Raw genomic sequence first — 116723 nt, forward strand, 5'->3', positions numbered from 1 at the left:
GGGCGGGGGTTTATTTAAAGAGACAGTACCAAACCGAGCCGCTCTCAGGTTTACCTCAGATTAGGTGGAAGAGGAGCTTCAGTAACCAAAATGTCGCAGTTCCTCTTTAAATAGGCCAATAAATGTGAAAATGAAGGTTTAAATAATAATCCTATGTTAAAGAGGTTTCTGTTAAAATCTAAAGCCAGGATTGGTTTGTGCTGGTTATGTTTCCACCAAACTTTCCTTGTGTTGACCTCTCCTTCGTTCTCTTCCTCTCCCACCAGGAGCCTCCGTGCCGCCCGGCCTCCAGTCTTCCTGCTCCCTCTTTCATCTGGCTCTCCGTCCTCTCATCCCTCCATCTCTGCGCTGCGAGGCTCGCTCTGTGAAGGAGAATCATCGCAGCCTTTGAACGGGACTCTGCGGCGCTCCAGGTGCTGCATGTTATCTCCTTCCTGTTTGGGAGCGAGGAGAGCTGCGTATAATTCCCGCGCTCCGCCGAGAGGAAGGACAACAGAGGAAGGACCTGTGGGAGAAGCTGAGATGAAACGGCGTCCTCGTCTTCACCTCCTCCTTCAGTACCATTCAGGTTCTCCTTTCTGTCTCTGATGCTCTGTTGCTGCTGGAAGGAGATGAAACGCAGGCATGAAAAAGTTTCACCTGTTTTTCCTCTTTCTACCAGGTGAAGCATTATTTTACTGATTCTGTTCATTTGAACAACTTCAGACTCACATCAGGTTTTATCACTGGAAACAATAAAACTGTGTTTATCCTTAAACAGTTTTATTCTCTGTTAGGATCCGTGTTGGTGTGAACTTTGAGGTTCTGCTTTGTTCTCATAAATCTCGCCGCATCCTTCAGTCCTTTGTGTTTTCAGTTTCCTAAAGAGGCGACGCAGTTCAGTAAAATACACAATAAAGAACCAATTCATCGCAGAAAAACATTCTAGAAAAATGTGAGTTTTTTCTAAATAGCCTCTTATTTATTTCCATGATTCAATTAGCTGGAGGTTTTTATGGCCGATGTAAACGTGGCGGCTGCAGGGTGATGATCAGACCTCGTTTAGCTGCGTCAGAAACCAAACAGCTGCTGACTGAAGCCATTAAGGTCCTGCTGGCAGCTGGAGGAGGTTTTTAAGAACTCAGACTGAGAAATATTGACTTCCTGTTTCCCATGACAGTAAATCCTGCTGCAGCGAGGAAAAGATGGTGGAGAATTTGTGTGAATGCAACTGCAGACGATTTACTGCAGATTAGCTTAAAAGCTGAGGAAAAAAGTTCAGATAAAACATCAGACAGTGAAGCTGTTTTCACAGCTGATGGTCCGGATCAGAACTTCATCATCTGCTCCACCTCCAGCTGCTGTGGTTCTGATCCAAACCAACCTGTTCCCCTCCTGGCCTGTGGGGGCGCTGCACCAAGAACCACTGAAGGAAACCACACAAAAACCTCTGAAGACACTGAGAGCAACTTCCTTCTTCACCAAATGGAAACAAGATGGAGGATTTTAGTGTTGGAGGATTTCTCTTTAGTCTTTGGCTGAAGACCAGGAGCCATTTCTGCTGCTAGTGCTAGGCTAACATATTAGCTTTGGTTGTACTTACCCAGAATGCCCTGCGTTGTAGTCCACTTCCTGGTTCTGGTCCGCTTGGTGTTATATCATAGACTTTAAAATACTGTTGTTAGTTTATAAATCACTGAATGGCTTAGCACCACAATACATTAAAGATCTGCTGTTGTTGTATCAACCTTCCAGACCTCTCAGGTCTTCCAGTTCTGGTCTGCTCTGCATCCCCAGAACCAGAACCAAACGAGGAGAAGCAGCTTTCAGCATCTATGCACCACGAATGTGGAACAAACTTCCAGAAAACTGTAAAACAGCTGAAACACTGACTTCTTTTAAATCTCAACTAAAAACCCACCTGTTTAGAATTGTATTTGAAATGTAATCAATTACAAATTTATTGATGGAACTTGACTTAATGATTGATTCTATATTGCTTTGTGATTCTGTGTTTGTAATGATGTAAAGCACTTTGAAATGCCTTGCTGCTGAAATGTGCTATACAAATAAAATTTGATTGATTGATTGATTGATATCAAACCAGAGCTGGATTCAACCGAACCCAGACTGAGACTTGGAGGACCAGAGGTCAGAGGTCGATTAGCGTTCACACCTCACCAACCGAACCGGACTTTGACTCGACAAACTGAGCGGGTCAAACAGACTGGGGTCGGATTAAAGCGGAGCGAACAGGGCTGGTGTGAACGCAGCGTAAAACAGTTCAGCAACAGTCAGACTGAAGCTGCAGAAGAAGAAACGACCCAGTTTGGCTTTAAAATGAGACTTTTTCATAAAAAGCTCTTTAATGTTAGCTTACTGTGCAGCCAGGGAGCTGAGACCCCGCAGACACTGGAGGAGGAGTCAGAACAAAACAATCACCTTCTCACAGTCAGCCTGTTTTGAGCAGTAGGAGGATGTAAAGTGGCGTTCAGTGTGTAGGAAGCGGCTCTGTCCCGACTCCCAGCAGCAGCGTCTCAGTGAGCCGCACAGACACCAGAGGATGAAAAGGGAATTAGAGGAGAAAACGGCGAGGAAACCAAGGTGACAAAACTATCAGAGCAGCTTAAGAGCTTAGCCGGGTTTAGAAACTCCTAATAGTTCAGAGAAAGCGTCTCAGCAGCAACAGAAGAAGAAGAGAGCTTTACACCCAGAGAACAATAAAGCATGAAACCGTCTGGGCCTGCGCTCCGACAGCAACCTGTTTTCATCTGAGCGGATCGGAAAGGAAAACATTCACACCAATCAGACGGTTCATTTAGCCGGCCGGAGAAAAAATGAGTCAACATGTTATTTATACGTTTATAAACGTCAGTTCCAACTAAATAATTAATTCACAAGCTAAATACTTAGCTGACACAAGATATAGAAAATAAAATATTAATATATATATTAATATATTAAAAAGTTAATTTTCCAATCAGAATATTTAGCTTGCTACCTAAGTGTTTATATAACAAGCTAACAATGTAGCTAGCATGCTAACTAAATATTTAGCTTGTTAACTAAATAGTTAGTTTGCCAACTATATTTAGGTGCAAGCTAAATATAAAATATAATAATATTTGCATATTAGCTAAATAATTAGCTGATATGCAAATTCATTTATTGAAAAGAGGAAGTGTACTATCAAAATAAAAGCTGTGTAAATAACCGAATGTCTTCAGTCGTTCACATCGATTCACTGAAGCTGATTTTCATCAGCATGTAGAGGTTCATAAAACCCAGCTTTTATTTTGATAGTCCACTTCCGCACATGGCCTAATGAATTTGCATATTAACTAAATATCTACTTACCAAATATTTAGTTGATTGCTAACTAAATATATTTAGCTTGCTAGCTAAACACTTAGCTAGCAAGCTAAATATTTGAACATTTCATTTATTTTGAGTTGGAACTAAATATTTAGTTTGTAAACTATAAGATTTAAATATTTAGTTGGGATTTAAATATTTAATTTGTGGTTTATATTCTAGTGAAAAAATAAACCTCCATTTTTTTCTCTATTTCCGGCTAAATAAACCAAAATGTTGCTGTTTTCCTGCGTAGCTTTACGCCCTGCAGCCTGACGCTCGCTGCATCCACAGAAGTTTAAAGATGTTTTTGTTTTTCGAGGTTTTTCCTCCCAGATGTGAACAAACCTCCAATCAACAGACCGCTGCAGCTTTTTTCTCCTCACTAATCTCTGAGTAATAGACGTCTAGACATAAAACTAAACTGGGCTCAGGCTGCTGTTGCAGAGGCTGGAGGAGGTTTTACATCATCTGCTCCTCAGCGAGCGTCGAGGAGAAGAAGCGAGAGGAAATGAGACGGCAGAGAATACGGAGAAGGAGAAGCAGATAAGAGGTGTAATAAGTGAGGAAAGGAGGACAGAAAGAGCCGAGACCCTCACCACGGAGGGGAGACAGCTTTTCCTTTCAAGCTTCAAAGATGGGAAACAAATTCAAAAGGTGTGAAATCATCTTATTTTTCCTGAAGCTCGTCATCCAGGCTGAAAGAGTTCAGCAAGCGGTCACAGCCGCAGTGAGGAGAACAAAGACTTTCCTGCATAGATGTTCAGAAAACTTCATTTCATAATTCATCTTTGTCGCTGTTTTTATCAGGATAATCTGGTTTCTGCAAACCAAACACCAGAATGTTCAGTAGTTTTGGTCGGACAGATGAGAACGTCTCACTGAGCAGGAAGAATCTCCTGATGATGGGAAAGCGAACGCAGCAGCTTCAGTTCCCGCCTTTTCTTCCAGCATCATTATCTGCCGTGTGGCTCAGCAGCCAACCGTTAGAAAAGGTTGATGGAAACGGAAAAATTCTAAATAACTTTGTCAAGTTCACAAAAACGTTTCTATGCTTCAGATGGTTTCTGGCTTTTCTGAAAAAGAGTCGATGGAAACACATTTCCTGAATAAGTCCTGACGTAATGAACCGTCCCGTCCACTGGTGGGTCAGCGCCGTACCAGAGGCACCAAACCTCCTCTGTTCTCTGGTTCATGGCAGTTAGCTTCCTCCACTTCCTGTTTATTACAGCGCAGCTTCAACATCTGACGAAATCTCGCTCCGCCTTGTGACATTTCAGAAATGTATTTAAATTTGCCAACATTTGTTAGGAAACGTGGCAACTGGAGGCTTCTAGACGTTCTGGTTCTCTGGCTAGAACCGCAGTAATCAGATGTTTGTGTTTTATTTTCTCCTTCTGCTTCCTGTTTAGTGTCGTTGTTGCGGTTCTGGCTGCCGCTCATCCTGCTGACTGAACTCACCTGGTCGTGTTCGCTGCCGGTTCCTCTGTTCTGCTTTCTCGTCTTCCTGATGTCACTTTCTGACCGTTAAATCTTCCCATAATGCACCTGTCTCTGTCCTGTCTGCACTGGAGTCCTCCTGGCCCGAACGTTCCTGATCGGTCCGCTTCGGTCCGATGCCCAGCTGCCAACAACACGTCGGTTTCCATGGCAACGCTGCTATCTTGTCTATTTGTTTTCAAATGTAACAAAAGAAGAAGAAATGTCAGAGAGTTGATCTTTGTGCTAACTGCTAACGCTACCTGAGTTAGCCGCAGTGCAGACAGGATAAATCGGAGTGGATGTGTTTGGATTGGAGACGGTCAGCAGCAGGAGAGCAGAACCAACCATCCAATCTGTGGATGAGATTTGAGTCTTTATTCGGTTTGAATCTACATTTCTGAAATGATGAAGGCTTTTTATTCCCTTTAGGAGAAACTTTATGAGAACAACAAACTGCTTCAGGGCCAATAACCGACATTAATTACAGATTTTCTTCCAACTCTAATTAGATTCTTCCCCAACAGTTCATATGATGATCAGAGAGAATTTTTCACACAACTTTAATATTAATATTCTGACTCAGAAAGAGAAAATGCAGATTTAACAAATGAAACATGATCTGTCCTGAGATTACTCTGATTATGATCTGCCACTAAACATCATGAATGAGCAAAACATGACGAGTTCAGATTAGTCAGAACATTATGACCACTGCCAGACGTTTCCAGACCGCCCAGCCCTAACAGCAGAACCCACAACCGGTTCTGGACCAACCAGCACAAAACGGGTTCATTCAACATCTAAATGTTCCAGATCGGTTCTGAAAACCCAAATTCCAAGTGAGCTCTCCATAAGATCTGCTTAAATGTTCAGCTCCAACCTAAATATTAAGCTAGCAAGCTAATTAATATTTAGCGTCACGCTAAATATTTTGTTAGAAGCTAAATATTTATCCATGTTCAGTAGCTCTGAGCTAAATATTTAGCTAATGCTGCCGATAGGTGGAAGCGGACTTTCAAAGTAAAAGCTGGGACAGTCATTTTAGATCCGTTGGTAAACGTCTGTATTGCCTTTAATGCGACTTTTTTCGTTTTAAGCTGAACTGTTGTTCAAGAAAAAAGGAACAGAGACGCTGATAAGCTTTGACACGAATCAATAAGAAAGCAGGAGTTTATAAAGAGGTTCGAAGACCCAGCTTTTATTTTGGTAGTCCACTTCCGGTTATCGGCAAGCGACATTTAGCTGCTAACTATATATTTAGCTTGCTATTAGCTACGTTTTTAGCTTGAAGCTAAATGTCTAGTTTGGTACATAAATATTTAGCGTGAAATTGTGTAATTTATAAATGAGTTAGTAACATTGTGAGAATATGACATGTTTTTCCTATGAAAGGCTAATTAACCCGACTTCTCGCTGTTCAGCGTGACGGTACCGGTACCGGTACCAGCAGCAGCTCCTTAAAGCCTCTCTTCCTAAAGGGTTGCTGACAGGAAGGACCGTCTCCTGCTCCGCAGGTGAACCACAGGCGGACAGTTTGTAGATGTTCATCATCTAGATAAACTAATGAATCCGACCCTGGCAGAGAAGAAAGCCGCAGAGCTCGGACACATAGAAGCAGCTTCATTGATTAAATGCTCCAAACGGAGAGTAACTCCGGCAGTAAACCGTCTGTCCATAACTCATCTGCAGCTCTCCCTGCTCCCTGCTCCCTTTGTTTCCTTCCTCCTCTCATCTGTTACCCGCCTGTCGATGAATGTGAGCCGCTGTGAAATGTGTGTTTAGTTCTGTCATCATTCAGCAGCAGGAACAATGTCAGCCTGGCAGTTACTGCGCTGCTGGGGCAACAAGGGGGGCAGCATGGGGCAGTTAGAGGAACCCGGCGCTAACAGGACCTGCTGGTTTATCCAGGGGACCCAACCAGTCTGAGAGCAGCACCACGACTGGACCCGACTCTACTGAGTCTCCACGGCGCATTGGGCCACAAGGAAAGGAGTACATTTCTGCATAAAACTCTGAAATTTCTAGATTAGTCTCAGAAATTTTCCAGGAAAAAACAAGAACATTTCTGATCTCCAAAAATTGAACATTTTCAACGTTTGAAACTCAGAAAATTTCCAAAAGTTGAAAAGTTGAAACTCAGAAATGTTCAAGTTTTTCCTTGAAATTTTGAGATTAATCTCAAACATTTTGACTTTTGGAGGATCCAGCAAGTTTACTGAGTATCAATACTTGATAAAAAATTACTGAAGTTAAAGTAAAATGTGTCTTAAAATAAAAGTTTTTTCCCAGAAAGTTACTCCAGTAATGTAACTAGTTACTCTGGTTTTATCTGAACGTTCCTCTGGGTTGAATTTCTTCCAGCAGAATGTTGATCTTTGTGTAAAAGCTGGAGGTTTCTGTTGACCTTTGACCCCAGACAGGGCTTCTTTTGCTCTGTGAGCCTTGGAGAGGTTTGGGTCCAGATTGGATCCCTGGCAGGAGTCGAACCGAAACGTCGGAACGTTTCCTGATCTGTCCTGGTTCTGATGTGCTAATGAGGCCCAACGCAACCCGACCGTCCTAATCCAAGTAAAACCGGTGTTTCTGTGGGATCAGTGGAGGATTAAAGCGGAGACACAAAGACGGTGAAGTTCGCTGTGGTTCTGAGCTGAGAACGATCCGTAGTGTCTGGGTTTGGTCCTGGTTCTGGTTCTGATCCCGGGTTTCTCCTTCATGTTGTCCCTGATGCTTCCTGACTCTTTTCTTCTCTGACCGGCTTTCCGCCTGCGGGATTATCTGGGATTATCCGTCTTCCAGCTCTTCCCTCTTCGGACTCTGATTCGCCTCTGCAGCCACAAACGAATTAATCAGAACCAGCTGCAGATTCTTCTCTTCACTTTTTCTTCTGTTTTTGAGAAACGAACTGAGATTCTGCGTTTCGTCGCGTTTCAACAGAACCTGCTTCTGTTTCTGATCCAGATCATCAGAAAGTCTAATCCTGCAGGTTGGTTCATATTTAGTTGTTAATTCAGAACTAACAACCAACCAACTAACTAAGATAACTCTCCTGTTTCCTCTCATGACTGACCAACACAAATTGTTGCTGTTTGTTTTTAATGGCTCCGTTTTTAAATGCAGCAGAAACAACCTGCTGCATTTCAGGTTCTCCAGGTTCTGTGTGTGTGTGTGTGTGTGTGTGTGTGTGTGTGTGTGTGTGTGTGTGTGTGTGTGTGTGTGTGTGTGTGTGTGTGTGTGTGTGAGAAGCGTCAGGCTTCCAGCTCAGAGGAATCCTGCATGAATATTTCAGCAGGCTGTAGTGACCCAGCACACTAATGCATAATGATATGTTGAACTGTAAGAGGATTGGCTGCGCTCCGATACACACACTGATGTCTTCTTATACACACACACACACACACACAGCGTCATTCGGTGAAGCTAAGCTGCGCCCACGGTCACAGTGAACCAATAAAAGGGACAAACATGACTGGTGGATTATGGGATGTAAAATGTGAATCAGCTGCTGGTTTCAGTTCCATCAGATTTTATTTGTTCATTTTAAATCCTGAGCAGGTAGAAATGAAAATCTGTCCCAGGATTCATGCTCACATTTTAATCACTGAGACAAACATGGAGGCGGCTAACACACACAGGCTAATGTTTTACTGTTAAATGACATTTGTGAGTCTGAAACACCATAAATAATTATGAGTGTCGGCGTTTCTTCTTCCGAAGAAGAAACGTTTTTACTGAAACTGTTAGCCACATTTAGCTTAGCCGATGTTAGCTTTAAGAAAACGGGATATTTTACGATGATTTTAGGGCTTTTTAGTGTCATTTAGTGGCATAAAAAGGAATAAATATGTATAACAGACACAAGCTCAGCTCAGCAGTCTGTTTGCTCGCCGTCATGTGACCACTTGGCTGACAGAAGTTTTATTGTAACAGAATCATTTCATTCAGGCTGAATTATTGTGCTGTAATTAATCCAGTTGTGTAAAATCCTGAGGATCATTAATATTCATAGAAATGTTCACAGGAGATTTTTAAAAACTCGGGCTTCACTTTGAAAAAACAGATTTCTAATAAAATCCAACTTGTGCAGCAGCAGAAAGAAAAGCTGTTTTTCCGGCTCTGATTTTATGATTTTAATAAAGTTTATGGCAGCAGCTGATTATTAAAATCAGCTGAAGCTCTGCAGACATTTCATTAGATCCGTGATGGACGGCGGCCTCAGATTACGTTTGTGCTGGGATCAACCCGCCTGTCTGATCCGGATCTGGATTCAGAACCAGAACCGCTCCGTGCTGGGTCGGCCCCATTGACCTGCGGCGGCGCGGCCTGCGGCTGTGGGAGGGGCTGAGCGTTTCCCAGTGGGAGTTTCTGCAGGACATCGGTCTGCTGAGTGTTTGTGTGTCTCAGTGTTTCCTGCCGCTGACCTTTCCCGCTCCCTGTGACGCGGCGTCGCCGGCAGGCTGCAGGCGATGAGACGATGAGCGCAGACAGAGAGGAGTAATGAAGCTGACGGGCCTCATGAGGTGATGACAGCAGGCCCTGTGTGATGGATGACAAATGCTCAGCGTCCGTGTCTGTCAGAGTCGCCGCTCCGTCCAGATCCGCCTCTAATGAACTTTTCTGACATTTTCTCTCCCACAGGATATTTTTAGGGATAAAGTCCTTTTCACACTCTGACAAAATCATTTTCCTGCCATTTATCACAAATCAGATCCGACTCAGACTTTTAGTGTCCAGCAGATAAAAGCTTATTTCTGCTTTTATCTCAGAAACAGTCGTCTAGCTTAACGAAAACGCTTTGACCCGATCCGGACGTTAACTATTCATGAAGAAAACTCATCAGGACAAATGATGATTAAAGGAAAAACTTCCAGTGTTTCCAGTTTGACCAGGAGGAAAAAAACAGATGAAACAAAAATAGAGCAAACGGTGCTGAATGGAGAGGAAGGTGTTAGCCTGTAGCAGCGTAGCTACAGAAAACGCTCAGGATAAGCTAAGCCCTTAGCTGCAGGCTGTCCAATAAAATAAAAATAAATCAACTTTTATAAGAAACACTTTACAGAAAAACGCAAAGAATCAAATTTTACACACATTTTTCCCCTTCAAGAACAAAATGATCCATGAAAAATATATATTTTAAAAACGTTTAAATATTTCACCTTATCTTTCCCCTTGGCCTTTCGGGGCTTCCGTAGGTCTGGACGGGTTTAGTGCAGCTGTTTGTTTCAGGCGTTTAAAGCTTCAACCTGGGAATTTAATCATCATGTTGAATTTTAAATCGGACAGAAATATTCCTGACATTATCTTCAGATGTTTCTGCTCCCTGCTGAGCCGGTAACGTTCCTCACACGGCTTCATCTCTGCAGAGATCTGCCTCCTCCTCCTCACCTCTCTGACCTCCATGACTGTGAACAAGAAATTTATTCTGAATCCATCAGAAAAAGCAGGAAGGAGAGAAAAATCCAATCCCAGGGCGATGGGAGAGGAATTCATTGCTTGCGTTGGGACGAGCTGCTGTGATAACAAATAGCTCAATCTGCTGCTGTATCGCTTCACACAAAGCGGCAGAAGGATGATTCATGTTTGGGTCGAGGTCCGCAGGAAACACCAGGAAGATTAAAGCTGCAGGAAAAAATCCACCCCGACGTCCCTGAACGTCTTTTTAACTGGTTTCATTAAACATGAGAGGAATTAAAAAAGCAAAGGTTATTGCAGCTCCATTACCAGAAACACGTCCTGGTGGGAAACCGGCTGCTGCTGCTCTCTGAGCCCGCTAATAAAATCCTCCTAACAAGGCCAGTTACTGCCTTCCCGCTGCTCCATCTCTGGCCTCGGACTCCTTAATGGCCGCCCATCCGGAGCGCCGCTAACGAGGCCAGAGGGAGACGAAGACGAGCCGCTCCGGGTTCAAAGGTCACCGGTGACGTACACGCCGGGTCACTTCCTGGCAGACCGCCGACATTTAAACACTTTATGACTTCATAAACCACCAAACAATAAAACATGTCAGACATGTTGGGTTTCCCACAATCCCTCGCGTTCAAGTTCATCAGCTGGAGGAAGAACGTTCCGACACCGTCACACTGTAAAACTGAACTGTTAGCATCAGATCACCAGTTTTTCTCTGGAGCTGCTGGAAACGGATCAACAGCAAAATAAAAAACAGGAAATATTACCAAGTATTTTCATCTGGTTTCTAGTGAAAATGCATTTATCAATAATTCCTTAATATTGATAAGTATTAGTTCCATTGGCAGATTATTTCACTTATAATGTGGGAGCTAATACTGATATCAAGATTAATTATTGACTTACAACAAGCTCCTATATCCTGATGAAAAGTTACTTTTAAATTGGTTTTCTCTTATTTCAAGTTTAATAAGATATTTACACTAGAAACTAAACTAAAATACTTTTGCAGTGCATCGTTTTACTGTCGATCCGTTTTGATCCGCTGGAACTAAGTTCTGTCCTGGTTCTGTGATGGTTCTGGTTCTGTTGGTCCTATCTGAGGTGAAATCTGCCAGAGTGAAGATGAGAACGGTTGAAGGACCAGCTGAGAAGCTAAAAACTGAAATCTGAGCTCAGATTCAGATTTCAGATTCAAAATGCCAAAACAAATGTAAGATGTCTGACTGAGTCTGACTGAGAACCTCCATCAAATCAAAATCAAACCTGGTGAATATGAGGCACAGCAACAATTTGGTTCTTTATCCTGTCATAAGAGAAAAAAAATGTTTTCACCATTTCATTCATTCATTTATAAATGCCAGTTTCAAACTAAATATTTAGTTTACAACATAAATACTTAGTTCCAAATCAAGTATTTAGCTAACACAGAGCTAAATATTTAGTTAATATGCAAATTAAATTGCTGATAAGCGGAAGTTGACTATCAAAATAAAAGCTGTGTCATGAGAACTTCTATATGAATGACTGAATATTTAAATTATGACGCGTCGTTGTCAGATGGAACGGTAAACGTCTGACCCGACTTTAAAACGACTCGTCTTGTTTTAAACTGAAATGATCAAAGAGGAAATATTTAGCATGCTAAGTATTTAGCTTCAGATTGAAAATTTAGTGTTGGAGGATTTCTCTTTAGTCTTTGGCTGAAGACCAGGAGCCATTTCTGCTGCTAGCACTAGGCTAGCACATTAGCTTTGGTTGTATTTACCCAGAATGCCCTGCGCTGTAGTCCACTTCCTGCTCTTGGAGCGGTCTCCGGTCCGCTTGGTGTTCACATTCAAACCGAACCAGAGTTCAGTTCAACCGAACCCAGACTGAGGTTTGGAGGACCAGAGGTCAGAGGTCGGTTAGCGTTCACACCTCACCAACCAAACTTGACTTTGACAGACTGGATTTGGGTTAAATTGGACTGAAGTGAACTGGTGGGATGCAGTTTTATGGAGGAACTGGTTGGTGTTGATGTTTCCTGCTGTCTGAGAGTCCAGAACCGTCCAATGGGAGCGTCGGGTCAGATGAAAGACTTCAGCTGCCTCCTGCAGTTCTGCAGAAGTGTTTCCTCTCTGAAGTGTGCGTCGGGTTCTCAGTGCCTGGGCGGTCAGAGGAAGCAGCAGTTTGCTGCAGACGCATTAATCTGTGATGAGGCGCTTGGAGCTTTAACTCCACGCAGCGCTGGCAGGAAGGCGACTCCAGCTCCTGTGGATTTGTGTCACTGGGTGATTTCATGGGCCTGCTGTGTGTGTAACGTGTGTTTAGCGTGTGTGTAACGTGTGTGTGTGCCTTCCTGCAGCGGGTCCTGCATGTGGTGGTCTCTGCACGCGGCGCAGGAGAACGTCCCCCTGCTGAACAGATGGAGGTTAACTGGTAGTACTGGTGCAGAGCCAGCCTAACCTTCAGCACTGGCACCGCCGGCAGCTCTACGCTCCAATCTAACAGCAGCTCTCTGAGCCAAGAGGAAGAACCGGGCCCATCTGAACCGGGCCCCTCCTCCACCAGGGCGCCGCCAGCTGCCAACTGCACCCTAAGCTGCCAGTGGCTGGGGGGGTCGGATCACAGGGAGAGATTGCAGATAATTTGGATTTGCAGAGTAATAAATGACGAAGAGAATTGGTGGGATAGAATGATGGAAACAGAGGATTGGCACAAGAATAAATGATTGACGCTAAAAATAGTCTGGATGAGGACGAGCTGCAGAGACCATATGAAGTCGGGCAACGTTTCCTGAATATTATCCCGTCATAAAAACTCGTGGAGCAAAAATACAATTAATCTAACAGAGAAAAACAGCGCTAACAAAAGCTAGCTGCGCTAACGCATTAATCATAAACATTGTTCTGCTAAAAGTTAAGCGCTAGACCAACATGGCATTTAGAGGAAGCTAACGCTAACACGCTACACCAACATGGCATTTAGAGGAAGCTAACGCTAACACGCTACACCAACATGGCATTTAGAGGAAGCTAATGCTAACACGCTACACCAACATGGCATTTAGAGGAAGCTAACGCTAACACGCTACACCAGCATGGCATTTAGAGGAAGCTAATGCTAACACGCTACACCAACATGGCATTTAGAGGAAGCTAACGTATTTTTTCAGCAGCGGGTCAGACCAACAGAATCCAGCCGTCCTCGTTCTGTTTGGGTTGTTTGTTTAGTCGGTTTGTGGCTTTAATGTGAAACTAACCGTGTTGAAGCTTCAGGAAGCTGATCGAGTTTCTGAGCCGATTCTCACAGCAACACGAACAAATAAACACTGAGACACTGAACCTCACCAACCCCTGATACCTGGACCGTCTGCTGGGCTCGTCCTATCAGAGGCCAGACACAGAGCCCGCCTACTAATCCCATCAGAGAGGCTGATGAATCCCGTTAGCAGCCTGACTCAGTGGTGTAGGCTCCGTCAGGCTGCGGGCCGGTCGGGGTCTCATGGTGTGTCACTGCTTCTGTTGCTCACAGTACGAAAGATTTAGTTTAATATTCAAATTGGGGACTTTGATGCATTAATTATTTACATACATTTTAACGCAGTTAATTTTCCAACAGGAACCTTTGTATCAGTGCGTTTCTGGTACGCCTGTAAATCTGATGCACAAGCTACATCGGCTAACAGCGACGGACGTCAAGCCGCTTCGGTCCACTGGGGTTAAATTCTGCTTCAGGCCGATCTGATGGGAAAAGAATATCGCTATGTCCAGTTTGTGCTAAAAGGAGTTAGCCTATCAGAAGCTATGCTAGCCTAAAATAGCATCTCAATGCTAAACAGGTAGCCGCTAAAGAAGCTCCATGGATGATCAGAGCTTCCTGAAGCTCCAGTCTGATGGTTGAAGGACAGATTAAATCTCTAAATAAATTTGTTCAGAGGAATAAACTTCAGCTTTTTAATAAACAGTAAAAATGTAAAAATCTCCAGTTTGTCTGATTGATGTGTAAATATTTACATTTGATCTACTTTTTAGTGTCTGGAGAATTAATTGTTTCAAAAACCTCCTGATTGTTGAGTCAAAATTGATGGGACCCGTTACCTAGCAACCAGCCTGTGGCGGGTCGGAGTGGTTCTGGATCACCTGTTGATCCAGAGTAGATCACCTGTTGCTCACCTGTGATGGGGGAAGTCTACGCTTGGCTGACGGCTTTAAGCTGGAATGATTTTCATCTGATCTCTGTTGAAACCTGCGGATCCGTTTTTATTCTGCTTTGGACACGAGCGTCTGACCCACTGATGTTCTGATTTGGATTTTGACCATATTGATGAAATAAAATCGTCTTAACTGCAGCTTGGATTCACGTTTTGATCAGCTGCTGCATCAACAATGATTCCCCTGTTCAGCTCGGCGGCTTAGTTTGTTTGACAGTCACTAATACAGCCCATTTGGTGAGCTGGTACAACGGCTGCTGGAAAACACAAAGGTTTGTTGTTGACTCACATTCCAGAAACCACTTGCTGCACTTTGGTTGGTTGTGCAGGAGGCTCCACTTCTGCTTTTCAAAGATGTATGGTTGTATAATCGAGCATCTGTTGGGGGCGTGGCCAGCAGCAGCTGATCTGGATTTAAAGTGACAGAGGCCCTAAAACCGCTGAGAAGAACGAGGCTGAATCTGATTCTGTGCAAAAAGTGCATTTAATACACAAAGACCAAAATGTTTTTCTGTTTCTGAGCTGTTCCTCTCCAGCTGACCTGGGTGTGTGTGTGTGTGTGTGTGTGTGTGTGTGTGTGTTCCTCCTCTCAGCCTCTGCTGATCCATGCAGCTCAAAGCAGCTGTAATTAGAGCCGCTGCAGCAGCAGCGGCGCTCCGTGAATGAAGCCAATCAGATCAGATCAGATCAGATCTGTGTGTTTGCAGAGATCCAGGGAATCCTCAGCCTGCCGAGGATAATTACCGGGTTTCTGTTCCTGAAGAGGGAAGCAGCGCCTCACCAAGCTCAGCCGCTCCGCGAAGAGCCGCCTCTCTGCCACCAGCGGCATGAGGACTGGGGCTGTTTACTCTACACACACACACACGCACACACACACGCACACACACACACACACACACACACACACACACACACACACACACACACCTACACACGCACACCCACTCCCCCACACACACAAGTTGACTTCAGTGTGTGTTTCTTCAGGTTGTGGTTTCTGTTGCTAACAGACAGAACCTCCTCGTTCCTCTGAGCCTCAGGCTGCAATTAAGCCAAGTGCAGCAATGTGAATAATGTGAATCATCGTCTGGCTGTTCCTGCCTGCTGAAGGAGGAAGCATCGACACATTGACCTGCTGAGCAAAACTCACTTTTTACACGTTTTCTACTTCGTCTGGTCCACCGCTAGCCACTAGCCGCTCACTGCTAACTGCTGGCCGCCAGCCACTAGTTGCTAACAGCTAGCCGTCTCTGCTAACTGCTAGTTGCTAGCCGCTCTCCTCCAGCCACTAGCTACTCCTTTTCATGGAAATTAATATTGCGAATAATCGACTTTGCTTTGACTTAATTTCTATAGTCTAACTCTGACCTTTAACCTTAACTTAACCCAAAACAGTTTTTCCTCTTATGGAGCTCCATAAGGAGCCGTGGATCCACAGAACATGGTTGGAAAAAATGGCCTTACAAGATGAGATTCTAAAACACACACACACCAACACACACACACACACACACACACACACACACACACACACACACACACACACACACACACACACACACACACACACACACACACACACACACACACACACACACACACACACATTGATCGGCGGTAAAGAAAGAGGGATTCCACTGCAATACAATTTGTCTCCCATGATGAATTCCCACGGCAGCCTCCTGAGACGTTCAGCCGCTGCAGACAAACCAACACATTTTTCACTCTGTCTGCTGCTTCCTCTCTTCTTCTTCTCTTTATTTCCCTCAAATTCAGCTCAGCTGATTCATCTTCCTCGTCTTCCTCCTCCTCCTCACCTTTCCTCTCCAGGAGGAAAATGAAGCGGTGAAGGACGAAGAGCGAGGCGCTGAGCTGCAGCTCCAGCTTCATGTTCTCAGGGTCTAAACAGCTTTAATAAATGATTTTTTAAATTGTTTTAGTTCTACTTTTTTATTTTGTGAAGATTGCTTTACGTTTGTTACAAAATTCTTAGTGAAAGTTTTGTGTTTTGGGTTGATACGTAATTAATTACTTATTTTTCTAACAACTTTTTACTTTTACTCCGTACATTTGAACACAAATATTTGATGTTGTTCACCTTATGCTCTCTAACAAATTTCTTCTACACGAATCGATGATTTGAAGTGAAAGTTGTATAAAAACGGAGGGAAAAGAAGGTGGAGAAAAACACAAACAGTGACATGAATGAAGAGTAAAATATGAAACTAAAACAAAACCTTTTCCATCCACAGATTTTTTAAAACTCAGAAGCTTTGAAAGTTTTTTCTGCTGTTTTAGAAACAAGAGAAAAAGTATAAACTATAAAGTCTAATTTATCCTCCATGAATCAGAGAAACTTCCTCTTTTCAAAACTCTTCATGAAAGGTGAATCTTCGGCCCTGTGATGATGATGATGATGATGATGATGGTGATGATGATGGTGATGATGATGTTGATGGTGATGATGATGATGGTGATGATGATGATGGTGATGATGATGTTGATGGTGATGATGGTGATGATGATGATGGTGATGGTGATGATGGTGATGATGATGATGGTGATGATGATGTTGATGGTGATGATGATGATGGTGATGATGATGATGGTGATGGTGGTGATGATGATGATGATGGTGATGATGGTGATGATGATGATGGTGATGGTGATGATGGTGGTGATGATGATGATGATGGTGATGATGGTGGTGATGATGATGATGGTGGTGATGATGATGGTGATGATGGTGGTGATGATGATTTTGATGGTGATGATGATGATGGTGATGATGATGGTGATGATGATGATGGTGATGATGGTGGTGATGATGATGATGATGATGGTGATGATGATGATGATGATGATGGTGATGATGATGATGGTGATGATGATGATGATGATGATGGTGATGATGATGATGATGATGGTGATGATGATGATGGTGATGATGATGATGAAAACGGAGGGGAATAAATGATGATGGTGGTGATGATGATGATGATGGTGATGATGGTGATGATGATGATGATGATGATGGTGATGATGATGATGGTGATGATGATGATGATGATGATGGTGATGATGATGATGATGATGGTGATGGAGAAGGAAACAGATGAGTGGAGATGAAAGAAGGTTTAGAGGAAATGAAAGTGAGGAAAAAGCAAAATGATTGCAGCTGTTTGCTGTTCGACTCCAAAAATTGGAAGCAGTGGCGTTCCGTAATCTGCCATCAGCCGCTCCGGGTGAATTCAGGATGAGATCAAACTCTGTCCCACATTTAAATATGAAAGCAGCGGAGCGGCTGCATCACCTGGACAGCGACGATCAGCTGGACTTCCTGCAGGACGAGTCGGTCCGGATCGGCCTCTGATTGGACCTCTGCATGTCAGGAACATGTCGCATCGCTCCGGTTTCTCCTGATTAGAGTCTCGGCTCTTATCTGCAAACTGCCACATGGCTGCAGGTCGGCGTCTTTCTCCGCTCTGATCCGCCGGGAGCTTCAGGACGTTTCCCTCTTCTTCCCTGAAACAAACAAACGTTCCTCACCTACAGCCTGGAAGCGCATCACTTCCTCATCCGGAGGTCTTTAAATCCTGTCCAAGTCCTGACTGGAGCAACGAGCTGCCAGCACGGGAATGATGCAAAATACAAAAGACAGAAACACAAAAATTAATAAATTCTACAGAAATAGAAGGAAAGACCTTCAGGCAACAAAACAAATGCAAACGGAAAACTGCAGCCGCCAGAAATAAGAGCAATGGGGGAAATGGTGCAAATCACAAAGACAGGAAGTATAAAACTCAGTGAACTGGCGGGAGTCCTCCAGACCACTAGGGGGAGTATGGAGTCACTAATATTATTGTTGGAAACATGCGGCTGGTCTGTAATACCATAAAAGATACACACATCTTCCTTAACTTTCTTCTGGACTTCCTCTGTCCAGGAATCCTCCAGCCCAGCAGGGGGAGCCGATCGCCATCTGGGATGAGACTTCAGGACAGACAGGAAGTCCAGAGGAAAGTTAGAGAAAGAAAAGCTGTGTTATACTTGATGTCTTTAACAGTTTTACAGACCAGCAGCATGTTTGTGTAAATAAAATGACCAACTTCAGACTCCCCCTACTGGTCTGGAGGAACTCTGCTTTGCAGTGTTTAATATTTCTTCTTGTTTTTGTTATTTTTCCTTTTGTTTCTTTCTCCTGTGGTTGCAGTATTTTTCTGTTGTATTAGTTTTGATGTCTGTGTATTGTTGAGTTTGCATCATTCACATTTGCTGTGTGTTTTTGCACCTGTAGCCCTCCGTACGTCTGGAACCCGTCGGACATTTAAGCAGAAGGGGAGGAAAAGATCAAGTTTGAGATGAAGAATGAAAGCTGTTGTCTCTCTGCTTTAATCCGGTGATTCGCTCCACCTCTGAGACTCCGTTCTGATCCGGCGCCATCCCGGCTAATTACCACACAGCCAAGCCTCTACCTGGAACTAATTACGGCACCAGGACTCATTATCCGGTGACAGCCTCATCCCATGGGCTGCAGCGCTGACCCCAGCCAGCAGGGAGGGCAAAAAGTTCCTGACCAACTTCAGCTCCAGAGTTTAATCTTCTTCCATCCGGTCGGCCTGGATCCTGGGAAAAACAATCTGAGATGTTCAGAGACGGTTTGTTGACTGAAATCCTTCCAGAACCTGGTGAAACTCGTTAAAGACTGCAGGAGGTTCCAGCAGGTGAACCGTGACGTTGTGACGCTCTGATCTGATCTGCAGTCCAGCCACATATGGAAATGATCCTCTGATTGCATTAATAAAAGAAAAGGATGATTGCAATAAATCCTGGAACAAATCAGCAGCCGCCTGGTTCAGAAATACTAATGAAGGCAATAAAAATAAAGCAGAAACATTGTTGGAGTGACTCTGTAATCTGATTTCATTATGAGCTGCTGATGTGATTAATGTCTGCCGGCTGATCGCATCTTAAAGCTGCAGAAACTCTCCGTCTGTCTGCGTGTGTGTGTGTGTGTGTGTGTGTGTGTGTCTGTGTGTGTGTGTGTGTGTGTGTGTGTGGGTGTGTGTGTGTGTGTGTGTGTGTGTGTGTAGAGACACTAACACCTGGCAGGATTTCCTCTCTGCTCCTCCAGCTCTCAGAGGAAGTTGATTCTCTTCACAATCCAACATATTCAGGTTTTATTCTATAAAATATGCAAACATTCATCAAAATGTGTCTCAAAGATCTAAAACTGACAGAAATATTTTCTGGACAGAAAGTTTTTGCGTGTTGTGACGCCATAACAGCAGCAGCAACAGACAAAAAAATCGTTTAGGTTTTTAAGGCATTAAGAACCAATTTTAACTAAAAACAAAAAGACGTGAATCTGCTGCTCCAATAATAACATCATCTGAAAAGAATTAGATCCCAACCTGACCTTTGACCTTCACCACTGAACCTCCACTGTTATGAGGAAAAATGTAATTTTAAGTTTATTGGAAATTTTCCACAAACGGTAAAAATCATTATTAACTCCAACCTGCAGGTGGCAGTATTTCCTACTGCGCTCAGATATCGATAAGTAACAAAAATCGACATAAATACGTTCTTTAAAGAATAAAAATACTATTTTTTTATATGTAGATTTTTAACAGAATGTGGAAAAATTTTGATAAAATAAAAGTATTTCTAAAAATGTTGCCTGAAAATCAGTGACTGTGATTTCAAAAAATAAAAATAAAACACTGAGAAGCAGCTGGTTAGCTGCAGCTATGATCAAATGTCATATAGAGATTTATGATAAAAGTTTATCATTTTTGTGATTCTTATTATTTCTAACAGCTGGCTGGATTTTAAATATATTCTAATATAAACTGTTTCATCTTTTAAGGAAACTGTCAATTTTTCTGCTTTTCTGATTTGGTTCAAAGCTCAGAAAAATCTAAACTAAATCCTGTAGATCCAGAAGATTTGAAAAAGAATCCAGGATGAGAAATGAAAAGAATTATGATCGTTACAGAAACTAAATGAGTTAAAAACCTGATAAAGTCCAAAGTGGATCTTTATATCTTCCACTTTCCAAAGTGCAACATGAAACCGGACTGATGTCCTCCTGGCTCCGCCCACTCACAGGTGGGGGAGGAGCTTCAGGAACCTGAGTCTCTCATGTGAACATCAGCCGCTGCTTGGTCTCCACGGTGATTTACATCTCTGACCTCTGCAGGTCAACGAGTTCCTGATCAATAATGCAGAACCAGAGTTAGAGACGAGCTTCTGCACGCAGGAGGAGGAGGAGGAGGAGGAAGAGGAGGAGGAGGAGGAGGAGGAAGAAGAGGAGGAAGAAGAGGAGGAGTAGGAGGAGAAGAGGAGGAGAAGAGGAGGAGGAAGAAGAGGAGGAGGAGAGGGAAGAGGAGGAGGAGGAAGAAGAGAGGAGGAGGAGGAGGAAGAAGAGGAGGAAGAAGAGGAGGAGGAGTAGGAGGAGGAAGAAGAGGAAGAAGAGGAGGAGGAGGAGAGGAGGAGAAAAGGAGGAGGAAGAAGAGGAGGAGGAGGAAGAAGAGGAGGAGGAGGAGGGCAGAGGAGGAGGAGGAGGAGGAGGAAGAGGAGGGGAGGAGGAGAGAAGAGGAGGAGGAGTAGGAGGAAGAAGAGGAGGAGGAGGAGGAAGAAGAGGAGGAGGAGGAGGAAGAAGAGGAGGAGGAGGAGGAGGAGATTTTGGTTCTGCTGCCTGGAGTCCAAACGACCCGTTCTGCAGAACCTGTTAGCTGCTGAGATGAAAACGGCTGCAGATAATCATTATTTTACTGATAAATATTTTTATCAATTATTCAAACTGAAAACTTTCCAGATGTTTCATTTCAACACTTAAACTTATTTTACACAAAATTAAAGTACAAATAAACAAACAGTTCAAATCTTTTTTTAAGGAATAAAATAAACATTTTATTGCCTAAAAGTTAATAATATTCCTTTAATTAATGTTGATCATTTGTAGCAAATGATTCATCTTCAACATCAACATGAGAAAAGCTCAGCTGATGATCAATACATTGATGATCTGGTGATTAATTATTGGTTAATTGATTAATAAATGGATGTTAAAGGTGATCAATAGGAGAATTTTAACACAATGTGAACCAGAAGATAAAACTGACAGATTTAAAAAATCTTAAATGCAAAGTATAAATGAGTTTATGCTGCTGACAGATAAATTATGGAAAAATGTTTCTGGAAATGAAAAATTAAATAAATCTGGAGCAGAGAAACAAAACCAGGAAGTTCTGATTTACATTCAAGAATTTGGTTTCTGTCAAGACAAGATCATTTAAAACTGTAATGAATGAATGGATGAATATCTGAGCTGCAGCAGCAGAACCAGAACCAGAACCATGCGGGCTGGAAATGCGGATCCTGATTATCATCTGATTGTTTGTTTTGTTTTTATGTTCATTTAATAAAACAAATCAAACGTTTAGTTTATTTTATTGAAACTCAGATCATGGAAGCGAAAAATCAACTTTAATGTGTAAAAATCCGCAGATTCATGTTTTAACTCCAGGTGAGCGCGTTCCAGCTCCCTGCCCTCTGATTGGCCCGCGCTCCCTGGCCTCCTCTCATTGGCTGATGCTGCTGCCAGTCCCCTCTCAAGCCCCGCCCCCGAGCACAGAAATGCCCGCGCGCGCAGCGGCGCGTCACCAGACGGATCTGCGCTCGCGCTGACGGAGCGTCTCTGCCACGGAGCCAGAAATGATCAGAACCCCGCGGACTGGACCCGAACCCGAACCCGAACCCGAACCCAGCCAACATGGATGCGTGTAGAACCCTGGCGGCGCTGCTCTGGGTCCTGCTGCTGAGACGGGTCCAGGTCTGCCAGGCGGAGGAAGGTAGGTTCCGCTGTCCGGTCCGGTCCGGTTCGGTTCGCTCCGCTCCGGAGCTGCTGGTCCTGACCCGAACTGGGTCAGGAGGAGAGGTGCTCGGTTCGGTTTGGACCGGTTCTGGTTGAGTTTAGTTGCTGTGAGGCTGAAGTTGAAAGGTTCGGTCCAGAGGAACAGAAAGTGTTCCCGGGTCAGGTTCGGGACTTTTCTGTGGTTCCTCTGAGGTCCAGATGGCGGGCGGTTCGGCCAGCAGGACGGGTTGGGTTTCTGGGTGCAGATCCCGGTCAGAACTCCGAATCCTCCCTGATCCGCTCTGAGTTCTGTTGGACCTGGAGGTTCCGGTTCTGGAACCAAAAGCAGCAACAGAACCTTCAGAACCAGGGTGAGCGTCGTTCCGGGCTGAGGCGGACTGTGATGATGATGATGATGATGATGATGATGATGATGATGAAGGACTCAGATCTGGGATATTTTTCTGAACAGAAGCAGCTGAACAGATCACACACACACACACACACACACACACACACACACACACACACACACACACACACACACACACACACACACACACACTCTCTCTCTCTAAAACAAACACACACTTCGTCGGAATGGAGACAACAGAACCCAGAGAGACGGGTCGGGGTCCGAACAGAACCAACAGAACCGGTTTGCTCTCAGTCATCAGTTAGAGAACCGGCGCGCAGATCCGAACCCGGAACGTTCCCTGGTGTTCAGGGAACCGGATCGGGTTGAGGATCCGGCGGCGGGTCCAGGTTCTGTTCGGGGTTCTGGAGGACAAGCGGGTCCGTTGTCCCTGCGGACAGGAAGCGGAGTGTGTGTGTGTGTGTGTGTGTGTGTGTGTGTGTGTGTTCGGAATCAGGAATGTCGGGACGTTGATCCAACTCTTCTTTTTCTCCTCATCCTCATCTTCCTCCTGCTGCCCAAGAGCATCTGTGTGTGTGTTTAGATGTGTGTGTGTGTGTTTAGATGTGTGTGTGTGTGTGTGTTTAGATGTGTGTGTTGGGGTGTGTGTGTGTGTGTGTGTGTCCAGCCCTCCTCCCTCCAGGTCTCCTCACAGCTCAGCTCTAACACACCTTGGCATCTCATCGGGATCTCATTTACCCCCCACCCTCCTCATCCTCATCTTCATCACCTGCAGCTGCGTTTTTTTCTGGATGATTTTATCAGCAGATGAATCAACATCTACACTGTAAAAACTCTGAATCTGTTTGGTTTCTGGTTTAAATATCTGGTTATTAAATTAACTAATAATTGACCTTCATCAGCACAGGAGCCATTTTAACTCACTAGTTCATTAACTAGCAGTTTTGATCTGTTTAAAACTAACTTAGTTGTTTGTAGTTTCTGATCAATGTGACCAAAGTGTTTTTTTATTATGCAACTTTCCAAACGGTGTTGAATGAAGTTTGATCTATGACAGTAATTTCTGTTTCTTAACATTCGTATAAAAAGCAGCAGTTCAGGTTATTTCATCTATAAGTGGAATAATCTGCGTTATTATCGTTCCTGTTTCTGCCAGATTTGATTTTATTCCAAATGTTCTGAGATTTTTGCTCTAGAAACTAAACAGAAATTCTCGGTAATATTTCAGTTTTTGTTTTGAAATGAATCCATCAGAACTTTAATCTGAGCTCAGAGGAGAAACTGCAGGTTTCATCATTTCCTGTTGTGGAAGAAAACGTGATGCGGATCTGAACGCAGAGATTCTGTGGCATAAACAGAATCAGGATCAGCGGGTCGGTTCCGGTCCAAACTGATGGAAATGGGAGCAAAGTTTTCCATCTTCCACCTGGAAAGCTCAGGTTGAACGTCCAGGACTTTATTCCTTCTGTCCGACTCGGAGTCAGAATCGGTTTGACTGGATGGAAACATGAAGCAGGAGCAGAACCGGGGCTGGAGGTTCTGGTTTGGGTTCCATGTGAGGAACCAGAGCTCTGTCTGTTCTCTGAAACACTGAACCACTCGCTTGAGTCAAACACGAAACCCGACAGCAACCGAGTTCTCTCTGTACGATGGAAGATCTGGTGGAAGGAAAACCTTCCAGGTTCCTGCAGAGACTCAGATACACAGAATTCAAACTCTCCCTGGAAAAGTCTGGATATTTATTTGAATATTTCTGAGTTTCTAAACTAAAACTGCCTGAAATGATCAGCTTTAATTTTATAAGAGAAGAAGTGTCTGTGAACAGGAAGTATCACAAACAGGAAGTGTCTGGAACAGGAAGTATCACAAACAGGAAGTGTCTGGGAACAGGAAGTATCACAAACAGGAAGTGTCTGGAACAGGAAGTATCACAAACAGGAAGTGTCTGGGAACAGGAAGTATCACAAACAGGAAGTGTCTGGAACAGGAAGTATTACAAACAGGAAGTGTCTGGAACAGGAAGTATTACAAACAGGAAGTGTCTGGAACAGGAAGTATTACAAACAGGAAGTGTCTGGAACAGGAAGTATCACAAACAGGAAGTGTCTGGAACAGGAAGTGTCTGCTGCTTTCTGAGCATTTTTTCACTGTTTCTAATAAACATTCAGCGCAGAAACATTTACTGGACTGGATGTTAAAATCACCCTGAATTTTTGAGGTTTGATCTGAAGGTGAACAGGAAGTTAAAGTAATTTAAAGATTAAATCTGTGTGAAGATTCAGGCTCTAAGCAGGAGATGTCGTCTGTGGACAGTTTGAGTAGAAGCGATGCTGCCTGACTTCTGCGTGATTTGTTGTCAGACGTCTTTATCCGTCGTCAGACGTCTTTGTTCGTCGTCAGACGTCTTTGTCCGTCGTCAGACGTCTTTGTCCGTCGTCAGACATCTTTGTTCGTCGTCAGACGTCTTTGTCCGTCGTCAGACGTCTTTGTCCGTCGTCAGACGTCTTTGTCCGTCGTCAGACGTCTTTGTTCGTCGTCAGACGTCTTTGTTCGTCGTCAGACGTCTTTGTCCGTCGTCAGACATCTTTGTTCGTCGTCAGACGTCTTTGTCCGTCGTCAGACGTCTTTGTCCGTCGTCAGACGTCTTTGTCCGTCGTCAGACGTCTTTGTCCGTCGTCAGACGTCTTTGTCCGTCGTCAGACGTCTTTGTTCGTCGTCAGACGTCTTTGTCTGTCGTCAGACGTCTTTGTTCGTCGTCAGACGTCTTTGTTCGTCGTCAGACGTCTTTGTCTGTCATCAGACGTCTTTGTTCGTCGTCAGACGTCTTTGTCCGTCGTCAGACGTCTTTGTCTGTCGTCAGACGTCTTTGTCTGTCGTCAGACGTTTTGTTCGTCGTCAGACGTCTTTGTCCGTCGTCAGACGTTTTGTTCGTCGTCAGACGTCTTTGTCTGTCGTCAGACGTTTTGTTCGTCGTCAGACGTCTTTGTCTGTCGTCAGACGTCTTTGTCCGTCGTCAGACGTCTTTGTCCGTCGTCAGACGTCTTTGTCTGTCGTCAGACGTCTTTGTCCGTCGTCAGACGTCTTTGTCCGTCGTCAGACGTCTTTGTCCGTCGTCAGACGTCTTTGTCCGTCGTCAGACGTCTTTGTCTGTCGTCAGACGTCTTTGTCCGTCGTCAGACGTCTTTGTCCGTCGTCAGACGTCTTTGTCCGTCGTCAGACGTCTTTGTCCGTCGTCAGACGTCTTTGTCCGTCGTCAGACGTCTTTGTCCGTCGTCAGACGTCTTTGTCTGTCGTCAGACGTCTTTGTCCGTCGTCAGACGTCTTTGTCCGTCGTCAGACGTCTTTGTCCGTCGTCAGACGTCTTTGTCCGTCGTCAGACGTCTTTGTCTGTCGTCAGACGTCTTTGTTCGTCGTCAGACGTCTTTGTCCGTCGTCAGACGTCTTTGTCCGTCGTCAGACGTTTTGTCTGTCGTCAGATGTCTTTGTTCGTCGTCAGACATCTTTGTTCGTCGTCAGACGTTTTGTTTGTCGTCAGACGTCTTTGTCCAGCTGTTTGCCTCACAGCTGCAAACTTTGTTCTGTTTTCTTAAATGTGAAGATCTTCGATGCGCTGCCTGTTAACTCTGCTGGTTTGCAGAATAAACTCACAGGAAGTTTAAATAATTAGTGAATCTTAATAAAGCAGAAACAGACAGAGGCTGAGGAATCAGCCTTGAGGTTCTCCTTCATTAACAACGTCAGAGACGCCATTAAAAGCTTTAAACTCTACAAAATGAAACTAAAAGCTTCAACACATGAGAACCTCTGAGTTTTACTGAGATCTGGGAGAATCTCAGCATTGTATGGGAGCCTGCAAGGGACAATCCAAACTCTGTGAAGACTTTCACTCCTCCTCCTGGTCCGACGCTCCAGTCGGACATTTTTTCCTCCGTTTGCTAGTATTCTGTTTTAAACATGATCGGCGTTTCATTCGTTGAGCTTTGGTTCAGATTTCATCCAGGCAGACGCTGCTCCTGCCTGGATCACATGTCTGTGACCTCACAGAGCGCGAGCGGTCAGAGTGATTTGTGAACATGGCCGCCGCGGCGTCCTCCTGTCAAAGCCTCGGGGACGCTGTCATTTCAGCTGAGATAAGAGGAGGAAGGCAGGGAAGGTCAGAGGAACGGAGGATGAAATGAAGGGAGGGAGGAGAGGAAAACAGGATGAAATGAAAGACGAGGAAAAGAGAGCTGACTGTCAGGCAGAGCAACACAATAACCACAAAACCTGTTTTTTATAAAATAATTATTTTCCACACATTGTTTTAAGAAATATCATAAACATGGAACAATTTCAGAAAAGTTTTCATCCAAATAAAAACATCTCTGCTACTGATCGCTGTTTCAACGAGACAACGCTAAAACCGATGTCAGCCAATCAGAATCAACTTCCTGTTAGTCAGACATGGAGGCAGGAAGTTTGTTTCTGTCAGCTGAACTATTTCTAAACATCTTGTTGGATTATAAATTATTAAAACAAGAGGATGCAGATTAGGAATCGTGTCAGAGTAATGAACTTTTCCAAACAGTAAAACCCAAATCTGGTTCCAACCAACACAAATAAAATAGTTTTTAAACCAAATTTCATCAGAGTTTCCATAAATAATCATTTGGTGACATAAAGTGGAGTATTGTTTGAACGTATTTGATTTCCCAGATGACTGAACCCGGTCCGAGTCATGTGACCTAGAAACGACCTTTCTGTGCAGCAAAGGTCACAGCAGAGGTTGTGTGTTGATACATCATCTCCACGTTCACACAGGAAGTTTCCATGTTTTAGTTTCACCTGGTTTCTGCTGGAGAGCCTTGAGTTTCTCCAGCTGGGTTATTTATACGAATGAGACACGGAGGCATCGTCTGATGATGCATATTCATCACCTGATGAATATGCCCACCTTTCTGAAGCCGCAGTAGAAAGTTCAGGTTTCAAACACCTCCAGGGTTTCTGCAAAGGTTCTGCAAAGGTTCTGCAAAGGTTGTGTGCAGAACGTCAGAGCAGGAGGGAGCGAAGCGTTGCTGGTGTTTCGGTTTCCTGCTGACGGATCGAGGCAGCTGGCAGCCTCCCCGTCCTCAGGGTGTAAATGTGATGAATGGCGGTTTGTTTGGCAGGACGCGGCGCTCTGGGTGTAAACAGTCAGTGCTTTAATGCGGGGGGCATGATGGGAACCAAACAGAGACGTTTTGTCTGGTTCCTGTGAAACTAACAGTGAGAGAAGCTGTTCTGTGCGAACGATTAGATCTGCAGCAGATAAAGTCTGATCCAATCTTTCTGGCTTCCCCGACCTTTTCCTCTTCTTTCTTTATTTACTGCGTCCAGATCTTTATTCCCAGTTTAAGCCCCAGTTTGACCTTTCTCGACCCGTTTCTCCCTCAGTTTCCGTGTGTCAGGCAGCAGCTGAACGGTTCAGCTGAGGACAAGGCGAGGTGAGGAAGAGGAGCACGAAGGTTAACCGTGTTGGCCTTCCTCAGCCGCCGCCATAAATCCCATCAGCCTCAGCCAGTCTGGTCCCAGTCCTCCCAGTACTGCCCACAAAGTGACGCAGACCCTGGCAGACAGACACGTTTGGTCGTTAGAGGAATCAATAACTGATGGATCTGATTTCCAATCGGGAGCCGATCAGAAGTTCGACCTAAAGCCGGATCTTTTTTTTTTACCCCTCCAGGGGTTTTTTGTGGCTCTAGAGTCCCTTTTTACGAAGTAGGCTGACAGGAAACGGGGAAGGAGAGGAGGGAAGACATGCGGTAAACGTCGTCGGGTCCGGGAGTCGAACCCGCGACGGCCGCGTCGAGGACTGAAGGCCTCCAAATATGGGTCGCGCTAACCGCTACGCCACCACGGCACGCCAAGCCGGATCATTTTTATTCATCAATAACATGTTTGGTTTTTGATGATTTAATTTTCAGAAAATGTGGATTTTTTTTTTGCTTTCCATGTGTTTCCATGGTGATGTCAGCTCGCCCAAGGCAGCCATCTTGTTTGCCAAACGTTTTAAAGCTTCTGTTTCAGGTCAACTCCACACAGAATATTTAGATTTAAAGTCAGAATACTGAGAGAATAAAGTAGTAACTGTATCAGAACTACAACATAAAAACATTAATATGAGAAATGAATGAGCATTTGATGAAGTTCTACTTTATTATTATTTTTACTTTAATGCTAAATCTGCTCCACTTATCAACTTAAAGTCAGAATTACTGAACCATTAAACACCAAACAGCTGATTATTTACCTGCTTTTCTCCTTCATGAAAAGTTTCAGTGTGCAGAACTTGTTATTATTATTGTTATTATTATTATTATTAATAATAAACATCAAAGTCCATATGGAAATTAGCCACCTGGATTTAATCTCATGCTATAGAACAACAGAAGGAGACTTTTAGTCATGTACTGGGAACAAAACGCTGATATGATGAAATGACCAACCCTGCGGCCCGCCGGCGGCCCGCCGGCGGCCCGCGGGCCTCCTGACGCCGCGGCGTGTCGGCTTCGGCTCGTAAACCAGGGAAGCCCATTAATCTCAGTGAGAGGCGTTTGACCTTTCAAACTCATTAACCACAGCAGCCGCCGTGCAGACAGCTACCGGCATTAGACAAACACCCCGCCCCCCTCCCCGCACCATTAGCACGTGCGCGGTACTTAAGCTGTGGGCGCGCACGTGCTGGAGGTGTGTGTGCACCTGCCAACATGGCCTCCGGTCGGCCTCTCTGTGTGGGTTTGTTTGGGCAGCGACCTGGAAAATTGCCTGACCTTTTCAGAAGCTGATGAATAAATCCATAAATCCCGGCGGCGCGGCTTTACGACGCGTCCCGACCGCAGCGACGCCTCCTGCGGAGAGGCTTCCTGGAAATGGAGTGATGCTGATGGTCCTGATGAAGGTCAGCGGCCGGTAACGACCTGCTGGAGTTAACACGCCGTCAGCTTATCTGGAGGCTCAGAGGCAGCGAGGGGGGAATGGAAACAAACCTCTGATTTACTGAGTTCCTCATCAGTCCTTGAAGTGGATAAATTACTGAGTTTCTGGTCAGCAGGGGGCGCCGTAGATACCAAACCTCTTTATGGAGACCTTTGGGCAGAATCAAGATGGTGGATGAAAGTCAGAAAACATCCTGGACGTTGGGTTGTCTCTACTGGACTGTGATTGGCTCCTGAGGTCGTCTCTACTGGACTGTGATTGGCTCCTGAGGTTGTCTCTACTGGACTGTGATTGGCTCCTGAGGTTTGGAGGGAAACACTGAGGTTTTATTAATTAGTTGTTTCAAAGCTACTACAACATTTACGGTAATTTCTGGTCTATTGATTATAAGCCACTCCCACTCACTTTACAATTTTTCACCTAAAGGCTGCACTCGTCTAAAAGCTGCAGGTATCTACGATGATATTTCCATAGAAAGGTTGTTTTCTTTTAACCTAAATGTTACATGTAACTTCCTCGCTGACTGCAGTCAGAATAATCACAATAAAATTAAATAATCTCACTCAGGTTATGGACATGATTTATTCTCCTGCTTGTGTAAATTTGTGTTGACCTCTAGGATGAATTCTCGCTCTGCTGCCGCTCTGGAGTCTGGAACTACGAGCCACTTCAGCCAGAGTTTTGAAATCTGTATTTCTGTAATTGAAAGGATCAAAGTCAGTTGGAATGAACTTCTTCTGCAGCGAAGTCGCCGTATCGCCTCAACGCGCCGTCAGCGCATGGAGACGCTTTCAGTTCAGTCTGGTTTACACTCGGAAAGAAGTTTTAAATATCCACCTGCCATTTACTGAGCGTAAAGTTGAAAATGTCTCCTCCAAGTGGCCAGAAGGGTGAATTATAATCCGTCAAAATGACGGTCTCTCTCCCTCCATCTCTCCCGTCTCCAGGTGAACTGACCGCTGACGTTTCTGCTGGTGAAAAGTCGTATTTTATCTGCATCACAGTTTGAACGTAATGTCTGGACGTTACGGTAGCGCTGCGCATCCTGCTGGCGTTCATGTCCTGTTCTCGCTCCGGCCAATCAGATCGCTGCCACGGGCTGAATGAAGGCGGCATTTCCACGGCGACGGTGTGTTTATGTGCGTCTCTTTATGCGGCAGTCGTGATTGCAATCAGACAGTCATCATGGAGGACGGCCGGGTGGAGCGCGCTCCTGTTGTTTCTCTTCTAATTGCTGCTTCCTCTTTGCAAGTCAATTAGCCTGGCAGCCAATCAGAGAGCAGAGGCGCTGCAGCCTGGACGGGCTGCCAGGTCGCTCCGGTAATCAGGTTATCCTGCTGTCAGTCACTCTGTCAGTGTGTCAGCCGGCCAATCAGGGAGCAGCGATTCTGATTAATCAGTTGTATGGGGAGAGCAGTCAGAGGTTGTCAATCACCAAAGCAACATGAACGGCGCTCCCCAAACAACAAGTTTGGATCTGGAGTTTAATTCTGAGTGGAGAGGAGCAGCTGCTGAACAGTTCCTCTGAACGATTCTCTGACACTTAACGACAAAATAACTTCGACATGTAGAACCACAGAGGAACCGGCCAGCTGATCTGGTTAAATAAGCGTCTTTTCCTACAGATGCACAAAAATCAGAGGATTGGAGACAAACCTGGAAAAACCTGCAGCACAAACACAGAAACCTGAGAAACTTCTTGACATAAACGGATCCTCTCAGTCTGGGTTCGGTTCAATCCAGCTCTGGTTTGATATGTAAACACCAAGCGGACCAGAAGCAGGAAGTGGACTACAGCGCAGGGCATTCTGGGTAAACACAACCAAAGCTAACATGCTAGCCTAGCGCTAGCAGCAGAAATGGCTCCTGGTCTTCAGCCAAAGACTAAAGAGAAATCCTCCAACACTAAAGTCTGACGCCTCCATCTTGTTTCCATCTGGTGAAGAAGGAAGTTGCTCTCAGTGTCTTCAGAGGTTTTTGTGTTGTTTCCTTCAGTGGTTCTTGGTGCAGCGCCCCCACAGGCCAGGAGGGGAACAGGTTGGTTTGGGTCAGAACCACAGCAGCTGGAGGTGGAGCAGATGCTCTAAATACTTAGAATCTAATTAAATATTTAGTTTAATCTGTGATATAAATGAATGAATTACACTTTGAAAAATTAACCTCCATTTTTTCTCTGACAGGAATTATTGCTGTTAATTTTTGACCATGTAGCTTCACAAACAGCACCACAGAGTTTTTCAGTATCTTGGGATTCTTTGATAAGCAGCTTTGTGTGTGTGTGTGTGTGTGTGTGTGTGTGTGTGTGTGTGTGTGTGTGTGTGTGTGTGTGTGTGTGTGTGTGTGTGTGTGTGTGTGTGTGTGTGTGTGTGTGTGTGTGTGTGTGTGTGTGTGTGTGTGTGTGTGTGTGTATGTGTGTTTGGGTTGGTTGGTGGATAAACTCGTGTTTTATCAGAACTTATTGGATCTTTTGATTTAGTTTCTGACTTTGTTCTTTGCAGCAGATTTATTTTTACTGGGCTCTTTGGAGCGGACGTTCATGTCGTCAGCAGCAGCACTGCTGGTCAGATCGCCGTGGTGTTGAGGTTATTTTCTGCAGAGGAAGTGATGTCGTTTCACAGGAAACTCTTGTCTTCCTCTCTTCTGTCCTTCTCTTCTTTCACTCCATCTATCTGAGACAATTCAACTTGGCAGAGTTTCAGCGATGGAGTGCCTTGAGTTAATAGTGAATTACCAGCCTGTATGTGTGTGTGTGTGTGTGTGTGTGTGTGTGTGTGTGTGTGTGCGCGCGCGGTGGAAGGGCATTTGAAGGAATGTGCCACTGAGGCCGTTTTCGGTCCAGGATGGTCGGTGTGTAAGCTGGTTGCCATGGAGACTGATTGTTTTGAATCTTTCTCTGGTTTTTCTGAGAAACGAACATACTGGCTTCAAACTCTAAGTTTTATTTCTGAACCGTCCGTCTGCTGAAGGGGGGAAGATTCAAGAACTTCACCTTTCCTGCAGTTTTCCTGAACAAGTGATTCCTGCCGCGTTGTGTTTCTGCCACCGGCATTTTTTTAGAGCCCAGTTAACGATTAATCAATCACTGAATTACTTCAGTGATTGATTAATCGTTTCGTTGTTAAAAGACTTGCTCTACTCCGACTCCAAGGCTCTAAAACCTAAACAGAAATTATAAAGTAGGTAGTAAAGCAACTCTGTTCACAACCAATAAAATCAATCAATCAGATTGATCGTTTCCATCCGATCAGTAAATTAAAACTCTGCAAAGTTAAGAAATTACAAAACAAACTGAATTATCGATCCTAAGCATAAAAATCCCTCCTGTCCAGGCTGGTGGAAATGTTTGGGTCGGTTCTGGTCGGCAGGAGAGACGATGTCCAGCGTTTACAGGCTGGACAGTAGTGAATAAAAACCGGAGCGTGACGCCTGTGAAGATGCTGCTGCCTCTTCCTCCTCTTCCTCCTCTTCCTCTCCTTGTTTCATCTGAAACTCTGATTTTCTCCCAGCGGTGATTCAGCGTCTCGGCAGGAACAAACTGTAAAGCCGTCAGTCTCTCGGTTTCATGAATCATTTGTTCTGCTCAAGGATTTCACAACAACACAGGGTCAGAATTATTCATACACAGTACTCTGATCTGTGGGTTCTTTTTGCTGCCGGACGGAACCGGGTCAGCGGGTCGGTTTCCTGAAACAAACCCGACTCTCTGCCTGTCAGGGTGTTGAACTTTCTTCGGCTCCGTGTTCGTCTCCGTTCTGAAGCGGGAAACCACGACCCAAATCTGACCAATCTGATCGGCCCGGTTCTGATCCGATTAGATTAGAGCCACATGCATGTGTCCGGCCAGGTGCAGAAGAAAAATAAAATATAATTACCAGATTATTGTCTGTTTGGAGAATAAACGTGAAGCTGAAATGAGGAAAGTTGAGCATCTTCTGAATCTTCACAGGTTTAACAAACATTTCATCTTTTAACTCGTTATTATTAATTATTATTAATTTATTATCAGCAGCAGGACTTTGAAATGATTCTGTGTGGAAGAAAGAATCACAGTCTGACAGGTTCTGTAGAGAGGTCCGGTTCTGTCTTAAAAAAGCTAAAATCTTTTTTCTCATTAAAACTATTTTTCCCTGATAATATTACGATTTTATCCTCATTTTTAAATGTCTTATTCTGGCCGTCGTCCGTGTCGAACTAAACCAGATTCATATATGATGGTTTTTGCTTTGATCTGATTTGTTTTATTCTGCAGCAGAAAAATCCAGACAGAAAATCTGGAAACAGAAGCTGAATCTGAGGCTTCGTCAGCTGCTGCTCAACTTTAAATCCATCCAGAGGCCTGATCAGATGACCATGTTAGCATGCTAACAGCTGCATGACCATGTTAGCATGCTAACAGCTGCATGACCATGTTAGCATGCTAACAGCTGCATGACCATGTTAGCATGCTAACAGCTGCATGACCATGTTAGCATGCTAACAGCTGCATGACCATGTTAGCATGCTAACAGTTGCTTGTTGATGTTAGCATGCTAACAGCTGCATGACGATGTTAGCATGCTAACAGCTGCTTGTTGATGTTAGCATGCTAACAGCTGCATGATAATGTGAGCATGCTAACAGCTGCATGACGATGTTAGCATGCTAACAGCTGCTGTAGATCAGCTTTAATCTGTAAATATCTTAAATGTTTACACATTCTGTTAAATGTCACGTTTTAGTCCAAAAACGTCAAATTTCTGCTCTTACTTCTTGTCTCTAATAATGATCACCTCAGCTGTTGCCATGGTGACAGCCGCCATCATCCTGCTGAGTAATCCAGACCAGCTGTGACGTTTCTGACACACGCTGTCTACTGCTAATGGCTCCACAGAACCTCAGTTAGCAGCCAGATTTAGCTAAACGTCCCTTTATGACGGACAAATGATGGATTTTTGGAATTAGACGTAATTATGAGGCGTTTTGTGGGATGTAATCCAGCTCCGTCCCGCGGTAATAAGTGTGAATAATGGATCTGATTCTGGTTTGTTCCTGCCAGCCGGAGCCGCCGTCTTTGTTCTGGATCAGAGCCGCTTGTCCTGATTAGAACGTTTGCACAGCATCTGATAATAAACATGCAACATGTGTTTTCTGTGCATAAGTGAAAACATTCCCGTCTCCAGATCTGAGTCGGTGGGAGCCGAGGCTGGCGTCTCCTCAGGGGCCGAACGTTTGCTCATGTTTAGCTAATGCAGCAATTTGTCACCAGGCAGCATTTAGAGTAACTGATTAGAATAATAAGATGTGATTATATTAATGAATCTAAAGCCGTTTCTGTCTGCTGCAGCTCCGACCCAGCAGAACCACGACGAGCTGCAGCGAACCTTCAGCCCAGGAATCATTATTCTATCGATTGTTCTGACGATTAATCAATTATCTTGACAATTAATTGGAAAATCCAGCAAACTACAGATGCAGCGATCAATTATTTTGTTATGGTTTATTCTGATGACTAATCAGATCAACATTGTTACATTCTGCAGATTTTTCATTTAACCACTTAAACATTTTTATCCAGGGGCAGAAATGCATCCAACATGCAAATCAACCAATAATTTCATTTCGTTTGATAAGAAAATCAACATTTTATTGTCTGACGTTCCTCCAGGGAACTTTGATCAGATCTGACATGAAATAAGCTCAGGCCTTTCTGATCAATACAGAAATCAATTAATGATTATTTTTGGATTAACTTATTAACAGCTGGACAGGAAAAGGTGGTTAGTAGGAGATTTTTCCAGAATTTGATCCAGGTGAAGCTAAAAGCGCCTCCAGAGGAGTTCATGAAAAAACACATTTACACGTTTTTTCATCTTAAATGCAAAATGTTTAAACTTTTTTATCCAGTTTTTGCTTCATTGCTGCTCTGACTGCCATTCCTTTAGGAAATGTTGTGATTTTAGAACCTATATACATAACGATTAATCACTTTCTTTATCAGCTGATGACTGTTTAAATAATCGATTAATCGCGATTATTGTGATTAATTGATTCAGCTGATGTTTGCTTTTATGTGAAGATGTTCAGCAGCAGAAGTGACTCTGTTCACCGTCCTCATTGTTTCAGCTCATCAAGGCATGCAGCCGCTAATGCTGGCTTTTAGCCACACACACACACACACACACACACACACACACACACACACACACACACACACACACACACACACCCTGGGAGTATGGAGGCTGATGAAAAATGGATCTGAGTCCAGAAGTGGCTCTAGAGCTGCTCAGAGATCTGCTTCCTGTTTCCTGCATGGCTCTGATTAAAACACATCATGGAGACCGGGCAGCGACAGGAGCCGAGGCCGTCGGCCCACACACACTGCAGGGTGTGTGTGAGTGTGTGTGTGTCGTCCATGATTGAATTCTGGTATCTTCGGCTGAGAGCCGAGTTTTATCCGGCGTTAACCACTCTGCGCTCATGGAGCCTGGAAACGTGTAATGGCAATGTGGTTTTTATTTGGGGGCGGCGGACATTGGGGCTGAACTTCTGTCTCCATTGTCTGTTGGACTGGAAGCTGCTGGGAGTCTGAGAGGAGCAGCTTGAGATGCAGCTCTAGTGTCCCTTATACGACAGCAGGCTGACAGGAACGGGGAAGGAGAGGAGGGAAGACATGCGGCAAATGTCGCCGGGTCCGGGAGTCGAACCCGCGACGGCCGCGTCGAGGACTGAAGGCCTCCAAATATGGGTCGCGCTAACCACTACGCCACCACGGCACGCCCTTCTTCCTGGTTTCTGCCTGGTTTCTTCCTGGTTTCTTTCTGGTTTCTACCCGTTTTTTTCCCAGTTTCTTCCTTGTTTCTTCCCAGTTTCTTCCTTGTTTCTTCCCAGTTTCTTTCCGGTTTCTGCCTGGCGCAGCAGCCGTCTGTTTCCTCTGTTATTCCGCGGAGCAGGAAGCAGCCGGGCCGGTTGGAGGAAGGCGCTCCGATTGTTTCCCCCTCACTCGATAGTGCCGACCCCCCAGGACTCGACCTTTGCGCGCAGCGTGGGGCGCAGCGGCTGCTCAATACAAGGTGTCGACGAGGTCGAGACAGGCGACCTTTCTGTTTTAACCCCCATCGAGCTGAAAGTCGATGGCAGGTCATCCACAGCCTGCAGCTGTGAGGAAAATATCAGAGGGAATAAAGAAAAGCTGCAGCTGCACCGATCGGATGGAGAAGACATAAAAACATCCATCTTCCTCATCGGATATCGGGTCAGGGTTAGCTCTAACTCTGACCCTAAAGTTGATTTATTATTTCCTGGTTTGGATCTTGTAAATTCTGGGGGTTTGCACTGTTACTTTGATTTTGCTGTTTAGAAAAAAGGTTTAGTCAGTTTAGAAGTTTTTAGTCTTTTTTGGTTTCTATGCGGCTTTAAGACTCATGGTGAAACATCAATATGGACAAGTCTCTGATTTCCTCGGGTACGACCAGAGGACGGCGTGCGGCGGCCATTCATGACCTTTGACTCCCCAGTTTCTACCGTCCCGCCATTGGATGAGGTGGGGGGAGTTTAAATACCCAACCCAGACCCCACCATGCTAATGCTAAGCTAACGGCTCCTGAAGGATTCCCATCACATCAAATGTTTTCTGTGATTCTTCAGGATTTTTAGTTTTTCGGCAGATTTTATACAAACTTTAGTTTTATCTTTATTTCTGTATTTTTGGAGTCAGAGTGATTCTGTTGGATCCTCCCTGAAGCTAAGCTAACGTTTCATCATCAAGGTTAAGATCGACGCAGACATGAAACTGAGGCTCCATCAGTGAAGGCTGAAGCAGCAAATCAGTAAATCTTCATGTTGAGAGAGAAGCTGGTAAACGTGAAGGTTCGGCTGGTTTCACATTCTCAGGCCGTCTGGGATTCCTAAAACGTTTCTCTGTGGAAAGAGAAGAAAGCAGCTGATATTTATCCAGATATCAGAGCCGCAGAGAGCTGAACCTCGTGATGCTGTTTTAAACCCATTGTTAGCTAGTAGTAGAACAATACCACCTCGTTAGCGCTGAAGCTAACGGCGCCTCATTAGCGTTGAAGCTAACGGCGGCTCGTTAGCGCTGAAGCTAACGGCGGCTCGTTAGCGCTGAAGCTAGCTCTCTTAGCATCTAGACCTGCAGCAGTTTGTCACGTTTAGCTGCTGTTTCATCCCACCGGCTCCAGAGGTCAAAGTTCACCATTCAGCTTGAGTCCAAAGTCGCTTTGTGTGTCGTGTTTCAGGTTCGAGTGAACGGTGGAAAAGTGTCGCCTTGTTTTGGTAGAATCAGAAAAAACAAACGTGCAGCTAGGAATGATTGAGGATGTTTTAATTCATCGTGTGATTTATTGATTTATTGGTTTATTGATTGTTTTCCTGAGAAGATATCAGACGTTTGGTGGATTATTATGCAGGAAGGAATTATTGAGAGGAAACCTTTATTGTTTTAGACATGAAATGATGATGTCACCAGGAAGCAGATAAAACTAACAAAGTTAAAACGAAAAACTTTGCTGAGTTTCAGATTTACGGCTGTACCATAAACACCGACTGGAACCTTTATTTGTTAAAAAAAACTGAATAATTTTATTAAAATCTGCAATTAATTAATCAAAATGAATGTGTGAAAGTCCTGAGGCGATGTGATTGGTCCAGCAGGAAGTGTGTGGTTCTGATTGGTCGGCTCAGTCAGCGCTTCGCTAACTGGACTTCTTCTCTGGTTCAGGATGAGAGGAGAAACCAGAGAAGAAGACCAGTTAGCGTCTACTGAGGGTTTGGTTGGAAATTAAACGATTAATCAATTATTTAAATAAATTCATGGGAAGAATAAAACCCACACGTGTGGGCGTGTGTGTGTGTGTGTGTGGGGGGGGGGATGTGTGTGTGTGTGTTGCTGTCAGACCTGCAGCGCTGCAGGAGTTTCTCGTTCCTCCAGAAAGGAAAGCGTTGTGGGGGGAAGACGACCTAATTTCATCTAAAGTGGCTCTCAAATTGAACCAAAGGGAAAAGAAAGTCAGCAGAAAACCTCAGAGCTTATGTAACTGCGCCCCCCCCCCGCCCCCGTCCCAGTGGGGGGTGGGGGGTCAGGTAGAGGGGGGACGGACAGATGGAGAAGTGAGTGATGAAGGAAACTTTTCCCGTGTTGTGCGGTCAGAGGTGTGTGTGTGTTTCCCTGTGTGTGTGGCACAGATACACACCTGTATTATTTAAAACTACTCGGAAAGCCTGATGGAAGGTTTTCCCAGAACTCCAGCCGGAGCTTCCTGGGATATTAGCGGCCGACACGTGGGCCGGATCCAGCAGAGTCACGCTGCAGCTGCAGCGGCGCTAACCAGCCTGAATAATGCAAGCAGCGGCGCATGTTCTCCAGGTTCACACGCCTGTTCTGACAGCTGTGGACCCGGAACGCTGCGGAACCGGAGCCGGGAAGTTTCTGTTTTCAGTCAGTATCAGCTGGAAAGCTGGTCAGATTCCTGCAGCGGTCGGGATGAGCTCCGCTCCGCCTCCTTATGTAAACCCGTTAGGCTCCGCCTCACTGAGCTGCACACATGCTAACCTTCCACTGATTAGCCTCAGCCTGTCGGTAGCGGCTCCTCTCACCTTTAACTAGCCTGCTACACGCTAACAGATGGGCTCAGGGTTGCATAACAAGGAGAAAATGTGGATGCTAAAACGATTAATCGCAATTAATCAATTATTGAAATAAATGTAAATCATTAACAGAATCTTAAAAAGGACATTTGCTGAGCAGAAATGAAGCCAGAACTGTAGAGAAATAGAAATGTTTGACCTTTAAGACGAAAAATAAATCTGTTCTTTCCAAAACTCACCGGACCGTTTTAGCTTCATCTGTTCTGAACAAATCTCCAATTAATCACCTTCTTCTGTCCAGTCATTAATCAGCTAATTCATAAGTTAATCCCCAGATCAGACCGACACGCTGCTAATGTTCAGCTGAAAGTTTGAGTGCTTCACATCTTAGAAGGACTTTATCTCTTATTGACTTTTAGGAAATTAATTGTTTATTTTCTTATCTAAAAGGGAATTAAATTATTGTTTACTAGCATTTTGATGTAATTCTATTGTTTAAAAACACTTAAGTGGTTAAATAAAATGTAAAAAATCAGCAGAATGTGACTGTTACTCAGCTACAGTGACAATTTACCAATTAATCACCAGGATAATCAATTAATCATCAGAATAATCGATTAAAATGCCACAGTGCTCGATTAATCGTCAGTTTGTCTTCTTCTCTCTGATTGGCTGAATGAATCCTTTCTTCACTCGTCTCCACAGCTGGTCATTCACATTCTGCTCCGGTCGGGAAAACCAGGAAAACTGAGCCTGGCGGGAGGAGAACGGGAATAAATGTTGATTTTTAATAAATAGAGGAAATATTTGTGAATAATTTATGATGATTTATGAAATAAAACAATCATTAGTTCAGGAAGAAAAAGATGGAGAAACTGAAAGTTTCATGTCTGATTCATGTTCATGTTTCTGCTGCTGTCGTGTGTGTGTGTGTGTGTGTGTGTGTGTGTGTGTGTGTGTGCGTGCGTGCGTGTGTGTGTGTGTGTGTGTGTGTGCGTGCGTGCGTGCGTGCGCGTGTGTGTGTGGGTGTGTGTGTGTGCGTGCGTGGGTGTGTGTGTGTGTGTGTGTGTGTGTGTGTGTGCGTGCGTGCGTGCGCGTGCGTGCGTGCGTGCGTGCGTGCGTGTGTGTGTGTGTGTGTGTCAGAAGGTTGTGTTTCCACAGCATTCATCTTATTTTTAGTCATCAATGCAGATGATCAGGGATTCATTTTCCTATGAACTGATTAATTGTTGGACAGCAGAAACTGTTTCATGTTGAACAGATTTACATACAGAGACGTTTTATCATCTTAAATGTAAAATATGAAGGTTTTTGTTCAGTTTTGGACTCATTACTGTGTTTTGTTCTGTCAGCAAATTGCCATATACTCCAGTTAATGATTAATCGATTATTAAATTAGCAGACGATTACTTAAATGATCGATTAATCGTTCCAGCCCTACATTGTTTATGTTTTCTGAGTTTTTGGTTTGATTTTTTTAGAAGGCTGCACCTGAACGCCACACAGTGGACCTTAAGCAGCGAATCTGAGGTCGTTAGTGACGGAGAACCTCAGGGCAGATGGTTCAGACTCTGTGTGTTTCTGATGTATCTGTCTGGATCGATTAATCCGATTAATCGTTCCAGTCCGCTCAGCCTCCATGGCGGCTCAAACCTTTAAACCTCCAGAGTGAAACCAGTAGAAAGGAGAAGCTGAGGCCAGAATTCACTTCTCTGACCTGCTGAAGCTCCTGAGGACGGTGAACGTGTTGCCTGGACCTGGACAGCGACGGCGGATCCACTCTAAATAAAATCAGCCACATCAAACGGAGAAGAAAACAGGTGAAAAGCTTTCTGAGCCGCTCCCATCCTCACACACTCCGTTTGAAGGACTTCCTCCTGCTTTAATGCTTTCTGCCACATCAAAACCTTCTTGAAGGTCTCATTTCCAACCCAAAGTACAAAGTTTTCTCTGAAGGTGACCTTGAATTTTCTTCTGTCTCTGATTCCAGAGTCTGCAGAAGTCAGAAGAAATATCTTTATTATTTAAAATGCTAGTATTTAAAAGTTCCTGATGAGAGCTGCTGCATTGCTTTTCTGCATTTTTACATTTAAAACCAGCCTTGTTGGTGCGACAGGAAGTGACAGATTACAGTGGTTACCATGGTTACCATAAGGGCGAGGGACGAGTTTCATCTGATGAAAAACATCAGGGAAAATGTTTCTGATTTTCATGAAATCAACCAAACTTACAGGACGTTCCAACCACTTCAGATAAACCAGTAAAACCAGACACACCAGTAAAACCTGTTTGGATAAACCAGTAAAACCAGATACACCAGTAAAACCACTTCAGACAAACCAGTAAAACCAGTTCAGATAAACCAGTAAAACCAGTGTGGTCCAGCGGTAGGGCAGCCTGCAGCGCCCCCAGCTGGCCATCGGATTCTTTGGCTGCTTTGTTTCTGTAATGAAGGAAATTATGAGTGAAAAGCTTTGAGATGATGATGATGATGATGATGATGATGATGAGAGCTCATTAAGTGGATGATCTGTGTAAAGAGGAGGAGAAAGGAGAGCTGCCCCTCCCCCGCCTGTTTCTCCCCTGCAGATCCATTAGAGTTTAAACAGAACCTGATTTCAGCCGACTGAGTTTCCTCTGATCCTCTGGAGTCATGTTTGTTCCTCCGTCTCATCCTTTCTTCTTCTCCTCTGTCTCATCCTTTCTTCTTCTCCTCCGTCTCATCCTTTCTTCTTCTCCTCTGTCTCATCCTTTCTTCTTCTCCTCCATCTCATCCTTTCTTCTTCTCCTCCGTCTCATCCTTTCCTCCTGTTGTCTCTCCGTGTTTCTGCTGATCGTCCCTCTCTCTTCTCTTCCTCCTCCTTCCTGTTATCCGCCGGGTGGCGTTCCTCCTGGCTCTGGCCTCGGCCCACTGACTTGCATCAGAACTGGAGCCGTTGTCCGGCTGCGTTGCCAGGTTTATTTTGACCTCTGACCTCTCTCCGCTGCATCGTCTCAGATTTGTGTCAGAGTGGTTGTGACTTCGGCTCCTGACTCGGACTGGAGGCTTTAATAACAGCAGGAAGTGGAGCAGATTTAAAGGGCCAGTGTCACGTTTTAACCTGCAGTGTTTCAGAAGTCCTTTAATCTCCATGGCAACCATTCAGCTGCAAAACACCTGGGTGGACCTAGCCCCGCCCATGAGGTGCAGCTCCTCCCCCACTCAGCTCCTTCAGACTAGCCAGCAGCAATTAGCAAACAGCTGCTGATCTCATTATAGAAGCTGCTGCTCAGAGCAACGCTGGTAGAAATGTTAAAAGGTTAAAGAGGAGCCATGTTGGGACGACTTCCTGGAGGCGGAGCTTCAGACAGAGCAGGAGCTTCTTAAAGAGACAGAGGCCCAATTTCAAGGCGTTAAATCAGGAAGTAAAATTTCTTGAGTCGCATTTTTTATTTAGAGCATTTTTATAACAAATGAATTTAACATAGTTACTTTACCATGTGCTTGGAAAACAGATGGTACCGGCCCTTTAAGACCCAGTTCTAATGATGTTCTGGATGTTTCAGCTCAGATTGTTGGTTCAGTCAGTCTGTGTGTGTGTGTTTGTGTGTGTGTGTGTGTGTGTGTGTGTGTGTGTGTGTGTGTGTGTGTGTGTGTGAGACTGCAGTGATGACCAGATGTTGATTCTTCATCAGTTTGGGCTGAGTGGCTCCAGCTGAACCTCTGAGGATTTTCCGTGACGTTTCCGATCCTCCAGATTCCCGACCGAACCAGAACCGTGACGTTGAGATAGTCTGAGGTAAAAACGAGGTTCTCAGGTTTCAGTTCGTCCTGCAAGCAACCAGAAAAACATGTGAAGCTGTTTCTCATGACGTCACTAACCAGGCTGGACTCACTTCATCGATGTTAAAATATCACACACACACACACACACACACACACGCACACACACACACACACACACACACACACTGGCTGAAGAGTTTATAAATCAGGTTTTCTTCGTGTTCACAGGTAAAGGAACAATCCACCTGACTGTAAACTGTTTTCCTTCCAACACGTTAAATGTTTTCTCATTCTTCTGGGCTTCATGTTTCACGCTGCGGATTCTAACGGACATTTATCACATCGTTTATTTTTACCGTCATTCATGATAAAAGTTTTATTCATTCTGACAATAAATTCCAATTATTGATGTTTGAAAACCTGAGAAACTCTCATTGTTGCTGGAATCTTTATTCTGTAAATAAATCAATCTCTTGCTTTGGAAAGATTCTGCTTGCTGGTTCTGAAAGGTTCTGGTATGGTCAGCAGCTTTGACCCGTTTCGGTGGTTCTGAAACCAGGTTCAGCTGGTTCTGGGTCTCTCAGTCCAGATGTTTGTTCATGAATCTTTTCTACGCTCTGAAACTGCTTCAGTGTTTTGTTCCAATCCTGTTTCTCTGTCCGTGGTTCTGAAACGGTTCTGAATCGGTTCTGAATTGGTTCCGATGGAACTCTGTGCCTCACACAGTTAGAACTGGCTGTATCGCTGTCCGTGGTTCTGAAACGGTCGTCATGGTTCTGTCCGTGGTTCTGAAGGTGAAGACTTGTTTCTGTTTCTCCTCCAGGTTCTGATCCGTTCTCAGTCCAGAGGAACCGGTCGCTCTGACCCGTTTCTTTCTCCTCCAGCTGGTTATTCTGACCTGCTACAGATTAAGCCACGCCTCCTTCCTGTTCGCTGACCTCTGACCTTCTCCTTGTTCTCTCTGTTGCTCCAGTTGTGCTGCTGAACTCCAAGGAGACGCAGGCAGAACTCGGCTGGACCTCCTTCCCCCCAAACGGAGTAAGTCGGCTTGTTTTGGCTATTTTACCGTTTCTCTCTTTGCAGCTGAGAGTTTATCGTCTCCATTAATCAGCGGCTGTGATCCAGGCGGGTCGGGCAGCGCGCGGCGGGTCCGGCTGCGGCCCGGCGGGTCCGGCGGCGCGCGGCAGCAGATAAATGCTCTCCTCCGTGTCGATCGATATCGTTTGTGATAAGTTATGGCTGGAAGACAAATGGGCTTTTTAAGAGAATGGCTCTGTGCCAGAGCTGTTTGTCACCCACTCACACTCACACACACACACACACACACACACACACACACGCTCACACACACACCCACACACACTCACACACACCCCCACACACACACCCGACCCAACACACACACACACGCTCACACACACACACACACACACACACACACACCTACACACACACCCGACCCAACACACACACACAGTGTCTCTGTGTAATAAATGAGCAGCAGCTGTTTGTGCCAACAGCGTCCCAGCTGGCGTTTGCTGCCGGACGGTTCTGGACCGCATGGAACCAGAACCAGAACCTGATCAGGTCTCATGGCAGCGGCGTCGGTTTGGGCCACAGATCCACATGCAGTGATTGTTCTGTTTCTGACTCGGATCAGGTTTCGATGGAACATTTTTGTTCTGATGTTTCGGGTTTTCCTCATCAATGCTCTGCGCTGCTGGAAGCTTCATAAAAAGATTTTATTGCTGTTGAATCCAAATGAACCGGGCCGAGCTCGGCAGAACGGACCTATTTCAGCGTCCTGCTGCTTCACACACAGAACAGATCTAATCCCTCAGATGATTTTAGATTTTCAGATTTTTCCTGAACGCCACAGTTTTTCTGTTTCTCCAACAGGAGCAGATGGAGCGAGTAAAAATCCTGGCACAAATTCCCCAAACTGTTATTGATGTTTACAGAAACAAAAAGAACTCAGCTATGTTTAATATTTCTATATTTTTAGGAGTTTTATGATGGACTTTGCTTGAAAATGGCTGAAAATCATAAAAACATGGACTGTGCTTTGAGGTTTTACGTGTTCATTAAATCAAGCCGTGTTGTTGGCGTGAGGATCAGATGGATCAGATGGATCAGATGGATCAGATGGATCAGATGGATCAGATCCCAGATCAGCCTCAGTGACTCACAGACAAAGAAAAGCTTCTACAGATCAGTGTGAGTCAAAGCTGGGAGCAAATTTAGATTCTGACTGTTTCTGCGTCAGCCGACACTTTCTCTGTTTGGAGGTTTTAAAATCCTCACAAACGTTTCAGCAGGATGAAACTTAGCAGCTGACAGTGACTCAGCGCTGAGGATGATGAGGATGAAGAGGATGATGAGACTGTCACACATCTTCTGTAGGGAGCTGTTACAGTTACAGAGTTAAAGATTAACAACAATAATTTGTTGTTTTTAGCCTGTTTGTTATGAGCTAATGTTTCGTTAGCAACCTAAATATTTAGCTTAATTAGAAAATGAAATATTTAGTTTGGAACTGTGACATTTATAAATGTAGAAATAACATGATGAAAAATGCCACTGCATAAGAAATTTCTGGTGTTACTTTTTTATTGTAACTTTGCAGACGGCTTTCCGTTCTGATGATGAGGATGATGATGAGGATGATGATGAGGATGATGAAACAGGTCAGGCTGTGCTAACGTGGCTGCTGCTCGTGTCTTCCTGCCAGTGGGAGGAGATCAGCGGCGTGGATGAGAAGTACAAGCCGATCCGGACCTACCAGGTGTGTAACGTGATGGAGCCCACGCAGCAGAACAACTGGCTGCAGACGGGCTGGGTGGCGCGCCGCGGCGGACAGCGCATCTTCGTGGAGCTGCAGTTCACGCTGCGCGACTGCAACAGCATCCCCGGCGTGGCCGGGACCTGCAAGGAGACGTTCAACCTGCTGTACGTGGAGTCGGACCGGGACCTGGGCGCCGTGACCCGGGAGGACCGCTACTCCAAGATTGACACCATCGCCGCCGACGAGAGCTTCACGCAGGGAGACCTTGGGGAGAGGAAGATGAAGCTCAACACGGAGGTGCGGGAGATCGGACACCTCAACCGGAAGGGCTTCCACCTGGCCTTCCAGGACGTGGGCGCGTGCGTCGCCCTGGTGGCCGTCCGCGTGTACTACAAGCGCTGCCTGGCCACCGTGCAGAACCTGGCCGTGTTCCCCGACACGGTGGCCGAGGCCGCCTTCGCCACGCTGGTGGAGGTCCGCGGCGGCTGCGTCAACAACTCGGAGGTGGACAGCGACAGCCCTCCCAAGATGCATTGCAGCGCCGAGGGGGAGTGGCTGGTGCCCATCGGGAAGTGCAGCTGCAGCGCCGGCTACGAGGAGGGCCACAGCAGCTGCGAAGGTAGGCGGGGCCAGAGGGGGATGGGCGGGGTCAGATGATGGGTGGGCGGGACCTAAAGGAGGAAACTGGAGAAAGGATCTGCGATCTTTCCAGATTCCTTTCTTCCCTCAGGGGCCGATAGATAAACGGTTTGTGTCTCATTAAATCATGATCTCAGTTCCTTTGGTTCGTTTCTTTCAGGCTGGTTTTTGACTGATGGTTAAAGAATCAGCAGCAGTTTGTTCTGGAATCAGAAATGATTTCTCTTCTGCAGATTTAGTTTTGTGCTGCTGCGTTTTCTCAGACCGACTCTGAAGGTCAGCGGGTCGCTTCGGGTCACAGAGGTCAGGTCAGACTTCCTGTTTTTAGGAGATGAAGATGAGGAATGTGATGGTGAAGAAGTGGAGCAGTTACCTGCTCAGGTGGAACTTCTGATTGGCTCAGGTCGGGTTTGATGAGGCTGATCGTTGCTTTGCAGCGTGTGTGTCACGCTGGTCGCCATGTGAGTCGTGGTGTGTGTGTCTCAGCAGTGTGAACAGCTTTGAGGTGTGTGTGTGTGTGTGGTGGCTCAGCACAGTGACTAAGTGTCCAGGCGTCCCACGTTGTTTCTGTGGCGTTGACAGAAACTCCTCCACCGTTCAGCTGGTCAGGCTTTTGTTGCTGCAGCTTCACTGGGCATCAGACTGGGAGCACTGGGAAGGCTTTGAGGTGTGTAAACTCTGTTGCTGGTGGAGCTTGCTGACGTCCTCAGATAAACTCTGGTTCTGCAGATGTTCATGAAAGTGGTAAAAATTCGACATTGATGCTGCTGAGTCCAGACTGAAGGAAAACCTTCTGCTGATCCTGATTGTACTGGAAAACCAATTCAGCAAAGGTGAACGGTTCTGGTTTCAACATAAAGAAAAACTCCAGAGAAGACTCTGGACGTCTACTCTGATTACTGAGTGAGACAAATAAATATGGCTCTCTGTAACAAAATGGAAAAAAATATTTTTTTCTGATGAAATACGTTTTATGTTGTGAATTTCCCTTTGACAGTATGCAGTTACAATCCAGAACCTCCAGCAATTTACAGGACAGACTCTGAGCATTTACTAAATTTCATCCCTAAAATAAATAACAGACATTTTGGAAAAGTTTTTTTTTTTTTATGAAAGTCCATATGAATATTCCAAATATCTATTTATTGCAATTCTAAATATCTTTTTTTTTCTTGACTTTTTTCCACCAACCGATTTCTTGCTCTAAATGTTCATTATAACTAATAATGATGCTTTTTGAAACAAGAGAGAGTCAAAGTACAGCTCAGAAGTCCTCTCCTGTGTTAAACAGTGCGGGACATTTTCTCTGCAGCTCATTGGTCGATTTGGGTGACCAATAGAATCAGCCAATAGCCAATAGAATCAGAGGGAGTTTAGATACACTTCAGTCCGGTAGGTGGCGGTAGATGCACCTTTCGTTGGTTTCCCAACCGCCAATAAAACACAGAAGAAGCGGGAAGCCCGGAGTTTTTCCACACGGTTTCCAAAGAGACAGAAAAGTTGAAAATAGTGAATGGATTACCGACCTGAGTGGAAATATTTCCTCTGACGTGGATTCTGAGCAAAAACAGGAAAGGTGGGACTGGATTCAGGGTTTTGGCTTCATGAAATGAGCTGGTTTTTGTTTTTGTCTTTTTAAACGTGTCGCTGTGATTCTGGTATGATTTTAAACGGCGTCGGTTTTAGTTTGTGTCGGTCGGACCGTCGTCGTTTTACCGGATCTTCTTCTGTTTTTGTCTTTAGCTGCTTAGTGCTGCTTGTTTGAGGTATTTTTACTGAGGTAGAAAATGTTGAAAATGTTTTTGCCTGTGGATATTAAGTCCGACCATATTGATTATTGTAAAATGTTTGGATTGATTTGTTGGCAGAAGTTTGGGATGAATGTTTGTTTAGAGCGAAGGATTCATCTGCAGCTTAAACACATTATAGGGATAACATTCAGATTTATTAATTAATAAATTGATGCTTAGTGGGAGACTTTGGCAGAATGTGAAGATAAAACTGTGAGAGTTCTGGTGAACAGAGAAGTTTTTATTTATCTTAAATTCAAAATGTTTGTACTTTTGTACAGTTTTGGTTTCATTACTGCTCTGACTGTGTTGTTTAAGCAAATTACCTTTTTTGAGTCTGTTTACTCCAGTTAGCGATTAATCATTATTAAATTAGATGAGGATTATGTATTTGATGAATCACAATTAATCTGATTGATTGCTTCAGTATTGGTTCATGTTTGGGGATTTCTGGTCTGATTTTGTAGAGGTTCCTCCTGAACAGAATGAAGGAGAACCTCAAGGCCGACGGCTCAGCCTCTTCTGTTTCTGCTTGATCTATTTGGATCGATTAATCACGATTAATCGTTTGAGCCCTAATCAGGATGACCCTCCATGGCAGCTACTGGAGACCCATCCAGGTGGGAAACATCCCCTCTGGTTGAGGGACGTGTTGGGAACCTTCAGGACGCGCAGCGTTGCTATGGAGACAGTTGTCCTGATTCCAGACGAGTGAAAGAAAACTAACAGTCGGCCATATTGGTTCAGTCCAGAAGGACCTGCTGGTAACATTTGAGAGAAATACTAGAGCCATTACAAAGATCCAGTGGGGAAGCCTGAATCGGTGACCGTTGGAGACGTTGAGGGCAGAAAGTCCGGCGGGTGAAACTGGAAACATGGAGCGCTGCGCTGGAGTCTGAGGCGGCGGATCCGATGAGCTCATTGTTTCTGTTAACGTTGTGATTAAATGAGCGAAATGAAAGACTGGAGCCGGTTAAACGGTTGTTCCTGCAGCGCTTCCTGCTGCGCCTCTAATCGCATTTACTGACAAGCAGAGAGAAACGCAGCTTCCAGAGAAACATCTGAACCTGTCGGCAACAGGAAACCGACGGCCAGTTTAACAGAACCCAGAGGTTCTGATGACAGGAGGTCCGATTGGCTGCAGACGCAGCGATTCAATCTGCTAACACATTTCTGTGTTCCTCCTCTTTTATGATAAATATGGAATAATATTGTTAGGATTGTGGAGAAATGAACCTCAAACCTGAAACTTTACAGAAATCTCAACATTTTCTAAACTTTTCATCTCGTCCTCGAATGTGACGAGAAAAGAAAGTTTTAGTTCAAACCTGAAGGAGAAACAAGAACTTTTCTAATAATTCAGCTCAGTTTGTTTGGAAATGTTGTCTGGTGTTTGGACCGGACAGAGGTTTTGGATCCAACGGAAGTTTGGACCCAACGGAGGTTTGGTTTCCAGTGTCGGGTTCTGGTTCTGTTCTGAATGGGTCTGGATCGGTTCTATCTGCAACTGATGTTCCTCCTAATCTAAAACAATGAAGCTCTTCTTCAGTCCTGCAGCCTTTGGCTGTGCTGCTGTTTCTGCTCTGATAGTGAGGAAGAGGAAGAGTGGCTAGTGATGTCATCAGATCACTCCACTGAGAGTGATTATGATGAAGGTCCAGCTGTTCCTCATTTGACATCATTACCTGAACACACACACACACGCACACACACACACACACACACACACACGCACACACACACACACACACACACACCCACACACACACACACACCCACACACACACACACACACACACACACACTCAGTGCATGTGGAGCCGCAGCGCCAACATCTCCCTCTGCACCACAGCCATTGATCAGCTGTAATGCTCTACTAAACTGAGCAATTGTGCTGGGACTTCTCACCCACACACACACTAACACACACGTACTAACACACACGTACTAACACACACACACACACACACAGAGCAGATGTGTGTTCTGTAGTAACAGATTGGTGTGTTTCTCTGTTTGCTGCTGAGAAACAATGAATGCAAAGCAGCCAATCAGGGCGGAGCAGAAGAACAAACTAATCATGCTGCGTGTGTGTGTGTGTGTGTGTGTCTGTGTCTCCGTGTGTGTGTGTGTGTGTCTGTGTGTGTGTCTCTGTCTCCGTGTGTGTGTGTGTGTGGGTGTGTGTGTCTCTGTGTGTGTGTCTCTGTCTCCGTGTGTGTGTGTGTGTGTGTGTGTCTCTGTCTCCGTGTGTGTGTGTGTGTGTCTGTGTGTGTGTCTCTGTCTCCGTGTGTGTGTGTGTGTGTGTGGGTGTGTGTGTCTCTGTGTGTGTGTGTGTGTGTGTGTGTCTCTGTCTCCGTGTGTGTGTGTGTGTGTGTGTGTCTCTGTCTCCGTGTGTGTGTGTGTGTGTGTGTGTGTGTGTCTCTGTCTCCGTGTGTGTGTGTGTGTGTGTGGGTGTGTGTGTCTCTGTGTGTGTGTCTCTGTCTCCGTGTGTGTCTCTGTGTGTGTGTGTGTGTGTGTGTGTGTGTGTGTGTTGAGTTGCTTCTTATTTACTCCTCTCTGTAATTGTTGTTGTTGTTGTTTGTTTGTCTGAAACGCTCTGAGTGTCTCCGGGTCGGTCAGTAACATCCAGGAACCGTCCAGCAGCTGAAGCGTGATCATCACACACACAGAGGAGTTCTGGTTCTGGCTCCGGCCGTTTGGGCTGCTGCTTGAATCCAAACAGAACCTCGGTTCTCAACGGGTCAGGAAGGAAGCGCAGACAGAACGATGTTTGGGTCACAACTGGACCGGGTTCTGATCGTGATTAAAAAATTGATTCTGCTCAGTAAAGTCCAATCTGGGACGGGCTGACCCAGAGGAACTGCAGCTGTGGGTGGCGCTGTGATCCGCTCACATTTTAGCATTCAACAGAATCCTGCAGAATCTTCCAACTGAACGTCGGACTTAAACTTTTTCTGTCTGACATCATCAAGCTTCTGGTTCTGAAGGTTCTGATGGTTCTGATTGTTCTGAAGGTCCTTCCAGGAAAGTTTGCAGCAGAACTTCCTCCTCTGTCTCCTCGGGGTGTGAAACTCGTCTTCCTCTTCATCGCTTCCTGCCGCCTGAACTTCCTGCTCCGCGTTTCCTCAGAACGAAAAGCTGCCGGTTCAAATCCTCTGATGATGTCATCAAATCAGAGAGAAGAGCAAAGCGCTGAGGACCTGAGGAAGAGGAGGAGTGTGATGAAGAGCAGATGAACTCACACATGTTCTAGTCTCATTATGAAAAACCACCAGCAGAAACACTGGGAGGAAATGAATTATATAATGCTTCATATAGGCGTGTGTGTGTGTGTGTGTGTGTGTGTGTGTGTGTCATGTTCTCCATCCTGGTCTAATTAAAGCACCGTCTCTTCCTCCATAATTACTGCTGCCTTCAGCATTTCTCCTATTATCTCTGGTTTGCTTCCTCTGCCCTCCTACCCTGTAATTTACCCCCCTCCTCTTATTGCCCTCACCCTTTTACCCCGCCCTGCTACCAGAACTCGTTCCTGATCTCATCGCCGCCTCATGACCTTCTGACCTCCAGCTCTGCTTCACTTTCTCCTTGTTGGCTCTGGTGTGTGTCTGTCATCATTTCTCACTTTATGAGGACCAGCTGGACCTTATGGGGCCCAGAACCCGGACAGATCTGCTGTTAAGATACTAATGGATGCAAAATGACTGGAAGTTCAGGCAAAGTCCTTCTGAAGACAGTCATAGTCTTTGCATGTGTGTGTGTGTGTGTGTGTGTGTGTGTGTGTGTGTGTGTACTTGTTTATCTGTCTTATTGAGGATGTTTCTGATACATTCACTGACCTTCTGAGGACCAATGGGCCTTATGGGGACCAAAGCCAGTTCGAATACGATGGAGCCTCTTATGTAGGGTCAGAGGTCAGGTTTAGAGATGAAGTGTGAATCAGGGCTGACAATTATTTCCCTAATCGATTAATTGATTAGTCTCATGATTAATTGATTATTTTGATGATTAATCAGAAAAAAAATCATTTTGCATAATTTTTCAGATAAGGGAATAAATTAAGATGAATAAGAAAGAAACAAATAATTTACTTCAGTTTTAAATAAGAAAACAAACATTTTGTCTGAAATGCAACGGTAGCATTACTTTGGAGAACGTTGGATTGTTTCAGCAAACGATGAATCTACAGCTAAAAATTCTAACATGAAAAGCTCAGTCCTTCCTTCTTGACTTGTATATATACATTATAAGCCAATATATTATTTTATTTGGGATTAACCAATTAATAAATGAATTGTTAAAGGTGCTTGAGATATTTTTTTTACAGAATCTGAACCTGATGAAACTGACACCAGAGGAATTTTGAGTAGATCAGATCCATAAACAGTTTTTTTTAATGCAAAATGTTTATATTTTAGTGCATTTTTGGCTTCATTGCTGCTCCAATGATGTTCTTTCAGCAAATGGCCTTTATTTTAGTTTCCAGTTAATGATTAATCAAGTAATCGATTAATCACAATTAATTAATTAACAAATAATCTGATTAATTATTTCAGCCCTAGTGTGAAATAGGGTTAGGAATAAATGTGGTTAGTAGAATGAGTATTAGCCAATAAAGTCTTACTGTGGGTAGAAGTACAAACTGTGTGTCTGTGTCTGTGTGTGTGTGTGTGTGTGTGTGTGTGTGTGTGTGTGTGTGTGTGTGTGTGTGTGTGTGTGTGTGTGTGTGTGTGTGTTGGGACCAGGTGACAGGGTGAGTCGGGTTATCAGTGTGACATCTGCTGGAGAAGCTCTGAGATTTCTCTGAAGTGCCGTGGCGATGTGTGTGTGTGTCTGTGTGTGTGTGTGCTGGCCTCCTGCGGTCCATCAGATGTTTCTGGAGTCTCTCTCTGTCTGCTGTCTCGTCCTCATCAGGAAGTCTCTTCATCTTCATCCTCTTCCTCACGCTGCATGCCTTCAATCTGTTTCTGTTATGTTTAAAACGGAGCGAGCTCCTCCTCATCCTCCTCTTCCTCTTCCTCCTCCACCCTGACGGCTCCATTCACTCCTTCGCTCCACCACCTTCCTCCCCTCCTTCTCCACATCATTTCGTTTTAAATCATTCACTTTCTCCCAGGAGGAAGACAAACATGTTCCTTTGAGCTCAGCATCTGATGAATTTATTTTGCTGGCCAGACAACCACACACACATGCACGCGCGCACACACACAAACAGTCGCAGACAAAAATCTAAATGCAGAAACATTCCCACATCGGTCTGTGAGCGCTCCGGCAGAGGCCATTAAAACGTCGCTCGCTTGTTGAAAATGGGAGCTGGAGGGACGCCAAGAACTCTCTATTCAGCATCTCCGCCTCCTTCCATCTTTACAGAAAGGAAGAAGAAAAGAGAGGATGATAGGATGAGGGGGGGATGATGGAGAGGTGGAGGAATACATGCGCTGCCTCCTGGTTGCACTGTTTGTTAGTCTCTCTGCATAACAACCGAATGTATAAAATATGAGTTGTAAAAGCAGCTCTGAGTCCAGACGCAAACACAAAGAGAGAGAGAATGAGGGAAGGTAAAGAACAGGAAACTAACCTGAGATGAGAAGAAAAGCAGGTCAGAGAGACGGATGAAAGCAGACATGATGGAGAGACGGAAACAGAAGAATTTGATATTTAAAGAGAAAGAAACAGCAAACATGCTGCAGATGTCATCAAGTTTCCTTCATCTCTGATCAAACACACCAATCTGTTTTCATAAACAGTTATTCACTCTCCGATCAGTCTGTAACGTTAATGTAGATGAAAATGCCAACATGCGTGTGAAAGTGTTCATGGATCAGAGCCTGAAAACACCAATAAAATGAGAATAATGGAGATTTAAACAAAGTTAGTTGGTAATATCAGATTTTTTTATTATCTAGAGAAACTATTCTGCTTCTGCTTCAGCAGTTAAACGTTTAAATCTCTGATTGTTCTGGTCGGTCCGGTCCAGGTTGGTTCTGCTGCTGATCTCAGTCTCTTTAGCAACAATTCACTGAGACGGTTGAGTTTAGGATCCAGAGCAGCTCAGAAATAGCAAGTCAGAACCAGAACCAGAACCTGAGGAAGTAATTACCACAGCAACCAAAAATCACTGACCTTTGCAGGTTTTTAGGTTTTAAAGAGCAGAAATGATGATGAACTTCAAAATGTTACATGATGTCAGACCTTCTCCCTCATATTACAGCTTTCAGTCTTTAGATCAGAGTCATGAATTAAAAATGACCAACATGAATCCATCAGCTGCTTGGTGTCGTTTTTAATCAGGTTATCTGGCCGCACCTCGTTTCTCTGAGACATTCAGAAAACCTCTGGGACATCCTGCAGGATGAGTTTTACACCAAACACTGTTCCTTTCCTCTTTCTGTTGATCTGACCGTTCTGGCTGGAATAAATGAGCTGCTCTGGCTGCAGGTGATCAAACTAAATCAGGTGAAACGATTAAAATGACCAACAAAACTCTGAGTTTCTGTGAGGAATCAGAAAACGGCTCAAACTGATCAGCATCCAGAAAACACGTCAGGTTCCAGAAGAAATCAGCAAAAAATGTCATATTACAACAAATCCATTGACATCATATATAATTTTCAAAAATGGCTGTCATGGTTGTAATGGAGAATAAATGTTTGCAATAACATTGGCAGTAGTTGTTGTCAGCTTTGGTCATAGCTTTCCAAAAAGTGAACTAACCACTAATTGGCTAAACAAGAACCTTAGCTGTTCTAAGACTGCACCTCTAAGCACATTAAAATACTAGAGTAGGCTAATGCTAAACCAAAAAACACGTAAAAAAATAGAGGAAGCTAATGTTAAAATGCTAAACATAGTAAAAACTTTGCAAAAGCTACTTCTAGACCATTAAACACATTTTAAAAAGTATAGGAAGCCAACACTGAGCTGCTAACCACATTACAAATTAGCAGAAACTGACACTAAACCACTAAGCACTAGAAATTAGCAGGAGCTAATGCTAAACTGCTAAGCACATAAAAATTTACATAAACTAACCCCAAACTGCTAACTGTATTAAAATATTAGCAGACGCTAATGCTAAGCATTAAGTTGAAGTTGCATCAATAGGATGAATAAAGTTGAAGATGTGACATAAAGTTCATCCAAGTCGTGAAAATGAGGAACATTTTATGACAATAACTGATTTAAAAGGCTTTAAAACAGCAGCCATCTTGAAAACTAGAAACTGAGTGGTGAGCATGCAAAGTTTGCAACACGTTAAAGATTTTTCCTGTATTATGCTGCACTAATGGAGGTTGTTATTTAGCAGCAGTTTGGATCGTATTTCTCCTCAGTGAAACGTTTTAAAGCATGAGGCGATAATTCAGCTCATGAGAGAAACGGTGCCGCTGCGCTTCAATCTCCTGCTTCCATCTGCGGCTCGGCCGACGGTAATGTGTTTCCATCTGTCCAGAACCCGAGTGGGATCAGAGGACGGATCCGTGTGACCCCACTTAACCTCCGAGAGAATCACTTTCATCCTGCTGGAGGCGGCGCGCTCCGGATTATTACAGCGGCCGCCGTCCGAGTTCTCACTGCGGGGAATGATGAGAGGAGACCAGCAGCTCCTCACTGCTGGGTGGATTTCTCGCTCCAACATCAGTTCGGTCTTCAGCGCGGCCAGAAACTCCTCGGATGTTAAAGATTTCATCTTTGAATCGTTTTAATCTGAAAGCTTGGAGCTGATTTCTGGAGGTGAGGCCTGGTCACCCAGAGTTTGGTTTGACCCTCCTGAGCAGCGGTAGTCACATTATGATGGAGCGGAAACGATTAATCAGATTAATCAATTAATCGATTATTCAAATAATCTGCAACTAATTCAGTAATTTATTAATTAACTGGATTAACCAGACTCTAAAAAGGCCATGTGCAGGAATGAAGCCAAAACTCTACAAAAGATATATAAACATTTTTCATTTAGGATAAAAAACATTATTTGTATGTAAATCTGTTCAACTCCTTAAGTGGAGGTTTTAACTTCTCCAGGTTCAACTTCTGTAAAATAAAATCTCACTAAACACCGTTTCCTATCCAGTTGTTGATCATTATTGATGTTAAACGAAGCAGAAAGGCCGGAGCTGTTCACATGTTGATGTTGGGAGGATTTTTAGCTGCAGATGAATATTTGCTGTAAATGATTAATCGTTCACTGCAGATTTTTCATTCAGGCCTTTTTATGCAATATTAGAAATAGAATAAAAGATGCAAATAATCAAATTATTCCTTTCAAAAATAAAAAAAGAAAATTTTATTGCGTAAAATGCAATAGCAGCATTCCTTCATGTCCCCATGTTTTATGAGTGATTAATCGATTAACCACCAGGATAATTGATTAATCGTCAGGATAATCGATCACGAAAATAGTGGTTAGCCTGATTCTGATTTGAATAGGACGATCAGACGGTGGTTCTGTAACACGTTGGGTTACAGTCTGACGCTGATGTTGGCTTTGTGTTGATCGATGATGATGATGATGATGATGATGATGATTGTTTCTTCATCACCGATCAGGTCTTCCTCATCTTCCTCATGTCTCTGGCTGTTAGTCCAGACTGAGCCAACTCGGCTCTCCGTCCCTCTGCCTCCCTCATTTTGTTGTCATTTGTCATCAGGCAGCCACACACACACCTCACACACCTGCCCCTCCCCCCACACACACACCTCACACACACACACACACTCTGGTAGCGATGAAAGAGATGGCATTTCCAGAGACACCTGCGCCTCTGCGCTCCCGGTCCTCCCCCGGCGCTGCACACGCCTTCACATATGCACAGCGCTGTTCCACAGGATTTGTTGGACACGTGCGTCTGCATATGCTCACACGTGCACTCTCACGTGCACGCCCACGTGCACGCCCAGAGACAAACAAACTGCACATATGCATCGGCTCCCTCTGCCTCCAAGGCGCATGTGTGTGTTAGTTATCCAGAACGCAGTCCATCTGCCTTCACGGCTAAGCTACGCTTGTTTACCCCACACACACACACACACACACCCACACACACACTCTGTTAGAAAGGATAATCAGGAGCATTTCCACACACACCTGTCCTTCTCATATTGACTCAGCAGCTCGTTAGGAGGCCCGCTGCAGATGATTACTTTTCTACTCTAGTAATCTATCGATTATTCTCATGATTTTCTATCAAATAAGAAATTTTCACTTTCTGTTGTTTCTATTTAAGACAGTAAAAGAAATAAATGCAAGAGAAAAAGATGTAAAAATCCATTTGAAGCTTGAAGTATGAAAAAAATTCTTCATAAAATATTTCTTTGCTACTTTATTCCCATCATTTCGGATCCAGTGTTGGCCTAAATGTTGCTCCTTACATAACTCTGCATGTTGGAGCAGTTCTGGATGGTTTTATGAAATCATTAAACATAAAAACTGTAAATCTGCTCAGAATTTTCCAGCTGCTTTTTAATAAATGATGCCGTTCTGCATAACTTATGGAATATTATAGTGCAGGTGTGTGTTAGCTTTAGCTCATTTGCTCTTTGGCTGTTTTGGTTTTGGAGACGACTCCAGGACAGAACCAGAACCAACTGAGTCCAAATCGTTCTTCCTTGTAGATTTTTTAATCGAGTTAAACTTAGATGAATTAATCACATTTTAATCAAACTGTCTACAAATAAGCAACATTTTCAACTCAAAATTCCCTTTTGTTGCTAAATTATTGAATAAACAGACATCAGATATTTACAGTTTTTAATCTGTTCTTTAACCATCAGACTGGAGCAAAGAGTTTCAGGAAGCTCAGCTTCTTTAGACACTGACATTAGCGTTAGCTGCTACGTGGTTAGCATTGAGATGCTATTTTAGGCTAGCATAGCTTCGCCGACAGTCTCAAGCGTCCAATCAGATCGTTTAGAAACAAGTTAACCTCAGTGGGACCAGAGAAGACGCGTCGCTGTTAGCGGATGTAGCTGTGCGTCAGATTTACTGGCGTACCAGAAACAAGTGAACTTAAAGGTTCCGGCCGAAACTTCTGTAGGTAAAAGAAAAAATCAATTAATTTCATTAAAATCTAATTAATGAATAAAAAGGAACATGTTGAAAAGCTGACCGTTGATTAAAGTGAAGTTTTAGTTCCACTAACCTGTTTGCTCTGACTGTCAGTAACAATACTGTTTATTAATGGAGGAAGTTAAAGATTAGGGTGATGGTGAGGAGGCATTCCTCGTTTTAATGTCAGTCAAGATTTTTCCATTATTGAGGAAGAATGAATAATCTGTGGCCAGGCATTTTTATATAAGATGAATATTGGAAACATTATTGTTATTATTATTAATGGAAGAACAGAGTGTGTGTTTCCTCCGGTTTGGGTCTGAGACGTTTCAGAACCGGATCATTTAGTTCTTCTGTTCTCCGTCCAGAACAGCAAGAGAACCCAGACTGAGCAACGGCCGAACATCGACGGGTTAACGCTGACTGGAGGGAAACGAGCTGCACACACACAGAACACACACACACAGAGAACACACACACACACACAGAGAACACACACACACACACAGAGAACACACACACACAGACGTCATGTATGAGCAGATAAATCGTGTCGGCTGTATTGTCCTGCATTTGCTTTGTGATGAGCATCAGCTCCGTTAGTCACTGAAACTCATCCTGGTGACGGGTGTGTGTGTGAGGGTGTGAGGGTAGGCGTGTGTGTGAGGGTGGGTGGGTGTGTGTGTGTGTGTGATATTTTACCCTCTGGTGGAAAGTGTCTCCTGGCGTCAGTCATCCTGACACCAGTGCAGCTCAGACTGCTGCTGCTGATGGATGTTGGACTCATGTAGCTTCTCTCTTCGTTTGGGACGAAATGAGGAGCGATGGATGGAGAGAGGAGGAAGAGGAGAAGAAGGAGGACAAAAATGAGGAGGAGGAAGATGAGGAAGGTCACAGTGAGCCAGGAGGGGGCAGGACGTCACTGAGACGCGTCTCACTCATCTGACTGAATCACAGTTGGCTGGAAGCTGGAGGATGGATATTTATTGCCCTGTTTTCACACACACACACACACACAAACACACACACAAACGCCCCCCACCCCCATACACACACACACACCCCCACACACACGCGCCTACACACACACCGACACACACGCGCCTACACACACACAGACACACACGCACCGACACACACACCGACACACACGCACGCCTACCCCTGCGCTGCCTCAGCTGTGGGGTTTTAATTTGTGCATCGTGGCGTCGCGTCACGCTGGCCGTCTCTCCCGGGTCGTTCCTCTCATTCGGCGCTCAGATAAATCTCATCTCAGGTTCTGATGGCAGCTGCAGAACCTCAGGTCCGGCCCCGGTTGGCCCCGGTCCAGTCCAGGTCCGGCCCCGGCAACACCTCTCTGGGTCAGAGCGGCTTTCTGAAGAACAGACCATCTGTCGACCAGATGGTTCATCAGCCGACCTTTCAACTCTGACCCTGGCAGTTTAAACCTAATGGCTCTTCAATTAATCGGCAGAATAATTAATTATCAGAAAAACTGATTGAACAGAATAATCAGTTTGCTGCAGTAATGATGAGCCTGAGCCCCAGCACGGCGTGGTGTAAGTGCCGGATGTCATCAGGCTGGTTGGTGGAATCTGAACCAACGTCTGACATGATGTCGCCGTTTGGACGCTGGTGAAAGTCCATGAGGAATCGCAGGAGGAGGAAGTGGCTCTTGTCGTTGTTTAAGCAGCTGGAAGCGGAGAATTAATGGCCGTTCGGATGCAAACAAGCTCTGAATGAATGCAGGAGCCGCCTGTCTGATTACACACTGAAGGGATTCCATGCAGACGGAGGACAAACTGTGAATAATAGAGAGCAGCGACAAACAGGCTGAGGAGGCATTAGTGTCGCTGCTGGAGGAGTGCAGGAGAAAACACGCCACAAGTCTTGTTGTTCTGAATTCAATCTGCCAGAAACAGGCCCGTGACTCATTCTGGGCTCTGGACGGTAATTCACTTAAACTCAACGCGCCGCATTAATAATTCATGGAAGTGCTCTGATTTTAGCTCAGCTTTGTTCTCTGCTTGTTTCCTGAGTAGAAAGTTTGTCTGGAAAAGACTTTCTGTCTGATTTCTGCCGTTGGATCCGCGTGTCTGACTCCGCTCACATCCTGCGTCTGTCCTCTGCAGTCAGGAGGCCAAGAAACGTCGAAAGAAACGAATCCTCCGGTTCAGCACCGCGGCGCTGCATGTTGCTGCGTGTTGCTGCATGTTGCTGTTTGTTGCTGCGTGTTGCTGTTTGTTGAAACCTTGCTAAGCCTGGCGGTCCACCATGTTTTTGTATTAAAAGATGTGAAGTTGACAGGAAATGTAAAAATATTGCTGGATAATTCTGTGTGTTATGGGACGACATCGTCAGTGAAACGATATTTAGACCCTCAGATATCGAGTCCTAAATCAAAAACATAAAATTAAAATAAATATGGGGCTCGGCGTTCTCAAAGCGCCTGCAGGTTTTATTATCGGTTCACAATTAGCTGCACACAGAGCTAACCCACCGGCTTTAAACTGGACTCCTAAACGGATGAAGGATTCTCCACAGTACCAGGATCCTCACAGCCGGTTGGAAGGTCAAAGATTCAACACGCCGCGATGTGATTGGTCCACATCTTCCAGGGATAATTCTGCTCTGCCAGTGAAACGCTCAGTGCAACATGCAGTTGGCTTTAAAAAAAATTAAGCAATTATTTTTTTTATTAAATAAAAACAAAAAACAATGTGTTGCCTGGCGGGGGGAGTAAAGCCTGGCAGCCTGTCAGGCTTATAATACACTGGGGGAAACCGTGCTGCGTGCTTCTGCTGGTTGCTGCGTGTTTCTTCGTATTGCTGCATGTTGCTGCGTGTTGCAACGTGTTGCTGACCTTCAGCTGGCAGAGTTGCCCTCCTGCTCGTTGCTCTCTTTGTTCTCTGAACTCTGCTGGATGTAAAAATCTCATTCCACGTGTCGGTTGAGATGTTTCAAGCAGATTGCTTTTCTAATGCAGGTATCAGTGCGATGCACATTCTGCCCTCACTATCTCACTGCTGTCACACACACACACACACACACACACACACACACACACACACACACACACACACACACACACACAGAGCGTGTCCTGCTCCCAGTTTAGCAGTGAGCACTGCAGGGAAGGTGATCTTTATTTAAATCCAGTTGCTGTGCTTACTCCTAATCTCCTCCCCCAGAAAGCAGAGATTTTTCTGCGCCGTTCCACTCGCTGATGTGATTTACACCAGGAGCCTGAGGAAGAGGAGGGAGGGCTGTGGGGATGAAGGGGTGATGGGAAAAGTGAGTGATAGGAGATGGATGGGAGGTGGCAAAATGTTATCGGTCTGTAAAAACGCTGCAAAGTCATAAAGGAGAAAAATGAAAGTGGAAAACACACACAGCTTTGCATTAGTGAGGCTTTTTACTGAGGTCATGTTTCTGTGGGGCTGAGGAAGAGGAGGAGGAAGAATAGCTGCTGTGATCCGGACCGAGTCACGGACAGAATAAAGACTTCCTGAAAGCTGCTGAACAGAGGAAACATTTTTATTGAGTTTATTTTCATCCAGAGGTTTTACACTGGTTCAGTTTTGAACACTAAACCTGAATCAGACCCATCTAGTTCTGTGGATCTACGCCCGTTTGGGAGGCCAATCTGGATCTCTTTTCTACAGCAAAGCAAACCAGAAGGTGAAGTTTTTTATTCTAATCTGTTTTAATTTAGCAAAACCAGCTAGCTGTCCTGCTAGCTAGAAAGGTAGCATCACTAGCCCTTAGTGCTACTAATCATACACATTTGTAGCACTACACCAACAGCGCTAATGCTAACGTGCTACAGTCAACCATTTTGATATCCTGACTATCTCCATCATACATCCTACAGCTTAGCGTAGGATTGGCGCCACCAACAGGCTCAGATTGGTCATTGCCGGTTTGTTGTTGTTTCTCTCCTTTGGTTGTTTTATTGACTCCACTTTGGTCAGAAAGCAGGAAATAAATTGATTTTAAACTGAACTGATGCATTCTGGGTAACAAACAAACATCACAGGTGGAGAACAGGAAACAGAACTGAATTAAACAGTCTTCCACCACTTCAAAATAAGAGCATGAACATAAACGACTTGAAGAAGTGATTTTAGTCGATAACCAAAACTTCAACCAGATGTCAAACTTTATTCAACTGAAAGTTTATAAAGCAGCCGAGTAAATTAGTGCTTAGCATTCATTTGGAAAAATGAGTGTAGTGGAAGCTAAAACGTTTCAAAGTTAGTTAAAGAGCAGAAAAGTCAGCACAGAAATGTTACTCAAGTAAAAGTTAAAAGTGTCCAAAAATGTTAAAAGCATTTGGTTAAAATGTCTGCTGACGTACTGAGAACCTGATCAAATGATCAATCATTTAATGTTTAAAAATTACATCATCAGACACACCAGAATATGAAGTTAGGGGGCGTTTTGGTGTTTTAAGGAAAAAATGACAATAATTTGTATCAGTAACAAAAAACAAAATCAGGCCAAAGGAAAAGTTTCTGTGGAAAAACTTCTGAAACTTTATCAGGTGAGTCTGTCTGGTTCAAACATGTTTGAGTTTCTTTCAGTGGGAAGAAAATCCAGAAATTTACTCCAGTAAAAGTAAAAATACTTGATAATAAAATTACTCCAGTAAAAGCACAGTGTAGTGAAAACGGTGTCAGTAGTTTCTGGCTCCGCCCCCTGCAGGTCAGCTGGTTCCTGTAAACCTCGGCCGACCCGATCTCCGCTCGGCTCTTTGCTCTTCGTCTTCATCCTTCGCTTGTTCTTTCCAAAGTGGAAAGTTTTCCCCTCCTGGAGGTTTGGGTCGATGCGTCCTCCTCCGTCCCGGCCTGCATGGCAGGGTCGCGCCCGCTGACCCCCGGCCTCCTCCTCTGGGATCGATGCTCTTCCTCCCCGCCTGTCTGCCGTCTGTCATGGCCGCTCTGAGACCCTCGTCTTCATCTCACAGGAGGAAGACGCCAATTAGCGCTCAGACATCAGATGCTCCGGCTGCCAGCCGCTGTGTCTGCTGTGACTTTCTGTCTGATCGCTTCCTCGGCGTAAACGTTTAGAGCGAGGAAGATGTTGGTGTGAAGCGGCGCTCCTCGCCGCGCCGGGTCAATACGGCCTCTGGGAGAAAAGCAATAATCCCTGATGGCAAAGCTCTTATCTGCTCCTCTCTTTATCTCTCTGGCTCTTTCTGAACTTCATCCACGGGTTTCTGCGATGCCTCCTGCGGCTCGGAGAGACAAACACAACCAGCAAGGCAGAGAGGAGGAAGAGGAGGAAGAGGATCAGCAGGTTGAATCTTCAGGAGGGAACATGATGAGAGGCTGGAGGATCTGAGACAGAAATCCAGCTGAAACTCGGCTTTTCGCCGCTCTGTGTTTAAACGTTTGTGGAGAGAAATAAAAGAAAAAGTTACAAACATTTCATTAGAAATTCATTTCCTGATATTTCACACGACAAAACCAACTCTGTCCAGTTCTGTTCAGTCCGCTTTAACCCGGCTCCGGTCCGGTTGGTGAGGTGTGAACGCTAACCGACCTCTGACCTCTGGTCCTCCAAACCTCGGCCTGGTTTCAGTTGAACTGAACTCAGGTTCGGTTTGAATGTGAACACCAAGCGGACCTGAGACCGCTCCAAAAGCAGGAAGTGGACTACAGTGCAGGGCATTCTGGGTAAATACAACCAAAGCTAACATGCTAGCCTAGCGCTAGCAGCAGAAATGGCTCCTGGTCTTCAGCCAAAGACTAAAGAGAAATCCTCCAACACTAAAATCTGACGCCTCCATCTTGTTTCCATCTGGTGAAGAAGGAAGTTGCTCTCAGTGTCTTCAGAGGTTTTTGTGTCGTTTCCTTCAGTGGTTCTTGGTGCAGCGCCCCCACAGGCCAGGAGGGGAACAGGTTGGTTTGGGTCAGAACCACAGCAGCTGGAGGTGGTTCTGGTTCTAATAGAACTGGGTCTACCGGACCATCAGGAGGGAACCAGCTTAAAGCTACGTTCTCACAGCAGGTCTTGATGCTCAGTTGTGATTTTTTGCTCCAATCCAATTATTTTCCCAAAGTGGTTCGTTCTACTAGTTAAATGTGAACACAATCAGACTTGTGTGCGAACGGTTTCCCAACCCAGAGAGACATTTTCAGGGTTTTCCAACCGCTTCAGACTGGGAGAACTGGAGACTGACTGGAAGCTCTTTTGATCATCCTGTAGTTCTGCTGGATTTTCCCGTTTTCTCTCTAGATGTTAATCCAACAGCTGAATTAATCTGTTTAATCTGGGATCTTCAGCAGCGTTTCTCAGGATCTTCCTCTGTCCCGTTTTAACTCTCCGTCTCTCCGCCGAGTTTTCTTCTCCTGCTTCGGGTTCTGCAGAGTTCGGATCGTGTTGCTCTGTTCCCCAGAGACACATTTGTCTCTCTGTCATTCTGGGCGGCCATGGCTGACTGCCTGCAGTCGGCGTGTGTGTGTGTGTGTGTGTGTGTGTGTGTGTGTGTGCGTGTGTGTGTGTGTGTGTGTGTGTGTGTGTGCGTGTGTGTGTGCGTGTGTGTGTGTGTGTGTGTGTGTGTGTGTGCACGCTCTGCTGGACATGACCCAGCTGCAGCCTCATTTGGCCTCATTTCTTCCCAGAGTCAGATCTTCCTCTTGCAGCCTGACCAGAACCTTTTCTTCTTCTTCTCCTCCTCCAGCTGCTGTAATAATCCAGTTCTCTCTCCCACCAGGCTGATGACAGGAACTCCAGCTGGTGCAGGAACTTGATCAAACTTTCAATAAAGAAAACATTTCATTTCTTTATTGAAGTTGGATGAAGGCAGAATTTTGATTGAGTGAAAATATTGGAGCGAGTCAAACCGTGATGGTGGATCTGAAGAGGAAACAGGAAGGAGGATCTCAGAATAAGGTTCTGGATCCAGGATGGGAACCGACGCTCAGAGATCCACCAGGTCGAGGGAAAACCTCAGACAGTAATCTGTCGTTTTGATCATTATTAATGAGTAAAAAATGTCATAATGAAGTTCAGCCTCTCAAAGATCAACAATCCGATCCGGGTGGCAGACCCGAGGCGCCCGGCCCGGTCCAGTTGTCCTGCCCGGTCAAGGCGTCCGACCCGGTCCAGTTGTCCTGCCCGGTCCAGGCGCCCGGCCCGGTCCAGTTGTCCGGCCCGGTCGAGTCGCCCAGCCCGGTCCGGGCGGCAGAACCGAGGCGCCGTCCATCATGTCTGTGTTCTGGCTCGGCTGCTGGCTCGACGTTCAGCAGAGAGCAGCAGGTCGTTGATCTGGCTGTGATTAGTCGGGTCTGAACGGGACCTAGAACTGGGTTCTGGTTCTGTAGGAATGTTCTGTTGCTTCTGTAACTGTTTGGTTCTGTAGAGGATCTGGGTCCAGAGATACTGAGTTCTCAGATTAAAGTCACGCTGATCCAGGATGTTTTGGTGGCTTGTTGCCCCTTTAGCCTGTTTTCCTGTCTAAACTGAAGCAGAGGTTTTACTGTCCGTTTTAACTGTTATAGTTTATTTATTTTAGATTTTTAAATTGTTCTCCAGCTGCAGCGTTGAAGCTTTTTCCAAGTTTATGGTGACAGAACGAATTATGAGGATATTTTATGGTCCTGTTGTGATAAAAATGATGAGAAACTGTTTAGTGTTTCCTCAGATGGAGCTTCTGGCCTTTAATCATATTTACTGATATTTATTCATGTTGTTGTGAAACAAACAGTGGAGAAAACAGACATGAAATCTTATTGATCAGAAACAAACTGATCAGTGTTCAGCTGATTTTATCAGCCTCTTATTGATCATAATCCCAGATTATTAATAATGATCAATACTGGATGATTATTGATCGTAATAATGACTTTTATCACCTTTAGATCTGATTTCTGGCTGTTGATGTTTCCGAGGTCAGCAGAGCAGAACTGGGTAGTAACTAGTTACATTAACTTCAGTAACTTCTTAGAAAAAATGTACTTTTACTGCGCGGTACTTTTATTTTTACTTGAGTAATTTTATTATGAAGTATTTTTACTCTTACTGGAGTAAAATTTCAGGATTTTCTTCCCACTGAATGAAGAATAAACATGTTTTATAATGAAAGAAACTGATTTGGAAACATTTCTTTTGCCTGAGTTTGTTATTTTTTGTTACATGAATTATTGATTATTACTGATTCTCCTTCAGTTTTGCCTCTGGGTTTCCTCCCATTGAGCTGGATTTCTCTGTTTGAACGTCAACTGGGCCAGTCAGCAAACCGCAGAGGTTTCAGGATCGTACTCTGAAATAATCGTCAATTAATCAGTTAATCGTTAACGGGAGTACAAAGACCATCGGTGGACAGAACATCGCACTCAGAGCAGAAATCAAGACAAAACTTTACAAAAATACAAACATCTTACAGTTTTCTAACTGTCGTATGAAACGGTTTGAGTCCATCACTGAAAAATCTGCACAACAATCTGAAATTTCTTAATCTGATTAATCATCAGAATAATTGATTACTAAAATAATCACAAGTTGCAGCTTGTTCACAGATTATGGTTCTTAGACTGAGGAAACGATTTAAACCAAGTCTCTGAACTCTGACCAACTTCAGACCGTTGGCTGTAGTGTGTGTGTGTGTGTGTGTGTGTGGGTGTGCGTGTGTGTGTGTGTGTGTGTGTACAAACTTGTGTCTGTTATCGATCTGTAGCGACCTGCAGTCAAACACAATTAGGTGTGAATTCCCCAGATCGTATCGACAGCAGTGATGGTGTGTGTGTGTGTGTGAGGAGGAAGGCGTGCATGTGTGTGTGTGTGCTGGGTCAATAGCAGACTCTTCACACACACTCCGGCGGTGTGTTTGCGCTGCAGAGCTGCTGGATCTACAGCATGTCAGAGCAGCAGCTTTACGTCACTTTAAAAGTTCATTTCTCCTCCTCTGATCACCATCGATCTGCTGCTTCACCTGCTGTGGGCGTGTGTGTGTGTGTGTGTGTGTGGGTGTGGGTGGGCGTGTGTGTGTGGGTGTCGGTGTGTGTGTGTGGGCGTGTGTGTGTGGGTGTCGGTGTGTGTGTGTGGGCGTGTGTGTGTGTGTGTGTGTGTGTGGGTGTGGGTGGGCGTGTGTGTGTGTGTGGGCGTGTGGGTGTCGGTGTGTGTGTGTGGGCGTGTGTGTGTGTGTGTGTGTGTGTGGGTGTCGGTGTGTGTGTGTGTGTGGGCGTGTGTGTGTGTGTGGGCGTGTGTGTGTGTCGGTGGGTGTGTGTGCGCGCACACGTGTGTGTATTTGTATGTTGGCTGATCTCAAACCTCCCAAAGTCGCAGCTTCAGAACGGATTAGCTGCTGTGAAATCAGTTGGCGGCTGTTGTCATGGTAACCTTTGTTTTCTCCACTGTTCTGAGATCGATCTGATTGGCTCCTCCCCCTCACTTCCTCCCACGCAGCCAATCACGTTGGCTCAGGGCGCTTACAGACGGACTGATTCTGACCAATCAGAGCAGAGCTTGCTTAGCAGCTTATTGGCCAATTTATGGAGCTAAATTAGTCTCAAGACGTTTTTGGATCTTTTTGTCATTAATTCAGCCCCGTACACATTTAGAGTCTCACACACACACACACACACACACACACAGCAGCACACATTGTGATGCAGAACTGAAACAGCTGTTGGAATCCCAGTGAGACCGACTGAACTCATCATGTCCAGCTGGTTCTGATGGTTCTGATGGATTGGACTGGACCCAGCGCCCATCAGCCAACATTATACCGGGTTCTGGTTCTGCTCGGCTGGTTGTTTGGGTCGGTTTCAGCCTGCGAGTCTCGGCTGGCCCAATCAGAACCTCTGATCTGACCTCTGACCCCACCAGATGCTCCTACCGCCAAACTCTGACCCACAACTCTGGTTTCCTATCTCCACGGCAACAGACTGACCCAAAGAGCCGTTTATTTCAGAATAAAACTTTCTCAGCTGGTAGTTCAGTGGGTTCTACTCAGTTCAGTTCGGTTCAGTTCGGTTCAGTTCGGTTCGGTTCAGTTCGGTTCGGTTCAGTTCGGTTCGGTTCAGTTCGGTTCGGTTCGGTTCGGTTCTAAATGTTTCCTCTTTATGTCCAGATTTCTGACGGATTCAGGCTGATCTGAACAATCTGCCTCCATTTTCCTCCTATATCAGGCTAAATAAACTAAATTATTGCTGTTAAGTTTTCAGATGTTTAAAAGCCTTCAGTCTGAATAAACTTTAGTTATTTAAAAGTAAAAACATGGAGCAGAAGAACAGAAACCTGCTGCAGGAGGAAGTTTAACAGAAAAATGAGGAAATGATTCCCAAATCTCCATCAGAGCATCAGTCACTAAACGATGCATTTAGGAACCCCAAAAAGTGGGAATTTACAGTTCTGATGCCTTTAATGAAGTAGGAAAAACTCAGTTTTAGAGCCTGGGGTCAGAGGTCAAACCAGAGCAGGAAAAAATTGTCTAATTTCTCTTCCTGGTTAATTAGTCGGTTCATCTCAGTGTTATATGAACATTGGCTGAGCTGGGTCTGTATGACACACACACACACACACACTGACCCAGGAGTGTGTTTAATTTAGCTTTTGTGCGCGGCCAGCGCTAACTGTCCCAGATTATAGTTTGCAGCATTAATTGTTGTGCAGGAGCCAGAGCAGCGAGTTGATGGATGGCGTGGGCGGCGGTGAGTTATGTAAATGAGCTGCAGCGAAAGTCTTCCTCCCACCATGGAAACCAATAATATCAGGTTTTAATTCTCTCTGAGTTCCTGAGTTTTACTTACTGTTGCTGCTGCGACTCATTTAGAGGGAAATAATCAACTCACAGAGACGGAGGAAGCTGTCAGCTCTCTGCTGCAGGCCGCCGCCCGCTGCTGCTCTCACTGCGTCCGTCCGTCTCACAGGAAGAGCTCTGTCTGTCCGCCGTCAGCTTCCTGTCCGTCGGCAGCTTCCTGTCCGCAGTCAGCTTCCTGTCCGCAGTCAGCTTCCTGTCCGCAATCAGCTTCCTGTCTGCAGTCAGCTTCCTGTCCGCAGTCAGCTTCCTGTCCGCAGTCAGATTCCTGTCTGCAGTCAGCTTCCTGTCCGCAGTCAGCTTCCTGTCCGCAGTCAGCTTCCTGTCCGTCGGCAGCTTCCTGTCTGCAGTCAGCTTCCTGTCCGCAGTCAGCTTCCTGTCCGCAGTCAGCTTCCTGTCCGCAATCAGTTTCCTGTCCGCAGTCAGCTTCCTGTCCGCAGTCAGTTTCCTGTCCGCAGTCAGCTTCCTGTCCGCAGTCAGCTTCCTGTCCGTCGGCAGCTTCCTGTCCGCAGTCAGCTTCCTGTCCGCAGTCAGCTTCCTGTCCGCAATCAGTTTCCTGTCCGCAGTCAGCTTCCTGTCCGCAGTCAGCTTCCTGTCCGCAGTCAGCTTCCTGTCCGCAATCAGCTTCCTGTCCGCAGTCAGCTTCCTGTCCTTCGGCAGCTTCCTGTCCGCAGGCAGCTTCCTGTCCGCAGTCAGCTTCCTGTCCGCAGTCAGCTTCCTGTCCGCAATCAGTTTCCTGTCCGCAGTCAGCTTCCTGTCCGCAGTCAGCTTCCTGTCCGCAGTCAGCTTCCTGTCCGCAGTCAGCTTCCTGTCCGCAATCAGTTTCCTGTCCGCAATCAGTTTCCTGTCCGCAATCAGTTTCCTGTCCGCAGTCAGCTTCCTGTCCGCAGGCAGCTTCCTGTCCGCAGGCAGCTTCCTGTCCGTTGGCAGCTTCCTGTCTGCAGTCAGCTTCCTGTCCGCAGTCAGCTTCCTGTCCGCAATCAGTTTCCTGTCCGCAGTCAACTTCCTGTCCGCAATCAGTTTCCTGTCCGCAGTCAACTTCCTGTCCGCAGTCAGCTTCCTGTCCGCAATCAGCTTCCTGTCCGCAGTCAGCTTCCTGTCCGCAATCAGCTTCCTGTCCGCAGTCAGCTTCCTGTCCGTCGGCAGCTTCCTGTCCGCAGTCAGCTTCCTGTCCGCAATCAGCTTCCTGTCCGCAGTCAGCTTCCTGTCCGTCGGCAGCTTCCTGTCCGCAGTCAGCTTCCTGTCCGCAGTCAGCTTCCTGTCCGCAGTCAACTTCCTGTCCGCAGTCAGCTTCCTGTCCGCAGTCAGCTTCCTGTCCGCAATCAGCTTCCTGTCCGCAGTCAGCTTCCTGTCCGCAGTCAACTTCCTGTCCAGCTGAAGCTGCTTCCTGTCTTTAGTTTTGGGTCTGTGTGGCTCTTCCTCTGTGATGAAGATGAGTTGTTCTGGTTTGGAGTCCGGTTCCGACGGATCCATGATGGGTTCATGAAGGTCCAGCAGAACCGTCAGCTCACCTTAAAACCTTAAAATCTGAAAGTGAAATTTTCAGAATCCAGATATTTATGGAACAAAAACTGAAGGAAGTTTAAGTTCATTTAAAATGAATCCTCAGACCCAGAAAGGCCGGTTCTGTTCGTCTCTGCTGGAGAAAATGAGAATCTTCTGAAGCAGATTTGGAGAAAAGTGTGTGTGTGTGTGTGTCTGTGTGTGTGTGTGTGTGTGCGTGTGTGTGTGTGTGCGCTGGCGGGTCTGGGCGCCGCTCAGTGTTTGTGTCTGTTTTCGTGTCGGACTTGGATCGCCGCCCTGCATCGCGGCGGCGGTGGCGGCGCTCGCTGCTTCCTCCTCGGGGCCAGAGAGACGCTAATGGAGGAGGAGGTGGGAGGAATCCAAATGAGGAGACGCTGGATGAGCGATGGATGATGGAGGGTGAAGGTGTGAGATGGATGGAGAGGCGGAGCGTGGGCGGAGGAGGTCAGCCACAGGCGGAGGCGGCTGCAGCTCCATCCAGATGTGGCTCCACATCAGATGAATTATTCTGCTGTTAATGTGGAAAACAAACTTGATCCCAGAGTTGATGCATGAAACTGAAACTCTCAATGTTTCAGTTTAACGTTTCAGAGGAAACGTTAAACATCTCCGGGAGTATGGGGTACCGGGCCCTTTGATACGGGCTGTCAGGTCCCTGTATGACCAGTGTCAGAGTCTGGTCCGCATTGCCGGCAGTAAGTCGGGCTCGTTTCCGGTGAGAGTTGGACTCCGCCAGGGCTGCCCTTTGTCACCGATTCTGTTCATCACTTTCATGGACAGAATTTCTAGGCGCAGCCAAGGTGTTGAGGGGGTCCGATTTGGTGGCCTTAGGATCTCATCTCTGCTTTTCGCAGACGATGTGGTCCTTTTGGCTTCATCAGATCGTGATCTGCAGCTCTCGCTGGAGCGGTTCGCAGCCGAGTGTGAAGCGGCCGGGATGGGGATCAGTGCCTCCAAATCCGAGGCCATGGTCTTGAGCCGGAAAAGGGTAGAGAGCCTTCTCCGGGTCAGGGGGGGTGTCCTGCCCCAAGTGGAGGAGTTTAAGTATCTCGGGATCTTGTTCACGAATGGGGGAAGAAGGGAGCGGGAGATCGACAGGCGGATTGGCGCAGCGTCTGCTGTCAAGCGGGCGCTGTACCGGTCCGTCGTGGTGAAGAGAGAGCTGAGCCAAAAAGCGAAGCTCTCGATTTACCGGTCGATCTACGTTCCCACCCTCATCTATGGTCATGAGCTTTGGGTCATGACCGAAAGAACGAGATCGCGGATACAAGCGGCCGAAATGGGTTTTCTCCGTAGGGTGGCTGGGCTCTCCCTTAGAGATAGGGTGAGAAGCTCAGTCATCCGGGAGGGACTCAGAGTAGAGCCGCTGCTCCTTCACATCGAGAGGAGCCAGTTGAGGCTCGGGCATCTGGTCAGGATGCCTCCTGGACGCCTCCCTGGTGAGGTGTTCCGGGCACGTCCCACCGGGAGGAGGCCCCGGGGAAGACCCAGGACACGCTGGAGGGACTATGTCTCTCGGCTGGCCTGGGAACGCCTCGGGATTCCCCCGGAGGAGCTAGAAGAAGTGGCCGGGGAGAGGGAAGTCTGGGCCTCCCTTCTGAAGCTGCTACCCCCGCGACCCGACCTCGGATAAGCGGAAGAAGATGGATGGATGGATGGATGGAGAGGAAACATGGAGGAAATGTTCGGATTCAAACCTGCAACCTGGTTTAATGTGTTGCTCCATCTTTCTCCAGTTCTCCCAGTTTTACCATCAGATAATAAACCAACAGGTTCCAGTTCAGCTGCCTACAGATTTGATGTATTTTAAGCCAAATATTAATACTTCAGTCAGATAATCTGGCTTTTATTCCACCGTTTATCTTCTTTCTTGTGGTTTTCATCGTTCATGCTTCCGGTTTCCTGCAGTTTTTCTCTCCGGCCAACTTTCCTTTCTGAGTTTGTATCTTTTGGTTTTCCCGCTTTAATCAGCTGATCTCCTCATCAGTTTTCAGCCAAACTTCTGCGACGGCGTCTGCAGTAATCTGCGTCCCGATGCTTCAGTCAACACAGATTAACTCGCAACATTTGTCTGCAAACTGGAGCCAGAGAGAAATATTAAAGTTATTAAAGTGAGAAGTAAAGAACCTGCTGGGCGTTTTGCTGCCTGAGGATGATGATGATGATGATGATGATGATGATGATGATGATGATGATGATGATGACGGTCCGGTTGTTTGTCCAGAAATATCCGGAGGTTTCTACAGGGAAGCGTTGCGGCGGATCGATGCTGCCTCTGGAGAACGCAGTAATCACAGCAGCAGCTCCACGCCGCCCGCTGAGAGGCTTAGTTAAAAATACAAAGAGTGGGTTTCTGCCCACACCCCCCACACGTGCACGCTCACATGCACGGCCGGTCGCGCCTGGCAGCAACATCAGCTGCTTGTGAGGAGGAGAGACGGAGGGAGTGAAACCCGGCGGAGGACCGGAGCCGCAGCGCTTCGGGCGAAGCACCAATCAATACTCTCCACAGAAAGCTCTCCCACGCAGGGCGGGCGGTGCTGAAACGCTGCCGCTTCGCCTCCCTGACCTCTGCTCTCCATACGCACCGGCAGAAAAAGTTTCTCCTTGTTTTCCAGAATTAGACTTTCCAACGTTTCTGTTTAAAAGCTGTTTTATTTCCCTGAAACTCTGTTGAAGGCCACAGTTTGTCTCCAGGTTCTGATTCTGACTCTGAAACCTCCAGCAGATTCTGGACTCGATGTTTATGAAGCTTCAGGCTGCCAGACATCTTCAGCAATAACTTATTATTATTATTCAGTAAAACCCTGGCTTTACTTTCACCATGTTATTAATTCATTAGAAATGTCACAATTTCAAAATCAATATTTAATTAGCAAACTAACTCGTTAACCACAAGTTAAATATTTTGTTAGCTAAATGTTTGGGTCTTTAGCTCTGAGATGAGAACCAAATATTTAGTTTGGAGCTAAACATTTAGCTAATTAAAGATTTTGTTTGAAACTGTAACATTTATAGATGAATTAATAACATAAAGCCCCATTTTTTAATCTAAACCAAATAATTGCTGCTTTATGTGAAACTTTAAACGTAAAACTGCAGTTTGTAACTTTTATAAAAAGTATTTTTCATATTTGTTGAAATGTCATGACAGAATGTAATGGAACAGATAATCTGAAAACATTTAGCTCCCAGTGCTAACTAGAAACAACCAATCAGAGACAGGAGGCGGACCTTCACGCTATCAATCACCCCTCCATGTGGCGCTGCTCATCTCTCCCCTCCTTGCCTTCCTTGCTCCATGTTGCGCAGCAGCTAGCACTGTCACGATGCTAAGGCTAGTTAGCGTAGCCACCGATGACAGCAGATAAACCCTTAACAGTAACTTGTTTCTCCACCATCAGCAAATTTAGCAGCAAGTACATGAGGATGATTAAAATGAACAGATCTTTTAAGTTATGTTTACTTGCACAACAATAAACCTTTTTAAATGATGATTAAAGATCCAAAACATAAAAAGGGCTTTGAACTTTTACCTTATTACAAGAAAAACAGACAATTTCCATCTGGACCCGACCAGGTTCTGGTTCTGATGAATGAAATTCACAGATGGAGAAACTTTAACATTTAAAGTTGTGCAGAAAGAAACTGTTAAAGAAGCTGGTCGGGTTTTCCAGCCTAATCTGCTCTTCATCCCTCCTTTTATTTGTCCTTTAATTGCTTGACGGCGTTTTTTCATGACGCCATGTTGGATGTTTTCATTAAACGGCTGATTAGACGGAGGGAGGCGCTGAGAGAATGAAGGGATTAATAAAAGAAGAGTCCGTTAATTACACAGCAAGGTCAGCCGGCGTTAGCTTCATTATGGACCAAACAGCAGCAGGAGGAACTCGGGACATCACAGCAGAACCAGCAGCAGAACCAGAACACCCAGCAGAACCAGCAGCAGAACCAGAACATCACAGCAGAACCAGCAGCAGAACCAGAACACCCAGCAGAACCAGCAGCAGAACCAGAACAACCAGCAGAACCAGCAGCAGAACCAGAACACCCAGCAGAACCAGCAGCAGAACCAGAACATCACAGCAGAACCAGCAGCAGAACCAGAACACCCAGCAGAACCAGCAGCAGAACCAGAACAACCAGCAGAACCAGCAGGGTTACATGTTTAGCATGGTTAGCATGGTTAGCATTGTTAGCATGGTTCCTTAGTAAACTCCCAGCTGTTTCTGTATGGAAAGCTGTTTGAACAATAATTTGGGTTATTCAGCCCATCATAAGAAGAAAAAGTGGGAGTTAATTTTTTAAGTTATATTCACAATTTTATTCATTCACTTGGGAATGTTGGTTTCAAAATATTGAAATAAATATTTATTTAACAAACTAAATATTTATTTAGCAACCTAAATATTTAGCTTAATCCAAAATATTTAGTTAGAAGTTTGGGTCTGAGAATTTAGTTCAATAAATATTAAGTAAGCAAGCTGGCTTAATATTTAGTTTAGAATATTAAAAATATTCACTTTGTTTAGTAAATATGGATCTTCAAACTAATTATTTAGCTTGAACATAAATATAGCAGAAATGACTGCAAACCTTCATTATGTTAAATATTTTTACTGAAAATGAAAATCATTCAGAAATATTTCCATATTTCCTTCATGTTTCCGTCTTGATGTCCAACATGGAGTCCTGCCAGCAGCAGGTGGGGGTGGGGCGCCGAATCATCTCATCCATCTCCTTGATGGACCAACTGTTCCTCATCACAGGAAGGCTACACACACACACACCCCATACAGCATCACACACACACCTCTGAAAGCGTGTAAACGGCCGTGTGCTCTGACCATGACTCCCCGCCCAGAGAGCCACTTAATCAGCCGTATGGTCCGACCGACCGGTCCGACCCGTACCATCCCCCCAGGCCGTTACGCTCGTTAACGAGACCGGACCGGATCGGACCGGATCGGGACGCTGCATGTGGTGAGAGATGAGCGAAGAACAGGAACGCAGCAGAGATGATCGAGAGCCGAGAGCTGAGAGCTGAGAGCTGAGAGCCTGCTGCAGGAAGGGAATCAGAGTTTACAAACACACACACCCCATACAGAAACACACACACTCCATACAGAAACACACACACCCCATACAGAAACACACACAGAAACACACACACCCCATACAGAAACACACACACCCCATACAGAAACACACACACCCCATACAGAAACACACACACGCCTTCAGGGTTGCTCTGACTTTGTGGGACATGAAGATGTTAAACCTTTGAAAGTGTTTTCTGTTCTGCTGCTTCTCTCCTCATTTTATTTTGTTTTTCTTCCGTTTTATTTATATTTTATCACCTTTGTGAAATTTTTTCATTCCTTCAACCGTTTATAGTTACTTTAATGTCCTGTGCAGATATAAAGTGAGTGTGAAACGCCTGTAACAGCCGAGCTGAAGGTCTGGGTGATAGCTGGGGGTTAGCGGCGTTCTGGCGGAGGAAGCTGAATGCTGCGGGCAGCGTCTGATCCAGCAGCTCAGGGTTTGTTTCCCTGCAGCTGGAACACAAGCTGCTGCTGCTGCTGCCTTTAAGGCTTTGAGGCGCAGGAACGCCGCGCTCCGGCTGGGGATCGGCCGTAATCATCCGCCTCGGTTCAGACGGACAAACATTCAGCCTCTTTAAATCTGGACCTTAACTTTCCAGAAACTGGAGTCAGCCTCCGTTTGTCCTGCAGGTTTAACCCTTTAGTCTCCTCTTGTTCACAACGTTATGCGGCTTTTGCAAAACTCTGAACACAGATTTACAGTATGACCATCTGAAAGCTCAGATCATCAGAAACAATCACACCTGATTTTACATCAACGTTTCATCAAACCTTCAGAAAATAGAATCAACTCACCGTCTGCAGCGAACCATTATCTTATCAACTATTCTGACGATTAATCGATTAATCGGATAAAAACAATGGTCTCGTCCGACAGATTTTTCCTTTAACCACTTAAACCTTCGTTACATTAAAGGATGCAAATAAATAATTCAATTCATTTTTAAATGGAATCATTAAATTTAAGAGCTGAATCTGAATCCCTGCTTTTCATCAACGACACTTCATTGATCCTGAATTATGGGATAAATTCATTTTATTATTATTATTATTATTATTAATTTTTACACCAGATCAATGAGTCCCAACACATTGCATGTTACAAAACGTGATTTTCCACAGTAAATAGATTAATTGTGTGAATTTACAGTAAAATATTCTTTTTTCCAAACACTGAGACCTGAAGGTTCATTCGGCCACATGAGGCAGAAACATGTTGGGCCAGACAGATGGAGAAGAAAACCTGAGGTGACCTTTGACCCCCTCATGATATTACCCTGCCCCCCCGCCGCGCTGAAGCGGCGCTGCTCATTCCTCGACTCGCAGGAATCAGATGATTGTGGCTGATTTGCTGCTATCTGGGTCACGGTCCTAATGAAAAGGGCTGATTCGGAACGAGGCGACTGGAAATGAAATGTCATTAGAAAGAGACTCGTTCAGATCTGAGCTGCTGATTCAGAGTCAAATGAAGCTGCTGCGCGGCAGCAGGCTGCAGATTATGCTTTTTAATTTCCATAAGCAGACATATTCAGCAGAGAGTAAACAGGAATACGATCAGCTTCGCATCAGAGCAGATTTAAAGAGACGGCGTTTGGTTCGCTCTGCTGTTCGTTCTCGCTCAGAATCAGATCCATTCGCCACGTTTGTCCTCACAAAGCAGGAACCTGAAACAGGCATGTGGAAAACCGGAGCTGCTCCTGAACGCAACGTTCAGCCGTTTAACTGCTAACTGCCTGTAGCTAACAGTCAGACGTTAGCAGCTTCAGTTGGGTTAGCTAAAAATGTTTCATTCTGTTAGAAATGTCAGTCTAAAACTAAACATTTAGTTAACCAGCAAAACTTTTAGCTTAAAGCTAAATATTTACTGAGCGATCTAAATATTTGGTTTGATGCTAAATTGTTAGCTTGCTAACTAAATACTTTCTTAGCATTCTAATTTTATTTTTCACCAATTAAATATTTGGCTCCAATTCAAATATTTGGCTTCAAACTAAAAGCTTAGTTTGAAATCAGATATTTAGCTAGCTAACTAGTTAGCTCTCTATAACTTCATCTAAATATTTAGCTAGCAGGCTAAACATTTAGCTCTGCGCTAGCGGCAGAAGCGTCCGCCTCTGTTTCTTCAGATCTGCTGAATTTTTCCCATAAATCTTGAGGATCATCAGGAAGTGTTCTGGTGGATCTGAGCCGGGTCACATTGTTCTTTTGGGTCAGCAGTGGTTCTGGTCTGGAAGCTCCATCATGGAGGCCACTTTGTCTCTTTCTTATCCTTAGATCCTGACCTCTGACCTTAGCTGAGGCAGTGAAGCCTTGGGGTGGTTCTGTTGGGTCTGTCTGCAGGTTCTGGTTCTGCTGAGGTTCTGTGGAGACCCAGAACCTTACAGATGGTTCTGGAACATTTTCCACTTTGTTCATTTTGGTGTTTTTATATCTGGACTCGATTCAGACTTTTCATCCTGCTGCCAGGCAGGTTCTGTTTCTCGGTTCTGGTCGGGTTTCGGTTTGGCTGGTGAAGTTAAACTACAGCAGGGTTGGGATTAATTATTATCTTCAGGAATAAATCACGAGGAAACCGACTTGCAGCAGAAATGTGTCTGCATGTCACTCCCTTCAAACAGAACCTTTCCGTGTGAGAGGAGATGATGATCGGATCTTCATCAGGTTGGTTCTCATGTTCTGAGAGAACCGGCGGTCCGAACAGAGACATGATGGAGCAAACAGAACCGAGGAGGAAAACCGTCTGGAGATGTTTCAGATCAGATGCTGGGAGGTAGCCATGTTTCCTGAAAGCACCAGACGGCTGCTGCTGCTGTGTGTGTGTGTGCGTGTGTGTGTGTGTGTGTCTCATCCTGCAGGCGTCCGTCTGCTCTTCTCCTGGTTTTATGTGGTTTGTGTCGCCACGCTGTAATATCCCGGCTCTTATTGGATAACTTGATTCTGATTCTGAAGACATCCCATAGTCGGGCCTGGTTCCAGTCAGCCTGACGAGAATCAAACATCGTGATCCGCCGCAGCCTCAGCAGCTAACCAGCAGAAAGATTTCATTTGATTTAACTGCATGTTTTTGCATCACCATGTTTGTGAAATCACACAAATACAAATTTAACACCAATAATTTAGGATATTTAATTTGTCACAAGGGGAGAAAATGGGGATTGATTTTTTAAGTCATATTTTCACCCTGTTATTCATTCTAAATGTCAGTTTCAAATTTAATATTCAGTAAGCTAGCTAGCTACGAAGCTCCAAGCTAAACATTTAGCTCTGAGCTAGCTAGCTAAACATCCAGTCATCTCTGTCTAACTTCATCTTGACGTTCTCTGGTTTTACAGATCAGAAAACATTTGATCTTTTAACAGATCAGCATCTTTTTGCTCGCATCACATCCTGGCAGCGAAACGCTTTTTCTAAATAAATGTAATTTTTTCTCTTATTTTTAAAATGTTTTTCAGTGAAATAGTTTTGTTATATTTTGACTTTATTCTCATAACTAAACCTCTGGTTGAAATCAAATCCACTTTATGAAAATATTTTTTTGTTAGTAATTTGAGCAGGAAAAATGAGATGAGTTCTGGAAGTGCTGGTTTCGGACCGGTTGGACCTGCAGCGTTTCTGTCTTCTGCTCAGATGAAAACATTTTATTAAATATCAGCAGCCGGAGTCGGACCGGTCCGGATCCAGCCGGATCAATGATCCAATCGGAGGTTCTGAGTCCGGAACCGCTCCGGACTCTTCTGATGGACACTGAAGCTACAGAACCAAGCCGAAGCTTTATTGATTATTGATTTCCAGCGGCTGAAGCGGGTCCGGTTCTGCCCCGGTTCTGACCCGGAGTACAGCAGGAGGTTCTGTTGTGGGAGTCGGACACTAACCTGTTTGGGGTTATTAATATTTATTAATGACGCCGTCGGATTGATTCGTCCTTCAGAGGCAAAACTCTTAAAGTGGTTTGTAAAGTTAATGAAATTCAGATTCTTTTACCTTTTATTTGCCGCAGGATGAAACTGCAGTCATGAATTTTAAATTTTTATTCTTCTGGTCGGATTGGAAACAGTTTCCTGTCCCTGATTCGGACGTCCAGAAAATATTTCCTTCACGGAACCAAAGATTAAAAAATGATTTTAATCACAAGATCAAAGTTTTGAGCAGAACAAAGTCATAAAAATGAGAAAGTTTCTGGCTGACCTTCTCAGTTGATGATTCCTAACTTTTTTTGTCGTATTATTTAGAATTTATTCACAAATTGTTTATATTTTTTCTCGTATGTTTTTTTAAATATTGACGTTTTTGTCGTATTAATTATGTTTTTTCTCATATTTAAATTTTTTTCTCATTCTGAAATATTTTTATCTCTCAAACATTTCACCATGCTGGAGTTGATTCTGACAAACCAGCTGCCAGGCCCAGTCAGAACTTTGACTAGACCACCACAGACTCCTCTGTTTGTCCTACAGAGAGGCTCATGATTGTGACCTTTGACCTTTAACTGAGGCCTGCAGAGTCTGAATCGAAGCTCTGGGGTTTCTGGTCTTTTCTTTGAGCTTCAGGCCCTGACCTCTGACCTTTGGCTGAATCTGCTGGGATGTCCAGTCCTGGGAAGGGAAGAGATGACCTTTGACCTCTCCCAGGTTATGGCTGATTTAACTCACCGACCTGCTGAGAGGAATTTATCCAGTGATGAAACAGAAACTGAGAGACGATTGGCTCAGAGTGTGTGTGTGTTTATGTTGGGGTGTGTGTGGGTGTGTGTGTGTGTGGGTGTGTGTGTGTGTGGGTGTGTGTGTGTTTGGGTGCGTGTGTGGGTGTGTGTGTGTGTGCTCGTCCCGCTGAGCCCGTGGCAGAACCGGATCTCTCCCTGCCAGCTGTCTCAGACGGCCCTCGGTTTTTGGCAGGAAGTCAGCTGAGCGGATCTTTGTCTCGGTTTCGGTGTCGTTTGGACGGGTTCTGTAGAGCCGGTCTTCTCGCGGCACCAGGTGGGCTGTGGCTCGGTTCTGACTGGCGTGACCCCGCCTGGCGGCCGCCGGCTACTTCTGTTATCGGAGCGGCTCGTATGGTGTCGGCCGGGTGGCGGTCCAAATGCGAGTCCGGCTGAAAGCAGGAGATAAGTCGGCCGGAACCAGCCGCCAACACGGCCGGCGGAAAATGCGTGAGGCGTTTATGATGTCTGCATAATCGGGCCTTGATTTGGGTCCATTCATGCTGGTTCTGCTGGCGCTGAGCGCAGAACCAACGCGCGGCCGCGTAATGACTCACATTAGAAACTCAATTACAAGCTTCTGACTGGATCCGCGAGGCGGGGCTGGGATCTCCAGAACCGGGCCGGACTGAACCCAGCAGGAGTTCAGTCCGGCTGCAAACAGAACCGGCTTCATTATTCCACCATCAACACAAATCTGCATGGCGGCAGGAGCAGGAAGCGGCCGGCTTCATTTCCTGGGATTCATCACGGTTCGGCTCAAAGACGCTTTCACCTTTCAGCTCAGATCCAATAAACTCTGAAACGAAACGAAGCAACACTTCCCTCAAAATTAGGATTCATTATCATGTTTACCCGGTTCGCTCTCGCTACGGTGGCCCGCAGGTTCAAACGGCTAAGCACTGCAGAGACATGAATGATGCAAACTACAAAACTCACCACAAAAATGAAAACGAAAAACGCAGCAACCAGAGGAAAAAGAAACAAATCCAGAAAAACAGCATCAAGTTTCAAATGCTGCAAACTCGCTGCACAAAACAGAAGTCCTCCAGACCACTAGGGGGAGTCTGGAGGACGTTACGTTGTCTACGTAATGTTACCCAGAAACCCTGGATCCGTTTTCCAGTTTGACACTTTGTGTTTTTCTGTCGGTGTGTTTTGGGGTTTACATCGTTGAGATATTTGCAGCTTCTTGCTCTCATTCTGCGTATAAATGTCTGAAACATCGGCAGGAAGCAGGAAGCAGGAAGCACAGAACATCTGAGACTCAAATGTCCAGAAAATTCATCTGACATTTCTGGTGAGAAAGAGTTTAGTTCAGATCATTCAGATTTATTCATCTGGACATGGATTATTTATCAGCATTTCTCTTATTAACTCATTTATTAATTATATTTGATGTTTTTGAACCAAGAACAACTTTTAGATCCAGAAAACAAACAAACATCTTTAATTTAGCCGGATTGAGGGATTTTAACTGTTGCAAACGGAGGCCTGGTGTATTGCTGCAGGATCGTGTGTGTGTGTGTGTGTGTGTGTGTGTGTTTTTTTTCCTGACGGAGTGTTTTTTCCTGACGGAGTGTGTGTTTCCTGACGGAGTGTGTTTTCTGTCCAGCTTGTCCGCCTGGATCCTACAAGATGTCGTCGCGGCAACAGGAGTGTTTTCCGTGTCCGGCCAACAGCGTGGCGGAGGAGGAAGGATCGGTGGTGTGTGTGTGTGAGGAAGATCACTTCAGGACTCCTCTGGACAGCCCCTCCACCCCCTGCACAAGTAATGACATCACCCACACACACCTACACACACACACCTACACACACACACCTACACACACACACCTACACACACACACCTACACACACACACCTACACACACACATTTCTATCTGTCATCTTTCTGCTTTTAACCAGTTTTCATTTCTGCTGATTCCATAAAGATCAGTTTATGGTTCACCCGTCCTTCACCCTGCATCTCCTCCTCCTCCTCTTCCTCTTCCTCCTCTTTCTCTTCCTCTTCCTCCTCTTCCTCTTCCTCTTCCTCCTCTTCCTCTTCCTCTTCCTCCTCTTTCTCTTCCTCTTCCTCCTCTCATGTTTAATGTGAATAAATCTTTGATTTTCCTGGGAAGCATTCAGGAACGGCGGGACAGAAAGGAAAATGTTCTCACTGTTTCACCGTAATGTTGAACTCATGGATGATCTGAACTGAAACACAATCAGGTTTTTATCACCATGACGACGGTACGGGAACAAAGCAGGGACAAACTCGCCAAAGTTCCCTGGAAACCAGGAAGAAATTCTGGTTCAGCAGCAGCAAAGTGATAAACAATGAAATCAGACTTATACAAAATACAACATAAAATATATAAAAAATAAAATATTGTACAGAAACATTTCAGTGTTAAAAAGGAGCAAACAGCCGGGAAAAATCTAAATGTATCTGAGTATTAAAAGATTAAAACACAATAAACTATTTACAATAAATGACAATAAAATCTGCTGATAACTGTTCAATACCAGCAGGGTGTGAATACTTATTGATCAGGAAGGATCTGTGGAAACGCTGCAGGATTCAACAGTCTGTCTCCAGCCGCGTTTCCTTTCACTTTAAAATGCCTGAATTGAAATTATGAAAATGAATTTGCTAAATGGAAACAGGCCAATTTCACACGTTTCTGATCAATTTTCTGGTTTTGGTTTGGAAATGGAAATAAATTTATTTCACAAAACTGCAATAAAACCACGAGTCACATGATCAGCAGCCAAACACTGCTGAAGAAAACATGAAAACTATTTTTGTTTTTGTTTTTTTGCATAATTGAGGAAATATTTTACATTTTTTCCAAAGTTTTTAATGTAATTTTTCTAAATGAGGATAAAAATATTGATTTTGATCCCAGATTTTCCATCAGCTTGTAGATTTTTTCCTCCTATGCTAACATGCTAACTGGGATTCAAACCCACAACCTTCCTGCTGCCAAGCCGCCATTTCAGATCCTCTTGACCTTTGACCCTCAGAGCATCACTGAGAATGTGTCCCTTTCTGTGTCACCGGCCCGTTTCGGACCTTCTGCTGGTTCTGGGAGCCGTTCTGACCCGATGCAGGGTTCTGGAGTAGTGGCGGGTCGGTGGGTCGGCGGGTCTGTGAGCCCTGGAGAGCTTTAATTACAGCATCGATCTCCTGATCCGGCCCGATGGATTCACAGCCGTCTAACGAGCGCATTAATTAAAGTATTGATCTGCTGGTTCTGACCGGGCCCAGACCGGGCTAATCCTGCTTCAGAGGGCAGAGAGGAGGTCCGAAACGTCTCTGCAGCAGAACCGCAGAGCCAAAGCAGATCAGAACCAGAACAAAAACACAAAATCTGAAGCAGATTATTCTAGAAGCCGGAGTTATTATTATGTTTTTATGGAGAGAAAATCATGACGTAAAATCATGGAGGTCTGTAAACATCAAGGTTAGGGCTGTAACGATTAATCTGATTAATCGATTAATCTGATTAATCGATTAATCTGATTAATCGATTACTGAAATCAAGGTTGATTTAGTGATCGATTAATCCTTGACGCGAGTATTTAACTGAAAGAACAACACTCAGAATGAAGTCAAAATTGTACAAATTTAAGATAAAAAAAGCAAAACATGTAAAATTAATGATAAAAAGTAAAAGCTTTGTAATTCTAGTTGCAGTTTTTGTTCAAATTCATTTAAAAATCTTCTATTAATCACATTTTTCCATCCAGTTATTAATCACAAAAGTTAATCACTCAACTTTTGACACGTCGATTTTTTAGCTGCAGATTCATTTTTTATTTTTTACATAATTGGATACAAAAGGTGATCAAAGGCAGATTTTTACAGAATGTGATCCAGGAGATCTGAACAGATTCAGTGTTTAGACTTTTCATTGCTGCTCTGGGTGTGTTTCTGTCGGGACTCTGGGTTTCCCAGGAAACAATTAATAACTAAATTAGTTGATGATTAATACTGCAGATTAATTTCTGGTCCATCGTTAGTAAAAAAAAACGCACAAGCAGAAATGATTGAAACCAAACATTTCAATATTAGATATAAATTTTTTAATTCTCATCAGTTCTAGTTTGATCTAAAGGGTTATAAAACAGGGTCTCTGTTATAAAAACATAAAATCTTTCTTACATATGTGCTTAAACTGTCTCCACGCTGTGACAGTTTGTGACCAGATCGATCTGCTTCACCTGCTCTGAGCCGCCGCCTGAAGAAATGCACCAAAAACAGCCAATCAAAGCCAGGAGGCGGGGCTTAGCGCTGCCAATCACTCAAAGCACTAATGGTGGAGAAACAAGTAACAGCTACAGGAAAACCGTTTATCATGCTAACTAGCCTAGCAAAGAGCAAGGAGAGAGGGAGCATACACTAGAGTGATTGACAGCACTGAGACTCTGTTTGGCTCCATGTTTTGTTTCATCCAATCATAGTTCATGTTTTCATGCTGGTCTCCCTGACCCGGTCTGACCCCGCAGGGCCGCCCTCCCCGCCCAGGAGCCTGCGCTTCTCCCTGCGACAGTCCTCCCTGGTCCTGGACTGGGCCCCGCCCTCGGACTCCGGGGGCCGCGTGGACCTGACCTACAGCGTGGGCTGCCGGCGCTGCGGCCCGGCCCGCTGCGAGCCGTGCGGGCCCGGTGTGGGCTTCGTGCCGCAGCAGGTGGGGCTGACGGAGCGCACGGTGACGGTGGTCAACCTGCTGCCCAACACCAACTACACCTTCAGCGTGGAGGCGCTGAACGGCGTGTCGGACCTGCTGCCCAGCAAGAGCTTCTACACACAGGTCAACGTGTCCACCAGCCTGCCCCGTGAGTCCCGGTCCTACCAGAACCAGATCAGAACCGGAACCTGAAAGCTGGATGCTGGATTGATTGTATCTGGTTCAGGCTGAAACGATTAATCGGTTTAACTGCGATTAATCGATAATTGAAGTAATTATTGATAGAACTAATTTAATAATCGATTAATTGTTAACTTTATAGAGACTCAGAAACGCCGTTTGCTGAAAGAAGAAAACAGTCGGAGCAATAATGATGTAAAACTGTTAAAAAGATAAAAAACCTTCTTAGTAAATCTGTTTTACCCAGAATGCCTTGGTGGCCGTTTTATTTCCTGCTAATCTATAACTGATTAATCACCAGATCAGCTTCACTCTGAGCAGAAGTTCCCACTCTGATGTTCAGATAATCAATCGATCAATAAAAAAATGAGTTATTTGTTTTTTTGTATTTTTCTATGTATTTCTAATGTTGTATAAAAAATATACAAAAAATGAAAAATCTGCAGAATGTGCCAATTTTTATCTGATTAATCGTCAGATTAATTGATTAATCGATAGAATAAGTTGCAGCTATTCTGGTTGGACTGGTTCTGGTCGGGTTTCCATCTTGGTTCTGGTTCTTCAAGGCAGTAAAATGTTGATTCTCTTATTTAAAACAGGAACTTTGTTGTTTATTTTTATGTGTTTTTAATATTAAAATTAGCTAAAATATTTTCATAAAGAATCTGCAGAATGTAAATTTTTGATGAGATTAATTATCAGAATAATAGATTTAATAAACTAATAAATAAAATAATAATAAATTAAATAATAATAAATAAAATAATAATAAATAAAATAATAATAAATAAAATAATAATAAAATAATAATAGTCGCAGTGAATTCAGACGGATTATTTCAGGACGTTTTCCTGACGATCCGTTTCTTCCCTCCTCTGTTTGGATCAACCAGTGATCAGCGGTTCTGGTTCTGGTTCTGTTGGAGACTCAGTGACCTTTATAAATACTGCAGGGGGGGGTTGGTGCTCTCACCTTCCTCACTCCTCCTCATCATCGCTTTATTACTTCCCCTCTTTCTCTCTCTCTTTGCTCGCCCTTCAATTCCTTTTTTCTCTCTTAAACTCTCCATTCTTAGCGGATCGCTCTTCCTCCTCCTCCTCTCTCCTCCTCCTCCTCCTCTCTCCTCCTCCTCTTCCTCCTCCTCCTCCTCCTGCTCCTCCTCTCCTCTTCCTCTCTCCTCCTCCTCCTCCTCCTCTTCCTCTCCTCTTCCTCCTCCTCCTCCTTTTCCTCTCCTCTTCCTCCTCCTCCTCTCTCCTCTCCTCCTCCTCCTCCTCCTCCACCTCCTCTCTCCTCTCCTCCTCCTCCTCCTCCTCCACCTCCTCTTCCTCCTCCTCCTCTCTCCTCCTCCTCCTCTTCCTCCTCCTCCTCTCTCCTCCTCCTCCTCCACCTCCTCCTCTCCAGCTGAAAGCTGCAGGTTCATGTTTTCTCCTGAACGCTGTGATCTGCTGGTGTTGGTCTCCATCTGGGTTTCTGTTCTGGACGCCGTGACATTAAAACGCCTAATTGAGCCGCACGCGCTCAGTAGAGGCTGTGGGGAGGTGAGGGGGGGTCTGCAGGTTTTATCAGGAGCTTCCAGGCCACCGGGGGAACAGCAGCTCCGTTCGGCCCAAAGCTCCAGGCGGCGCAGGATTAGAGACGCATGAGAGGCTGCTGCGGCGCTGCAGGTCCCAGGCTCATCAAACTCTCACATTCCTGCGTTTATGTGCTTAAAACGGCTTCGGTAATAACATCCCGCCGCAGGAACGCTCATGGAGCCACTCGGCCCCAGAGAGCCGCAGCCTTTTACCCGAGGAGAGGAGAGCAGAGCATGCTGGGAGGACGGGGAGGCGGGGCGAGCATTTCCACTTCCTGAGAGATTACCGACGGCCAGGACCCACCAGGGGCCGCGCCGGGGCCGGGGGCCGCCGGGCTGCAGGGACGATGCTGGGAGGAGACGGGGTGAAGGACGAGATGCAAAGGGAAGAATACTGACACCTGGAAACACCTGGAAACACCTGGAAACACTGACTACTTTAGACCACTCTCTGTAAACTGAAGGAAGTGACATCATCAGGCAGAGAATGTAAAATAAGATCAAAGATCAAATGTGAGCATACATTTCCCACAATGCAATGCAGCATCAGATTAGATGACATAAACATTTAGGTGTGTTTTGCTTTTCAGCCAGCAAAGAAAAATTACAGATAAAGTCCAAAAAATCATAAACAAACATCCATACGGCTCCCAGTCCTCCCAGTAAGTCATAAACCACCAGTTTGTTTGGTGTGATCTGCGATCACAAGGCAGCAGTCGGAGGTTAGCTACATTAGCTTTAGCTTTCCTTGTGACATTTTTTACGCTAATTCGTAATTGTGAGTTTATTACAAATTTTTGAATTGTAGAAAAACATTTGGTGTGTGATGCTAACTCTCACCTGCAGGTGGCAGTGTTTTTATTTCTACCCAAAGTTGGAATATTGTTTATCTTGAATCTTAAACAGCAGTGGAAAAATCTGGAGATCTGTCATTTTGACAGATTGCAGTTCAGACTCCTGGCCACTGGGTGGAGACACGCAGACATTTTCAACTTTTCGCACAGTAAGGTAGCTAAATGAATCAAGCGCTTTCCTTCTGACCGCTTCAGTTTGTTCCCTGATTTCTAAACTTTGAATCCAGTTCAAAATTAAAACCTAGAGACATTTGATTAAGCTCAAATAGGTGAACAGTTCAGGAGAATTGATTCTTTTTGTCCATATCCACGATTTGAAAAAGGTTTAATGAGAAAAAATGTCCTAAAGTCACAAAACCAGGAACTTTGATCGCAAAAATCTGAAAATCCTGTCTGGACAGTTTAGCTGCAGGTTGTTTGGTTCAGCTGATCAGCATCAGAGGGCAGCTGGTACCGACATCTGGCCCACAATGGATGTGATCAGAACCACCAGCTGAGGATCAGGAGATCTGAAAGGCGTTTCTGCCTCTTCCTCTTCTTCCTCCTCTTCCTCTGCCTCTTCCTCTGCCCCTGCCGCTCGGATCCCTAATTAGAAGTGATGGGAATGTGAAGCCTCAGCAGGCACCAAATGAATAGAGTCATCAGGCGACTGCAGCCCAGCCTTCGTCACCCAGTGATGGGAGATTTAATTGCAAACCTCTCGGCTGTAATTGGAGGCTATGAAGAGAAGTCGGCGTTCTGCTCCGGGTTGTTCTGGAAGGAGCTCCGGCTTTCATGACTCTCTGACTCAAAGTTATTCTCCTAATCAGAGATTCAAGCTTTAAGGTTCTGCTTGGTTCCTGCTGGATCCGGCAGGTGGAGAAGCTCATCGTCCTGCAGAGACACGAGAGAGAAACTCGGCCTCTGAATCGCTGTGATGTGTTTATGCTGCTCTGAGGACACACACACCTCCACACACACACACACACACACACACACACACACACACACACACACACCTCCACACACACACACACACACACCTCCACACACACACACACACACACCTCCACACACACACACACACACCTCCACACACACACACACACACACCTCCACACACACACACACCTCCACACACACACACACACACACACACACACACCTCCACACACACACACACACACACACACACCTCCACACACACACACACCTCCACACACACCTCCACACACACACACACACACACCTCCACACACACACACACCTCCACACACACACACACCTCCACACACACACCTCCACACACACACACACACACACACACACACACACACACACCTCCACACACACACCTCCACACACACACACACACACCTCCACACACACACACACCTCCACACACACCTCCACACACACACACACACACACCTCCACACACACACACACACCTCCACACACACACACACCTCCACACACACACCTCCACACACACACACACACACACACCTCCACACACACACCTCCACACACACACACACACACCTCCACACACACACACACACACACCTCCACAGGTTCAGCAGGACTGGAGCGGATCGTGTTGGTAGAACAGGAGGAGATGAAACTGAACCTTCTGGATCACAGTTCTGTTCAGATGATGGTTCTGATCCGACCGAGAGCTGAGCCCAGAGTCAGAGTGACGACCTCGTTTAGACCAATAGGAACCCAGAGATTTGTTAAAGAGACGGTATTGTGTGTGTTACAGTATTTTTATTACACAATCCAGTAACTATGGTACTGAAATTGAAGCTGTGGGGAGGCGGAGCTTTGGGTCTACAGAAAGAGGCGGAGCTTGTGGGTTGCAGTTCTGAGAGCAGCCGGTTGCGTCGCCATCAGTAATCCGGTTGTTTCCTGGGAGCTCCGTCATTAGCAGCTCGTTTAGCTTTGTTCAGAACATTCTGGCTGCTGTGATGGACCGGGCCGGGACACTAGAACTTCACAGGAGAGATCACAGCAGAACCTCACAGGTACTCTGGGCCCAGCTGGCGGTTCTGATCCACTCCTCTTCCTCTGCAGCTCCGTCTCTGATCAGCGAGCTGCGAGCGGAGAAGGTCGAGGAGAAGAGCGTCACGCTGGTGTGGAGAGAACCGCCGAACCCAAACAGCAGCCGCACCGAGTACGAGGTCAAGTACTACGAGAAGGTAACCGACCCGAACTGAACTTCTGGACCCGACCAGAACCGAACTGAACTTCTGGACCCGACCGGAACCGAACTGAACTTCTGTATTAAAAGATACAAAAAAATCAGTTCTGTCCCTCCATCATGTCCTCATGCTGTCCCTCCATCATGTCCTCATGCTGTCCCTCCATCATCTCCTCATGCTGTCCCTCCATCATGTCCTCATGCTGTCCCTCCATCATGTCCTCATGCTGTCCCTCCATCATCTCCTCATGCTGTCCCTCCATCATGTCCTCATGCTGTCCCTCCATCATCTCCTCATGCTGTCCCTCCATCATGTCCTCATGCTGTCCCCTGTCCCTTCAGGACCAGAAGGACCAGAGTTATTCCACGGTGAAGACGGCCGCCACTCGGATCATCGTCAACAACCTGAAACCTGGAACCACTTACGTCTTTCTCATCCGTCCCTTCTTGACTCCGGCTCCGTCCTCGTCCTTGTCTTCTTCTGCTCTCTCATCGACCTCTTCTACTTCTGCCTCCTCTTCCTCGTCTTCATCCTCCTCTTCCTCTTCCACTCCTCCTCCCATCGACTACGGAGCGTTCAGCGCGCCGCTGGAGCTGCAGACTCTGGGCGAGTGTGAGTCCTCATGTTCTACTCAGCCAAAATCAAAACGTATTTTATTAAAAAGGTTTTACAGAAAGCAGCAGCATGGAGACCTAACAACCCGGCACCACACAGAGGGATTTAAAGCTCAGTGTCCTGAAAAACTGTCCTGTAAACTAAAACTCCAGTTCTGACCAGCATTATTACTCTGATGCCCATTGATCGGCCCGTCTATAAAGCCCGGCTTTCAGATGTGTTATAATCGTGGGGCTGAAACAATCAATCGGATTGTTCATGACTAATTGATTATTGATATTTATGTTTTTAGAAATTGTCTGGAAGACAAACTTTAAGCTGTGTTTGACTCCAGCAGAGAGCGTGGTTTGACTGGTTCTGTTCTGACTGGTTCTGCTGGTTCTAGTAGCCCTGGCGTCCAGCGAACAGAACCCAGTGGTGATCATCGTCATCGTGTCGGTGGCTGCACTCATCATGCTGCTGTCCATGGGGGCGGGGCTTCTCCTCTGGAGGAGGTAGGCTCAACAGATCCCCATCCGTCTATCCATCCATCTGTCCATCCATCCATCCATCCGTCCATCCATTCATCCATCCTACCCTAACCCCCCAATGTCAGGTGGGCGGGGCTAAGGTCCTACATTGGGTTAATCCATCCATCCGTTTTGCTGCAGAGAAGCAGAAATAATCCTCCTGTAAATAATTTCTGCAATAATAAGATTCTCCAGAACCAAAACTGTTAAAACGTAACTAAAACCCAGATAAACTGTCTAAATTAGTCCTTTAAGGCGCCATCTTCATGTTTCTGTGCAAACTCTGATGTTTTTGTGTAAATTAGTTTAATTTGTCCTAAAGCCGTCTCAGTGTTGCCCTCTGTAGGTTGAACGCTGGTACTGCAGTGGATTTTTTCTATTGGTTCCGATGGGATGATGTTGATGTCACACCCAGATATAAACCATCTCACTCAGCCGCGCCCCCTGGTGGCAGTGAGGATAGCTAGCGTTGCTAGCATCGATCGATAGCGTTTCTTTGGTTATTGTGATTAATTAGCGATATGGATCCCAGTGGAACCGTGTCTCCTCCGCTCCGACGGTTTGATGCCGGACGATCTGTACTTCACACGTCACAATAAAAGTCTCCAATAACGCAGAAAAAAGTCGTTAGTAACGCAGGATTTGTCATTAGTTGCGTTTTTTTGAAGAAAGTCACCAGTTGGGCCTGAAGAGTCACTTTTCCCATCCTGACCACGCCCCACTTAACCCCTTCACTCCTCTACATATTTGACCACGCCCCCAACGTCAGGTGGGCGGGGCTAAGGTCCTTCATTGGGTTAATTTGTCTTTAGGAGCAGCAGATGGGCTGTTGTGGTCAAGCGAAGGATCTGCTCCGTTTCTGATGATGTAATCAGCTGGTTGCTAAATGAGCTCCTCTGATTGGTCAGAACTGAACGCTGCTTCCATTATCCACAGCGAAGTGAGTTCACCCTGCAGGCTGGGAAGCTTTTCTTTTTCCATAAATCATTCTTTAAATGAACCTTTCTGCCTCATCCTCCCATCATACAATCTGTCATCGCAGAACAATAATTAGATTGAAAGTTTAAAGCCGAGTAAAAACATCCTTTCTCCTGCGGCGACTCAATTCTACATAAAACTTTCTCCACATTAACATAAAACACAGGCTTAGTCACAGATTACACAGCCCACGTTTAAAAAATGAGATTTAATAAAAATAAGAGTTTAGAGCTCTTTTAAAAGAAAATTTACTTTTTAAACCTCAAAAGGTTTTAGGTAATTTATTCCATTCGTAAATATGGCCACTGCGGCGGTCTGTTTACAGCGGTAAAGATGGCCGCCGTAGCTCTCTGTTTACAGCGGTAAAGATGGCCGCCGTAGCTCTCTGTTTACAGCGGTAAAGATGGCCGCCGTAGCGCTCTGTTTACAGCGATAAAGATGGCCGCCGTAGCGCTCTGTTTACGGCGGTAAAGATGGCCGCCGTAGCGCTCTGTTTACAGCGGTAAAGATGGCCGCCGTAGCTCTCTGTTTACGGCGGTAAAGATGGCCGCCGTAGCGCTCTGTTTACGGCGGTAAAGATGGCCGCCGTAGCGCTCTGTTTACGGCGATAAAGATGGCCGCCTAGGCGGTAAAGATGGCCGCCGTCTCTGGATGGATTGTAAAGTTGCTGAGAGCAGATGGTCAGCAGATGATGGAAGCTGATAGAAAACTAACTGCTAACAGCTACGGCCTTTAGTGGAGCTGCAGCCGCTCACCCGGTTCTGACCCGGTTCTGTTTGGATGTGCAGTCGGACCAGGACTGGTGGGGTCGGGACGTGATGCGTTCACTGACTTCTTTCAGCTGTTCGTATTTATCAGACGTCGTTTCCGTCCAGATTTACCGTCTGCTGCAGAATTACGACGCATTTCTCACACTGATGACAAACATCAGATAAAATGTGATGTGACCGTTTGAAAACTATCGGATACGATGTTGTAGTTCCACAAATGGAAGCGGGACAGACTGGATTTCTTCCTTTGGATGAAAAGATCGGAACGGGCCGATCAGACCGCTGAGAAGAAGTCGGATTTGTCGCCTGGTGGGTGAATTCATGTGAGCTGAGGAGAGGAAGAGCAGCGGACGCATCCGGGTGATGCAGAAGTCCTGAAAACTGGGTGAAGTTTGAGAGAAAGGAGACACACAGCAGGTCTCTGACACACACACACACACACACACACACACACACACACACACACTGGGCATGGGAGCTTGACTGAGTCGGATCGATCCGGAGTTTCGGAGCGTTGCTCCATCCCTCTTCAGGAAGCTCAGGCTTGGCTGGTCAGAGCAGGGATTGTTTTTCTGTTCACTGACCACAACTAGCTGTGTGTGTGTGTGTGTGTGTGTGTGTGTGTGTGTGTGTGTGTGTGTGTGTGTGTGTGTGTGTGTGTGTGTGTGTGTGTGTTTGAGGAGCTGAAGGAAAAACAAAGAAGCAGTATATTAAAGTTAAGGTTCTGTGATGGAAACTGGACCGGACCAGCAGATTGCAGGGAGCAGCTGAGGTCAGAACCGTCAGGAGGATCAGCTGATCTCTGATGATCTCTGATGATCTCAGCTGGATCACATCAACCTGCAGGACAAATCGCTGCGGCTGGACAGACGCTGGTGGAGCCAGAAGGAAAAGTTTCCAGCTGCTTGAATTCATCGTTAGAAAATCAGATCTGAAATTCTGAAGGAAACTAAAGCTGAATTTTCTGTTTCGCTCATTTGGTCTCATTCATTTTATTCCTGATTTTTCTGTTGAACTGCTTTTGTTCCAAAACACAGAGATACAAACTGTGGGACATTCAGGCTCCATTGTTCACACCAAGCCCTGTTCAGTCCATTGTAACTCCAGTCCGTTTAGAAAGTCCGGTTCGGTTGGTGAGGTGTGAACGCTAGTTGACCTCTGACCTCTGGTCCTCCAAATCTCATTCTGAGTTCAGTTGAACTGAACTCTGGTTCAGTTTGAATATGAACACTAAGCGGACCGGAGACCGCTCCAAAAGCAGGAAGTGGACTACAGTGCAGGGCATTCTGGGTAAATACAACCACAGCTAACATGTTAGCCTAGCGCTAGCAGCAGAAATGGCTCCTGGTCTTTAGCCAAAGACTAAAGAGAAATCCTCCAACACTAAAACCTGATGCTACGCCCCCTGCTGGTCTGGAGGATTTCCGTTTGGTGGCGCCAGTTTGCAGCATTTCAGACATTTTGTGGTTGAAGCATTTTTTTTATGTGCAGCGTTTTTCTGTTAGATTTTTTTGTTTTGGAGTTTACATTCTTCTTGTTTTTTCAGCTCATTCCTCCGTTTTTTAGCCACCGCAGGTCATGACCTCCGTCTGGTTTCTGCAGAACGATCATAAACTGAGTTTAACGACACAGCAGCATCCATAATCCATAATCACCTCCTCATTCACATCGTTTGTGTTGTTCAGTTTATAAATCTGTGGGCCAGAATGAAATGTTCTGGAGGTTTAATCCAGGTTCTCCCCTCACAGCCGGTTCTTCGGCTCTAATTAATCTGTGGTTCTGACCCGTGGTTCTGTGGTTCTGACCCGTGGTTCTGTTGTCTCTCTCTGCAGACAGTGCGGCTACAGCAAAGCCTCCCAGGAGGGAGACGAGGAGCTCTACTTCCAGTGTGAGTCCTGAATCAGAGCCGATGTTTCGGATCAAACTAACGTTAACGTCAGAGACGCATCGGATCGGCAGGATCGACCTCTGGAAGGTCAAACTGCAGGTTCCCAGTCAGATTCAAGTCCAGACTTTGACTTGTCAAGTATTTTATTCTAGATTCTGGTGCAAATATCTTATTACATTTGAAATGAGACAAAATGACCTTAACAATAAAATTTCAGCTTGTTTTCGGTCAGTAGTTACTGAGTATTAAAGGGGCGGTGTCGTAAGATCGAGTCTTTAGAAAAACATGAAGCCTCCTCTCTGTAGCTGATTAGATTCTCTGCAGAGTTTCCAGACAGAAAGAAATGATGAGAGTCTGGTTCTGGTTCTGATTGGATCAAAGCGCCTCATGCTGAACAATCAGAGCCGCTCTTTGTGTTCTGCTGATGGAGCGAGGCGGCGCCAGGGATCACCTGTTCACTTCCTGTCAACGATGTGTGTTTCCTGTCTCAGTTCCTCTGACCCGGTTCTGTTTAACCAGCTCTGGGCTTCTCTGTGATCCAGTTAAGATCCCGACACGGCGGACCTACATCGACCCGGAGACATGTGAAGACCTGCTGCAGGCCGTCCACGCCTTCGCCAAGGAGCTGGACAACCAGAGCATCAAGATAGAGAGGATCGTCCACACAGGTACCGAGTTCTGGCTGACTGGACCAGAATCTGACCGGATCTGATCCGACTCCACAGATAGAACCGCACCGCTCCGTTAGCTTGTTACGGCTTGTAGAGCCAAGAGGGGAAACTGTGGATTCATCTTTCAGAGTCACGTTGTCTTCATTAGTAACGTCAGTTTCAGCCTGCTGACGAAACATTTAGTTTGTAAATGTTGACACTGAAGCTAAATATTTAGTTTCAAACTAAAGATTTAGCTCAGAGTATTTAGCTTGTAAACTAAATGCTTAGTATGCAAGCTACATATTTATCTAACTAAATATTTACTTTAGAGCTAAATATTAAATTTAAGCTAAATATTTAGTAGGTAAGCTAAACTCTTAGCACTGAGCTAGCTAAATATTTACACAAACTGCATATTTACTTTTCTAACTAAATATTTAGTTTGAAACTGACATTTATAAATCTGTGAACAACCTCAGAGTTTAGTACAGTGAAGATCGAATCATAAAAGTGCCGTGTTTCTGTTAAAGCTCTTCATTATTTCTGCGTTATGTTTTCACCTGAACCATAACGCGAAGCCGCTGCTGCCTCTGACCTCAAGGTGGCGCTGTCCATTTCCTCCCATTAACCCTGAAGTTTATCAGATCGATTCCTGGTAATAAATCTGTGTTTTCCCTCATGGCCGTGTGGAAAACGCTGAGCTGAAGCTGTGCCTCTGCGCCGTGTCGCCCCCTGCAGGTGACTTTGGGGAGGTGTGCCGCGGCTGCCTGAAGCTGCCCAGTAAGCGCGAGCTGCCGGTCGCCATCCGGACGCTGCGGGCCGGCTGCTCCGACAAGCAGCGCCGCTCCTTCCTGAGCGAGGCCGGCATCCTGGGCCAGTTCGACCACGCCAACATCATCCGGCTGGAGGGCGTCATCACCACCGGTGAGCCGGGGTCAGGGGTCGGCTCTGTGGGGGCGGGGGAGGGGGAGGGGGGGCAGAGGAGCTGCAAATAGCAGCAGCTGCAGATGTGGAGGATCCAGTAATTGGTGCTTCAGAAGCAGCAGGAGCTGAGATGCTCTTCAGTCCCTCCCACCGCCTCTCACACACACACACACACACACGCACACACACACACACAGCCCTCCACCTGCCTCCCTCCCCCGAAACACCTGCTCTCTCTCTCTCCTGCTCGCCCACACCCTCTCGCTGTCAGACGACAAAATCTCCTGTTTTCCATCACTGAAGCCCCAACGCTCCGGTTCCTCTGATTGGACCAGATCAGTTCTCTGAATCAGTTCTCTGGTTCAGTTCTTTAGTTCAGTTCTCTGTATCAGTTCTTTAGTTCAGTTCTCTGGTTCAGTTCTCTGGATCAGTTCTCCGGTCCGAGCCTGGAACACGGATCCATGTAGAACTCCAGCTGCAGGAACCAGCTGCACCTCTGGATCGTCTGAGTCTGGAGGCTTTACTATGGAGGACTGATCCTGCCAAAACTGCCACTAGATGTAGAAATAAATAAATAATTGTGTGTGTGTGTGATGTTGATGTTGGAGATGAACACTAATTCAATCAGGCAAAACATTATGACCACTTTCAGGGGAATAACACTGGTTCTTTTCATCATGGCCGCTGTCAGTCGGTCCGGCAGGAAGTCAACGTTTTCTGGTGCCGATTCATTCTGTCTAGAAAAGTTTCTGTTTCTGCAGGATAAAGATGAATCAGTTTGTTTCTGCTCTCATCTCCTCCTGCTGGGTTCCTGAACCCGACCTCTGAGTTTAACGCAGCAGAACCAACTGGACCCGTTTCTCTCTGTGTCTTCAGGAAACACGATGATGATCGTGGAGGAGAGCATGACCAACGGAGCCATGGACTCCTTCCTCAGGGTACGGCTCCGCACTCGCTCATGTTTTTGCCCTCATGACCTTGATGACCTTGACGAAGGAGCTTTGAGCTAGCTAACGCCGCCTGGTGTCTCCTCAGAAACATGAAGGCCAGCTGAGCGTCATGCAGCTGATGGACATGCTGACCGGAGTGGCTTCAGGGATGAAATATCTCACTGAGATGGGATTCGTCCACAAACGGCTGGCAGCGCACAAGGTGAGGCGGGAGGAGGTCACTTCCTGTCTCCAACAGGAAGTTAGCTTCAACAAGGTTTCAAAGAAAGAATCAAAATATATGAACTTTAGAGAACATTAAACCATAAACATTCATGTAGAACTCTAACATGTGGCAAACATCTAATGTGCTACTGGCACAGCTAACGTTTCAATTAGCAATTTTATTAACATTTAGCACAATTAGCTTCCCCTAAATAAAATTTCTAATTCTAAACTGCTAATTTACTTTTCTGTTTTTCAGCTAATGTTTATTATTAATGGTTTATGATTAGCTATGCTAACTATTTATCTAGCATTTTAGCTGTTTAGCTTGCATGCTAGCTGTTTAGCTAGCGTGTTAGCTGTTTATCTTGTGTGTTAGCTGTTCAGCTAGCGTTCTAGCCAGTGGTTGTGTCTGTAGAGGCAGAATAACCTCAGATCTGTCATCGGGTTCCTCTCAGGTTCTGGTGAACTCCAACCTGACCTGCAAGGTGTCGGGCTTCAGGCCGCTTCAGGAGGAAAAGATCGACTCCATCTACACCACGCTGGTGAGAGGCGGAGCTTCACTGCAGCCGGCTCTGAGCGCTGACCCCTGACCTTTACACCCCGTTTGTTCTCCCTGCAGCACGGAGGGAAGAGCGTGGTTCTGTGGACCGCCCCGGAGGCCATCCAGTACCGCCGCTTCTCCTCGGCCTCCGACGTCTGGAGCTTCGGCATCGTCATGTGGGAGGTCATGTCCTACGGAGAGAGGCCCTACTGGGACATGGGCACCCAGGATGTGAGTCGGTTCCCCTCCCCAACCCGCTGCTGTTTCCTGACCCAAATGGAGTCTGAGCCTCTCCAGCTGCGTGACTAATCCTGCTTCCCTTAAGGACACTCGGACCGCCTCGGTACCGACCCGATTCTCCTCTTCTCTCTCTAAAGAGCTGAAAACCTTCAGCTTCCCCAGCTGAACCAGAACCAGAACCTTTAATGCAGCTGAACCAGAACCAGGAAGCAGTTCTTTCTCTGCTGCAGACGGACATGCAGCAGATCCGGTCCGGAGTCACAGTCTGGAGTTTTATTTTTGGGTTTTTATTGTTTTTGTTTTGGGTTTTTATGGTTTATGGTTTTCATTTTGGGGTTTCTTGGTCGGTGGAGCAGAACGGTTTCGGCTCCACAGGAAAACCCTGCAGATTTTCCCGCTGCTGCGTTTCCCAGAGTTCACTGCAAAAACACAAAATCTTACCAAGTAATTTTGATTTAGTTTCTAGAGATTCAAATGTCCTTGAAATCAGACAAAACTAACCTTCCAGTAACTTTTCAGCAGGATGTCGTAGTTTGTTTTCAGTCAATAATTCCTTATTAATGTTGATGAAAAGTGTTGGGTGTGATTTTGTGGTTTTGCAGTGTTCAGAGTTAATATGCATGAGTTGCTGCGCAGCATCAGGCTCCTCCTCTGACCTTCCTGCTGACCTTTGGTGAAGTTTCCTCTCAGTCGCCGTTAGATGATCAAACTTTCCAATTGAGAGGTGAAAGGTGAAGCTTGTAGAGCAGCAGAGATATTAATCCACTTTAAATGGAGACATTATATCATAAGTGGGTTTCTGTGGACCCGTCCGCCTGCGATCCGCCGTGGCCTTTCCCCGGCGCCGCTGATTAAATGGAAATGTCAGGAGCTGAGGAGCGTTTTATGAAAGCTCAGATGGAGGGTTTATGAAATGATGCTGCTGATCGTTTGTTTACTGCAGCAGAGGAGGAACCAGGGCTGCAGCTACGCAGGGGCAGGAGGGGCCACCGGCCCCGAACTCATGTCCTTCACTCAGATTTATTAAAAACAATCACTGAAGCCTGTTTGCAGATAAATAGATATTAATTCACCTGAAATATATAACTTGTAAATACAATGTTGGGTCCCTGAAAATCAGAGTTACGGCTTCAGCAATTAATGGTGATTAGTTAACAATTATTTCAATAACCTATTAAACTAGTAATTGATTAATCAGAGGCTCTAACAAAGAGCAACACAATCACAGCAGCAATGAAGCCGAAACTCAAACAGTTTTTTACATTTTGAATAAAAATCTGTTGGTTTTAACCCAGAACTAGTTTCAGCTTCATCTGGTTCAGATCGGATCTTTGTGGTTCTCCTCATGTTCCCATCAGAACTCAGAGCTTTTCCACCTGAGCTCAAAAAGGAAGAAATCCAGACGGTATTTTGGGTTCTAAAGGTTCTGGTTCTGTTCGCCAGCCAGCAGGAGGAAATGAAACTGATAACAGAAACTAAAACGTTGAGATATTCCCAATGGGAGGCTGCTGGTTGGTCCAGGAGCAGCAGGTGTCTGGTCCGGTCCGGTCCGGTCCGGTTAGCAGCCGGTTCTGGAGAAACTGCTGGCATTAGGAAGAGGAAACTGGAAGCTCAGTCCCAGGAGTTATTAATGAACCCCAAGATGTTTTCTGTAAACAAAGGTTAGAGGTCATTTAATAAAGTTTTTAAGTAGGACAACAAACACACCCACACACACCCACACACCCACACACACACACACACACACACACACACACACACAGCTCTGCTGTCCCTCACGTATGAAGCTAATTATAGATGAAGTGGTGGAGAATTTCTCACCTGACTTCCTGTGTGTGTGTGTGTGTGTGTGTGTGTGTGTGTGTGTGTGTGTGTGTGTGTGTGTGTGTGCAGGTCATAAAGGCCATTGAGGACGGCTTCAGGCTGCCGGCTCCGGTCAACTGCCCCCCCCACCTGCACCAGCTGATGCTGGACTGCTGGCAGAAGGAGCGGGCGGAGCGGCCCGGCTTCAGCCAGATCCACTCGGCGCTCAGTAAGAGCGTCCGCTCTCCGGACGGCATCGGCTCGTCCACGCTGGCGCGCAGGTTGGGACGCGGCGGCGGCGGCTCGCCAGAGGCTGCCGGGCTGATTTCTAATGTTTCCGTCGTTTTGCTCCCGCAGGACGCTGAGCTCGTCCATCTCCCTGGCCGAGCGGCCGCTGCCCTCCTTCCCGTCCTTCAGCTCGGTGGGAGAGTGGCTGGACGCCGTGGACATGAGCCGCTACAAGGACAACTTCACCGCTGCAGGATACTGCTACCTGGAGTCTGTGGCTCGCATGACCGTACAGTGAGTGGCTTCAGTAACACCTGAGGGATGCTACGGCATGCTGTAGGGACAAAATTAGGAATATGGCGCCACCAGCAGAATCTACTGTCATCCATTCTAAAGAAAGCTACTGGTCTAGCTAGCGTTAGCATTGGAGAGGCTAACGAGTAGCATTCTACTTCCTCTAGTAGCCATTAGCAGAGGAAGAGAATGTTTGCTGGGTTTTTTTAGTCATCCAGCATCAACTGCATTAGCCTTCAATAGCCTAGCATTAGCATTGGAAAGCTTAGAGTTAGCCTATGGGAGGCTGATGTTAGGATTGATGTGATGTGATGGTGTTAGGAAGTAGCCAATCCAGTGGCTACATTATTCCCAGCATGCTAGTCCTTAGCCTCTCCAAAGCTAACAGTAGCTAGTAGTTTCCTTCTCAGCGAAGCGAGCTGATCTTTGATTAGGTCTTAGAATGGATGTAACCTCCCGCTGCATGGAAGTAGCCGCCGCCTGGTGTGTGATAGTCTTAGTTTAGTCACTAATGGCGCGCCGTAGGCCGCAGCTTCTGAGTGTCTGTGTCTCTGCAGAGACGTGCTGAGCCTGGGCGTCACCTCCCTGGACCACCAGAAGCTGATCCTGGCCGCCATCCAGACGCTGCGGGCGCAGGTGATCCAGATGCACGGCCGGGGGGTCCAGGTCTGACCGGGGGGTCCAGGTCTGACCGGGGGGTCCAGGTCTGACCGGGGGGTCCAGGTCTGACCGGGACTCACCTGGCTGCGGCTGCAGCGCCTCACACAGGTGTGCAGGAGGAGACGAGCGGGGAGCGTCCGCCCTGGAGGACAGGCCAGCGGCGCGACCCAAGGACCCCAAAGGAGTGATGTCATGTGACCTTTGTGACCTCTGCCGCTCCCTCTGGCCAATCAGAGCCCCGGACGGACAGGTTTGGTGGAATGTCCCTTTATGACAAACCTTGGCAGAAGGACTCGTGTTTCCACGTTGATCCGACCGACCAACTGGAGCGGGCGTTGTGGGCGGGGCTTCAGTGGTGGCCCAATCAGAAACAGACGCTGGAAAATGTTCAAACTGTCGGGTTTTTCTTCTCCTTGGTGCTTTTTCCTGGTTTTCTTTGTGCTGGACGTCATTTCAGTAACAGTCCTCATGTTTCTGTGTTTACAGGTTCAGCTCAAAAAAGTGGAATATCAGAAAAAATTCCGTTTTTTCTGTCAGATTTCAGAAACTTCTTGTAATTCTGATGATTAAACCTCAGAGAAGGAAAAGCCAAAGTTGGATCTGAACATTGAGAAGTGGTGGCGTGACACCAAGACGCTGAAGGAGCTCGTTGTTCAGAGTTCTGTATCCAAGCATATTAACGGAAAATTGAGTGGAAGGAAAAAGTGTGGTAGGAAAAGATGCCGCAGCAACAGGGAGAATCTGGAGGAACTGAGAGAAAAAAGACAAAAATGTTTCCCAGAATTCTGATATTTCTGCTTAAAATATCATCTTATTGATCTCATGTAATATTTAAATTTTCTGAGAGACAAAAGTTTGGGTTTTTAATACTTTATTTATCTATTTATTTTAATATTCAGATTTTCTGTGACAATTTTTTGTCTCCTATTTATTTCATTTTATTTGATTTTCTTGTTATGATTTTCTGACACTGAATTTCAGGTTTTTTTGTTCATTTATTAATATTAGATTTTCTGAGACAATAAATTTTGGGATTTCAGTCTTTAATTCATTTTTTAAAATAATTTGAATGTTCAGGTTTTCTGTGAGTTTTTGGGATTTCAGGCTCTTGTTTTACTTTATTTAATGTTTATTATTTTTTATGTGAAGCAGATTTTGGATTTTCATTCTGAGCCAAAATCATCAGAACTACTAGAAAGAAAAGATTAAAATATTTCACTCTGTGTGTGAAATATGATTGATTGATTGATTGATTGATTGATTGATTGATCAGACAGGGACAGAAATGTTTTTCAGTTCGTGGTGTTTTCCAGGCGCTGCGCCCCCTGGGGGCCGTCCTGCTGTAAGCATATTTATCCATATTTATTGTCTCCACAGAGAAAGGTTTTATTCGTCCGGTTCTGTTGGGTTTGGACTCGGAACCGGCAGAGGGATGTTTGAACTGTCGGTACACAGTATCTGTGCGTTCCTGAACTTTAACTGGACTCGCTGGTTCTGTGGCAGCCTGTGTGATTCCTGCTGTAAACATGATGTTGTTGCACTTCTCCTCCTTCTCCTCCTTCTCCTTCTTCTTCTTCTTCTTCTCCTCCTCCTTCTCCTTCTTCTTCTCCTTCTCCTCCTCCTTCTCCTTCTTCTTCTCCTTCTCCTCCTCCTTCTCCTTCTTCTTCTCCTTCTCCTCCTCCTTCTCCTTCTTCTTCTCCTTCTCCTCCTCCTTCTCCTTCTTCTTCTCCTTCTCCTCCTCCTTCTCCTTCTTCTTCTCCTTCTCCTCCTCCTTCTCCTTCTTCTTCTCCTTCTTCTTCTCCTTCTCCTCCTCCTTCTCCTTCTTCTTCTCCTCCTTCTCCTCCTGTGCGCGGTGAGTTCGCGGTCCGGGTCGTTTGGGTTTCTTCTTCTTCACTCAGCCCAGCTCCACGTTTCCAGTTTTGATGTTTAATACTGTAAATATGTATCTGAAATGCCAAATCTATTTTTATAATTTGTTTGAATAACGTGTTGATCTAATATCTGCTCACCGTGGAAAAGTTTTACTGGTTACATTTGGAATATAAAACAGATTGATAATCATTTTTACCTGACTGAAGGAAATCTGATGGCTGTTGCAATATTTAAACGTGTTATTAAAAAGTCCAACACCAGCAGCCGGTTCCGCCTCTTCAGATGCTGAATCAACTCAGAGTAAAAAAATTAAGCAACGTTTCGGTTATTTAGTCTCAGAGGAAAAACTCACCACGATATTCATCGTTGATAATATTTAGCTTTAACATTTATTTTCCAAACTAAATATTTTTTGCCTCATATATTCAACTAGCCAACTAAATAATTAGGTTGCTAGCTAAACGTTGAGCTAGCTGCTAGCTCTTTATTTCAGACTAAAACTTTTTAGATTTACATTCCAGGTATTTTGGAAAGTCCAAAGATAATTGGCCCGACTTGTGATTTTATTTTCCTGGGAGTTTGTGACGTGAAGCCGGAAGGAAGCGACGCGCTGAGGACCGGAAGAACTGAATGCTAACTGGAGCCCAGTATGACGTCACGTCCTGCAGAGATCCTCCCTGAAGACGCAGATTGCGTCACCTGGTCACGTGACCGCAGGAAGTGACCGGAAGTGCAGATGATGTTTGCGTGGGAAGCGCAGCAGCAACTGAGGTCACAGTGAATAAAAACACAATGACGTCATCATCTTTCTCTCATAAAGGTGCAGCAGCGATCAATACTCTGAATATTAGCTCTTATTGGAGTTTGAGACTTGATGAGTTTCATCTGTGGAGCCGCCCACGCAGGACGCCGCGTTCATTCACTCCCACTGAACCCACTGAACCCAGACAGCAACTTACTAACTGCAACTGTTCAGCGGAAAATGTGAAGCTGCCGCCATCTTTTTCAAACCGGAAACCTGAGTCTGTTCAGTCTGTTAGCATCAGAGCAGCTCAACAGATAAACACTTAAACTAGGTCTGACACGATTAATCAATTATTGAAACAATATCAACTCATTTATTAATCGGTTAATCATTAACTGGAGCATTCAGTGTTTCTGTTTGGCTTCATTGCTGCTCTGACTTGGTGTTTGACTGGAAATCGTCTTGAGTTTAACAAATAATCGATTACTAAATTAGTAATATTTCAATAATTGATTAATCACAACTAATCGTTTCAGAGACACTAATTGCATTTCTTTGGACTGAGGGAGGAAGCCAGAGAACCCACAGCCCAAGGAGAACACGGTTCTGGTTCTGGGTTCTGGTCTGGTTCTGATGTAACTCCTCATCAGAGACGACAACGACCTGGACTACAGAGAGGAGGTGGAGCAGCTGGTGGACTGGTGCAGAGACAACAGCCTGATCCTGAACGTTGACAAGACGAAGGAGATGATCGTCGACTTCAGGAAGAACCGGCCCAGCCACGCTCCACTGCTCATCAACAGCTCGGCTGTGGAGGTGGTCAGCAGCACCAAATTCCTGGGGGTGCACATCACTAACGACCTCACCTGGACTGGGAACACCACGTCTCTGGTCAAGAGGGCAAAGAAACGCTTGTACTTCCTGCGGAGGATGAGAAGAGCACACCTGCCCCCGCCCATCCTCAAGACGTTCTACAGAAGCACCATAGAGAGCATTCTGACCAGCTGCCTCTCTGTGTGGTGTGGAGGCTGCAGCGCCTCCGACTGGAAGAACGTGAGGAGAGTGGTGCGGACAGCAGAGAGGATCATCCGGGCCCCCTTCCCTCCATTCAGGACATTTCATCCCAGCGCTGCGTGTCCCGAGGCCGATACATCGTCAGTGACCCCTCACACCCCCACCATGGACTGTTCTCCCTGCTGCCCTCTGGAAAGAGGTTCTGCAGCATCAGGTGCAGGTCCACCAGGTTCTGAAACAGCTTTTTCCCACTTGCCATCAGACTGCTGAACTCTTAACTGGACTGCACTCAAAAACTGGTCTCCACTTTATACCTTGCACATGTACAGAGCTAAATAACTTCTATTTTACTGTCAGTCCTGCACTTTATATTTTATATTTAGATTTATATTCATATTTTATACTGTATTTTATTTTATTCTGGAGTAACCTCACAACATTGGAACCTCAAAACATTGTCCTGAGCCGTATGCAACAAAATTTGGTTCTGTATTCACCCTGTACATGCAAGATGATAATAAAGTCAGTCTAAGTCTAACTGGTTTTCCTCTGTTCTGTTCGGGTCGGCGAGGAGCCGCCGGGCTCCAGGGAGAGCAGATTAACGGAGCGCAGGTCCATCGCTAAGCTGCTGTGAAGGAGAAACTTCTAAAGTTCTGATCCGGTCCGGTCCGGTCCGCTCGGCGGCCCAAAGCGGCTTTAGGAGCTAATCTGAGCTTCGTGGAGGAGAAACTGAATGAAGGAGATGAAGGCTTGGAGTTCCTCAGGGATCCTGCTGCGGCCCGGCCCGTTCCCCTCATTATTCTCGCCTTTGTCTTCAGAACCTCATTCAGAACCAGATTCAGAACCTGCGGCCCGGCGGCGCTCTGCCTGCTAATCCTCCACCAGACGCTTCAGGATGACATCAGATTAAACTGAGCGACCCGCCAGAACCTCCAGAACCAGCAGCACCGCAGAGATCCTGCTCACCGCTTCACCTCTGACCCCTGAGCGCCGCCGCTGCTGGAGCTGCTTCTGCAGAGACACGCTGCCATCCAGTGGCTGCTGACGGCACTGCAGCAGAACTTCACTCACCAAATGTGATTTATGGAGCGATTCAGATTCTTGCTGCAGTTTATTACAAAATAATCCAGCTGAAACCGCTCCAGACTGTTGCCATGGCAACTGAAATCCTTCAGAGGTTTCCTGCAACCAGCAGCTGCAGATTCATCTCAGCAGAACTCAAAGAAAAGTTTTCTGGATCAAGGTCAAGACCAGCTGCACTGCAAAAACACGTCATACCAAGTAATTTAGTGCAAATGTCTCAGAAAACTATAAAACAAGACAAACTAACTCAGTAACGTTTCAGTGAGACATTAAATGACTAATTCCACTGGCAGATAATTTAAATTCTCACAGGAAAATGTCTGAAGTGAAATAATCTGCAAGAAGTGAATATTTTGAAATGTCTTATTTTTAAAGAGTCACGTTTTATTTTTGTTTTTAGGTTTTAAAATGAAGAAAAACATGAAACTTTTGCAGAAAATAAAGATGGATGTTTCCATCTGTGGGATGAAAAATAGATCTAAATATCACAAGTTTTTTTTTATGTAATTTTGTCCTGGAAGATCAATTTACTGCAGGAAAAAATGCTTAAACAATCAAGTTATTAAATTTACATTTAAAACTGTAGTTTATTATAGTGAGTCAAAGATTGAAACTTTTTTTTCCGGTTCTGATCCTGAATCTACACTGAAAAAATAAAACAACAGATCCAAATTAAATTGAGTTAATTTGTTAGTTTGTCCAAAATATCAAGTTTCTTAAGGTGTCATGGTAACCAAATGTAAATAAAGTAAATCTGACAAACTTAATTTGAATAAATGTTTTACAGTTGGATCATGTTTTTCTTTGTTCAGTGTAGATCCCTCAGTGGATCTCTGGATCTCTTCCTGACTCTGGACCAGCGGAGGTTTTACTGAAGGTGGACATCTTTCATTCAGAGCCGGATCTGGACTCTGAGCTTCAGTCCTTCCAGTGGAGCTGCAGCGTCTCGGCGATGAAGGCGAAGATGTGCGTGTCCTCCAGGATGGCCTTGGCCGTGGGCTTCCCGGCGCCGTGTCCGCTGCGGGTGTCGACGCGCAGCATCAGCGGCCGGCGCTGCTGCGGGCTGCCGCCCACGCCGCGCTGCAGCGCCGCGCAGAACTTCAGCGTGTGCAGCGGAACCACGCGGTCGTCGTGGTCCGCCGTCAGCAGCAGGACGGCCGGGTACTGCGGGCCAGAGTACGGCGCCTCCGGCAGGTTGTGGAGGGGAGAGTACCTGCAGACAGGACAGAGTCCAGACCCGTTCTGCTGGTTCTGATGCAGACTGGGCTGCTCAAACCAGCCCGGAGGTTCTACAGCACCTGAAGGTCCGGGGGCCAAATACGGCCCGCCGTAACTTTCTGTGTGGCCCTCAGACGGCAAATTCCATCAATCTGTCGCTTCAGGTTTTCACCAAAATGCACAAAGAATCAACATGTTTTCCTGCCTGCTGGTTTTTGACGTTTTTTTCTGGCTTTTTCTGTTTTTTGTTGGTTTTTTCTGTTTTTTGTTGGTTTTCCTCACTGCTTGAGTTTTCCATGAAACTAAAACTCAAAGATTTTATAACTACAGTTCAGCCAAAATACACTTTTTAATTTCTCTGCAGACTCTGGACAAATGGCGCATTTTAATAAAAGTTAGAACTAATTTACAGAAAGTCTGGAATTTCATGCAAAATGATACAGAATAGATAAAAAATACTTTAGTAAACTGCGAACATTATAATATAATTAGTGAATATATTGCAGTATTTATCCTAAAATTAATACATTCTGCCATCTTGGTTTTTGTTTTTAATTTCTAAATGTTTTAGTGATGTAACTGCAAACTGAACTCGGCCTGCAGGTGGCGCTGTTTCTCACCTGAACTCCTCGGCCATAATCCATCGGTTACATATTTAATTCACAAACTAAATATTTAGCTTTTAAATTTAATATTTAGTTTGGAACCTAAATGTTTAGATCTGAGCTAAACATTCAGTTTGAAAAATAGATATTTAATTTGGAATTAAATATTTATTTTGAAAGTAAATATTTAATGAGCAAAATAAAAACCATTATTTTAGACTAAATGAAATATTTATTTCTCAAACTAAATTATTAGTTCAGACTTCAGCTGGTTAGTTGGAACCTCACTAACTTCCTAACTAAATATTTAGTTTGGAGCAGAGACTTTCATAAATGAAGGAATAAAATGGTGAAAATATTAAAACTTAAAAATGAACATTAGCATTTATTTAATTATTGCTGTTATTTGACTCTAAATACCCAAAACATTTAAGCAAAGCAAAAAATCTAAACATTTAATGTCAGTAAAAACTTCAATATATATATATATATATATATATATATATATATATATATATATATATAAACTAAATCTAATGTGAAATCCTAAAGGGAAAAGTTCAGAAATATTTCAGCCGTTTGAAGTTTTAGGATATTCATGTTTCTGAGGACAGAGAGGTTCTGGTTCTGTTCTGGTTCTGCTCTGTTCTAGTTCTGTTCTGGTTCTAGTTCTGTTCTGGTTCTGGTTCTGTTCCTGTTCCTGTTCCTGGTTCTGGTTCTGTTCCTGGTTGTAGTTCTGTTCCTGGTTCTGTTCCTGGTTCTAGTTCTGTTCTGGTTCTGTTCCTGGTTCTGTTCCTGGTTCTGCTCTGTTCCTGGTTCTGTTCTGGTTCTGTTCTGGTTCTGTTCCTGGTTCTGTTCTGTTCTGGTTCTGTTCTTGGTTCTGTTCTGGTTCTAGTTCTGTTCCTGGTTCTGCTCTGGTTCTGTTCTGGTTCTGTTCCTGGTTCTGTTCTGGTTCTGTTCCTGGTTCTGTTCCTGGTTGTAGTTCTGTTCCTGGTTCTGTTCTGGTTCTTACTTGATGAGCCACTGGAACTGCTCAGGGTCGTCTGCGCAGCCGTAGTCGGTGGTCCAGGCGTGTCCGATGGTGAACTTGTGGAACTTCAACATGTCCAGAACTCCGACCTCGGCGACGACGCATCCGAACAGCTGCGGCCGCTGGATCATGCAGGCGGCTGCAACAGAACCGGCAGAACTTCACCGAGTCCGGAACGGAGCAGCGGCAGCAAGAAAACCAAACCGGAAGGTTTTGACTATTTTCACTCAAATGTTTCTGCTTCAGTAAAATGTTGGGGAACCAAGATGGCCGCCCAGCTGACCCGGAGAGCACGACGGGAAAAAGGAAATATTCCATGAATTGCTCAAACCGATTCATTGGCAGCCCTACAACACCCCACTCAAGGTTCTGCAGAACCGGGTCCAGAACCCGACTCACCGACCAGCAGGCCGCCGTTGGACGCTCCGTTGATGGCGATCCGGCTGGCCGAGGTGAACCGCTCCCGGATCAGGAACTCCGCCGCGCTCTGGAAGTCGTCGAAGCAGTTCTGCTTCCGCTCCAAGGTTCCGGCTGCAGACGGAGAACATCTTTAGAACAGAACCGGAACCAGAGCCGGGTCCAGAACCAGAGCCGGCGGTACCTTTGTGCCAGGTGAGGCCGTACTCTCCGCCGCCCCGGATGTTGGCCACGGCCAGAACTCCGCCCAGGTGTCTCACGAACAGCAGGTAGGCCACACTGGGTCAGAACCAGAATCACAACTGAGACCCGGATCCCGATACCGACACGTTCAAATCGCTGAGAAGAAAGAAACATTCGAACCGGACCGGCCGCTGGTCCAGAACCGGGTTGCAACACAAAGCGGCCCGGTTCTGGTCCAGAACCCGTTCGGAACCGGCCGATGTGGCTCACTTGTAGTACGGCTGGATGGAGTTCTCGAAGCCGCCGTAGCCGTACAGGAAGACCGGGTTGGTTCCGTCCCGCTTCAGGTCCCGGGAGTGGACCAGGAACATGGGAACGCTGGTTCCGTCCTTACTGGGGTAGAAAACCTGGGAGAGACGCACGGGTCGGAACCGACCCGGCTCTGGTGGGTTATAGGAGACTGACAGGTCAGAACCGAAGAGAACCTCCGATCCGTGAGGTCCAGAATCCATCAGAACTTGGGGAGAATTTCAGGTTCTACAGAAATGAGTCATCTGGGCTCAGTGTTGACCCGTCAGAACCAGATAAACGGACTGAACCGTCCAGAACATTCAGGATGGACTGACTTCACTGAAACCAGTCCATTTTCTACCAGAACTTTCCAAAGATTCCTAAGCAAAACGCTGGTTCTGGTCCAGTCTCTCCTGGTTCTGGCTCAGTTCTGCTGGTTCTGGTCCAGTTTCTGCTGGTCGTGGCTGAGTTATTCTGGTTCTGGTCCAGTTTCTGCTTGGCTGCAGTTGCTGCTTTTCACCAGCAGGTGGAAATGTTTCCTCACAGATCGGCCTGGTTCTGTTTGGACCCGGAATCATCTGGATCTGTTCTGATCAGCCAGCTGACCCAAAGCCAGCAGAACCAGGAAGAACCCAGTTAGAACTTCAGGGGTCAGATCGGACCTCCTGCTGGGTTTCTGAGACCCAACAGAACCAGCAGGTCCGAACAGCAGAACCTCAGGCTTAAACATAAAATCTCATTTTTCTTTGATCCGATTTGTGATTTAAATTTTAAAAATATCGATTTCTTTTCTAAAATGGAAATAAAAGTTTGAGGGCAGGAAACGTTCAGTGCCTTTGGTACCGGCCCTTTAAGACTTTATCTCCGGATTATTCTGACTTTGTTGTTGAGTTGATCAAACTTAAGTAAACAGAAGCTGTAAAAACAAGATGGCCGCCCTGACATCACTCTGAGCCACGGACGGGATTGGTGGAAAAAATGGACCAAAAGTTCAAATGATCAAGAAAATGTGTTTCTGTCCCGGTTCTGGCCAAACCTTCGGGTCGGGTCCAAGTGTCCAGAAGGGGGCGGAGCTCACCTGGCTGGTCAGGAAGTCCTCCTGGTTGATGCCTTTGACCTCGACCTCCCTGAAGACCCGGGGCTCCGGGTCGGGCCGGCTCAGGTCGCAGTGGTAGATGATCCCTGATGGAGAGCAGAGGGTCAGCTGGAGGCAGGGGGTCAGAGGTCAGAGGTCAGCGGTGGGTTACCCGGTGTGGTGAAGGAGGTGAACTTGTAGAAGAACTCTGAGTGTTTCTTCTTGCAGCTGACCCCGGCGACGGTTCCCACGTCCAGCGGCAGCTCCTGCAGCAGGCGGCCGCTGCTCAGCTCGAACAGCTGCAGCACGTCCTTCACGTCGTGGACGTAGTTCACCAGCAGGTGGCGCTGGTTCACACAGGAGACGAAGCCTGCAGGCCAGAGGGCAGAGGTCAGGTCGGATCCAGAGGTCAGAGGGGAAGAAACTGAAACTGTTATAAATTCAAAGCTTCTGCAGTTTGATCTGATTCCCTCCACCGGCGTGACGCAGCCGCTGGCGTCTGAGACCAGTTTCGCTTTTCCGCAGAGTTTCCTCTGACGGCGGCGCGGCCGCCGGCCACCACTTCCTGGTCTCTGTGGTCGGTCGTCATGGAAACGCCAGCCAGGAATTCACAGAAAGGCTTTCGCAACGCTCCGGACTGCGGTTCTGAGGACGAGAGCTCTGCGTATGTCTGCTGCTGGCGGACTTTTCCCTTCATTCCCGGCACCGGAACCAGCCGAAGGGCGGGACCGGGCTGAACCGGGCCGGGCCGGGCTGAACCGGGCCGGGCGGCTGCTCACCCAGGACGTCCTTCTCGTGCTGCGGGATCAGTGTGGTCCAGTTCTGCTGGTCCGGGTTCTGGATGTCGATGTTGATGAGGCGGTAGCGCGGCGCGTCCAGGTTGGAGCGGAACGTGAACACGCTGCCCTCGTTGGTCACGTAGGAGTACTGCGCCTCGAAGTCGTCCACCAGCCGGACCCACGGCAGCAGACCTGCAGAACCAGAACACTTTCACAACCACACAGCAGGAAGTGGCCACAGCCGGCGCCGAAACTTCCCACAACACAACAAGGTCCGCAGGCCGAACTGGATTTCATCAGCTGCACACAGAGAACCCAACAGAACCAACAGAACCTCTGCAGAACCCAGCCAGCGAAGCAACTGCTGCTGAACATCATCATAAAGATTTTTATCAGGATTAATTCACATTTTCATCAATCTTCATGTGTTAAGAATCAATTATTTTAATGATTAATCGATTGGATCAGAAAATTGCCACTTTCTTTAGATTTTTCATTTAACTGCTGTTTTATACAATATTAGAAAAATGTTAAAAGATCCAAATAAAGAAATAATTTTGTTTCTTTAAATGAGAAAATCAACACTAGATGTCTAAAAGTCAACAGCAGTGTTTCCATAGCGACCGTTTGATCTGCAGATAAAAATCCTTCTGACTTCAACCTGTGAAAAGTTCAGGCTGAAGATCAGAACCGAGCAGAACCGACCTGCTGATTATTGTTTCATCAACTGATTCATAATTAGATCATAAAAAGTCCTTGAAGAGTCAAAGAAGTTTTTAATCTTAAATCTTTATATTTTTACAGTGTTGCTTCACTACTGATTGTTGGTTCGCTCCAGTTAACTATGGATTATTTATCTCAATAATCGATTAATCGTGATTAATCGTTCCACCGTAATGGAAATCCTGCTTCAGAAACCAGGAAACGTCGTGCTTATTCAGGAAGAAATAACTGGGATGAGTCAAAGTCGCCGGCAGCAAAGTTCCACCTGAGTCGTGGTTGCAGAACGCAACAGAACCGGTCCGGTTCCGGATTTCTGTGGAAATGACTCCAGAGGAAAAACAAGGAAGGATTTTTACCTCCGTATTGAATCCACTTGCAGAAACGACTCATTTTCACACCGACGCAGCAGATAACAGATTCACTCATTCATTCATTCATTCATTAACTCATTCATTCATTCATTAACTCATTCATTCATTCATTCATTAACTCATTCATTCATTCATTCATTCATTCACTCATTAACTCATTCATTCACTCATTCATTCATTCATTCATTCATTAACTCATTCATTCACTCATTAACTCATTCATTCATTAACTCATTCATTAATTAACTCATTCATTCATTCACTCATTAACTCATTCATTCATTCACTCAGGTTCACATTTTCTCAGAGTTTCATCCTGAAGTTTCTTCACTTGTTGAAATTCTTGTTGTTCCTCAGAAACTCAGAAGCTTCACTAAACATGAACCCAAGCAGAGCAGCTGCTGCAGTCCGGTCCAGTCCGGTCCGCTCCAGTCCGGTCCGGTCAGCCCAGTCCAGTCAGCCTGGTCCAGTCCAGTCCAGTCCGGTCAGCCCAGTCCAGTCAGCCCAGTCCGGTCCGGACAGCCTGGTCCGGTCCGGTCCAGTCCGGTCAGCCCAGTCCAGTCAGCCCAGTCCGGTCCGGTCCGGTCCGGACAGCCTGGTCCGGTCTGGTCTCCAGGGATCCTGACCCACCTTGGATCCCGTCCGGAAGCGCCTGCAGGTCGCAGTACCAGAGCCGGTTGACGGGTCGGCAGCCCTCGGTGATGGACAGAACCGCGTACCGGCCGTCATCTGAGACCTGCAGCAGAACCGAACACGCAGCGTCAGCCGGGTCCAAAACCCAGAAGAACTAAAACCTGGAACCGGATTCTCCTAACGAGTCGAACCTGGAAAGTTTCAGATCTGCAGAAATTCACACAAAACAACTTAAATATTTGGACCTACTGACGCACCAGAACCAAACCAGAACCAGGTTGACACAGAAATCTGAGTTTTTTCTCCAGGTCATTAAACACAACAGAACTAGATCTGGTTCCGACTCGATATGAACCAGTTTGGACCGGTTCTGATCCGTAAATATTTTTATGAAAATGTCTGAATCAGGTTGGTTCTGATTGGACCTGGACTGGTTCTGGGCCATAATTAGTGGTTGTGGGATGAAAACCAGAATCGGTTATTACTCTGCAGGGTTCTGATGGTTCTGGTGGTCCGGCCCGTCTCAGAGTGAATGCACTTGGTTTTGGTTTCTGGATCAGAACCTGGTTCTGGTCGGACTCACCGTAACCGAGCTGTGCCATTTGGGATGGTCCGGGAACTCGGCCACCAGAACGTCGTCGGACTGCTCGGTTCCGATCCGATGGTAGAAGAGCTTCTGGTTGATGTTGGACGTGGTCTCGGTGCCTGAGGGACGACAGGAACTGGTTACTCTGGTTCTGTTGGTCGGGTTCTGATCTGGAGCCAGACCTGGGCGGTTCTGGTTTGTTGTCAGAACCAGATCCGGGTCGGTGCGTGGTTCTGACCGTCAGCCTTGCCGTCCTGAGGCGGGTAGCAATTGTAGAAAACGCCGCGGGCGTCGTGGGTCCAGGCCAGGCAGCTGAACTTGACCCGCTCCAGAACATCGGGCAGCGGCGCCAGACCGACCGGGTTCAGGAAGCGCAGCGTGACCCAGTCTGACCCGGCACTGCTCAGCCCGTACGCAAAGTACTCACACTCCTCAGACAGCCGGCCCACTGAGGAGACAGAGGGTTAGAGCGGTTCTGGAGCGGTTCTGCAGCGGTTCTGAGCCGGACTCACTCTTCAGCGCCACGGTTCCGTCTTCAGAGAGCGAGTTCGGGTCAAAGAACACGGAGGCCGGCGCGTCCAGCGAGTCCTGGACGTACAGAACGTCCTGGTTCTGGAGGCCCGCGTTGTGGAAGTAGAAATACCTGCAGGGAGAATCTGGAATAATCTGGAATAATCTGGAATAATCTGGAATAAAATGTGTAAACCTCCAGAGTTCGTGTAGAACGCCGTCGCTCCTGAACTGGATGAAAACCAGTTCAGGTTCAGTTAAAATCACATTTTTATTACATTTATTTCATTAAATTCTTATTTTCTGCTTTAAACTGAAGTTTAAAACACTTGAAGGTTTTCTGACACCAAACCTGATCAACTTGACCAGTTAGCTTCTCCTGTTAGCATGGGAATGCTTCAAAATAAAATAACTTTATTAACAAACCAATAAAACTAATAAATAAATATACAAGAATAAAGTTGCAGTTTTATGACTAATATTATTATTACAACTTCATTCTCATTATTTTGACTTTATTCTTCTACAAGTTTATTCTCTTAATACTATGATTCATTATGGTAGTATTTTTATTTTTTATTAATATGTTACTTTGTTACATTTCATTTAAAATGCTGCAATAATTTTAACATTTTGTTAAAATTATTTCTGTTTTAAACCTTCAGGATCATCTGAACCAGAGAGCTGAACTTTTTACAGTGTTTTACTGCATAACGCTGTAAAAACTCAGATATAAAATAATTGTTTTAAAATAAATATTGTTCTTATAAATGGTACATAATATATAAATATTACAGAAGCTTCCTGAACCGCTCGGTCCAAATAAAACGAATTAATGTTCTGCTGTTAAACTCAGGTTACATCTAGAAAAGATTTATTTCACATTTTTAAATGTTTTCATGATCAACTAAATACAAATAAAACATTTTTAATTAGAATGTGGACTTGTTCTGAACTCCGAGTTCAACCAGAGTTTTCTGTGTGGGAAGAGAACCGGATCCGGTTCAGACCCGGTCCAGACCCGGTTCGGACCCGGTCCAGACCCGGGTCGGACCCGGTCCAGACCCGGGTCGGCCCGGCTGCTGTGTACCTGGACCCCCGCTTGTAGGGGCAGCTGAACTTGGGGTAGTCGTAGAGCTCGGTGAGGCGCTGCTGGAACCGGGCCCGGACCGCACAGCCCTCCAGGTACGGCATGGTCAGCTGGTTCTGCTCCTCCACGAACGCCTGCGCAGCCAACAGATCGGATCAGACCCGAAACCGCCGGGGGGGGGGGCGGTTCTGCAGGAAGAGGGCGTTACCATGGTTTCCGGGCTGTCCGGGTCCTCCAGCCAGGCGTACGGGTCCGGGATCTTGGTTCCGTGGTAATCATCCACCTGTTCCACAAACAAACAATCAGAGTCTGGCTCTGAAACCGGATCTTCTGGTTCCGGATGTTTCGTTGGTACCGAGAAGCTCTGAGCAAAAACTGTGAGCAGCAGCTTCACACCGAACCTGCAGGCTGAACGAAACGGCGCCGGAACGAAGCTTTGGGGCTCCAAACCGGATCACAGGGAGACTCACAGAGTCAAAGGTTCAGGCTGCAGGATGGAAAAGTTCTACCTTCCACCAAGTTTTACCAGCGGAGGAGAGCAACAATCTGACGTCATTAAATCAGAGCAAGAAGAGCCTGAACCTCCATTTAGTTACTTCAGGTCATACAACTGAACTATGAACATGAACACATTCATTTTTTAACTGACTGAACTGGATTGAGAACCAGTTCTTTGGGAGGATGAACTGGTTTAAACTGTGGTGGTTCAGGATCCGGCCCTGGGCCCCCAGGATCCTGGATCTGGCCCTGGGCCCCCAGGACCCTGGATCCGGCCCTGGCCCGGTTCTGCTCTGGTCTGAGCCTGGCTCTCCTGCAACCAAACCGTCCGGATCAGAACCAGGAAGGGAAAGTGAAAGCGGGTGGGAAGCTCCTCTTCCTGCAGCTCCAAAACTGATTATTGATAATTAATTATCAGTAATGATGCTGGTTTCTGCCTGAGCTCCACCTGACCCGGAGCCTCCCTCAGCCTCTACCTGTCTCGCTCCGCACCTGAGCAGCAGACCCGAACCGAACCGAACCGAGCCGAGCCGAGCCCAGCAGGCCGGACTCACCTGGTTCAGGTCTCTCCGGGCTTCGGGGTATCTGAACGCCATCACGCCGCTGGGGGTCCGGGGCCTCTAATATCGGTCGGAACCAGCGGACTCTGAACCTCCGGGCTGAACAGAAAGTGAAACTTTCAGGCCGGCAGACAGGAAGTGACGTTGTCAGCCAGGACCGTAAATCCCGTCGCTCGGGGATTTCTGGCGCAGTTTCAGCCGCAGGAGGAGCGAAGTTCTGGGCGGCAGAGCGAGGACCAGCTGGAAGAGTTCGGTTCTGGTCCAGAGAACATCCGGTTGGTTCTGGTCCAGATTTTCCGGTTTTATCTCAGAATAAAGTCCAAATGTTGAGGAAAAAGTCTGAGATTAAAGAAACATTATTGTAATAACTGATTGTTGTTATCAGATGTTAATATGATGAAACATT

At 45.7% G+C, this 116723-nt stretch overlaps 2 protein-coding genes across 2 annotated transcripts; one reads left to right on the plus strand and one right to left on the minus strand.

Moving 5' to 3' along the window:
- The first annotated feature begins 22068 nt into the window (after window positions 1-22068).
- epha10 (EPH receptor A10) lies at window positions 22069-101855 on the plus strand. The gene is made up of 18 exons (XM_023344942.1): window positions 22069-22272; window positions 43926-43990; window positions 45684-46356; window positions 81917-82072; window positions 84800-85129; window positions 89647-89771; window positions 90116-90386; window positions 90775-90883; window positions 94479-94534; window positions 95077-95202; window positions 95926-96111; window positions 96988-97049; window positions 97147-97263; window positions 97724-97810; window positions 97888-98040; window positions 99943-100133; window positions 100210-100374; window positions 100932-101855. Exons 1-18 carry the CDS (start codon window positions 22194-22196, stop codon window positions 101044-101046), a joined length of 3066 nt encoding a protein of 1021 aa, XP_023200710.1. The 5' UTR covers window positions 22069-22193; the 3' UTR covers window positions 101047-101855.
- Window positions 101856-106111: 4256 nt separating this feature from the next.
- Window positions 106112-116464, minus strand: LOC102218829 (prolyl endopeptidase-like). The gene is made up of 15 exons (XM_023344951.1): window positions 116312-116464; window positions 115468-115542; window positions 115260-115393; window positions 114172-114302; window positions 113898-114107; window positions 113657-113778; window positions 113071-113176; window positions 111347-111538; window positions 110740-110937; window positions 110571-110674; window positions 109472-109608; window positions 109203-109297; window positions 109001-109132; window positions 108584-108740; window positions 106112-106961 (listed from the first exon to the last, which is right to left on the minus strand). The coding sequence occupies exons 1-15, from the start codon at window positions 116351-116353 to the stop codon at window positions 106667-106669; spliced, it is 2130 nt and encodes a 709-aa protein (XP_023200719.1). The 5' UTR covers window positions 116354-116464; the 3' UTR covers window positions 106112-106666.
- Between the last annotated feature and the right edge of the window lie 259 nt (window positions 116465-116723).

Source organism: Xiphophorus maculatus, chromosome 13 (assembly GCF_002775205.1).
Source record: "Xiphophorus maculatus strain JP 163 A chromosome 13, X_maculatus-5.0-male, whole genome shotgun sequence".
Taxonomy (NCBI): Eukaryota; Metazoa; Chordata; class Actinopteri; order Cyprinodontiformes; family Poeciliidae; genus Xiphophorus; species Xiphophorus maculatus.

Bases quoted from the DNA above. Each gene is read 5' to 3' on its own strand.
- LOC102218829 (XM_023344951.1), bottom strand. From the start codon at position 116,353: ATGGCGTTCAGATACCCCGAAGCCCGGAGAGACCTGAACCAG. The intron at 115,394-115,467 runs GTAACGCCCTCT...TTGGCTGCGCAG, and splicing joins CGGACAGCCCGGAAACCATG to GCGTTCGTGGAGGAGCAGAA. The intron at 113,779-113,897 runs GTCAGAACCACG...GTCGTCCCTCAG, and splicing joins TCAGGACGGCAAGGCTGACG to GCACCGAGACCACGTCCAAC.
- epha10 (XM_023344942.1), top strand. From the start codon at position 22,194: ATGGATGCGTGTAGAACCCTGGCGGCGCTGCTCTGGGTCCTGCTGCTG. The intron at 85,130-89,646 runs GTGAGTCCCGGT...CTTCCTCTGCAG, and splicing joins CGTGTCCACCAGCCTGCCCC to CTCCGTCTCTGATCAGCGAG. The intron at 97,811-97,887 runs GTGAGAGGCGGA...TTCTCCCTGCAG, and splicing joins ACTCCATCTACACCACGCTG to CACGGAGGGAAGAGCGTGGT.